Raw genomic sequence first — 125858 nt, 5'->3', positions numbered from 1 at the left:
CAGAGAATTAGGCTACTAGCTCATAGCCATACAGCAAGTCTGTTCTACTGTACTGCATCAGCGGGAGGCATATCTGGATAGAGAACTAGGCTAAACCTGTTTATGTCATATGTAGGCCCAGTGTGTGGGGTTTCTTAGCAAGGACTGGATCATAAAGTTGGGCTGCAGAATATAGCGAAAAGCAGACCCCCCCCCCCCCCCCCCCCCAGCATAAAGGGGCTGAGCGCAGGATTGGCCCACTGCACTGGCAAGGTGACACGACATGACACATCAAAACTGAGCTATTTCCTCAGTCTTCATTCCTCTCTCTTTCTCTGTGAAGGATCAGTCATCATGTTGTCTAAACTTTACAGTGCTACGATGGAAGCAACATCCAACGCTATCTATACAACTTAACATATTTTTGTTGTCTTTGCTATCATTGGCTGTTATCAGTGGGGTCCATGATTAAAGGCCAAAGACCAAGAGACCTTAATAACAGTATACCTGATCTTAAGTCTATGAGATTTTGCTGTATCTGGACCAGAGGCAAACTGCAGAAAGATAACACTATCATAGAGCTGGTTCAACACAAAACCAGAGTCAAGTCTTCAGTCTTCAATACATTACTAATATATCAATTTTAGTCACATGAGGAAGTGCAAAGGGTATCAGTATCCATGTTAAGATACATGTTGTCGCAGAACTCTACTGTTAAGGAGCTTAAACCTTATTTTGAAGTTTTTAAGGGAGATCTCAAAGTTTGGTTTTAGATTTCTTATCAAACGCCTTTGCTGTTGTATGGAAACAATCAAAACCAAGTAGCCACGCAGCGGAGAAGCTTTAAATTTAAATTGGAAAGTATCACATCTCAAATCCTTTTCAATCAGTACACTGAAATAGCCCAGGCCTGTCTCAAATCAAGTGCTGTTTGTTATTCCTCAGTCTGTAATTATAAGTACCTTTCTAATCAAGCTTTTATTTATACACTATATTTTTACCCTTCAATTACGTGGTCAGTTACATGCAGGACTGTCCTTTTATGTATTGAGTATTTATTTACTTGTGTTTTTGGCATCTTAAATGCTGATACACTAATCAGGACTATAGAGATGACATCACACAAATGCTGTTCTAAGTATGTACTGTCAGTTACAGGCTGCATCAGAAATGTGAAGCGGTCTTTGAAAAACTGTAGATGTTTAATCTTTTCTGAGGAATGTTACCACTACATATTATAAGAGTAACTAAAATGAAGTAATACAGGAAAGATGCATTGTCCTTTCATCTTATCTCTGTTGAATTCCCCTTTTGTATTCTGGTTTTTTTTGTATATTTATCAAATCTACTGATAAATGACATATTTTATTTCTTATTTTGATGAATGCAAAGCTGAACTGAGTACTGGAGCATGTTGATGGTAGTCAGTATGTGCACTTTTAGTCTCCTCATAGTGATGAATGGTGGTAGGGGCAGGAAAGTTCTGTTGTCAGGCTTGTGTCCAGTCTTTCAGCTGGCTGAGGCTGGGGACAAAGCCGAGACCCCAACAGCTGGGGATCTACATGATGGTGCTAGGGGTCATTTTCATCTGTCCAGGCGGGAGGGAGCCAGACTGCTTTCTCTAAAGAATAAAGAAAAGCCCTTGAATAAGTTTTTTTTTTTTTTTTACATATACCTGGATAGGACATGTTCCTGGATAGGAAATGCAAAGGATTCTGGTCAGTGGAGTCTTTTGAATTGCTCTGACAAAAATCAGAGTTCGTAATTCCGTTACTGTTAGTATTAGATTGTCACGAAGTGGTTGTGACAGTCGGTTGATCAATGTCACCCGCTTTACAGTTCAGGTGCACATTCTGACTGCCACGTTGGATCCCAGAGAAACTGATTCATGAATGAATCCTCTAATTTTGTACTACTTAAATGCACTGCTGCATCAAATGTTGCTGGAATTCACTGATCCAGCAAGAAGTACACTGTAATCAAGGCACATCCAGCAGTTAACAGTGGTTGAATCTTTAGCTTACGCCTCGTAACATTCTGTAACACGCATTAACTGACCTGATGGCTACAGAGTTCACTCAGGCCCTGTGGAAATGTTTTACTAAATTCCACTTACAAAGACTTCAGAGTCTGGTAGGTGTTACAAGTGTCTGTGTGACTTCACCTGTAGTAATGATTTATTTACTTATTTGATAAATTGTAAGTAAGAGTAAGAGCTCAAGAGGAAAACGGACATTCCCATTGGACCAAATTTGAATGGCTCCGAAGGGCATTGAGCCAAGGGGCACTGTGTTTGGAAATCTGACTGAAAGGAGAATAGCTCAGAGCAGGAGAGTGTGTCTCCTTCTCGCCTCCCCGTTTTTCAGCTCTCAGCACTCCACGCGGTTTTACGCATTGGTGGCTTTTTTGGTGTGGAGTGCTGAGAGTGGCACTCCAGCTCACAGTGCATCAAGTGTGCTGCACATCCCCACATCAGAGTTTGCGCAAACACAACGAGGGTTTGATTTTCCAGCACTCGGCTCCCTAGCTGTACTTCTCTACACCGTGGCATGCCGTGTGATTTTCTCTGTGGGCTCTCTGGTAACAGCCTTCTTAACATTTTTATCATTATTTATGGAACATGACAATGCAAAAAATTGGTTCAGAATCTCTGTAGTAGGAAAACCTACCCTCTGGGCCTGAACAAATCGTGATTTCTTCACAGTGGATGATCTGCAGCAAACTCGAATAGCACCTCAGCTGGTCCCATTGTAGTTTCTGTGGCTGCAATGCCATCTACTGACAAAACAAAAAGCAAGACTTTTTGCTCAGAAATGTTACCATGTGACACTTTTCATGAGCATTAAGTTTTGACTTACACAGACATTGCTGGCCTCTGTAATAGAGAGAGGAGCTGCTGTATTCAGAAGTGACAGAGAGGCTGTGATTGTGGGCAGGGTAGCACTGGCACGAGGGCACGCCCAGCCCAACCTGGCAAAGGGGAATGTGAGACAGCTTTGCTTTGCTGAAGAGTCCCAGACTTTGTATAGGCCCATCTCAGCCTGTCCCACTCGCAAAAGAGCAACGTCTCCTCTGCCCACCAGTTGAGACTGTCCATTTCGGACATTAAAGCAGACCGCATTCCCTCCCCAAGACTGCCTACCCCATTATTCACACCTGCTTAAGAAAGTCATGGATCTTCAGAGCTTGTACTCCAAGCTTCATGTGTTTCTAGCAGCATAGCTGCCCACACACTGCTGTCTTATCCTAAAGAGCAAAACGAATGGTGGAAATCCTGGACCTTGGTTCCCATTTCACACTGTCCGAGAGACTCGGGTGGAAAGGAGCAGAAGCCTCCCACTGGATTTAGTACTAACTGTTTTGGGGGAAATTGCCCCTCTGTTGAACCTTAGGGCAGATGGAAGTGCCCAATCAATTTCTATGGTACTGAATTTAGGAATCAGCTAATCCCTGTCAGAAAGAGCTTTATGAAGCAGCTTCTGCATTTAAATCTCATGATGTAATCTCCTGGAGGACCCTCCGATTACAAGCTTTGAAATTTGACATGAAATGCAATTCTTTTTTTCAGAGATGTGATATATACAGTCTGTGAAAGTTCAGTCCACAGCTCGTAAATAGAAGCTTCTTGGTTTTGGATTGTTAAGGCCTAATTTTTTTTTTTCCAGTAAAAACAGTATAGAAATATTTTTTCTACCCACTGTGTTATATGTGGTTTGGATTTTGTTATTCTGATATTCTGTATGATTCTTTTTTTAAAAGAAGAGTCACCCAGTCATAACACTCGTGGGCTAAGTGTCATGCTTTAATTTCACCAGAAAGAGTCGGGCGAGTTTTGTTCTTGGCAGACACTCGCAGTTGATTTCAGTTAACCTGTTATTTTGCTGTGCTCTTTTAATCCCTTTGTGTTAATTGTACGAATCGTTTGTGGTGTTTAATCTTACAAATAGTGTTTTTATATATATATATAATTTTAAGTGCTCTTGACACTTTTCCTTAACTATCTCTTCAGTGATGAGACAGGATCTGACTTGACTGACCCCATCCACAGGATTCTCACTTCACCTTGGCTTTCACCAGTCTGGTCTTGTGCTGAAAGGTCGCGCGCCGTCAGTCAGATAAATCCGGTGCATTGGTCCGGCCTCATCTATTCAGTAACATACTGTAAATCCAACCATCTGTCTCTATTTGCAAGACTACATTTTAACATATGGCTCAGATGCCAGATTTTCTAACTCAGACTAAATTTTGTGTTGATCACCTTGAATTTCACGATGGGCTGGAAGTCCTGCGTTTTGCTGCCTGTCCATTGTCTGGGTTGTGCTAGGAGTCCAGTAACGAAGAGGGTTTTCTGTGAAATGCCAAGTGATGATGACAGGAATGACTTGAGCCTGTAATGGCTAGCAGCTCCTAAGTGTTAGAGGTGCGTTAGCTATGTTAGCATGAGTACAGTGTCTGAACAGCAGCTTGGCTACCGCTGTCCCGGCACAGGTTTCCATCTTACCTCAGTGCTGGGTCCAGCAGTGGCTGTCAGCAGCTCCTGACAGGCACAGTCTGACAGAGTTTAAGATGGGACACAGATGGGACACAGCACAGTGACACTTCGGGACTCAAATGCGTTTGGACACACTCATTCGATTTTTTAGCGGTGTTATTATTTTTGGCTGTATTGCAGTATTGTTTTGGATGGGTAGTATGTTTGGTTGACGTAAAAGGGATCAAAACCAGTGTAGTTTTTTTTTTTTTTTTTTGCACTCCTCTTTTTAATGTATGTATTTAGTTTGGTTATTGGTTTGATTTTCACGTGCTCTGATTATATTAGCTGGTGGAATTTCCCAAGCCCACATTTGTCCTTTCAGCACGCTCACTGATTAGAGAGCGAAGTAAGGAGACAATGTTGGTTGTGCAGAAGATCCTGTGTCCATCCTGTGTCCACTACATTAATCTGGGGTTTATCTAATGATGGGTGTATTGGCAAGACAAGCTGCCCTGACAGTGTATTTACCTGCGCAAGAGGGACATGCCCATAGTTACAGCTGCAAAAGGAAAACCATTACACAACCAACCTGGAGGAACTGGGTGTAATATATGTATGCTTTCACTAGTATTTGATGTCTTTGAGTGTGTTAACTCTTACTTTGAAAGATGTCCTTTCTTTTTTTTTTATTGGAGTGAGTGTTGGCTCTGTTGTTTGACTATGCAGGAGGCCTGTTGGCAGTTTGAACTGAATTTGCGTGAATCATCAGGCTAACATGTGGGCAGACGGTGAGCCTTTATATCAGGCTACCTGCTGCCGCGCCATATGGCTCCACGCACATCAGAGCACGCGATGCGAAAATCCTGCGAGGCTGAAACTCGCGAATGGAGTTTAACGATCAATTAGCCATGCCAAGATTCGCTCTCGTCCCATTGAGGAAACATCCACTATCCCACCTCAGCGTCTTCTCTTTAGTTTCATACCAAAGCTGTATCAGAAGTAGTCTTTACACATTTTTATATTTGGTTTTCGTTTCTTTATTAATAACTTGATATATATATATATAACCAGCTACTAATTATGAAGACTGTTGCACTGAATATAATGGCAAGTGTAATGAAGTGAATGTCGCTGAAGCAGAGGAAACGTTTACTGATGTTGGAGAACCGCTGAAAGCGTTGGAAAGCCTGTCGAAGAGGCCGGTCCCCTGCTGCCACTATTGTAACATTGTTCAGATGATAAAGCATCAACGAGGGCGATTGTATGCATACGCTGACTGTAAGTGTATGCGTATGCTTGAGCATAAAGTAACAGCCCTCGCTCATTGCTCATGTTGAAAGTAACTCAGTGAACATACACTGTGTAAGGAAACTGAATCATGCAGCCCATTGCACAACGCTCCTCCGTGGTACAGTGTCACACGCGTTTTTGACCTCTTGAAAGCCGGCGTACCTTTGATGTGCCGTGTCCCCTTTACCACGGGCCCGCTACTAGTCGTTTGACGTTATAGACGTACTGTACTTCTGTTTTACATTAAGATTTCCCCTCATTACCGCCTGTTTGCAAACTGTTCTCTGCCAGACCTTTCTATTGCTTATTTCATCTATACTTTATATATTTCTCCCCCAAAATCTTGTCTCTGTATTATTTCCGGACTACATTACGAAGTGTCACATCAACCATTGAATTTCATCATCTTAAATATCTGTGGCTGGCCTGAGATTCCTGTGATCATGGGTTTCAGATTAGCCAGTCACTAGATATGTGCAATATTGTATTAGAAATAGAGACAGAAAGAAGACATACGTTTTAATGTATATTGTATTGTAAAGGAGTAGCATTGAAATGTCACAATGCATTCTGTGTGCTTGCCTAAAATGACAAGATTATGTATTTATTGAAAATAAATAATTTCTAGGAAGGAGGCAAGCATTTCTATAGCAATACCATTGAAATGTAACATAACAGCTTTTAACTATTTTTTGCCTTTACTCTGCCTAACAAACTATTATATTCTTGTTTACTGCTTTGTATCTTAAATCTGCTTCCCCCCTCTAAGGTGAATAAAACCTTGCATACCAAGTATGAAATTGACTTTTTCGGTAATGTAGCATCATGTGCGCCATTTTGGTTCTGACGTAAACGATTCATTGGTTTTATTCAATAAAGGATATTTATTTGATTTTGCTCCAGTGTATGTTGTAATGTTTCTTCACTACGATCACCCTACATTTTTGGGAAAATAGCTGACATACAGTAAGGATTTTTAGCACAAAGCGTAGAAGAGGCTACAAAATAGTTGTCAGAAACAAGACCCAAGGATTTTGAGAAAAATGGATATCAGAATCAGGTCAATTTTTTGTCAAAGTTTGTGTTCAGAAAACAAACTCAAACATCTGTAAATGAATTACAAAAACACCACACGTTTAGGTTTGGCTACCGTCAGTGTATTAAAAAAATAAAGCCTGCATTCTTCACAGTAATCCCTTGATTGAATTCTGTTGGATCACAACACCATGACCTTGTCTCTCAGTACACGGAGTAGAAAAAACAGAGCATAAAGCCAGTCCTTGCTGCAGGTAATGAACAACAGAAAAAAACATGTGAACTAATGGGGACTAACTGGAGGAGCTAAACCTTTTATATATGTATCCATATATGTATATATTCTTACTTTAATCTGCAAATAACAGTTGTGTTTTTAGAATTTTTAACAAAAAGTTTCAATCATAATGCTAATATCTCATCATAACCTTTTTAACTTGCAACCCCATACAATTCTTCAGAATACACCAGAACTGCCAGAAGCCCTTAAATTGTCATTTTCGTCAATCTGTTGTCCTCTACATCGTCACAGATATTTGGCAACAATGAAGCCCACAAACACTGATGGTGTAAACTACTTATGGTGCATTTTCACACCAAAGGCAGCTTCAGTATATTCACTATACAGGAAACCGTATTTGGCAAATAATCTGTTCTCTTTTTGAAATCAATGATTGCATCACATCACCTCAGTCACTCTTTGCTCAGCTCAAGTGGCTGCTTTTATTTCAGTTTAATTGATCTGATTTTAAATAGATAAAAAATATTGCCATTTTCCACACCTATAAATACATTCATAATACCCAAGTATGATACGTTAGAAAAGAGAAAAAAAAAGGCAAAAATCATCTGAGGTCTAAGAACAAAACGGTCTTCATTTCAATAGTTCCGATGGTAATTGCGATTATTATATCAATATTCGTCGTAATATCAGAAAATTTAGGGAGTCGAGTCTATCATTGTGCCTCTTCCGGCAACAAACACGGGAGAACAAATTCCAGATTCAAGTGCTTTATAGTTCAGTTTTTACAAGGAATATAAATTTGATTCATAGACATATAAAAAAGAAAGAAAGTGTATAGAAATTAAAAGACTGCTCTGTGTTCACTGCAGACCAATCCCAGCGCTGTGCGAGGAACAGCCTCGCTGTGTTTCTGTGACATGAGAGTCTCGCCATCGTGTCCAATCCGCACAGGAGATGAACAGAGTACCTGACTGGGAGATTGCAGCGGCTTCCGGACGCTCCCTCCCGTATTGCTCATTTTGTTTGCGCCTTAACTCAGTGCCTCTTCCGCACGCAGCGGCTCTTTGTGAGGGAAGTTTCGTTTCGGAGCGAAAGAAGGCCTTTAAGGCTGGCTGTGACTGACTGGGCTCCCGTCGACACTGAGTCACCCACCTGTCGCGTCAGCAGCCCGCTTCACCGCCTGCTGGGGCGCTGGTGGCACAGAATCCCCCGCGGCCGATTAGAACGTCGGGGGCGAGGATTCCAGAGATATCACTACACAGCCTCGGCTGTCCGAGTCCGCCACTTCACATTGGTTTGGTAACGTTAACTGCCATGTCCAAACAACAAGAGGAAAACAGAAACCAACTGAGAAGAGTACCGCATTAACAAACTTAAGAAGTGCTCACTACCTGGGGTGAGGCACGATACACCGAATATACCACCCCTTTGAAAATGTAAGAAAAAAAAAAACATACTGAATAGTCTCCCACAAAGGAATATTACTAACACTGAAAAAAACATGAGGAGAAGTTTATTGTTTGCCGTGTGTTCAGAATGAAATAATCGTGTTCCAGCTGGGCGGAGAAGAAAGAAAGGTAGGCGGGACTCCCCCAGACGGCCCCTCTGAGTTTCTCGTGTGTCACGGCGAGCGTTTCTGTGCCGCGTGGGTGTTTTTTTCTCTGAAGCAGAGGTGGTGGTGTGGGGGTTGGGGGGTGGGGAGGGGGTGCTTTAGCTGCCCTCGATGAGCTTGGCTAGGTTGTCCCGCAGCTCCGTCAGCTCGAAGATCTTCCCGTCCAGGATCTCCAGCAGGGTCTTGAGGTTCTTGCGGAAGGCCTCCTGCTCCAGCTGGCTGGTCTCCAGCCGCTGCTCCACCTCCGTCAGCTGCGCCTCCAGCTCTTTGTTCCTTGTCTCTGTCTCCTAGGGGGGGAACGCAGAGAGGCACGCTGGGACACAGGCTGACCTCACCGACAGGGGTTCTGAGCTTCACTGATCCAGGATCAGGGCAAAATGAACCCTCACACGTGCGTGCAAGACCAATCAATAATTCTAACGCTCCACCATGGGCGCAAGCCATTGATTTAGACGCAGGGCTCAAGTGCAGGCAAATGGCAACAAGCAACAGTGAAGAAAAATGCAGAGCTTGCAGATGTCTGAACAATATCCACATATGACAGCACAGAAACACTGTATTTACAAATAAGTGAACTTCAGCTATTTTCTTGCCCAGTGTGAGTGAATGCAGATCTCTCTGCAGGGACTGTTTGCCTCTTCTTCCTAAGGAGCCGTGGCATTCAGTTGCATAATAATTTGGATAGGCACATTTTTGCATTTAATACTTTTAAAAATGCTTTCAATGTGCATCCATCTACTGACTAATACATTTCATATATGCCTTAACAAGTGGTCCAGTAATGCTCCTTAGGGTTTTAATATTGTGGGTTAAATATACCCAAGGAGATTTGACAAAGGGCTGGAAAGTCTCATCTACCAAAGAACTGAACTGAACTGTACTTCATGATAATCACACTATTCCTTGCCAGTCCATCTCAGCTGATACAGGGTGACCATGCCGGTATGTACTGGCTGCCGTACATCATCTACCTGAGCATTTCATGTCAGTGGTGATGGAGGCGATGGTCCCTTTCTCCATATAAATTGCTCTGATATGTTGACAAGGGGTTTGCAAACACAATCACCCTACCTGTAGTTTCTGTGCCAGAGAGTCTCTCTGGGCTTGAAGCTGGTTTGCATTGTCCACTTCTTCCTTCAACCTCTCCATTTCCTGCAAGAATGCAATACAAAAGGTATGTGACACAACCCACGCTCATATCCAACACATTTCAGCTACACCTACAAAGAGAGTATGAGGGACAGTTTGGAGGTTAGCATGGATAGATCATAATAATTGCATTTTTTCATGCTTTTTGTAATTCTGCAATTCAAGGTGGACCCAATGTGACAAGACCTAAAACACCTAAATTCAACATGATCCTGTTGCCAAACAAATATCCACATGAGCTCAGAGAATAAGACATTGTCATATCCATTTCTCACTTTAAAAAAAGGGAGCCACCAGGACATCAAAGTGTACCTCTTCCTTGGCCTTCAGAGTGGACTCCAGCTCCTCTATCGTCTGGTTGAGCTCCGTCTTGTGTGACTTGATGACGTTGGTTTGACCGCTCATGCACTCCAGCTCTGTCACCTAAGGGTGCAGACACAGCAGGGACATGCTATGCACACACTTCAAAGAGCCGCAGCCAAGCTTGGTTTCTCATGTTATGCTGCTCTTTAGTTCCCCTGCAGTCTTCATTGGTTTTTAAGAGCACAAGGGGCTGCCCAATACATTGCATTCATATCTATGAATCTGACAAATGTGCTTATCCAGGGCAACTTACAAAGTTGGTTACTGTAATAACCTATCAACAAATAAGAAGACTACGTGAACAAAACATCATGTGAAAGAACTGAGACCACATTTGAAGACAAGTGTCACAATGACTAGTGCCACACTGCATGTCATACTGCAAATAAGGTATGACAATAATCAATACATTCTTGGTCTTGAGAATCCTAGTAAAGCAGCTATTTGAGCACTGTCAAATGAAGAATCAGTAGTATTACTATAATTATTATTTTGACTGCAGAAACTCCATAGCCAATGAGGGAGGAATATGTAGCCAAAGAACACTAAAAAAAAGAGTCCAAATTGTAATCCACTATTCCAAACACAATAAGTATGCATGCTCAGTCCACTCATGAGAGGCTGAACTAGAAGTAAAATGACAAAAGGGAGGATTGTTCCACAAAGAGAACATGGTAGATCCTATTTAGGTTTTCCAGGATTCCAAAAATAGAGCAACCATCAACCTTTAATGTTCTATTTTGAACTTGAGAAATCCCCGAACAAAATAATTCAACACAATCAGGATCCTGTGTTCTGAGGCACTCCTTGGCTCCTCAGTCAGAGTCCCGCAGCACTCTGAGCCTAAATAATAAAACAAAGCTTTCATCTTCGCTCGGCGGCGAGCATGCAGCGTGTCTGCGCTTAGGCCGCTCCGCATCAGCAGGGATAGCCTCTTACTTCATCACGTTTGATCAGCATTACAGAAACATCTAGAAAGCTCAATAAGCATGTGTGTATAGAGGACGGGAAAGTTATGAGGTATGCAAAAGCCGGTAGCTATGATTACACAAGCTGCACAGTCCTGTATGCCATGGGAGCACTTTGTCTGCTCTCTAACTCATTACTCCCCCCCCGCCCTCCTCCAGCTCCATAGCCTTTCTCCTCCAATCCTCTCACTCATTTGGAGCTTTTCTAGCCTTACTTTTTTGTGTTGCTGTTCTCTTCCTTTTAATGGCCTCTTTCACCCTCACATATTTGTATAGCCTGTAATACCCCCCCCCCCCCACCCCCTTCACATTTCTGCAGCCTCCAGCTCCTTCACCTCACCAGTCTGTGAGACCTCGAACTCTTCTATTTATACAGCCTGTAACTCCTCCCCCTCATCAATTTCTGTGGCCCTTAACTCTTCCCTCTTCCCTGGGTAGTATCCAACCCCTCCCCCTTTAGCCATTTGCACCATGCCTAACTCCTCCCCCTTATTTGTTTGTGTGGCCTGTGACTCCTCCCCCTTGTTTGTGCAGTCTCTAACTCCTGTGACCACATGACCTCTACCCTCTAGCGACCGCATGTGTGTAGCCTCTGCATCCTCTCTCCCCACCCGTTTGTGTAGCCTCTCGGCTTCCTCCTGATAGGCTGCCAGCTGCTGCTTCCACTGTTTGACGTTGGCTGTGGACTCCAGGAGCGCCGCCGTCAGCTTGGCGTTGTTGCTCTTCAGGGCCGCCAGCTCCGCCTCCCAGTGCTTGGTGATGTTGGCGCTGTAGACGAAACAGCAACAAAGACGCAACTGTTATATCATGTGACATGGGTGCTTAAAGGGCACATTCTGCTGACCAAGTGCAAACAGATCACGTTTAATTTCCTTTACGATTTTGAATCACAAATGCATAACATGTCCAAACTTTAGCTGAGTTTTATTTTCTGATAGTGTTACCCATGGTGCATGTTCAAGTTGCCATATAAGATGTTGCCAGTTCAATTGTTAACATATGTAAGGTTTTTAACAAAGGTGTCCCAGAATTTAACATGACAACCATGTGATCCAAAAGCTCCGTCAGGGCAGGACCTGTAAGTGAGCCCGCAATCAAAATGCTAAAAGCTGAAAGATGATTAAATATTAATGTAGAAGTTAATGGGCTGTAGCATTTGTTAATGTCCAAGTGTTACGAACCTCTAAGGACATCCCCATGTCTATACAAAATGATTTACATTCCTCACGCTAGACCGGAATTTGAAGGTCATGCAAAAAATAAATTCGCCGTACGCTCTCTGGGCATGTCAAAGCCATGAGAAATGGATTCCAGTCCTGGGCAGTGCTGACTGGACCATCCCTGACCTGTCTGAATTGACCATGAGTCTAAATTAATGTGACCATATTGAGTTCTTTACAGCACTGACCTTCTCTTATACCTCAGACCTCCTCAAATTGTGAGCGGCTTTCCCCAAGACCCTAATGCAGAAAAGGCTTTGTTCAGATGCACTAAATTCTGGTGACAAAGTGAACCACTGTCTAACCTTCGATCTTCAGTCAGGGATTCTGGAGAAATGTTTTTAGAGAAGAACGATTCAGACGAAAAAAATGTTGTGACAGCACAGGTCAGCACCGAGGCGCAGAACATACTGCTGGTTATATTCTGAACGTTAGTCTAAAATGAATTTAGATATAACTTTTTGTGCGGATATCCATTTCTCCACAACAACCACAATAACAGTTTTCCACAACCTGTTCAATTCCCTCAGAGCCATGAATAGTCATGAATTACATTTCTCATATGTGTATATGCACCCTGTCCTTTGTGAGCGCCCTACTGTGGCACACATCACCACAAGGGCCAGATAAAGTCTAAACTTTGACCCTAAAATCAGTCACAAACTACAGAACTACAGTCTCTGAACTGGAGACTGGGTCTCTATTGAGATGGACAAAAAAAAACCAAGCCAATGAGAAACAGCAGCCATTGCATCATTGCCAGCGCTGCAATTTGAGATTAGAGGGCGAGTCAAGGTTTGAACGTAATCCCATAGCGTCTTAACAAGGTCCATGGGGCCTGGTAATCAGCCCGGGTGGAGGAAAGAGGAGATACCAGAGGCAAACAGCGTCCTAAAATCACTGTGACACCGGGGGTGACAACCTGTCACGTTCATCCTGTTTGCTAGAACAGCTCGGTAAATAACTGTCCCCAGACTTTGGGACCTGCAAGAGTTTTGTTGTAACGAAGGGGAGCCACAACAGGACGGACAGCAATTTGAATGAATGTAGTCTGTGACAGAAATAAAGACCTCTGTAATACAATGAAGCAGGACAGGGCCACACTATTTCCCCACACTCAGTACCATCATCATCTGGACCCGCTCAAAAAGTCAGGCACTCAGGTTCATCAACTCTGAGAGCTGCCATGGACCTGCTAGACACATATTATATAAATTATTGGCTTAGCAGACACCAGCACTCTGGAAATGATCACCCATTAGCAGCTTGGTATTTCGCAAACCAACAGATACAGCAAGGGTACGACACCAGCCCAATTCCCAAGCCCCTGCTCCAGACTTCTAGCCTCCTTAGCAAAGTCCATTCATAAAAACACCTGAAGACAATGAAGCATACAAGTGTCCATATGCCATGTCTATGGACCTAAAGGCCCCTTCCCAGCATCAGTTTATCAGTTCAAACTTATCTGACTTTCTGCCATGCCAAAAACAGTATACTTTTCAGGTGTAAATATGGGACTTTGGTAAAACTGCAAGCTTCCAACCCTGAATGGCACATGCTTACATTAGGCTGAAAGGCAGAGCAGCTAACGGGTTTACAGATTCTTTAAGATGCACACAGTTAAAAAGTGTGTCCCTGAAAAACAACGGCACAAGAGAAGAGGAGGCATATTTCATTTTTTGTGAAATCTGAGCTTTTAAAAGCCTGTTCATCTTGTGCACATGAACTGAAATAAATTGAAAAATCACTGACATTTATGCTTAACAGAAGGCTGGCTATGACTAGTACATCCCCACACACTGAGGTATATATGACTCGCTAACGTAAATGACATCATTGTACAGAAGCTGTCCAATATCTTTCATGATACAAAATGCTCTCAGGTTCCACTTTGCTATGTGAACAAAAGAACGCTCTGTATCTTGAACATCTTTTCATAACACTGCTGCCACATCAATCTCCTACTGCAATATTCTCTCAATGTGTTACTTCCCACTACTCCGGAGAGTGAAAAAAAGCCCATTCAGAAATTATGATGGATACTGAAAAGAACAATCTGTGAGGGATCAAGTGAATTAATGGCAAGGAATTAATTTAATTGGCAATTACAAGTTCTATTACCACTGAATATTAACTGAAATGAGCTTCCGGTGTAAGGGATGGTAATTCTGATTTATACAAGGGTCATTCCATGAAATGTCTGTCAGTCTTGTAGTCTACCTCTGATTTTTCAAGCGAAAGTAATGCTTCCCTCAGTATGTTTACAATATAATTAATGGGATTGTTTCAATTACAATGTAAAAAAAAAAACAAGTGACAAATGGAATAATAAATATATATCATGTTCACTGTGAGATAAGTGTCAGCTAACAGTGCCCATTCATCATTGCAAATGAAATTTCCAAGGTGAATATTGATGGTCTCAATGCCATTGTAATAAATTTCCTGCTCAGAGTAACTAGTACATATGGTCAGAGACTCAGTATTGCGAACCTAAAATATCATTGTTGGATGGTTAAACCCCTTCCACCATGCTGTAGTAGCTTATACAATCCATGGCTGCAAAGACTATGCTATTTTAATTTAACAAATCTATCTATTGTTGTTTCAACAGAGCATAGCGATAGTGAGAGAGATCTCCACTGAAACCGTGTTAAGATATTGAGCATTGGGCAATGATAGAGCAAACAGAATAAGAGATCAAATGTTAAATATTTCAAATGCCAAAGATTGAATATTTTGGATTTTTTGTTGCAAATATGAATGCGCTGCACTTCATCCTGTATGGCACAGGGCAGCACTGATTCACACATGCACAAGAGCCTTTCCTGTTCTTGCAATCAGACAGCTCTTCAAAGGTTACTGCTGGCTCTGTCCAACTGTGACTGCTCTGCGATTACAGGACCTAACACCAAAGGTGAAAGACTTCACGTTCAGATATATCCGGCATTCTGCTTGGCTGTGAATCTGTTAGCTGAGAGGGATCAGAAAAAAAAAGAACATATATCCTTTCCCTGTGTTAGTCTGCAGTGGCACAGGCATGACAGGCTTCAAGGATTTCTCCCCCACACTCTTGCGTCTCCCTGCCCCCAGACGCTGAAGGGAATAGCTTCTGAGCAATGTTCTCTGGAGATTCAGAACCCCCACATCCGGTCCTCAGGCGCCCGCACCCTCGCGCCTTTCCCGCCCACTCTCCCAGGCTCCGTGAAGAGAGGCGCTAATTCACTTGGCTCGCCCCCCCTGTCACCCGGAGAGCTTACACAACGCTGCCGCCCCTCACCCCACAGCCCCCCCCCCCAATTCCGTGCCTCCGCCGTGTGACGCATGTGCGGAGTACGACACCTCTTCCCACGTCCCCCTCTCCCACACGGAGGATCTGCCGTGATGCAACGGCAAGCCACGCTGGTTTAAAAAGCCCAGCATCCTCGAGGGCCGGTAGAGGAGCTGTCAGGAGCTCAGCCCGGTCCCTGCTTTCTCGGGCATGGCTGTTTCAGACAGCTCCAAGCCGCTTTCGCACAGGGGTTAACAACCAATAAAGGGACATAGTGATTACTGAGGATGCTTGATGCCTTTCTGTCTCCCCTATTTTTCAGGACGCAGGACAACACAGCGGTATCTCTCCGGGAACGCATCTACAGAGACAACCAGAGGGACTCATTTTGGTAAGTGAACTGTAATCACATTTGCAAACTTCGGCTCTGCTATCTTGACCAATTCAATAACATCTGAGTGCTGTTTTTTTTCTGGGTTTTGATATACTTTGTGCTTTCCTGATAGAAACGTGGATATGCTCCTAGCCAAAGGTGCATTGTAATAGACCTGCTAAATTATTGACCGTGTTTTGTTATTACTTGCAAAATTGAAATTCCATTCTGTGTGTTCTGTAGAAAATGTGATTATTTTACACAGCTTAGGTCTACAGACAGCTCCTTCCTGGCTTGAGGGAAATGTGGGATTGATTCATTAACATTTCTGCATGTGGTAATGACTTCTTGAAGCAAAGAAGGCAAGTTGTTCCATCTACAATTAATATACTATACTGAATATCAACAAAAGCATTTTAGTGATTAATTGTCCCAATGTTGTTATTATTATTGCTTACAGTAGAAATATTAGCAGCAATAAGTATTATATGGTTAAAGTTCTGTATAACGGCTGAAATCCAGGAGCTGGTGATCTACATGTACATGAAGTGGAATGTTCATTTTCAATATTCTTTGGATTTCAGCATAATAAAGATCCCAGATACCCAGTTTAGATACTACAGAATAGTCAAACTACACTATGCAATGCATGACTTCACATTGTTTTTCATGGGACTGACTGATTTTGAATGAATGGAATGTAAATAAACAGCACTTTACCTGCATGTTTCCATTTATTTGCTGTACTGCCAGTACTCCACAGCTTTTTATCTGATCACCAGTGGTAAAAGCAATCTGCATTTTACTGACATTAATGAAAGTATATCCCACATTATTGTTTTTTTTTTTCATTTTCCATGTCTTAGATTTCTTAATAAAGCTGCACTTTCAAAAAAAATGTTTACTTCACATTTAATCATTTGCTCAGGTAAGTTCTCCCATAAACATGCATATTTTACAAGTGATTTGAATGGACCTGATTCAATGTAAGATAAACAGACTTCCACATTGCACTTCAACACTGTGGGCTTCAAAGAGACACAACCAACAACGCAGGTGCTCAACATCTTATTTCTCATGTTTTACCAAACAAATACTCAACACCTCAGATAATAACCTAAGACAATAACACTCAAAATCATTGTAATCATTAATGTAGTTGCCCATGTCCTCAACGTAAGCCATTATACTCGCATCAACATAAGATGCAGGTACCTAAGACTTTTCTTCTGTTTATTTGACAACCAACACAAATTCTCAAATCAGATACTCAGGTACAGCACGTCAGTCTTACTAACCAAATTCTCAACAGCTCAACAATACCCATATCAATCTTCCACTCAACGCTAACTGTACAAACCAGAAGCTGGTGTACTCAAAGTCAGTGATACTAATCAGATACACAGACACTCAGATCCTCAGCATAGCGGGTACTTGTAGCATCAATGATACTAATTGGACACTCATTATTAATTATTCTAATTACATATGAGAGCACTTAACTCAACCTGTATTCAAGTAGTAACATGTGCTCTTAAATTTGTTCAGAAACATTTATAGTGCTGTGCATGTGTCTATGGAGCACCAAAAGCAAAGCTGGCATGGTTTCTCAGGCAGGAGGTAAAGATCATGGATTATGTAACTTGAAAAAGAGACACATCAAACATATCAGCACTACTGAACTGGATAAATCACAATATCCAGAAACCGAGCTCCTTGAAAGAAGAATGCATTTGTAGACACAGCTTGATATTCTCCACCAGCCTGCAGTCTGACACACGGTACAGCGCTTACATAAATGCTTTTACATGTCAGCCACTGGGTCTGGATCAGACTGTAAGTGTGGACGCCCACTTAAAAATCAAAGGCAGGAGAATCATATGAGCCATATGAGGACAGGCGTTTATTCGACCGGCACAGTGAAGAGGAAACAGTCCTGCCAGTTCATGGAAGAAGAGCATGTCTCCTACTGCACAGGTTAATACAGGTGTCTGTGCTAGTATACAGGGGTAGGCGCAAGTGAATGCTCGTCATTACAATCGACAATAGCATAATAATCACTGTGTCCTTGTGAATGTATTCTGCCATAAGCTATCTAACTTTCTTACTTGGCAAAAGAGGCCCTGTCCACAAAAGTGGCCACTTCTATCAGCTGGAATGGCAGCTCTCCTTCGCAATCACACAGAAGCCTTAAAGGGGCCAACTGGTGGACAGCCAGGGAGATCAGAGCTCATGGCTGAGACCTCTCTACAGAAAAACCCCCATGGCCACCGACAAAGAGTATGGAGCAGAACAAAGTCAGAGGCAGGTTTTTAATTCAATTTCCCACAATTCCTCACTCTGCCTCTCCATTGTTCTTCCTTCCAGCCGATACACTGAAGCGCCACATGAGCAAAAGGGAGAGATGACTGATTAAGTCCCTCTGGTATTTATATTACACGGATCCCATCTGATGTGCAGAATCCCCAAGTGGATTCCCTGGCCAGACAAAGCGACCCCCCCCCCCCCCTTAGCTCCTGATCTACTGGGAGGATGATGAGGGAGAGAAGCTCCCAACCACCCACCCCCTTGCATCACCCACGCATGATACAACCCATGAGGCCTTAGTGATATTTTCACTGGAATTGGATCTAGAATGTTCTATACCTTCACAAAAAAATGTTTTTCAGTTTCTCTGGGATTACACAGCTGTCATAGTGTACCAGTGGCTTACTGAACTATAGGAGGTCAACAGTTAAATTTGTCCATTGATCTTCTCAGAGGATAGAAATCCCTCAGTTATTTCAGTCGTGCTGACCAATTACACTCGTGTCCTTAAAAATCATTTGTGGCAATAAATTGAGCTGGGAAGATGTCTTATTTTGACTCCCTAGTCTCAATATTGACTTCTACAGACAGTCTTAACCTAGACGTCAAACTAAGCAGCTAAACTGAATATTAGAATCCTAAGCAGCTGTGGTTTGCTCGATTGGCTCATTCAGTGCAAGCGGAGTGTGCCCGTGTGCTGCGGCATTTTCACAGAGCAGGCGGGTGATTAAGCGGTTACACGACTCTCAAAAGCCCCACTCTCCGTGGGAGAGCAGACACGAGGGGGTCGGCACCTTCGCCCACCAGCTGGACCAAAATAGGACGAATCTAACCGATGTGATGCAACAGCCACGTTTTGACACACCTGCCACATACTGGACCAATCAGGAGTGCCTACACTGTCCAGCCAGACACCTCTAATTCCAAAGCTTTCGAACAGAGCAGAGTTCTTTGGGGAAGAACTTCCAGATGTGCTGGATTTTACAGCCCGTACATATGTCTCCCATAGCTGAAGTGTAATGATCAAATCAACTGCGTAAACACAGCAGCAACTTATAACTTATATACTCATATTTTACTTCTTATGTTTATACTTTCTCTATTCTGTATAAGCTCCCAATAATAAAAATAGTGGTTATAATAAACATTGTTATTGTTGTTGTTTTTATTATTGTTATGACGATGAGGAGGATGACTCTTCTTATTATTATTTAGTTATTAGTCATGCAGAAGTCACTGCTGAGAAGAAGCACTGACCATGTGCAGTGACTCATAGGACTCTACTGTCATGTACCTTCTACATTCTGCCTCCCACATACACAATTATGTAAGTCATTACATAAAATCAACAATCTCATGTCAAAGCAATAAGTGGACAATTGCAGCGGTTTTTGTGAAATGTCCATGGCATATAACGTTTAATAAACACATAAAACCTGAAATATTCAACATGATCTCCTCAGTCTTCAGTTTCATTTTCAGAATAACTGTTTTGTTCACTCCTGCTCCAAAAATTGAAATACAATGAAGAAGGTAATACTACACAGGAAAAAATGACCATGATAGCAGCACTGCACCTCACACTTGACATCAAATGTACAAAACATCAATCCAGCAAAGGCCAACCAACAGATACAACCAATACATTCAGAGTTTAGAAATAGAATATATAATATAATTTCTTTAAAAGATAAAGAGAGGAAGATGACATTAAAATAGTAAAAATAGCCTACATTTCTACTCCTGTATTGAAATCTAAAAGTGACTAATTGCAATAACAAAATATAAAATTAAGTTCAAACTAGTTCATTCTTAAAATAAGTAATTAATGATCAATCAATAACAAAAAATACTTAAAATACTTTAATGTGGATAATCTCTGAACTCCTGTAAATGTGAAATATTTATCATTTCCAACAAGACCAATACAGAAAACAACAGATAAAGTAAACAGGAATGTCTCCAAACTAGCCAAGGTGGCAGAACACTTGCTGATGACGCGATTCAGTTGTCTAATATCCTGAAACCTTGAACGATGGCACCTCTATTCTAGAGTTTGTCTAGAAGGAGCAGAGCCGACATGTTTTTAACTCTTGTCTGTAACAAAAAAAAGATACAAGATTGAATTTGAAAGTGAGGACTGGAAACAAAGTAAAAATGTAATAGCAAAGGACACAATTCTTGGTATTTTATGACCACAGATATGACAGACAGAAAGCAGGTTATTGACATCAATGAATTTCCTGTCTCTTTTGATAGCTTACAAGGATGGTCAAAAAGCAAAGAGGAAATGGTGATTGGGAAAAGAGAAGATGAAGGCATAAAGAGTAGACTAGAAAACAGAGAGATTTCCACTCCTTTACAACGTATGACGTGTCCCCACAGAGGACTGTGTGACTGGCATACAAATAGCATGCTGGCCAGTCCAGCAGTCTCTTACCATGACAGCTTCCTCAAGTCACACAGATCATTATATGCTTATATGGGGTATCTGTTTCATATTCCATATACACTTACTAGCACATACAGCTACGTATTTATGATTCAGGTGCAGTGATCTCGCTGATGAACACATAAGCATAACAATTCCCCCAGTCCTCCTGTGTCCTAACTGTTACTCTGATCTGCTGCCCCATCAGAGGCAATCAGATTGATCACTCTAGATATGCAGATACTAATGAAGATGGAGTTTGAGCTTTTGGTCAAAGAAAAACACTTCATGGCATATCTTTCATCCCACCATGACAGGCCATGAGACTGGCACAGTATTCTCTCTTTCAAAGAGCAGATGTCTCAGACTTTTAGTTTAGCATTCCGACACACCTTACATGTCTGGCTCACAGTTTTCTGCTTTGAAGACAAGAACAACTTTTTTCTTTTAGCTGTCCACATAAATAAGTAAATTCAAAATCTTGCTAACGAAAGTGATTTGTGCATGATTGGACTGGAAGTGCTTTTTAAATGTGGCAGTCAAGGCAAATATGAAAGATTTAGAGTGAAGCTATTTCCTCAGTGAAGCTCACAGGGGCAAAACGAAACTGGAAATTGAACCGAGCGAATTTCCCACTTATCTTAAAATTCATGTTTGATATAAGCCATGGACTGTTTTAATTGAATGCTTTGGTGTTTCAAGGGGTTTTCAGACAGTTTGAAAAACTAATGAATGAAGTGTCAGACATTAATGGCATAGTGGTGTGACAATCTGACCTTCAACTCTTTGCAGCAGTTTCTATAGATGACTAAGGCCTTATAGTACTCAAGTGCAAGTGATCTGTATTTTTCCAGGTAAAATTCAGCATATTACTGTACTTCACTAAAGATTTTGCCTCTGGCGTTGAACGGGGGAAAGGAACCCTGGTCCTGACATGCTGTAGATGATTCTTACTTCTGTTCCTTTTCAATTAAGCAGTAAACAGAGCTGGATCAACCATTACATTAGGTAAGACAACCGACTGACTAATATTTAGAACTTTAATCTTTAGAGAGACCTTCGAAATAACCCTTGGGTGACAGAACATTTTAATATTTAGAAAGACCTTAAAAATACAGTTTTATGACACTCCAAGAACAGGGTTGCTTGCTCCTGGCAAAGCTGGATGCCCGTAGAGTCCTAGCTGTCTCTGTGAACCCACAATGAAACAATCCACTAAGTTCAGTCTCTCCCCCAGAACTGGAGACCTCTGACTGGACTCCCTTCTAAATCTAGTCCCAGGCTTTCCCTCATGCGCCAGTTACCTGTGTGAGAAAGGCAGTGCATTCTGTGTGGGCTCCATCCGGGGCTCAGAGTTCGGGGTGGCGTCTGGAGTGACCCTCTCTTCGTCCGTGCCGTTGATGCTCTCTGGGGTAAGGGGAGACTGAATGTCCCCTGTGGCCGACTCCTTCATGTGGAGACAAACAAGGCCGGGTCAGAGTTAAAAAGTGGGCCAGGGAATCAGAAAAAGCATAAAAAATTTCTTTGACAGCTCAGATTAGGTCATTTTATAGCCTCACAATTTCTTTGGTTTGTCTTCTTCGACAATTTCTTCATATCTGGAGCTTTACATGCATGTGCAGTGCTTTGTTTCGGTAGTACGAGGCAACGCTTCAAATGTAATGCTTTTGTTATTCAGGACCATATTATTTCAACACGGTTGTTTAAAAACGGCAGATGCTTGGGGAATTATTGTTAGCGGGAAGGAGCAACGGCTGAGTTCTCGAAACGGGTTGGCTCATACTCCAAGACACTAACATTATTTGCAACTCTGACATTATTTGCCATTTTAACGAAATATTGCAGCATAAATCTTGCTGTCACTTTTCTCTTGAGTTTAGTAAAGCTCAAGGGATATTTCTCTCGCCAGTCTTATCTCAGTGAAAGAAAAGCTGATGACTTTTAAACCCTATGCATTTATTGTATTGCTGTGAAACACTGCGGACAGTATAGAAACTGTGGGCCCAGACTGGGCCGCAGGCCGCGTATTCAAACACAGAGAGATTAGCAGAATTTCCTCCTTATCGATGGACATTTGATTAACTCTATGAGAAACAAGTCATTTGTTAGAACTGAATAGTTTAAAAGATGCAATTAAATTGGTCATTTGGAAGTGGAAGATGCACATTGCAGACCTGGGACTCCTAAACCCAGATCAGCCAGGGAGCAAGCCAAAAATAATAACACCCAAAATATGTCAGCTGTATCTAAGAGAGGAAAGCTCTGGAGTTCCACACTTGCTTACTTTGTCAAAAAAAAATGTTGCACTGCAATAATTGTTTCACTCAGGCTAGGCTTACAGAACAATATCTGCAGTCCAATAAAGGCATCGATTTAGACTTGGGTACATCCTTATTTTTTCTGTCTTGCTGCAGTTGCTAGTTGTTTGTGGGCAATTATTTTGTCCACTGTGCCTGTTGTTAACTAGTGTCATATTATACTTTTATAGGGCATTGACAGATTATTTTTTTATTTTTGAAGCTTTTCTCAACTTCTCAGTTGTTTCTTGAAAGTATTTCTTAATTACTTAGTAACTTATTTTATTTTATTGAAACAAAAACACAACCACTTTGAAAAGATAAGCTTTGTATTGTTGGGAGTCATTTCTAATTCTTAATAGGACATCATGTACACTATATTTTTCAGGCTTTTGGCCCCAGCGCACAAAGCAAGGACTATAAAGACATGGTTTGACGAGTTCGGTGTGGAAGAACTTGACTGGCCCGAACAGAGCCCTGACCTCAACCCCATCAAGCACCTTTGGGATGAACTGGAACGGAGATTGCGAGCCAGGCCTTCTCGTCCAACATCAGTGCCTGACCTCATAAATGCTCTACAGAATGAATGGGCACAAATTCCCACAGAAACGCTCCAAAATCTTGTGGAAAGCCTTCCAAGAAGAGTGGAAGCTGTTATAGCTGCAAAAGGGGGACCAACTCCACATTAAAGTATATGTATTTCAAAACAATGTCATTATAATGTAATGGTCAGGCGTCCGAATACTTTTGTCCATATAGTGTATTATGAAGGGGATACGTGAGCGACTCTACACACTGGGAGTCGCTCACGTATCCCCTTCATAATACACTATCTGTGTATGTTAGAGTGCAGCTCGGGCTGCATATTTCTGTCCGAACCCGACCCGAGTCCGAGAAAGTAGCCCAACCCGAACCCGACACACATTCTGTTTTTTATGTCCGATCCCAACCCGAGCCCGACGCAGGTAGCGAAGGCAGTAATAGTATTCTGCAGCAACCCTAAACCGCCCGCAGCCTGCATCCTGCACCCTCTGTCTTCTGTCCTGTCGATACAAGGCAGGATTCCCAGTCTTTTTGCTGTCATATCTCATCAGAACCCCACACGTTTTACATTTTACACAACCAACTGCTTTGTTTTTATCTGTATTGACGACCAAATCTAAATGCCTCCACACCGTCGATTTCCCTGCATAGTTTTTGGTAGTTTTAAACCTCCCCCATGACAAATTTTGTTTGACGTCCTCCATCTTTAGCCTATGAATATTTATCGCCTGAAATAGCCTACGTGTTGCGTTGTCACGTAAATAAACAAACCCCAGCACTGGGTAGCAGAAGGCAGCCCAACACAGACAGTAGGTCCATCATTTTTATTTATTTTTACACTATATTTTCACTAAAAAGAACTTGAAGCACCATGTCAACTAGGCTAGCCCATCCTAATTAGTAGTTCAAAAATCAAATGTTCGCTGCCGACCCTGAACATCATCGGGTCCCGACAGATCCCGTCGGGCTTGGGTCAGGTATCCACCCTCTAGTGTATGTATGGACATTTTACGCGTTCACGTGCGTGTGTTGGGTATACCTGAGAGGGAGTGCTGGTCAGCTCCATCTTTTCCTGTGACTTCTCCTTGGCTAGCCGCGCAGCCTCCTTGAACTCTGCAAACTTCTCCGCAAACTGAAAAGAGAACAATGACGGTGATGCTCAGAGACGTCACCAAAATAATGGGACCAAGAATCCACTAAAACACCCAGCCATGTACTCAGTGACACGGTGGTTTATATGGTTAAACTGCTTTGACTTCAAAGACATGGCATCAACTAAGATCTGGAGGGAACCGGTGGCTGTTCCATAGGGTTGAGGGTTTTAGTCCCATGGCTCTGGGACACCTCCAGCTCTGTAAATGTGGAAACACTTTCAGTTGACTTGTCACAGGAACCGGACCGAACAGGCCGATAACCTTGGGGGCACACAACATGAGATCGCTGATCAGTGAGGTTGCCGATTGCAGAGCTGAAGATGTCTCTAAATGGTGAAGGGCTATTTTGGTGCCGGGGTGCTGCTAGTTTGAGGGTTCCTTTGCCCTGGAAAGTGAGCTGGGCAGTCAGGCGGTTCCTGTCTCCCCACACCCCGCCCCCAGGGGCATTTTTAGCTCCCATGTGACATTGGTGCATGGCCGATCCTGATTTAAAGTCACACAGCTGTTTATATCGTTTAATCGCAAGCCCCAGAGCGTGGGAGGCAAACAGAGATTACACAGTGAGGACATGGCTGCCTGCTCGGCCTTTCACGTGTCATCACAGCAACGAGCGATTAGTCATTCCTGCGATGTGGGAGCCGAGGCAAGTTGCCATAGAAATAGCAGAAACTACACAGAACCTTTTGAATTGCGATCCACCATGATATTTTGCTGGTTACTGGACACTTGCAGCAGAAACGGTTCCCCTACATGCATTGTGTTAAAGGAGCTTGTCGAATATTCATTTTCCTAATAGTAAAATTATTAACTTAATGACTGTGGCTGAAAGACCACTTACATCTGAGGCACTTTTAATTTTCTAAAAACCGTCACAAGGGAGAGACTAGCAGTTATTAAAGCACTCAGCATAAAAATTAAGCCAATGAGACCATGGTCTCAGTAATATTACCTGTGTGCGTGTATTGGTGAAGGTTTGTGTGTCTATGTGTGTGCACATGCGTGTGTGTGTGTGTATGTGTGTGTTTGTGTGTGCTCATATATGTGAAGAAGGTTAGCCAGAATACATGTGTGCATGTGTTTTTGCACGTCTAGGAGTATGTTTGGGTGTGTGTGTGACAAAGAGAAAATCAGTATCTGTGTGTATATATGTGTGTGTATGAGAGAGAGTGAGAGAGAGTGAGATAAAGAGATTAAATGGATCTGTGTGTATCTGCTTGCCTATGTATATATGTATGTGAGAGATAAATATTAAGTATGTGGATGCTTGTACACATATTTGCTCATCTTTTTGTGACTATGCCTGTGTGTATGTGTGAATGCGTGTTAGCACCTGCATGTGTGTGTTTGTGTGTAAAAGGCAGATGAATAACGATCATCAGCGTGCTCACATGCGAATTTGCGTTTCTATCTGTGAATCCGCGCGTGTGTGCGCACATGTGTGGAAGAGTGGCTGCAGCTCCCCCGCCCCTGTTCCCCACAGTGGTTAATCATCATGCAGAGGGCGAGAGTGCTGTGTCACCGCGTCCTCCCACAGGCTGACGAGCGCGGCCGCGCGGCGCCTCTCATTACGGCAGAGCGTGTGGGAGCTCCCCCGACGCCGCCCGGAGAATGCCACCCACCTTCACCAAGTGATGCTCCGACGAGAAGCCCAGCCCGTACACCGTGTTGGCCCGGCTATCCGCCCACTGCCCGAATTTCTGCGACGTCTTGGTGAACGTCATGTTGGGGGTGATGGTGCTATTTATTATTGCCTGGGGATTCAAATGGCGTCAGATGTGTTAATTTGTATCCACGCAAAACACTTTGCATCAATATTTCACTTTACCTTCAGCAGAAAGGAGAGGTTTATATTGCACTGTAAGTCCATTTTTAAATGTATTAGACTCAGACGCACTTCAGAAGGGCACAGTGGGAAATGTGAACACTATTGTCCTTGATAGTGGGTTTTTATATTAATTCAATTCAATTCTACAGCATAGCAGTTTGTTCCCAGCTTAATATAACACAAGAACTGTGAGCTAGAAGCTTTTCTAGCTTGTAACAAAACATTTTTATTGGCTCCAGCAATGGGAAAAAGGCTAAATTTGTGATTTGTTATTCATTTCTCAATGTGACTGGGTAAGAATACAGTCTTAGTTTAACTTGTTTTTGTTGCACTTCCCTCAGATCAAAAGCTTCACTCATCACTTGACTGCATTATGTTTTCATTTTTTCTGTGTCTATTAGGCTGGTAGAGCTGCAGTTATAAAAGCATTTTCCTGTCCTGGTAAAGCCGTTCATCACAATGCTTCTCTGCTCTGGTACTGCAGTTGGACTGATTTTTACAATTCTTCAAACTGAATGCACACACACACACACACACACACACACACACACACGCACGCACTGTTTTGCCATTGGGCGACATTACCAGACTGCCGATAACGGCAGCAACATCAACAAAGCAAATTGAAAATGGCCCATTATGAAAATTTTGCATGCTAATGATGAGACAGGTTGACGGGTGGAATAGGTCTGCTCACTGGTGAGTGCCTTTAGGAGCGCTTGGATTTGTGACCAACACTGGGGGCATCTGGAGCAGGCTCTCTCAGAGGGGACACTGTGCAAGTACAGGCAGCAACCAATCTCACAGTCATGTGCTCAACTGATGGCTTCAGTGCATGGGACCTTCAGCAATGCAGTACAGGTATTGCGGATTAGGAGTGGAGGGACCAGGTTTGTGGAGGGACTTGACCAAGGAACCTCTGATAAATATCTATGCATAAATGAATAATATGTATGAGGTACAACTGTTTACCATGTGCGTGGGTGTGCTGCAATGGATTGGCATCCCATATAGGATCCAGGCTGTGGTCATCCCCCCTGTGCCCTGTAACCTATACCTACTGGGTTCACTGCTGACTCACCATACCCCTCTTCAGGGTGAAGTGGTTATTGAACACAGATTGATGGAGGTAAGCTAGGTCAGTCCCTTTGAATAACCTCAGGAGAGTTTCCAAGAGTTAAATAATTCAGCCCAAAGCCACTGGCATTTATACACAAAATAACTACACAAATAACTGTGTGCCTCTGGATCATTTAACAGAATCGAACATGTTTTGACATTTTCAGAAAGGTCCAATAGGGCATTTTCTCCATCAAACACTTGTCTGTGTAATTTTTCAGTGATACATTAAAAGTTGGGACCACCTCACACACATAATAACATTTAAAACGTTTGGCACTTAGAATTAAGATGATGGACACTGCTCTGACAAATGGCTCAGTTTAATAAAGGCTTATGCATATCTCTTCTCTACCTTTTCCACTCTTCTCTTCCCTCCTCCTCCCTCCTCCCCTTCTCTTCTTTCTGTTGAGCACTTTAAGGTTCACTTTGAGAAGAAGGTGTCCAGCATCCAGGACTCCTTCACTTCTCCAGCTACACCATCAACCACCGGGAAGGCATCCAGTCACCACCTGTCATTCTCTACACTCAATGATTCAGAAGTTCTTCAACTCATCACAACCCACCAAGCTACAACCTGCCCTCTCGACCCAATTCCCTCCACCCTTCTCCAGTCTTCTCTAAACTGCAGCTTTGACCGCGACACCAAAGAGCCTGGCTTCAAAGGTGTCAAAGGCGTTAAAGTCGCAGGGTTGGTACCCCATTGAGCCAGATTCGAGGCCGGGTGGGGTGACTGCTCTCGCCCTTCACTACAAATGGTGTCAGAAGTGGAATGACTTGCCACGAGGCCATCGGAGGCGTGCCCAGTGTGTGAGCTGTATGAGGGACCCCCAGGTTAGGTTGACTCTGGTGTGAGGGACCCCAGAGTTGGGTGAAGCACTGGTGAGTGGGGCACCCTGGGATGGGAGAAGTACGGCAGGGGAATGCGTGAGGGACGCTTTGGTGCGTGAAGCGCATGGGCACACTTACCGAAGGGGGGGGCAGTGTGACAGAGTGCTGTCACTACAGTTGAGTATGCGCTCTGACTGCCATACCAATGAGTCTGGCTCGTTGGCATTGTGGTCAAAGTTGCAGTTTGGTACCCTGTGGACCTGGGTTTGAGGCTGAGTGGGGTGACTGCTCTCGCCCTTCGCTACACCCCCTCCTTTTCTCAATCTACACCAACTCGCTTGGTTCAGTTGTTAACTCACATGGTTTCTCCTATCACTGCTATGCTGATGACACACAACTAATCTCTTTTCCTCCCTCCACCCCCCAGGTCAATGAAAAGATCTGCGCATGCCTGGCCGACATCTCCAAACGGACGGCCTCCAACCACCTCAAGCTTAACCTGGACAGGACCGGACTACTGTTTATCCCGGCCAAGCTCTCTCCTCTTCAAGAGCTCTCAGTTACTGTTGACGGCACCACAGTAACTTCCTCTACATCTGTGAAGAGCCTGGGTGTCACCCTCGACAACAGGCTGGACTTCAACGACTACATCTCACAGACAACACGCTCCTGTCGATTCCTTCTCTTCAACATCAGGAGGATTCGCCCTTTTCTGACCACCTACTCCACCCAGCTGCTTGTCCAGGCCACCGTGCTCTCCTGCCTGGGCTACTGCACTGCCCTCCTTGCAGGCCTCCCAGCCTGCACCATTCAGCCACTGCATCTCATCCAAAACACAGCTGCTAGGCTGATCTACAACCTACCAAAGTTCTCCCACGTCACCGCTTTACTGAGCGCTTTACACCCCTCCACTAGCTCCCGGTTGCAGCCAGGATTCACTTCAAAACCCTGACCCTCACCTTTTTTGCTGCAAAAAAGACTGCCCTGACCTACCTCCAGGACCTCATCCTACCCTACACACCTGCTCGACAACTTCCCTCTGCTACGTCACGACGCCTCGCTCCTCCAACCAACAGAAAGAAAAGCCCACGTTCCTCTCAATGTCGTTTTTCCATCATCCCCCCCCCCCCCCCAATGGTGGAATGAACTCCCCATCCCCCTGAGAACAACTCCCTCACTCCAACCTTTCACATGTGGGCTGAAGACACGCCTCTTCAGACTCTACTTGGACTGACACCTTTGCCATTTGACCTTGTAAATCTAAGATTCTTGGCTCGTACTTGTAGCACTATCTCTTACCTTGTATTTGTAGCACATTTTTGCCTAGGTAGTATAGCAGCACTTTATTGTTCCAGTGACTGTATTTGATATATGTAACCTTATATCAGATTAGTTCTGTCTCGCTACACCGACCTTGTGCTCAGCTTCGGCACTATCTGCATTGTATGACCTGTACACATCTTGTCCTTGTGCCTGTTGTTTGCCCATTATATGCACTTTTGTATGTCGCTTTGGATAAAAGCATCTGCTAAATGAATAAATGTAAATGTAAATAAATGTAAATCATATTGCATGGAGCTTGCAAATTGTGATGAACTAGTACCTTGTTCATCTCAATCAAACACATCCCAACTTCTAATTAAACATATACACTGTGGAATACAATATTTAAAGAAAAATACTGTTGACTGAACAGGTGGTAAGAATTGTGCCCTATAAGTAATAGTCCATTGTTAGTCTGCTGACTGAGATTCTTTTGCGGTGAAAAGAAAACCAGAGGGTCCGTCTGAAAGTGACAGAACCGGACACAGCAGCGGACCATACACACATGTGGGGAGTCATTTCAGTATAGTCTCTAAATGCAATGTCCAGTTTAGTGAATGGGTGCTCTGTGTGGGCACTGCATAGCACAGGGCATGGGACAGGACCAAGTGCGCATGCAGCCGGTGGCAAGATGCTCACCCTGACCCAAAGGTTCCAGACAGGAGCAGGGTTTCAGAATGGAGTGTATTACACTGGAAAATCAAATACACCTACAGTACACAGGTTGTACACACAAACACATCACACACACATAGCAGTGTCCGTTCTCCTACCCTCTGGTCTTGTGACCAGTGTCCTAACAATGGTTTTAATAATGCTGACACACACAAGAACACATAAACACAGGACACAGTCTCACACATCAACAGACAGGTACACTGTATACCAACCATAGCTACAATGATTTCTATTCCAGAGGTAATTCCCAACATGAGGAGATGAGCAACACCAGCACCTACGCGAATTTCAGGGCTCAAAGCATTGCTAACCTCCTCTGCCATATGGTAAAAGGGAGTGGGTGCCACATGCAGAGGATTCTGGGTAAAGGCAGCTGGCTTTGTCTCAAACATCACTGTACCACAGTTGGAGTCTCTCCCACCCACCTCTGTTCTTTTAAGCTTTCCCTGCCTTCCCACAGTAACAAGGGGAACCTCCACATTTGAATATGATCCTCTTCACAAAATGATACAATGTGAATCACGACACCACACCAGGCTGGGTATATTCAGTATGAGGCAGCCCTTGGTGGGTGGGCAGACGGGTACCCATCTGTATGGACAGCACTGAATAGCAGCCATGACTCTGAGATTTAGAAGGAATTGGATAAATATTCACTGAATTTTGCAGAGCAAAATTTAACTTGTGAGGAGAGTGACTATATTTTGCCAGCTGTTGCTTAAAAAAGTTGCATGAATGGACCATGAACAGGTATGGTTGTTAGCCCTAGGAGAATTAAGTGCACAAACAATGACAAACTTGTAACACAATATGTGTTTTATATATATTTTGACACCTTTGAGCCTGAGGATTGTGAGTTCTGGAGAAGATGTGCAGAAAATCTATGAAGGATATCATAGAAGTGCATGCACAATTAGCTGTGCTTGAGACAAAAAAAACACTTTCTGACGGAAAGACTGCTGCTAAACCTCAGAAAGGCAACTCAAAAACACAACGACGATTTCATCAGCAGAGCGCACAATCAGACTGGGACACAAACTGGAAATCTGGCTTTAACAGCTCCTCTGGTGAAAGAGAGAGAGACGCATGTACCAGCTTGGTGGGAATCCGAGCAGCCTGTGTCGGATGACATGCTGATGTCACACGGAATGCCGCGTACCGTGGACAGGGGTCAGTGGAGCACGGCATGTTAGCGCTTCCCCTGTGATGCCCTGCGCACCTATTGATCTGTAAACAGGAAGCGGTGACGGACGGCAGGACCCCTGTGAGGTCGATTACATCACAGAGGTATTGATCAGGGAGGGAGACCAGGAGTGGGCCCTTATCCGCAGATCCTTTAACGTGTCCATGAACAGAAGTGCAAAGAACAGGAAGTGGCTGGGTCAGAGCCAGCACGAAAAGACACACAGGAAGCTGCTGAACAGCTGGGATATTTCCTGCTTTTAAAATACATATGGACCAAAGTACCCGGAGCTAAAGGACCCTTTCCCGGTGATTTGGCTTCCATGACAAAATTAAAAGTCAGCAACACGGGAGGTCTGGGAACTGCTGGAGAAAACTGCGGGAGAAAATGACCCCACTGAGTTCATTAAGCAAACTGTTAAGCGAACATAAAGCCAAAAAAGACACCCAAAAACCTTTTGCCGTTATTTCTAGAGAAACAGTGCCTCTAATGTATGTAGGGATTCTGCCAACATTCTGACCTGCTGAAACTTTATTGATTTGTATACAACCATTTCTGTCTGTGTGGATTCAGGCTACAGTGTGTGTGCGTGCATGTGTGAGTAAGTGTACATATACTAAAATTAGCATTTATAAACACACAGATCAATATATCCAATCTTGACTGGGTTGTCCGTAATCAAACAGAGAGCAGACTGATGAGAGCTATCATAACCTGCACGCCTCTGACAAGCTGGACCTTGTCAGGGCCTCTCTACAGGTCCTTCTCAAAAAATTAGCATATTGTGATAAAGTTCACTATTTTCTGTTATGTAATGATAAACATTAGACTTTCATATATTTTAGATTCATTACACACAACTGAAGTAGTTCAAGCCTTTTATTGTTTTAATATTGATGATTTTGGCAAAAAAGTAAAGAAAAACCAAAAATCCCTATCTCAAAAAATTAGCATATGTCATCCGACCAATAAAAAAAAAGTGTTTTTAATACAAAAAAAGTCAACCTTCAAATAATTATGTTCAGTTATGCACTCAATACTTGGTCGGGAATCCTTTTGCAGAAATGACTGCTTCAATGCGGCGTGGCATGGAGGCAATCAGCCGGTGGCACTGCTGAGGTGTTATGGAGGCCCAGGATGCTTCGATAGCGGCCTTAAGCTCATCCACAGTGTTGGGTCTGGTGTCTCAACTTCCTCTTCACAATATCCCACAGATTCTCGATGGGGTTCAGGTCAGGAGAGTTGGCAGGCCAGTTGAGCACAGTAATACCATGGTCAGTAAACCATTTACCAGTGGTTTTGGCACTGTGAGCAGGTGCCAGGTCGTGCTGAAAAATGAAATCTTCATCTCCATAAAGCTTTTCAGCAGATGGAAGCATGAAGTGCTCCAAAATCTCCTGATAACTAGCTGCATTGACCCTGCCCTTGATAAAACACAGTGGACCAACACCAGCAGCTGACATGGCACCCCAGAGCATCACTGACTGTGGGTACTTGACACTGGACTTCAGGCATTTTGGCATTTCCTTCTCACCAGTCTTCCTCCAGACTCTGGCACCTTGATTTCCGAATGACATGCAAAATTTGCTTTCATCCGAAAAAAGTACTTTGGACCACTGAGCAACAGTCCAGTGCTGCTTCTCTGTAGCCCAGGTCAGGCGCTTCTGCCGCTGTTTCTGGTTCAAAAGTGGCTTGACCTGGGGAATGCGGCACCTGTAGCCCATTTCCTGCACACGCCTGTGCACGGTGGCTCTGGATGTTTCTACTCCAGACTCAGTCCACTGCTTCCACAGCTCCCCCAAGGTCTGGAATTGGCCCTTCTCCACAATCTTCCTCAGGGTCCGGTCACCTCTTCTGGTTGTGCAGCGTTTTCTGCCACACTTTTTCCTTCCCACAGACGTCCCACTGAGGTGCCTTGATACAGCACTCTGGGAACAGCCTATTCGATCAGAGATTTCTTTCTGTGTCTTACCCTCTTGCTTGAGGGTGTCAATGATGGCCTTCTGGACAGCAGTCAGGTCGGCAGTCTTACCCATGATTGCGGTTTTGAGTAATGAATCAGGCTGGGAGTCTTTAAAAGCCTCAGGAATCTTTTGCAGGTGTTTAGAGTTAATTCGTTGATTGAGATGATTAGGTTAATAGCGTGTTTAGAGTACCTTTTCATGATATGCTAATTTTCTGAGATAGGAATTTTGGGTTTTCATGAGCTGTATGCCAAAATCATCAGTATTAAAACAATAAAACACCTGAAATATTTCAGTTGGTGTGCAATGAATCTAAAATATATGAAAGTTTAATTTTTATCATTACATTATGGAAAATAGTGAACTTTATCACTATATGCTAATTTTTTGAGAAGGACCTGTATATTGTCCCTCTGACCAGCGACATTTCTACCATTCCTGCGCTTCGTTTGCCTGCACTGCTCAGTCGTTAGGTAGAGGAGAGCCACACAATCCTTGCGATATTAATGATTTAAAAATCGCCCCCTGTTCCAGTTTCCCCTTCCCTGAGTATGTTGCGCAAATCTCATCAAAACCCCAGCGGGGATTCGCTCGCGCTCTCTAATATCGTCCCCCTCCGCCCTCTCCGCCTGCACAGAAGAGAGCAATCGCTCTCATAAGAAGCCAGCTAATACAGACGCATCGTTTCGCTGGGCTGTTGTGCGTTTGTCATAACCACACAGGGGGGAGGCGATCTGCGGCCGTGGGCTCTGACGCATCACTAACCGTCTATTTATTCTACATTTCTTGTACACTGTGAGGGAGCACGTTGCCTTGGCATAAACGGAAGAGCACCAAATTTGGAAATAGTGCGTAGGGTAGATAAAACGCATTCCTGCACATAGCTGAGCCTCCAGGCTTTCTGTTTCTCATATTCTTTTCTAAGATATATATTGTTGTGTGTGTGTTTACATTTGTCCAAATGTAACCGCAACACATTTTCTGGTCACTATCGGTTAGACCGACATCTGTAATCTGTAGCCATGTTAGAATATTCAGCGCAAGAATATTCCGTGATTGTGATGTGTGAAACTACAATGCTGCGTAAAAAGAGCATAGTTTTACCCGTGTATTTCCGGCATACCCGGGGGGCAAAAGCAGCTGGGAAGAACGTATGCGCTGTTGCTAAAATAATGCAGGCGAGCGAGCGAGCGAAGCGTAAACAGGCAGTTAAAGCTTGCTAACTCTCGCATATGTGACGCTCCTCTGTCAGAATGTGAAGCGCAGGCTCAGCCTGAGATCTGCAGAATGCGGCTGACGAGTTACACTGCAGCAGTTGCCTGGTTCGAACCCGTGAAGGAGCCGTGTAATCATACACACGCCGGAATTGTAATCACATTAAAGAGTAAAGTCGCGACTCCCCGGCACGGAGTCTTGTATGTCACAACGAAGAAGGTCACGCCACACCGAGAGGTGAGGACGTCCAGTGTTTTGAGCACGGTAATGCCGGTTCAGCTCCGTATTCTGTCATTGCATTTAGTGAGGCACAAAGCCGACGTGACATTTAACATAATATTTCGCTATGTGAGAGCAGACCTGGCTGTTGACAATAATCCTCCCATACTACAGTGCACACGCCTCAAGTACTGTCAGTAGAAAAAATTGGGACTACTTTAAAGTATAAAAACAAGGCAAAGGCTAGGATGTAACTACACAATATAAATAGACCCATTACATCTGTCATAGCACACGCCCAGTACTGCTAGATCGTCACAGGGGAAAGCCGGCAACCCTCTGCATAGCAAATAACATCCACTACCGACCCTTCAAAAATTCATTGAGATTAAATTGCTTTGAAGTTACATGTTTGGGATGACTGATTAGAGTGTACTCATCTGAGAATAGCAAACAGAGATTAAATTGACTATCTCTTGGTTGTCACGACTGCAGCTGTATGCCACAGGCCAATGGCTCCTAGACAAGGGCCAGGAAACGGACAACAGAGCCGCAGATCTTCCCATGACAGAGAGATGGATGGTGGAAACATGATAAACAACAGGAGATAGTTAACAAGTGGGACAGGATTAGCCTAACCCCTTGCTAATGCCAGTGAGCCCAATGTGGTGGATTAATGCCACTATCCTATGGTACTGTCTTCCAGTTTACACCACAGGGCCAGGATTCCATATAGGGGAACCTACTAGTCTAACTTTTACTTTTACTTTAACTCTTTGGCTCTCACTTTGCTTGGTTTCCACTGTTGGAATACACAGCCCATATAATTTTTGCAGGTAAAATAACCCAATTCCTTCTGAGCCACCATCCAATGGGAATTCCATATTGTTTTTGAATTATCTGTAGTTGGGTACGTTGGTCACAGAGCTATTCAAACACACAGAACCCTATAAAGAAACCCCACTGAATGGTGTCTACTGAGGTGTTGTTCTACAACAAAATAACACCCAAGAAGTATTGAGTTAGACACACCACATCTTTGTGAATTAGCCTTACCAGAGTCAAGGATTTCATGCTCAACACATCCAACAAAACAGTTTTCCTTTTGTGCATTTTAACATATCTACTGCCTTTTTAAAGAAACATTCTGTTCAAGTTCTGATTACCTGTTCACGTCTAACAAAAACTGTCAGGTAAACAGTTTTCAGAGAGCAGTCCTTTTGTCAAGTTCTATGACAAGTACTACCTCCCAAATATCCTCTCAAAACCAACCAGGGCGAATTCAAACTAGACTTGGTCATTCATTGACCACAATTAAAAAGCATGGAGTAGTGGTCACATAACTGGATTTGCTGCAGGTTTGCATCATGCTTCATGATACACTGAAGTGGCACCTTTACTGTATTGGGATGAATAATATGTAAAAATATATGTTACATACTGTACATCACCCTGCATCCGATACACTGACATAGTAATAGAGTAATGTTCGGTATATACAGTAAAATAAGCAATATATTGAAGGTTAGGTAGGCCATTGTTATGAGTGAGGAGCACTGTGTAGAGTAATAAAATTTTATCGAGGCTCTGGAGGATACTGTGGCATGTTATTTATGTCTCTGAAAGCCACGGCTGGGTAATGTGGGATCTTTTTACGGCAGGGCAGAGCATAGGTGCTATTTTAACTGCTCTCCCTTCTCAGGAAAGAGCAGAAGCCAATAGGTTCCAGAGGCTTGTAGCATCTCTCCGGCACACAGAAAATATCCCCCTTTTCCTCCGCAGTCTCAGATGCGAGCTCGGTAGGTGCTGAGGACACCGTGCTTCATTCCATTCCAAATAATGGAAATCACTGTCACGCAGTGACTGATCGCAGAGTAAGTGCGTTACTGGTTTAATGCACCAAAAGAAACACTCCACACTTCTTCTGTAAACATTTGGCGTCTTCTGTCAGCCCAAAAAGATCATCTCGCTGGACATGCGTAGCAACCTGGGGATAATCCATGGAATGAGTTTGTGGTATGTGCAAAATGTCAGGATGGCATGAGAGCAATAGTTGTATAATTTTCTGGTATTTAAAATGCCAGGGTAGCATGAAATGCAATAAGAAGTGCAGGAGAGACTCGAAATCGAAACAAGCAGAGGATGCCAGCACAGCCGCTGCAGCCCTACACACCAAACTGTGACTCAACCCGCTGGGCAGTCAGGAAATGGCAATGAGGCCAGAAACATTAATCTCCTTAATATCAGTGAACCATGTCCGCTGACAGAAAACATTTGCAAAAATGAAAAACCATTAAAAATGAGAAGGAAAGTACAATGAATATCATATGCATCTGTAATGTAAAACCATAATTTCTGAATAATAGGTAAAAAAAAAATCCGAAAAAAAATAGATTTGTAATCAGAAAGTGTTTTTTAAAATCTTGTAGATCTACTTTAAGATTTGCACTTACAAAATCAAACAAATCGTTGCCCCGGATCACCAGATCACAGTGGCTTTGCTAGCAGGTTGTCAGGCTGCACGCTTGTAGCTTGCCACCGAGAGATGAGTAACTGGCTTTGTAAGGCTCCCTTATTTCAGCCTCGGGCGCATGCTTAATCTCAATCACTGTCTCCTGTCACTGTCTCCTGCTGCCCTCGTCCTCTCACTGGCTGCTCTGACGTGTTGCAAGCGCTCAGGTAGGCACTCTCACCCGTATCGACAGCAACGGGGACACATACTGAAGACCTAAGTGATCTTTCAAGGATCAGCAAAAAAAAAAAAAAAAATGACATATCAAATCACATCAGATGTGCAACATGACCAGGATGAGAGTCACTTCGTGTTAAGACGTAGCACAGCGATTTTAATAGGAACTTGGCCAGCTCACAGCATCATACTTTTTGCATGTCCCAGATTTGTCTGCACATAAACACTCCTGAAATTCATGGCATAAATTAGCTGCAGTGTTTCATATGAAAAATACATTCTTTGGATATTCACGCATTTGTTTACTGTCTGTCGTACATATTGGAATGGAGCAGATGCATTTGGGCAAGATTTCAGAGAGATATGAGGGTCTTCAGTCCCCAGACAAAGTCAACAAAATCAGAAACAGGTTGATGAATTTTCCCAAGTGAAGTGAGGTGGTCACTGTGTGGACGTAGACCCCACAGGAAGTGTGAGAGCTGAGGTTCCAGGCTTACCTTGGAGCCGTCCAGGCTGATGATCCTGTAGACGTTCCTCGTGCTGTCATAGAAGTAGGAGACGGTGACGGCGTGCTTGCTGGTGGGGACCCAGTTCTTCTTGGTGTTGGGGTCGATCTGGAAGACGTGGGCGCGGGTGCTGTAGATCGGCTGCTCCCTGAAGGGGACGAAGAAGAAGTGGTGAACCTCTTTGTGCCGCAGGATCGTGGTCCCCCCGATGGCCTCCGGTGACCGTGACCTGCCCGGCAACCGGATCACCAACTCCCCGCCCTGCATCGCGGCTGAACCCGACCGGGGCTCCCGGGACTCAGATCCTATGCGCTGCCAGACAGGAACCCGCCCGCCCGTATCCAGAAATCTGCGCAGCACCTTACAGATCCCTGAACAACGGTGCCGGACCTTCTCAGCCTTGACGGGAATGCCAGCTGTTTGGTCTGAGAAAGGGGCCGCCGGCTAAATTTAGAGCCCTGGCCACACTAATCTGTCAGAGTCCCACCCCTTTGGCGGATCACCCTAGAGTCACGCTGCCCCTCTGCTTGCACAGAGGGAGCAGAGGGAGAGAACCCAGAGCACCTCACACAGCTCCAAGCCTCCGACATAGAGCCAGGGCAGACAGATAAGTGCCCGTGCCACAGAAAGGACGACAACTTACAGTTCAGTCGAGGTACAGTCTTTACAGGTACAGTTCAGTCTTTCTCAAAGGCAGAGGAGTAGAGTCCTGACTGGGTCACTCAATCAATGGTCCCCAGGTCAGAAGATCAGTAGACTAAACAGTAAAAAACACTGCTGGATCCTTTATCTGCCCAGTGGGAGAGTAAGCCCACCAGCTACCATCATGTGACTAGTGATGCTCAAGCTTCAATCTTCTGTCTGAATCCTGGGGGGCCTGTGACTGATAGCCACACACACACACACTTAGTGACCCCAGAGAGATCAGTGGCCATAACACTAGATAGCAGCTGCTCTATAGCCAGTGTCTCTGATACACTCGCAACATCAGTAGTCCCAGCAGTGCATGGTTACACTAAATCTGTCAGCCTCCTGTCCCCACTTTGTCATCACTGGAGACCTCTGCTTTCTATCTACTGGACCCCTATAGATAGACACCACATCCGCTACTTGACAGGCACAGCGGAGCCACCGCCTGATAGCTCACACTATTCTAACAGGTGTCAGCAGTCACGCAAACAGGCACTGACAGCTCCACTCTTACTGAACACCAACTCCATCTGCTTATGTTCATGGCACCCTAAAACTGAGAGGAACAGCAGAGTGGCTTCATGGTTAAATAAGAGGGCTTGTTATTCAAAGTTTGCATGTGTTATATCAAGGTTGCTCACTATATTTGTGAGCAGGATTCTTAACCTGAACTAGTTTCAGTAAATGTGAAAAATGAAAGATTAATACAACTCCCAGGATCAGGCATCTTTTAAGCAAATAAATAACAATTACTTGATTTGCTTGAAGAGATGTGTTTGCGGTGGTTTTGTTTTTTGTTGCACACACAGAACTCTCATTTACTCTGCAGCTTTTTGGTGTCATCTTTCTGTCCACAGTTGCTCATCCTCAGTAAGCGGCACTGACTCCTTTGCGATCATTCCTTTACACCATCTCTCCTTTACGTAACGGCTATGTGTACAAATCCTGAGCCAAAAGTCTTCATTGCAGTGGGCTTTTTTAATTACCCCCGTGGGTACAACAGCCACTTACTGCTTTACGCTGAGCGTGAGGTTCATTCATACTGATATTAAAAAGCTAAAGACACATTCACTTCCCCCAAAATCCCAGTGGCAACACAGTGTGTGACCAACCAGCAGCCACTGAACTACGCTATGACGCATTTCGGGCGCAAGCTCACGGGGCCTCTAGGATTTAATAAGCGGAGTGGATGTGCGTAGCCCAGCTTCCAGCACAATTAGAGACACAGGCCTCTTTCCGCAGGGACTCGGAACAAGACAAGAGTGGGAGGATTTGTGAGTTCAGGGTCTCTTTTATTCTGCTGAGAGAGGGGTAGCTGTGCACCGCTCTGTGCTGCAGAAGCCCTCATAGTGTCTGATCTAAGTGATGCTCAGACCCCCAAAATCCCCCTTTACATTCAGAGTGTACAGATATCAAGTATATCAAAGTACAATATATTGCGTGTGCCAGGATGCATTTGCTTAAGGGAACGATTCAGGACAATTTTCAATGCTTTTTACACACCGCCCTTTCATTTACATTAAAACAACTGAGATTAAGCATCTCAGAATAGAAAAGCTTCACTTTTACAACAGGAATGCCCCTCAAGCCATAACTGTTTTAATTCCCTGCTCAGCAGATGATAAAGTCCTGATTTTTTTGCGCATGTGTAAACCTTTCATGTGGGGGGATATTTACTGGAGTGATTGTGGACCTTGCTCAAGGGCACGAAAGCAGTGTCCCACCTGGGGCTTAAGCCCGTTGCCATCAGCGCTCCAATTGCACACCACATGCTGCCCCAGCATTGTTTCCCAGGCCATGGAAGACACAGCTAAGAATGTCAGGATTAGTGCTGCGTGACACACGGCCTCAGTGAGCAAGCGAATGCCAGCCGCTCGACCGCAACGCGGCGGCTCTGACCGGGGGCCGCGCGGGGGGGGTGTTGGGCCTCTCCGGCAGCCAGCACCGAATCCAATTCTGTCTCGTTACTCCCAGGACCCAGCTAATAACCATATTCAATTCCATTACCGGGGGTTCTAATCAGCTGCCATCGCCCCTGATATATGCACAGGGAGAGAGCAGCAGGGAATTGTGGGTGGGTGTGGGGGTTGCTCACAGAGCACGGCATGCCAGATAGGGAAGTGCTTACACAGCACTGGAGGCTGAGGATCTTTGAACAACATCAAAGGTGCCCCGCATAATTGCAATTAGAATTCACCAGCGATCACCGCTCTTGAAAAAGAATCAAATAAATAAATAAATCACCTCGCATAAAAATAAGACTGCACTGAACCCAAAATGAAGTTTTTTTTTTTCTTGTGTAAAAACTGAATGTAAAATTAGCATGGTCCACTGTCTGCAAATGAGAATTTCAGGAGAGTTTAGGATTCATCAAAGCCAAATGGCATTCATATTTTCTTGTACTGAACTTTATTTAGTTTAATTTAATGAAATTTAATTATTTTAAAATGTACTACATTAGCCTACATTAAAAAAAATGCTAAAGGTTACACATCTAGGCATCTACTGAAACTACGGTAACTTAGCCCGCTAACTAGAAATTTCTGATATAACTACACCATGTCTGCTTAGCTGGTGAAGTGGATAATGTTACATTCGTGTCCATCATCTTAAACGTACGTATGTGGAAATGGTGACTATAAGCTACATCGTACTCATTTCTTGAAATTAAACTTGACGTTTGGAATTCTGATCTCGCTGTGGTGGTCGCCGTTGCTTCATCACCGGAACTTGAAGGGTGAGCATTTGTTTCTGTCGATGACAGTACCTGGCTCCAGCGTTTCCTCTCTTCGACAGATGGTGCCCAGTAGCCCTCCTCTCAAGGCCAAAAAACTTGAGACTGTGTACTCTTGTCCGGTTGAAGTTTTAAGTGTTGCATAAAAGGGCCACAGCATCTTATGACCCTCAGCATTTAATGATTCAAAATCATGTTTCTACCCAGTCTCTTAAAACCCTGATTGCCCATGTTGTTGACTTCTTTATGTTGTCCTCATGTTTCCCTTCCCCTGTTTTATTAATTTCATCTTCACTGATGGTTTTATGCCTTTTGTTGTATTTTTCCACTTGTTCCCTAATTTTTCTTTTGACAGGTGCACCTCCTTTTTTTAGGACTGTCCAGTATGTTGGTTTTCATCAAAGTCTCAAAGTCTCTATTCTTGCCAAAAAGTTTAAATGTTATTTGTGAGAAATTCTCCACTTTAAGTGGCAAATGTCTAGCTATGTTGTTGCTGTTAACTGTAAAGTCATCTAATGTTATTCCAATGTTGCTGTCATGTTCGGTTGTAAATGGAATCTTCAGTTGAATGAGCTTGCGTATTAATTTCGAAAGGTGATAAGGCCACTTTCACTGGAACTACTTCATAGCCGTGCATTATTACCGTGCATTTACTGGGAAATAATGCACACCCCTCCAGCCAATCAGAAACGAGTATTTAACCCAGCCGTGGTATAAGTCAAAGTAATAATGACCAATTAGACCCAATGTTCTCAGAACATTCAGCAATTTTATTTGCTAACGTTTCAACTTCCTTGTGTTTTTAATCTGCGCCATGAAATTCACTAACCCTACGTCACTAACCCTAACCCTAACCTTAACCCAACGTTAAAGGTGCATGCTACCACCTACTATACCGGAGTGCGTAACATCATGGCTTTATAAAGAATACTGGACATTAAATCTGTTTAAATAAAGCCATTTGAACCTGTAATTATTTGTCCAGTCCGCAAAATCTAACGTTAGAGAGCTAAAAATGATTATAGCCATGGCATATCATAAAAACAAGAAAAATACCGGACATGATGATGCTGTGTGCTTTGGTGGAATGTGGTTTTGAGATTACAGTGGCTGCTTTTTTTTTTACAAATGTTTTCTGTGTGTTATCAACTCAGTCATGGAACAGGCTAGCAGCTACACATGGATGACACAAACAGGGTTAATTTGCTTTTTCATTAAGGTTCTTTTTTTCAAGATTTCTGTAAACATCCAATGAATAATACATGGGAATTGCTCAGTGCAACCTGATACATTTCGAGACAGCGAAAAACAGACAGAAAAAAATATTCAGTGTTTTCACATGATTTTCACTTTTGAAATGAAGGAATAAATTTTAAGATATCTGTAAGTAGGGAAAAGGTTAAAAGCTGTGATGTTCTCACACCTCATGTGCTAATGACATTTCAACTATCATCGAGACTTCCTGAAACTGTCAAAGTGGTGGATTTAACTGAAAGTGCTGTCCTTTTCCAATAATAGCTGAGAAGGAGAAAAAGAAGAAAAAATAATATTTTTATATGTATGTTCTTAGCCAGTAAACCATATCTATGCTGAGACCATTTACTTGTGCTTCACTGTAGTGCAGAATTCAGACCTTTTATGACTCAGGAGCACAGCACAGTGGTGTTTACTCCAGTTATTAAGCATATGAAAAATTGCCCTTTGTCTACTCCCTTCCATACAGATTTTACTGTGATCTGTGATCACAAAAACATGCAATCAGTACAAGATGAACTTCCTAAAGCACCCAGTATGCAGTCTGCCAGCCTTTTATTTTTTCATGTATATCTAAATAAATATGTGACTGCATTCTTGCTTCAGACATGCAGAGAAATCCAAGTATCCCAGTGCATTCTGGAAAGCTGTTGGTTTGCATCAAATGTTCACCTAAACTGACCAGAGTAGAACTCCGTTACCCAGGCTCTCGTGTCCTCATGACGAGAGCTTTTCATGGGCAGGAGGATGTACTGCAAGTTGTCATGGAACTGAACTGGGTTGTTTTGAAACGTGAGCATAGATATTGATTATATACAATCCAAAACCATACATATATACATATGAATTTTTGATGAGTGAGTTCTGCTTTATATATATAATTTCACTTGCTTTATAACACATAAACAATGCACAGTGGAGTCATTAGCACCATGCAGCTCAATTTCGCCTTGCTCTCATCTGTAACTCTACCCTGCCATGGAGCCTCTGCCATGGAGCCTGTAAATCACCTTGAAATGGTTGTGCTCCATCAATGAACTGTAGATGATAGAGCTGAAAATGTGATAACCCACACTCTTCACAGGGTTCAAACAGGGTTCAGACAGATCTCTCAATGCATTCCACTGGGGCCAAATGGAAATAAAAGTAATTACCACCCACTTATCAAAGAGTGTAACCTAGAACAAATCATTTGTGTTACGATCTGTAGTCGTCCTGGAAATGTTTTTAGTATACAGAACACATTTTGAAGGACGCACACACTCCACTTGCCACTATATTTCTCACATAGAAAATGTAATTGAGAACAAGAAAGATGTGAAGCATTAAAAATTCAACCACTTAAAAGGCATGGTCCCAAAGAAGCTACTTTAGTTTTTACCAAACATATAAAGTGCATTAAAGACAGGAAATGTCATTGGAAATGAACAGGTGGGTAGAGAGAGATGTTCTAGAAAATTCCTGTTGCGAAAAGAGGTTATGCCCCTGTTATTATATTTATTGTGACCAGATATTTGGCTCCTGCATTCCTTAAATCCTCCATACTTTTTTATTTAAGCAATTCTGGATGGTAATTTGAGGTTTCAGTATTGTCTGTGGTGCTGGGCTAACTATGGATGTTTTATTTTAGACTAAGCCCCTTAGCCCCTTCATGAATATTCATAACAAGCAATCAAATTATAATGCTTACGGTTTCGAGAACTGCAGAGACACGCTTTCAATGTAAATCACATAGAACTGACTATAAGGTCAATATATGGAATATCTGTGGTTAAACTCTGAGCAGGCATACCAGCTCTGGATATTTCTGCTACTGCTATTGCTCTGAGGAACACTATCTTCTGGCCAGAGCAAGAACTGATCTTAGATAGTTGGTGTTCATACCAATGTCCCCCATTAGGTGGCCCTAATTGCCAGCCACAGCTGTGGTCCCATGCTAACAGCCTTATATTATTTGTTAATTCCCCTATGCTGGGCAATTTACACTGGCTACAGTTTGACAGCCTGCGCAGGCAAAGGCTACTGTCAAAAGCCTGCTTCTTGCTGGAGTAATGGAGAATGTACAGCAGGTACCTGCAACCAGTGTAAGATTCCCTGGAGACGGCTCATCTTGCAGCCTAACCACTGCATAAAACCACTCCATGGGCTGCATCTAGTGCTCCGCTCTCTCTCTGAGTCACTGTCACCACTGGCTCGGCTGACACACATCTGCCATGTCTCATGCAGGACAGCTGTTCATCCTCTCCTCTCACATCTCCCACACCCAGATGTCAGTCCGCGACAGGCCGGACGCGTCAGCACACAGAGACATCAGGAATGGATTCCAGTCTACACTGGCTTTGACTAAGGGTATTCACCTCTCCCTTAAATAGAAAAATAAAAAATGCAACATGAAAGGCAAGTAAATTCTGGAGATAAATTATAATGTTAATCGCCCAGTATGATGAACTAATCAGCCAGTCTAGACAGGTTTCAGTTTAACCTGTTGTTTTTCAGATAATAATCAATGAAGCTCAAAGATCATGCACTGCACTGTGGAATATGTGCAATTCCTTAGACTCAGAGTGCTAACTCTGACCTTCCCTGACATTGCATACCATCCATGAATATGTAATTTAAGTTGAAAAGGTATATAAATACAAACACGACATAATATGACAAAAGAATCTGACATTTTGAGCACTTGTTATCTTGCTGCAACCAGCACATACCATGACCTATGCATGCCGTGCACTCTGTAAATCCATTTTACGTATTTATTTATTTTACTAGTAATAGAGACATATTCATGAGCTTTGTCAATTCATGGACAAAACTGGAAGCCTGATGTCTCAGCTGCCTGTATCAAGATTCATCCTCTAGTCTCTTTGATACCCATGTCCCTGTGGTTGCATCACCCAAAACTTAGCATTCAACTGTGCAGGGAATTCTCAGGGGACAGTACAAAATGAATCATTGACAGAATCGACACTGAATGTGTCAGCGTCTTTTTAAGGCTGTACATAACTCACACTTTTCTGCCTGTCCGCTTGATTGCGTAGCTTTCCCTTACAGCTCGCAGTGCAATCCCCCCCAACACACACATTCCGGTGATACTGTACAGTTTGGTGTGCTCTCTGTACGAGTGTTCATTCATGCCTCTAATGCAGAGGAGAACACTGTGAAACATGACCGCAAGAGCCAACAGCATGCCGATTACCGATTAAGGTACACTGTGTAGTGTCTCCTTATCAGTTATCTGCCTCAGCCTCTCTGCCATTGGAATAATCTGATGCGGTTTTGAATGGAAAACAGAGAGCTATAGGGAAGAAATAATGTTTTAATTCTTAATCAAATTTTATATTTCACACAGAATAACCAGTGTATGACTGGGCGCAAATTCAACAGACATCAGAAAATGGTTCTGTTTTTGAACCATCTTAAACAGTGACATGTGAGAACAAGAACGTTACACAACAGAAAGGTGTTACCAGCATGGAGGAGGGAGGGTAGCCTGCTATCGCAGTGATGCTCTGCACATCGACTAGTGATCCAGTCATACATTAACATGCACAGAAGAGAAGATTTCAAATTATTTACTAACCGCACATTAAATCCAAAATCATGCGCTACTGCTTGAAAAATTCGAGGATGAGTTCATTTTACTGGAGCCTCTGGTGAATGACTCACAATTTCACTGCTCAGCCTGGCATTAGTATCTGTTACCCGCCCCCTTCGGAGCTCAATACCGCAGTCATATTGCTATATTATATAGCACTTGGCTGAGATGGTCACTTAATGCACTCCACATTGTCGAGAATAAAAGCACCGGTCGACTCGCTTCGCGGAAAGCGTCGCACATTAACGCGGAGCGGGCAGTTCTCGGCTCCAGAGTTTAGATTAATGGGTTTAGCACCTTGGCCGAAAGCCGTGGAGTTGTGATAGATGAGATTTGGTTGTACTTTGGTTATACGGTTTTAAATTAATGAGAGCAACTCTCTCCGTCGAGAAACGCACCCGGGCTCGGCTGGATGAGGGAGCGACAGAATGGCAGAGGGACAGAGAGAGAAAGAGAAATAGAGTAAAAAAAAAAAAAAAAAAGATTTGGCAGCTGTCGAGTACTTCTCTTCCCACCCCTAACAACTGATAGTGTATTTTCCCTGCTGCCGCTCATCGACAAACCAATAAGTCAGAGGTCGGAAATTTGGAAGTTTTGAGAAATCCTCTCGGATCCGACTACACTCCCACGGAGCGGTTAGCATGGTAACGGAGGGAAAGAGAGGATTTAGTGTGCAGGAAATGAGGCGCGGCAGGTAGCAGGTGACAAAACGTTAATATATTAAGGTGGCAGAGAGGCGATTACTTCTAATGTGTTTACCTTGGTCTCTCGCGCTCATGCGCACCTGGCTGCTCGCTGTATAAGGGTCGACATAGAGTGCGAGGAGCGGAGACGGGAAAGCGAAATTCATCTCTCATCTGCATGCTGCTACCGCTGAATGATGTGGAGGGTGGGGCCCTGCTCGAATAACCTCGCACATTATTTTTACTTAGACTTCAGTAAATGCCTCAGCTCAAAGAGAACAGTCTGTAACGACGCGTTAACGAATCGTAAGTCACCCTGAAGGCATCTGCATTACCGTCGTAAAATATCATGCAATGTCAAGTCCACATTAGAACCTTTTCATGAGTTTAGTTCAAACCCATCAGTGTATCTGAGCAGTCCTACACTCTCCACATGCCCAATTCTAAATGCTTTTTTTATTCAGGTTGTTCTCCGTCTCTATTAAGGTAGTGTTCTATCTATAGCTGCGCCTCACTCGGGTTCAAGTGAGTTCTCTGCCTGCACGGTGATGCACGCTGTGTGCTAGACTATCAAATTTGATACACAAGACACAAAACCAGTGTTTCAAGGTAGCAGCTCATGTCGAGATTCTTTGCCTCCAGGCTGTTAAATGAATTCCCATTTCGTGTGTGTCCTCATTAAGCCAGAATTAATCATTTAACATTGAATCTCTACAAACAACAGAAATGCTATAAAGACATAGATGTAAGGTATTAGAGTAGGTGTAAAACCTACAAAATACCAACCCTGGATGACACTTTTTCTAGAAGAATTCTTAAATGCTAGTCAAAATATCATTATTAATGGGCACACATAGGTCTTATCTGTGTCTATGGTACATGTACATGTACTTATACTGTAGATTCAGATAAATCATCAACAATTTTATTTTTGCAAATTTCTAAAAAGGTGGAGTGCTTTTAAGTTTTCCAGTGGCAGGTTCTAAACAATTAACACTGAATTTTTCCTCACAAGCTGTTAAAAGTCATGTCAGCAAACAGTGCTCATCTCCCTGCAGGTCAAAGGCAATCGCCCTTTCCCTCCCCCACCCTCCAGCACGCAGAATCTCTCCCTGTGTGAGAAATTCAAGCCACGCTGCCACCTATCCAACTGCTGCATAATGCACAAAATGCCTATGAGGTACATAAATGTAAAAAACCCCCAAAACCTCTCCATTTCGAGTTTTAGTACTGTGGTTATTTTAGGGCTGTGCAGAAAGGCACTCACGTGCCGCACTCCATTCAGGCTCAGTTAGTTATCAAAGCTCTGCAACGCTAGAGCAGCACAGGCTGAGGAGAGAAGAGAGAGGGGAGCTTCTGCCATTATCGCACAGAGGGGTTGCAGCCCAAGCCACCACACAGAGGACTACAGGGAGGACACATTGGGCCACTCTGTGAAAAACAATGGCACCAGTTTACCAACACATTATTTCAAATGCATACCTAATGCAAACCCAAGGGAAAGTGCCTGGTGAGACTAGTATTGAGCACACGCCAATTCAATTAACATCATAAAGCAGTTTTATGAATTTTTTGACACACCCAACCATATGCTTTACCTGGGTTTTATTCTGCACCCTCCTCTTTCTAAACATCCTGCTTCAAACCATAAAAAACTATTATATAATTAATAGTACCAGTTATGGAGGGAATTGAAAAATGGCCTCAGAAATACATAAAGTACCTTAGAAAGTACCACTCCCAGAGGACAGTTAGATTCTCATTACAGGAATATTGTTTAGCCAAAAATAGAACAATTCCAGTAATGGAGACTTCTATAAATTGCTGTCTGAAGATAAAAATAATAGTTATTTTAAGTGGCCGGCACATTGCCAGAGCTCTCGCTCTCAGATATGAGTCTGTGAATAATAAAGGTTGTTTAATAAGTTTTCATGTTGGGCTTACTGCAAGCTCATGATTCAGGCTAGTTACGGCCAGAATTCACACGAAGGAACACAGGAGACGTTCGCCATCTACGCATTCGCGAGTCGCGGTTTCGAACATTCCTGTCAGGCAAGCACTTCCTGTGCCTGGCTTCACTCTCTCTTCACAGGCCAGAGAGTGCTGCATCATCCCACGCTCTCTTGCATGTATTTGACACTTTACACACATTTATACCGCTATTACGTAAATATACATATTAATCACTTGTTTACAGCATTATTGCATGTTTTTGCGCAGAAAACCTGACATGCACTCAAACGTCACTTATGACTGCGACAGCAGTGTGTTCCGTGATTTATCAGTTTTCTGTTATCTGTGGTAGCCCAAATAAATGAAGACATGAAGTAACCATGTAATGTAATAGCTTAAGTACTTATTACCAGTTTATGCGTGCTGGTAGCAGTGGTCCAGTGGTAAGTGCATTTAGTGATACATGACAGTGCTATCATTTGTAATGTGTAGACAGTTTAACAGCACTAAAACAACTACTAACATGCTGATGTACGAAGTCAACAACAAGCAAAGTAAAGCACTGATTAAAACACACAGCGATTGTTCATGATTGCGATTCTGTGCTGTTTATATACCTTACTTTACTTTGATTTTTTTTTATTCAGGGGTGAGAGGAGGGACACTGGCTGGAAAAGTTATGTGCAATCTGCATGTGCCCAGCAGAGGGCAGAAGTCCCTAAACAGCACACATACGGCCCCTGTCTCATGAATGCAGGTGGTACTGGAAATGGGGCTGAGGAGTGGGTTTAAATCTTGCTGTATGGTCTGTATTTAAGTTTTCAACTGACATTAACGAAAACAGAGGAGGGTGAAAAGTGGGGGTATTCATACTGCTTAAGGTTTTCTGTTGATAGATCTATTAATCTGTTGATGGAAGACTTTCCCTGTGTAAGTGTGTGTGTGTGTGTGGTGGGGGGGGGGGGGGGGGGCAATCACAACAGTGAGCAAGATTTGCTGGGACTGAGAGAAATGATCCAGCTGTGGAAGCAGAACCTAAGTGCTGTTGTATCAAATGACAAGATTGGGAAATAAAGGAAACACGTGTAATAAATAAATAATTGAGAGGTTGGGCCCATTTAAAACAACAGGTGTCAAATGTATGATGTCATCTTCACAATAATTCTCAGTGTTATCAACCTTGAGGGTTGAGTGGTGTGAAGCATAATTTTATATCCTCTGGCAAAGTGGGGTTTGAGGTGATTTTTTTAACCATATTCAAAGCCCTGATGTCGACTCAAAATTCTGTGTTTCACGAAGTTGTTCAAAGCAGAAGAGAATTTAAAGCTACTTGTCACAGAAACTATGAAACCAAAATAAATAAATAACAGGAGATTTTTTTTTTAGCCCTGCTAAAAAATCTTTGCAAAATTCTATTTTTGGTGGCACAGGGTGGACATATTTTAATAGCATGAATGACATATGTTCTGAGACAATATAGAAATACCTAAGATAATATAAACATTCTATTGCCATTCTATTCTCATTCTGCACTGCTGTCTCAAAACTGCTCAGATGTGTGCCTAAATCTGTTTTTTTTTTTTACAATGAGACGAGGAGGTGAGGCTTTATCCAGTAGAGGTGGTTAAAACGGTCATTCTAGTTGACTCCTCCCTCCCCGCTGTTCAGACGCGAGTTAGGCCCATTGTATGAAACAGTTTCTCTTTTATGAAGATCTATTAAGCACTGCATTGATCCGTAACCAAACATGCACTCCCTGCCCAGATTGAGCTGGATCCAAACTTCATAAAGAGACGCACTGACAGTGTGAGTGGAATTTTAAGTCGATTGCACTCAGAGCAAAACCAATTACGCCGTGTCTCTGCTCTCACTCAAGGGCTTATCTCCTGGCTAGACATGGCACCATGTTTTTTTTTTTAGTTCTTTCTCACCTTGGGCACTGTAATTCTCTCGTTGCTGGCCTTTTGCAAACGCAGAATTCTGCTTCTCTGCGTGTCCTCTCTCTTCCTCACTTGGCGTGTGCTTCTCCTTTCACTCAATTGCCTTGGTCCTCCTGTTGCAGCCTGTGTTCACTTCAAGCACCTCGTTCTTGCATTACATTAGTGATACTTAGCAGACGCTCTTATCCAGAGTGACTTACATCAGTTACAGTTTTTTTTTAAAATGGTATCCATTTAGACAGCTGGATATTTACAGAGGCAATTGTGGTACCAAGTACCTTGCCCAAGGGTACAGCAGCAGTGCCCCAGTGGGGAATAGCGCTGGCAACCTTTCGGTTACGAGTCCTGCTCCTTAACCACTATGCTACACTGCGCCCGCTGTTGCGTAACAGAGTATTAATGGTTCTGGTCTTCTCTCTCTCCATTCAATTGTTTGTCATCACCTTACACTCCCTCATACCCCCTGAGGCTGCTACTGACAGGTAGGCCCTCAACAACCACCACTGCTCTCTTCTCTAGCTCACAGAACCGCGATGCCCCGTAACCATTTCTTGTCTTCTCATGACAAACCACTTCCTGCAGTTTCACTTCGCAGGATGAAAATGATCTATTGATTATGGGTTCCACTGGCCCGGTCCTGTGTTGCTGCAGTTTATGCAGAGCGAGCGTAACTCTACACACAGGTCGCCTCCTTCGCAGTAATGCTTATGAAAACAACGGCAAAAGCATTACGTTAAGAGCATATCTCCTGACGACTGCAGCACCAGACAACGTGCCCTTCACTGGCAGGTCAACTGATAAGCAGGGGGGGCAAAAAATGATGTTAGGAAAATCCTGCCTGAGCACAACATCAAGAGAAGAGAGCAATCAATAACATGAACAATGCACTGTGAACAATAAGTGTACACATACAGTGGTATGAAAAAGTATTTGCCCCCTTCCTGATTTCTCCTATTTTTCAGACTTAATTGTGTTAGATCTTGAAACAAAATTTAATGTAAGACAAAGACAACCAGAGTAAACACAAAATACAGCTTCTAAATGATCATTTCATTTACTGAAGGAAAAAAGTTATCCAACACCAACTGGCCCTGTGTGAAAAAGTGCCTCCTAGTTACTCAATCAACCAATTAACCAAGTCTAATTGATAATTGGGTTTAATTAGACTAGACACACCCAGGCTGGATTACAACAAGCCCTGTTGAATCTAAACATCACATAAATAGAACCTTTCCAGTACTGTGAAGTAGGCTAAAAGGTCTCAACAGGCAGCACACTATGCCGTGATCAAAAGAAATTCCCGAAGTGATGAGAAAGAAAGTTATTGCAATGTATCAATCTGGAAAGGGTTACAAGGCCATTTCTAAGTCTCTGGGACTCCAGCGGACCACAGTGAGAGCCATTATCTGCAAATGGAGAAATGTTGGAACAGTGGTGAATCTTCCCAGAGCGGCCTGCCAACCAAAATTCATCCAAGAGCACATCGAAAACTCATCCGAGAAGTCACAAAAGAACTCAGACGAACATCTAAGGAACTGCAGGCCTCACACGCCTCAGATAAGGTCAGTGTTCATGATTCCACCATTAGAAAGAGACTGGGCAAAAATGGTATCCATGGAAGAGCTGCAAGGCGAAAACCACTGCTGACCAAGAGGAACATAAAGGTTCACCTCACATTTGCCAAAAACCACCTTGATGACCCCAAATTCTGCTCTCTGCCAGAAAATCCTGAACAAAAATGTCCGGTCATCAGTCCATGATCTTAAGCTGAAGCGCAATTGGGTTATGCAGCAAGACAACGATCGGAAGCACAGGAGCAAGTCCACCTCTGAATGGCTTAAAAGAAACAAAATTAAGGCTTTGGAGTGGCCTAGTCAAAGTCCTGACTTGAACCCCATTGAAATGCTGTGGCAGGACCTTAAACAGGCAGTTCATGCTCAAAAAATCTCCGATGTGGCTGAATTAAAGCAATTCTGCAAAGAAGTGTGGGCCAAAATTCCTCCACAGCGATGTGAAAGATTGATCTCAAGTTATCGGAAGCAACAGGTTGCAGTTGTTGCTGCTAAAGGTGGCACAACCTTTAGGGGGGGCAATTACTTTTTCACATGGGTTATATAGTGTTGGATAACCTTTTTCCTTCAATAAATAAAATGATCATTTAAAAACTGTATTTTGTGTTTACTCTGGTTGTCTTTGTCTTACATTAAATTTTGTTTGAAGATCTGACACAATTAAGAATGATAAACATGCAAAAATAAAAGAGGCAAATACTTTTTCACGGCACCATACACTTCAGAAATCCAACTTGGAGTGACACCTACGGGTTCCCTTTTATCAGATCAATGTGGTAAGAATGTAGTACTGAATCCACTAAGTACACACAAACTATAGCAATATTGTAGTGATTTTTAACTCAATGAATTGTCATTGTTGAATATATGGGTATTTCAAGTGGAACTGATCAAATGTAAAATGTGTCCAACAGGCCGGCTCTTTTTCTGCAAATGTCTAATGCACTGCCTTGCATTTTATTTCTACTCTCCTATATCGCTGCCTTCTATGGATTATGATAATAGAATGTCATCTTGTCAACTAATTTCATTAAGGAAAGTGACTGTGGACGAGCACTGATATAATGCAGGCTATACCTGCTGGGGGAAGCATGCATGTATGTTTTTAAAGATAGCACGTGGAAGATTTGTGTAAGTGGTCCCACCGGGCCCCTGGGATGTTGACCCCAGAGCCCTGTGTTTGCACAAGTTAAGCTCTGACCTTCGAGCCGTCTCATTTATCCAACATCAGGAGTGCAGAGGGTCTGGGGGGGAGAGAGCCAAAGAGAAAGACGTGCGCCTCCAACCTCCCAGTGCTGTGTGTGGGTGAGAGTGATGAGACAAAACCGGAATTCTGCATTTCAAACAGCAAGAAAGGGGCAGCAGGAGAATTTCGCTGCTATTTTTAAACCGAAACAACACCGACGTGAAGCCCACATAAAATGAATGTTTGAAATCAGATCCCATTTGTAGGGGGCCGGAGAGCCACAGGGAGGTTTGGCACTCAACCCTTCCTTTTTTTAATTAAAAAGTTTTTTCATGCCACAGAAAAGGTTGCTTCTTGTACATGCCTTGCAGAAATTATTTTCTCTGGGTTCCAGGGTCGTTTGCTATGGCATAAACACAACAACGGCAGTACTTGCCACAGGTATAATACATATGATGATTAAAATCACCTGGATGCATTCCTGAAATTACCATACTAGTATAAATAATTAGTATTACACCAACGGGTTTCAGTTATTTTTGAACTTCCTCGCCGTCTGACGAAAATGAAAGACTACTCTTTATTGAACCTTTGTAACACTCTGAAAGTGACCTTTTCCTGCACGGTTTCCAAAGACCCCGGGATTATAAACTGCTGTCAAGCAGGATAAGGTGCAGAACGCCCGTAATCCTCTCTGCTGCCGGTTCCACTTAACACAGGAACAAACGCGCTGGACAAACACAACTTTTCTGAAAGACGCTGCATATTTTTGTTGAGGTATGTTGAATTATTCATAAATTTATAACACCTGCATAATGAACACATATAGACAAAAAACACCCACTGAATATAAACTGGCGCTGTTGACAACAGGCAGCGGCTTTTCCACCACAGGTATGGCCCTGGTGTCAAAGCAAAGCCGCTGGCCTCACCTCCCTTATGTCAGTGTGGCTGTATCTATGGCATACGCTGATCTCAGGGCAGTCTGGTTGCTCACAGCTGGAGATATTTGGTTCATTCCCCTCTCTGTGGTTTACAGTCTGTTAATCTCTCACCAGTTCTCTTCCCAGATCTGGCAGGTCAGATCCATGACCGGAGAGACACATGGATCAGCACAGCTTTTACCATCTGGTCAAGGCCAAAATCGTCACAGCAAAAAAGGAGGGCGCATCCACCTGGCTGCAGCCAGGTAGTCAGCCGGTTCCAACACATGTCGCAAGGGTCAAAAATATAATGCCTCTCTGGCCCCACAGTAAAATTCGGAAAGTTCTTTTCTTGTGTATTGTAGAGAACCGATGTGTAATAGTAGACATCAAATGAACAAATATATTAATAATAAAACCATATCAAATATTTTGTGCACAAAGTCCTGACAAGACCCTCCAGCAAAAGGTATTTGATAACTGGTGTAGAACCCCGCAATGAACATTTATGTACACAGAAGTATAGTAGAGAAGAAATACCCTTCACCCTGGCTGTGACTACCTGAGCAGAGAACTCACATCAAACAAGTCAGGTAATGATGATGATTGTTAGGGACTGAAGCTATAAAAAGCTCAGTGAAAGTGCCTTGTGTGAGGGGAGAGCTAAACACGGGGTACTTGGAGGCTGCGCTTTCTTAGAAACGATCGGTCAGCACCGTACCATAGAACACTGGATTATTTTTGGACATCTTCCAGCCGATGTTCCCGCTAATCAGTGGGCACATGCCGCCCCTCATGTGTACGTGTGTGCGAGGGAGTGAGAGGGAGGGAGACAGTGAGCAACTGATCGGGGGAGAGACAGGAAGAGAGATGGAGAGCGGAGAGAGAGCTAGAGACTGTGCTCATTGGTAAGGCAGCTCTGCTATAATTCACTAGTATGATGGCTGTTCACCCAAAAGATCAAAAAGAAGACGGTTTCTGTACGCTGATGGTGAACTTTTTTTGGTAAAAGGTAGACAGAGGATGAAACAGAATATGGCGTGAGGTTTCTAAAAAAGGCACTGCAAGTGTGGGTGAGGGTTGTCTTGGAAGGCATGGGTCTGCATTATACATGAGACCAATGACGTACAAAACTGCTAACTCAAAAAACAGAACTTACTCATAATGGTTATGAAGGATTCTGCATAGAGCACTCATTACAGTAATTATTTTACCTACCATTTTGGAATCTTTTTTGGCATTTCTTAAATTAGTTCTTAAAAAACGCTAAATCACGTTTAGGCTAAACCCAACTGACGGGCCAGTTTTGGGCCAACAAAAATGGTTAGGGGAATAGCGTAGGTTGTCCTGCTACCTCAACCTAAACTGACGAAGGCTATTTGGATGCTCTTCATATCATGGCATATCACCTATTTCACACATAATCACACCCTTTTTGCATACTCAATACATAATGCGTAGCTGTATAGATTTGCTTATTAAATTGTTCAGACAGCAATGGTGCTTGAGTGGATACTGGGATTTGAAACAAGCTGGATGAACTGAATTACTTTCAGAATCTGAAACACTGATTACAAGTAAAATTGGAAAAAAAAAATGGAAACATGAAAGCCACATTATGCAAAGATAAACAATTCAACAACGCAGATGGGAAAGGTGTATGAAGGTGTCAAAGGTCAGATGTGTTTACCTTTAAATGACACTACCACCAGTGTTATTGTGCAAAAACACACATAGTTAATCATAATTAGCAGTAACTAGCATCATACATTTGAGGTACATTAACTGATTGAATAAAATATATTATGGTTTATTCAAATGTGCTGGTCTCGAACGAAAAAATAAACATGACATATAGTCACAGGGGTACCTTTTACCATATGAAATTTAAAATTTAAGGGCAGAGGCAGAACATTTTGGAGATTAAGAGAGAGGGGGAGGACGGCAGAAAAATTAGCCATCCGCCAGTGCACCTGCATTGGGCATACATGCCGCGAGCCTGTAAATATATCCACCCTATTTTCTAGAGCGCAACAGGACCTCGGCCTTCCCCCTAGAACTGCGCATCAAAACCCGCTGTAAACATCCCCTTAAAACCACCACGAGGAGCTAACTCCACTGTGTCTTCTGCTGTCGCTGACTCCTGAGAAGGAACCATGGGTTTCTGCTGTGAGAGATAATAAAACCCAGGGAAACTGTTTGGCGGGACAGTAAATCAGCCCTGTCAAACTGATTTAGTGCACGCTCGGTACATCCGAGCACATCCGACACTTCGCCAGAGGTTCAGTTCAAACTAATTTCAGATTTCAGGCAGACGTACATGTTAAATAGGGCCTGCAAGGTAAATTACATGATATTTTTCAGCAAACAGCTCGAGGTGCACTTGAAATTGAGCTCAACACAAACACAACTTACTGGAGCTTATACGTCCTCACCTTGGTCTGACGTTAGCCATCTTGCAGTAATGCAGTAATAGTAAATGGCTTTACTTCAATGTGAGTAATATCAAGTTATTCTCCAGGTCCTTCTTCACTGTATCTGTACAGTCACTGCACTGTTGAATATTCTACCCAGTGTATGAGTCTGAAATTCTGTTAACTGGCATTCAAGAAAAATGATCACAATATACCAGTTACGGCACAGTATTTCAAGAAAACAACGGGAAATTTAGGTTAAAAAAATCGTCATTATGATATAGCATTGCTTATGAAGAAATATGCAGGGTAATGCTTCTAGCTTGCATGCATACTAAACATTAGTAGAAAACCAGCTGGGTTTCAGTGTATCATGAATGAATAGCATTAGAACTGAAAGGAGGAAAATGAGTATGAATTGGAATGGACCAATGCAGCATGATGATATGACCAAACCTAGTCATTGCATTTCCCGTATTTAATACTTAACTGAATAATATTTAAATGTACATTTATCCAGATGATGAATGTGTGTATAAATATGTGTACCTCGTTGCTTGATTAGAGATCTGTTTGCAAATTGTTTGTTACTTTTTTGCAATTTACACAATGCATTTGTAAATGTCACATACTATGTACTTTCAGCCTCATGTATAACCCAATACTGAGACAATAAATTGATTTTCCCAGCCTGACCATGTTCACATCGCTAATTCCCATAACGAACACATAAACTGATGTGATCAGTGAAGATGAGAATGTTAAACCCTGGTACGCAATGGAAACCAGTTGTTTAGTTTGAAGGATTTTAGTCTAACACAGTGTATATTCTATTTCTAACATATTTTACATTTTACTGCTTTATTTCTAAGTGTATCATGGCAAGCTGAATCCAACAGATCCAATGTACTCCCAGAACCGCTTGAACCCGGTTCACAATGTGGCAAATGGAGGGGGGTGCTTGAAAATAATGGAAGCCTGATGTTCTTTTCTTGTCCCCACACTCAGACTAAAATAGTTTCATCTGATTCCTTTATTTAATACTCCAGTGCACCCCTGCTGCTCATAGCTGCAGTATGCAATCTTGGAGATTTGCAGGCACACAATAAGATGCTGATTCGACCCATGAAATCTAGTCTTTTCCAGGACTGTTTGTAAGGAATGCAGGAAAATACTGCTAACATGGAAACATGTGAATGCTGGAGGCCTGTTTCCTCAAAAAACCGAAAACACAATACACTGAAAGCACTGAATGCCCTCAGTTGAAAGCATAGGGAAAACACTGGGAACAGATGACAAAAAACATCTTAAATTAAGACTGATGTCATATGGGAAGCAAATATGACACGTCAATTACATTTGATTGGCTTCTAAAAATGGAAAATGGACTCATTTGTCTTAATTATTCGATCTGAGGTTTAGTGGTTGAAATACAATTATTATAACCAAATAAAAATGTAATCTGGGAAGACTATAACTGTGTCAATCTATATTTATGAGTCCTATAAATAAACACAAAACAGCAGCAATAACACAATTTGCTGTAGAAAGTAAATCCCAGTCTTCTCCGTTTGGACAGTGTGTCCCGTAGTCATGGACGGAAATTTCAAAGTCATTATTAAAACAATAATGACTTTATTGACATCCATTCACATTAGAGGGAAGGACAACAGTAATATTTTAAGGGATGTTGACAGTTGTTTTTAAGATTTTACCACCATTGCCACCTGAGATAGGTTTTTAAGATATATTTTCTCACCATTGCCACGTCATATACATTCAAATTCGCCCAATTCAATTACATCCATTTTGTGCTCCTCTGTGTCACACATCCTTGTCAATTCTATAACCAAATATGAGGGTTTTTTAACAACACTGAAATGTCAATGAACTTTTTTCCCAATGTGTGATGCACTGAATCCAGGATAAATGCTGGATTCCAGGATAAAACAGGATTTTTAGGATTCTGTGAGCCGAAACCAAATATTATATACCTGACCCTGGCAAGGGTTTATATTTCGCAAAAGCCAATGTGAGCCACAGTGGCAGATATACTTCAATAGTATGCTACTGTGAATTTTGTAATGGGGAAAGATGGGAGAATGGATCACACTTTACACATGGCCCTAACACCTGGGTACTTTACTAGATAAGCAGCGTAACTGTGTAAATACACAACGATACATAGCACCTACGTTCATTGAACTTGTTTGTGTCTTGTGCCTTGTATAATTACACCTGTGCAACAAACATGTACATACTATAGTAGTTATTATGGGCAGTAGGCATACAGTTGTAGTAGTTCCAGTATAAATACACAGGTGTTAAGGTCACATGATGTAAACTGGGATTGGTAATATGACATGTTATGTGCAAGGCTGTAACAAAGCACATATCAATGTCATTAGCAACTGCATGTGATGTACAGTATAGTCACATGAGTGGTCAGTGGGGTCTAAGACCCACTCAGCTTCATATTATACCAATGAAGATTACAACCACAGAGGTGATTTTACTAAAGAAATCTGACAGAAGGCTCATGGAAACACACACTGTAGATTCGTCACTGGGAACAATAAGAAATATTCATGAGAGATTAAAATAGATTAAAGGAAAATAAGAACAATTAATCTATTATTCTAAAGTATTTTTCAGCCTGGCTTTGATGTATGCATCTATAAAGCATGTTATAATATACCATTTCATGATTAGGATTCTATACTTTGTACTCTGTATTCCGACCAGTGTTTGGAGGAATCTTTAGTGTTGAATTCAATCAAAAAGAAAAAAAGAAGGTTTTCAGTACATCAACAAATACAAGGAATGTATAGTGATTACAATTAAGCTAGGGTTAGAACAGAAACAGGGAAATGAACATGCCAGTTTCCCTAAAATAATGATACAATATGGAAATGAGGGCCTAAGTCATCATTGCAGATTCCCATTGATAACAATCTCGCAATGTAAATGGTGTTCCTTCCTTTTTGTGGTGGCTGGTTAAAGGTGAACAAGTACACCTTTCCTCAGTGATGCGGACTTCTCTACGGTATAACCCTGTCCTGTCTCGAATTGTTTCAACAATAAACACTGTTATTAAAAAGCCTACGCTTCTGTTGACCCTGTTGCCTCAGTACGTAAGGGAATAACTCCAATGTGGCAAGAAACCATTTTGGTCTTATTAGAGGAAGATTGTCTCATCACAGGGAATCTAACAGCTTCCATAAACGCTGACTTCACAAACAGGGCTACTGCTGCACTCAACATTAAGAAAACAACACCTCCCAAAAAACAACTCTGTACATTAATTTCAGTGCAGGAGAGTTCTATTCAAGATTAATATCTCACAATATTAGGAAAAAATGAGAGCAATTTAATTGTATAACACTCAGTTCATTTAAAGGAGACAGGAGGGACATCACAATAGAGGGCCACATGGGAACACTCCGGATCTCTAAATGGGATTTGTCCTCTATCCTGAGGTGTTAATTAATTTAAAAGAATGGGAACTTAGTAGCTCTTACTTAAGACACTGGAGTCATTAATCAAATAGAGGAGTATGCCATCACAGAAAGACTCAAAGGTGATTTAATGAATGGCTACAGTTTGAACAAGCCGGAGTAAAATGTGAAAAGAGCTGTTGTGACTATACATTTAAGTGGTGTCAGTGGTGTCATGAAGGCAATTTAAACATAATCCATGTAATAGCCCTGTTATTACATCCATCTGTACTCACAGCATGATAACCAAGATATGAGGCAAAGGTGAGAAAAATGGAGAGGCAGAGCAAACATATTGGTTTTTTAATTGGTTAGCTTACACATTAAGAGAGGGAGGCTCATTGCAAAAGTAGAGATTTGGCGACTCTTAAGTTTCCACTGACCCACCTCAGCTGTAGGTCTGCAATACCTGAGGTAGGTCAGAGTCATTTACAGTGCAAACTTACTTGAGCTGATAGTATGTTAACCAGCCCCAGATCAGGCTGGCCTGGAGACCACGTGAAGCAGAAGAGCACATGTTTATCTTGTGTAAAAAACCACAGCTAGACATTTTTTTCTTCCTAGTTTGGTCACACGGTCATATCATTAATAGCTAGTGAGCAACTCCAGAAATCTAACAAGCAATCTTGGTAATTATTGTACAAATATGCTGTATATATTAAAAGGACACACCAAAAATGTTATAATATATAAATATATATAATATATATATTATATATATATATAATTTATATAATATATAAATATTTACATATGAATTTAACATTGTGTTCATCAGCCTAACATTATCAATGCCTTCGTATGTCATGTGATTGTGTGAAACAAAAATTCCACTTGAGAGCACATTCCAAGCTGAAATTCAATGTCTGGCAGCTCTGAAAATTTTTGTCTGAACTATATTCAATGTTGGATCTCTCAAGATAAGCTGATGAGAAGGACTGCAAGCAAAAAAAAACACCATTCAACATTGTATTGTCACAGCCACTGTTTTCGGCAACAAACATCGAGATAACCATGGAAAGAAGGCAGGGAGGAGCATACAGACAAACATGCATGTTGGACAGATTGAGAGGATGAGGATCTTGATGACAGCACAGGTTTTGATTTGATCCCTCTGCGGAGAGCCAATTTGGCAGAGGCAGCAGGTGATTTTGTACATCCCAGACTTATGTTCTGTGCTTTAAAATCTTTGAAGAAGCTACAAGGACAAGAAGCTCGGTGATACAGACGTACGGTAGCTATAGCCCAATCTCAAGCTGGTGCCACATACTCAGACACCCTGATTTATACCCTCATGTCATTTGTTAGCCACAAGTGCAACAATTCTACAGTAGCCAGCTCTCACTGTGTGACTAGTACAGTTGCTTATTTCCAAAAATTACCCTGTGTGGTCAGGGGCTTTGTGCAACTCAGAGCCGATGGTAGTTCTGTTCAGCCTCATGTATTAAACTGGAGCTCTGAATTCTGACGTTATGAGAATGTGAATGAGAACGAGACTGTTTGTGTGGGCTCTGGTGCTTGAACAGCGTAACTGACTCTGTAGAGCGGTCAGTTCTGAAGCCCATGTGTATTTTTTTCTTTTTTTTTTTTTATTGTAGCTTTCTAAGAGTCTCCAAGTGTACTACCCCATTCAGCCTTCAGCAATTGTACAGTAAGCCCTGGGATTGCACTGTGGGAATGCACAATACTTGCCTGACCCACTGACATCATGTGCCCTATCACCAAAGATCCTATCAGTCTGAGGGGCTGGCTAGCACAGGATGTGTTTTGCAGTAGACTTTTGAATAGTCACAGTGGAGTATACAAGTAGAGATTTCCTCTGATGAAAATGTTGAAAAAGGGCAATATCTTCTACTGGGAATTTCACATGAATCAATTCATAACTGATTGCTCAGTAAAGCCACAGGGGTATTACAGTAGGAGGCGTGTCAGTTATAATTACCGGAGGAGGTGCCAAGCAGGAGTGGAGGTATACCATAAGGGACTGTAAATAATGGCTAGAACATTATTTGGTTAACAGAAATGTTTTTCATAAACTTTAAAATTTAAAACCTTTAGATCTGTCAGTTTCATTTTTATTTGCTACAGTTCATACCATCTGGAAAGTGGTAATCGTGTACTTCATCAGCAGCATGCCATTGAAAATTCTGTAGCATTGAAGGCTTAGCAAGAGAAGGGAGGTGAACAGAAAGCCTATCTTGACAGTCATGGCTTAGACTGGCTTAGAAGGCTCCATGCTACCTATAGTTAGTGCCAATAGTGTTATATCCAGCTACATTGTTTAAAAAGCTACAGCCTGTTCCATTTTATAGATAAAATAAAACACTGACCCCTACAGGTTCACCTTTATCATTAGTTATAGTTTAGTATTTATATAGTTTAGTTATATTGTAAAGTTTAGGTATAGTATTAAGTAAACACTTAAATAGAATAATTTCTTCTTTGTAAAATTTGTATTAGTACTTTGAATGATTATGCACTATTGTTTGAATAGCCATGGATAGTTAACTGAATGTGCAGATATTTACTAACATCCCTGGTAAGTATTCAAAAGTAAGGAATGGCATATAAATTATGATACATTTTGATTATGATAAATTGTGAAATTGTGATTGTTTCTTTTATAGATTCCCCCTTTACATGTAGACAAAAGCAAATCCACCGGCAAGTCATGCTACTTTCAGAACAGTACACAGGGGCAGCTTCACACACCAGGAATTGCTCTAACACACTGATTCTCAATCCTGGTCTGCTCTGCACATTTTCCATCTTTCCCTGCACTACCTACCTGACTGAACTCATCAGTGGCACTTTTGATTAGCTGAGCACACCTGATTTAATCAAGAGCATGTTAGTCATTTCAATCAGGTGTGTTTGGAGCAAAGATAGATAGAAGATATGCAGGACAGGGGGGCTCCAGGAGTAGGATTGAGAAACACTGCTGAGTCTAACACACTGTGGATGGAAAAGGATTATACTGTTATGTGGCACGACACAGGCTAACTGTTGTCTCTTTTTTTTGTGCTGTGCGCAACACTATGAGTGCCTTACAAGTTGTAGAGGATTCCATGCTACTGATGGCATGATAGCAGCAGTTCAGCTCTTCTCCACAATACTGTCTGTATTATCAGGTCTATTTGTACCAAACAGACATTCATCAGGAAAAAAGAGTTACAAAGAAAAATACTCTATGAAAACAGTGCATTAATGTTCTATGACTCAGCATCAGACAGGTCACAGACACTGTATAGAATGTACATACAGTATAACTAATGCAGTATTCATACAGGGTTATTATAAGGAAATGTAATTTCTCTCAGTACTGTGTACATGAATGCACATTCTACTGTTGTTGCTGTTTTTAAGAGAAATATATCAAACTGTTATTTCAGCCTATAGTTTTAAAAAATGAGTACATCAAAATAATTTTACCACCAACACTCATAAGAGATCCCCACTCAGCATGCCTGAATAATGATGAGGCTAAAAGATTCAAGTTCTTCATCATATTGTCTTCATCAGTGGAAGGGTGTTATTCTTGTTCCACCGTGAAACACCTAGTGCTGCTAACGTGCACTATTGGACGTAAGGCTATTATTATTATTATTATTATTATTTTGTTTTTGTTTATCCAGACTTACTTAGCTTGAAGTTTTGCAAGTTATCTATTTATACAGCTGGATATTTACAAGGGCATTTCTGGATATTATTATTCAGATATTACATATCATATATATTTAGGAGTGGAAGACAGTTTTGAATGTAGCCCTACCGCCACTGCTGTAGAATGAACCTTACAGTTCTGCTTCACATCTTTGGCTTAGTTTCTATAATTTCAACAAATACGGCTACACTCCCCATAATCTGAACACACAGCTGTACTCTTTAAATATGAACGCTACGGCTAAAATTCTGCATTATGGTGGATTTACATAAATCATGGTCGCTAGGCTTGCTGGGTAGAAACTTGATAGAACTATAGTATGCTTTCCCAATCAGCATACCAAAACCCTGCTGCCTCCTCATCACCATGGCAACATCCACATGACTTCACACTGGCCATAAGCCACGACTGTCCACCAGTCCTGTCATCTTGCTACATCCTCTTCCTGCCACACAGCTTTTAAAGTTCCTGTGGACTCCAAAAACATCATTGTCTTTTTTTTAAGGCTTAATAAAAGGGAGAGCCACTTTTCCCATGTGTTATGTATGGAAAAATGATTTTTTTTAGCAACTTTCTTTTGGAAAAGCATGGTCAAGTAGTGGGCGAGCTCTGGGAGCAGGATGTCATTCTCTGTAATTCTCACATGAGAGCTGCAACTGAAGCCACACTTTACCCAAAACCACACTTACTCAGGGAAAATAATGTATTTCTGAAACACCTACACAGCCCCTGTGTAGCTAGAGGAGTCCTGTGAGTTTGTGAAGCTCCATCTGCCTGTTTTCAGTTCACCAGAATGTCAGGTCATATTTTAACTTATTTTATGCAAACTGACAGATAAAATGTTTTGAAAATAAAATAATAAAGAAAGAAAATCTTGCACAGGGACTACAGAATGTTCCAAACTGTAAGCACATTCACAGCAGTGTCTAAGAAACGGAGGCAGAGCCTGCTTGGTTCAGGTCAGTTTAAAAAGAGTGGGTGGCATTAACTTTCTGCACTTTCCCCTTCTCGGTCTTTTAAAACCCTGTGAGTATTGACAACTAGGCCCTCAGAGATTTCAGCACCTCCCACTCGCTGGAATCAGCCCACATACTAACGCAGCACAGCTAAATACAAGCAGGATGTGCGAGACTCTAACTCATATTCAGCACTGTGCTGATAGCTAGATAGCTGTCACTGCAGGGACAGGAAGATTATAATACATTATTTATTTGTTTTGAAGACAGTCTTATCCAGGGCGCCAGCCACTGCATGCATTTTACATTTGTACCGCTGGATTTTTCCTGGAAGAATTCAGGTTAAGTGCCTGAGCTCAAGAGACCACAGCAGCATTTCAAACGGGCTCGAGACCCATGACCCTCTTTATCTGGTTAGGAGTCCAGCGCCAGAGCCACCCCACTCCACACCACCGTCCCTGAACGAGCCTTTTAAATGCAAAGTGAATCTAATGCTGTCAGAGGTCCCTGTCCCCTAAACTACGAGATTACATGACTTGATTTAAATGTGTTTCAAATTTCGTCATTTACGCCGCTTTGCTTGCACTTCACTTCTGCATATCTCATTGTCACACTGTAAGAATCATAAAAATCATTTCAGAAAGATCCCCCACCCTGAACAGATAAAATTTCATTCTGGGAGAGGAACAGCATGTACTAGGAGTCTGTGGGACCTTAATCTGACTCAATTAATATCAGTATTATTTAACTATTGACAGGTTGCTTTGACTGCACATATTAAACCTGCAAACTAAAGAAAGCTTGTGGTCCTAAGGAGATATCTCCACCAAACAGTGTCAGTTCGTGTGTGTAAGTCAAAATCTGTCAGCAGCATGGTATTAATACATGAATAAATATAGCCCCACTTATAAATAGATGTACTGCACATTAATACCGCAATATCTCTATGCCAAGTGTACTGTCACAGTACAATGCAAACTTGTGTTTCTGTGGTAACACTACAGTAACATCAGCCTTATGACCTCCATTAGTAATAATGCAAATGCCTCAGTATCAACACTGATATATTCAAAACTTATACACACTAATGAATCACTGAAAACCATTAACTTACAGTACACTTTTACAGTAAGACAAATCAGCTAATTAATATTTATTATAATAAGGTTTATCAATAATGTATAGCCATGTATTAAGTGTGATCTGAGATTTATTTGAAGCCTTTTACCTTTTACCTACCTCAGTCTGGAGAAGGGTCACTATATTTCGCATTGACTGTTACATCATCATTTAGAGGTTAGACCAATCCACTAGGTTCAGCCTCTTGGCACTGTTTGACCTAGGATGGCCTTTCGAAGACACGTATTATTCCCAACAGCTAAGCTTCACAGTTTTATGCCTTTCATCACCCTGGTACTGATAACCAATCAGACCCCTTGCATAAACTGTTGGCATGGGGTAAGAAAGGCCAAACATTAACAGCAGGATGCTTTCCAGAGAAAGGTATCCTGATACTTGACTTCAATGGGGACGGGTTGACCTTCCACTACTGTGGTGAATAAAATGAGGCATTGCCATGAGGGCGCTGTAGCATGTCCTCCTGGTGCCCCGAACAGCTTTGAAGAGGCAGAGAAGGAGGGAGTTTCACTTTTTATAATGAAACTGTGCCATGTCTGCCGGTGTTGTGCTGAACCACTGAGCAGGGAAATGGGAACGACCTGGTTGGATTCAGCAGCCTCTCTCCCAGCATTATGAAACACTCATTTGTGAGGTGGAGCCATTTCCCTGTGACATGGGCCCAACAGCAGTCATAATCAAACGTTAGCGAGGTTTAACCTCACATTACACGACTATATAATGTGAAACCAATGCATGAAGGGGTGTGTGTGTGTGTGTGTGAAGATATTCACACACACATACACTGCCTGCATTGGCTGCCTGCATTGCTTGAATGTGAAAAGTTATGTGCACACAGGAGGTACTAAATTAGCGGCACTGATTGGAGAAACTACAGTGTGTACTATTACTGAACTCTCAAAGCAAATACAGGAGCAGACTGCTTGATTGTGGATCTTTCTCAGCTACTTTGCATCTGGGACAATGCATGTACTCAAACAGTCCAACAGGGCATGATGTTCTTTGTAATGTTTACACAGCACAAATGCACAGAAACAGACAGAAATCTTTCCATGGTTAGAAAATGCAACACTCAAATTCCTGTGGCACTCATGACCTTTAAATTAGCGGATGAAAGTCCTGTATTGTTACACACAACCAAATGCAATAATTGGATAATTTTATTTGAATCATTCCTGGATCTAGAGTTTGTGGGGGTGGCTTGGAGGCTTGAAGCGCTTACAAGAATAACCCATACACAAAGCCTCACAGTTCTCTCACAAAGTACTCCTGCAAGGGTCAAAACAGTTCTATCGAGTACGCAGTGGCAGGGCTACCTCACACATGAAGGCTGGATTTTAAATTCGTAAACATGTATAGTTATAAAGTAAAACAAAAAGATGTACAGCCATGTCTATTTTTAACTGCTGCATAGCAATTTCACTTGATGGTTACCTCGGTGACTGCCCTCACTGGACTTTCATTCTGGATGAGTTGTTGGACAAAAGGAAGCAATTTCTGAAGCTTAAAGAGCAAGAGAACCAGCCAGGCAGGGTGAGGCTTGAAGCCAGTGCCTTGAGAACCAGTGTAACCTATGACCAGTATGTATTCTATAGCAGACAAACAAGAATACAACATAAAACCAAGGTAGATTTTTTTAACAACAAACCTCAGTGGAGGAAAATATGAGGGGATATTAAAGGGAATAAATAAATAAACTCTTTATTTTTGAATACATATACATGTATAACTATGATAACAGCTATTAATACTGAATAGGGAATGACTAAAGAGAAAAGTGTAGGTAATCTAGCACCAAATTACAAATAATTGTAACTATTCTACATTTGCATGCGTGTTGGTTACCAACAATGTAGTAACTGAGACAAATCATTAGCATAAATGCAATTATTATTTCATGTAAAGCACCAAAAAGAAGATGTTTAAAAATGAATGAATGAATTTTGTGTCTACAGTAAAAGCATCTTCGTTTATCACCCTAACGAATCAGCCATGACTTCAAGTTGGGCTTGGAGGTATTCAGCTGCTCTGCGGAACCACATGGATTGACCATTCTTTCCCTGTGCTTGGGTCACTGTGTCCCACGGCCTTTCAAAAACAGCCAAAATATCCTAAATCTGATTTATCACAGGGGAGCTGAACAACTCCGAGAGGCAGGCAGCCGCATTCGGCGGAGCTGCCCCAGTAACTGAGCCGGCGTTGAGAGCATTCTGCCATCTCAGCTCGATACAGTGCAAAGGAGGCCAGCATTAGCCCTATTGGATTACGGCAGGGATACGTTCCTGGCCAGGCCATAACTCACCATGGGTCACCCTCTCAACCTGAGGTAGGACGCACGGAAAGCACTTCGTCAGCAGCACACTGACCTGTCACTAATGCAAGCACACCGTACAGTAGAGATTTCTTAAGGCCCCATCCCTTTGCACGCTAATGCAGGTTGCGAAATGCTGCCACATAAACAATGCACTGCAGTTTGATCTGTCCCAGATTTGAGCTGTAAAAAATAAATGAACGCATGTCCATGATTGCAAATGTTGTAGTGAGTAAAGTAAGTCAACGGATGCCTTTAGTATATTTCATTTGCATTGTACAGTACATCCGCCTGCCGATAATAAGACCTGCAATGGTCTGAAGCAGTTTGTAGTGTGCGAGCAAATATCTACCCCTCTCCTCTTGGCCAAAGTCAACCACCACAGCCCTGGACAACTTCTCAAGCAGTGATAAATTATCATGAAACACTGGAAGAGAGTCCTGTCTCTGGAGGTGGGTGTATCCTTTTTATACAGGTCAGTGATTGATTTAAAGAAAATCTGAAGGCATATCCATCTGTCATACAGTGCTCCAGAAATTTTGCATAAAGGTGTTTTATTATGCACTGTTACTTTGAAACTTGAAGATTTTGTGCCAGGGTGGGAAATGTTTTATTTCTCAGGGACACCCTCCCCCCAAATATTGTCAGAGGCATTTTGCCTCCCCTAAGCTCTTTTTCAGGGTATTTTTTTTTTGAGAGGGACACCAATTTTCAAAAGTGCAACTGTACTATATACACATAGAATTCACTTTGTTGTTCAACTTTACTGACAGTCACATTGCCTTCTTCCCACCACCATCTATGGCTCCTCTGGCTAAGCTTCCCCTTTTGGTACTGTCACTTTCCCCATCACCTCAATAACATCTGCTGTCTCTTAAAGTTGACTTAATTCCCCTCCCCATAACTTATCAATGTATATGGCTAAGCTAACGTGATGTTTTTAAATGCAAGATGGTTCTATTATGAGGTGGTGGCATGCTATAGTTAGAGGATTAGTCTTGTATCCAGTCTTGTAAGTCAAATTCTGCTTTGCCCTCATGTACTTCTGACATGACCTGGGACCATTTTGGGTCGAAAATCTCAATGGACACAGGAATGGTTGTACAATATACAAAATATATTTTCAAAATTCTGAAATGATTAAGAACAACAAAACTATTGGATCTTATCTGTTCCTGCGCCAGTCAATTGATTATAAATATTGATTGTATGTTAATTTACCTAACAATAAGTACAGTAAGGACAACCCGTCAATAGATATGTAACATCTAAACTCTACCAAAACACATGGAATGGTCCTTTATAGACATAGACTATGAAACTATTCCAAATCTCGCTGCCTATTGCAGCAGATACCTGCAATTGTAATGGTATACTCCCATTCACAACCAAGGAGACAAGAGCCTCAAGATGAACATGTCCCTGCATGCAGTTTCATTAAATAAATCATGGATGGAGCTCAATGTCCTTGGGAAGATAATAATTACCAAGCAGCAATTCACATGGTTTTACCTTTAGAAACACTAATGACATGACAATATATCAGCTACTGTCATCTGCATTTTCAGAACACTGTCGTGACCCCCTTAGAAATGTGATTTCAGTCTGTATCTTCTAAAACACTTCTAAGCCCTGACGCAGGAATACTTTGATATATGCTCACTCTCAGTGGATGAGTAATATCTGTGTGAACTGGAAATACGGGTACCAAGTACCCACTTGACAGCTTCTCCCATTCTCTATGCAAAACACTACTCAGTCCACTAAAGCTTTTTAAGCTAACTTCGACTTTCTCTCCACTCCGAATCCTTTGAAGAAAACGCTCCAGAAAATGGCATACTTAAAAGTGAGATTCTCATTGCAAAGCAGCTTTTACAACTAGACTGGATGTAAATCTGAGAGTGCGAAAGCATCCACACTTTGCTGGGGAAACCACTTTGTCTGAGCCTTGGAACACAGGAAGCTCTCACATTAGCCCAGATTTGGAGTCAGAAATCACTGTCTATTGCCCACCTTTTTCTTCATCTCTTCATGCCTCCACTTCTAAATCTTGGTCTTTCTCATCCCTTGCTCTCTAGTGGGGGAATAAATTGCCAACCAGCATGAAGACTGTATAACATTCTGTCACCTCTTCTCATTTCATTAAGACAAACCTCTTTCAGCAACACTTCCTCATTTCCCTTGCTCTCAAATTTCTGTTATTCTCAATGGACTTAAAGCCTTCAGTTTATTTTACTGTTATATCATTGCAGTACACACTAGGAATTTCCTGCGATAACCCATGATTTATTTCCCCTTCTAATCCTTCTACAAGTTTGCTGACCAGAACTTGTTTTCTTTCTTTCACCACACATAACATGTTCTATTCAAAACACCTCACAACCATGCCTGCCTCCCTGTAACTTGCCTGATAAAGGCAAAGTCAATACCCACAACACTGCACTGCACATTTGGATCTGTGAACTTATCTAACCCTCAGCTCACGTGTGCTCCATTCACAGACCGTGAGATACAGGGGTATGAAAGAGCATGAAAAGCTCATATGATGTTATCGGCCGAGTGTTCGCATGGTCAGTGCAGGTCAGAGATGACTTCCACTTTGTCTTTTAAAACATGGAAGAACGCACCTGGCTGTATTCCCAGCATGCTCTACAACATTATTTTTCTCTGTATTGGTACACGACTATGTGCTGACATTTACAACTGATAAAACTGAGATAAACTATTAAAAAGGTCTGTACACCCACACTGCCCTTGAGCCTCTAGCCCTTAGGCAGTTTTATTTTTCATCTGACTCTGCTGTGAAAAAAAAGAACAAATTGCACTTGTAGTTGTGACACTGTGACATATGCTGTCCAGCTTTTCAACAGTCAAGAGTTCATCTGCTCAATAAACTAGTGATGTATAGTAAAGGTGTTCTTATCAATGTTTATGAGTTCCTATAGCTTATAAGTTATGCTATCTATATTGGTTTGGGTAGCTTGTCAAACACACAGTATTACACATAATGGGCCTTTCATCCATAATGGGTTGTCATCCATTTTTGCAGATTCTCATTAAACAACCAGATGGTAAAGGCCCTGAGACTGCTTTCCATTCCCATCCATTTTAACTTGACTCAAGCAGTGTTTCGATCTTACCATTTTCCATGCTATGTGTTAGGTGTTATTACAGCTATCCAAAAAATGTATTTTTAATTTTTCCTTCTTCTACATTGCATCATACTCTGCAGAGAGGGCCATTTTTGCATTGAAAACAAAAACTGAGGTTATACCTATTAATTACCCTATAAAATGCTCCCCTATGAATTAGCTTCATGGGTCCATGTATGACACCTTGCTCAAGTATTGCTTTGCTGGGAAATATCTGCCTATTTCATTCCTTGCTAAACTGAGATTTTAGGAGACACCAAAATGTTGAATAAATTCTTCAGGTAGAGAGAGTAACAGCTAGCACACTATAGACAAAAAAATCCACAGATACAGAAAATACATTTTAACTCACAAAAATAACTGGCTATCATATGCAGTCACAGTAGCCTAATAAAATCAATGGGAAAAAATAATACAAGTAAATATCAAGCACAAAATCTGACTAATTCAGCTGACTTTAACCCCTGCAAATTCAATCACAGGTAATTCCTCTATCAACTGCATATTTCCAATAAGGTTGTGAACGATATGCGATGTTTTACTCTGACACGGAATTATTTGAGCATATGTGCAATACAGCGACAACTAAGAGAATATAACGCTCACTTTTACCAAGTCAGGCGTGGAAGTGAATGTTATCCACCCACCTTTCAGAAGAATCAAGGCCCTCGGCAACTCATAGACAACAGAAATGTAAGACAAGATCAAAGATGATTTACGGCGTTCTCACCTCTTCTAGGCTGAATCACTGTACGTGCCTCACAGAAAGGCAAACAAATATCAGTTCCTGAGACTAAAACATACACAATATCTGACTAAAACAATAATCCACCATGGAACTGCGCGTAACTTAACTTTTTACTTTTGAATCCTACATATTAACAGACCAAATGGAATGCTACGATTTTATTTCTAGAGGCTGTACTACTTGGGACTTCCTGCAAGCACTTGCCACGAACCGTTTCTCGCATGGATCTTATAGCTCTTTTTTAAAATCTCCTCTCTATTTAATTGCAAGTAGTGTTGGGATCATTATAAATCAATATGACAAACAGACAAGTGGGTGTATTTCAGACGACAGGATGAAATGAACATAAGACATTACTGTCCCTTTGAATTACATATTTTTGCCAAATGCGTTCAGATGGTCACTGCTGACGACTGAGGCAAAAACTTGACTTCATCCCAGTGGTTGTCAAGTCAGTGAAAAGCTGTTAGAAGGCTGTAAGCTTAAAACAGGATGATGTAATCAATACAGGTAAAGTTAGAGAACGCACGTCTTTTTGTAACCATTTGTTCGCCTTGAAACAACACGGCCAGGCTAGCCGTGTCTGTCTCTAGCTACACAACAGGCAAATATTCAGTATATGTTTTGCTATTGTACATTACGCTGTACTTACCCCATTATGCTTGTTTGATCAGTTAAATAACGCCGCTTTGATAAAATGATATCCTCGGTAGTTTATGAAATTAGCCTCCTGTATTTTCCCAGAACACCGCTTTGGCTGTTATTGGTCGGCTTTGAGATTCGGGCTGCTTCAGTAAAACATGACTGTTTCAATCCAGTTCTTTAATGTAGTCGGCTTGCAGGAAAATCCACGGAAGAGTATCGGTGCTTGGCAAGGAACATTCTGTTAAAACTGAATATAATTCACTTTCTTTTACTTGCAGCAAATAATCATGTCCCGTTCTTCTTGGGAATTGGTCAATCCCCACGAAAGCGATATCATAACAGGTACTCTGAAACAAATTCAGTGATTGAGTCCCTTTTTGAATTCCGACTGTATGGACGCGAGCTACAAAGTATGCTATTTTCTCAAGATGAACAGGGTGCGCTTGGGTTCGTTGGGAGGGTGCACTGGGGGCTGTTAGCGCTGTTGCCTTCTCTGATCTCCAAATGACCCTTAAATATCCACTCGGTCTGAAACACAGGGTACAACTCCGTGTTCTTTCATAACGACCTCTGATATTTACTTTCCAAAGCGGACACCTCTAGCTGAACGTTACCAGCTACACTGCAGTTCTGAACCAGAGAAAGGAAGATGAGAAACGTTTTTCCAGTCCTCACTTTCAGTTAGCCGGTGATTTTGAAAAATCTTCATTCATTCGTATTGCAGTTCATATCTCGTCCGTATAATCAAAATTCCTCCAGGGCAAGGCAAAATGCTCAGTCTCGCAGGTAGAGATAAGACAAAACAAACAAGCAAACAAATTTAACATCCGTAGAAAAATCTACAAAAATAAGAAAACAAGTAGTTCTCCGTAATGAGCTTTATTTCCACGTCTTTCCGTAAACCTGGTGCTTTCTCATCAATCCATGTATTCAGTTAGCCTACAAGACCAGAAAAATGTGCATTCGCCTTTATTCCGTGAGAAAATAAACCAGGCGAAAAATAACAATCAAGATTCAGATGAGGTAGGTAATATGAGAGGGAGAACGTTTGATATACATCTCGCAGTACATACATCTATCAATTCGCAAACACTCCGACTCTTGCTTCCGCGACCGCTGCTTTCACAAGGCTATGTTCTCACATCTGTTCTGCTCCCAGTGAACATCGCTGTCTCTATTCTATGGTCACTGACAGTGTTAATTGCCCTACGTCACCACGCCACCCTCCGCACTGACGTCACTGTATACTCCTGGGACTGATGTCATTGGCGTAAAGTAGTGACGTGTTGTTTTTCCAGGAAGCGTTACTATAGAAGAAAAGGAAACGCTGCTGTGAAGGTTTCAAGACTAGAAGCATGGGTAAGGGCTAAATGAAATACTGCACAGTATGAAGTGAAAATTATATTGTCCCTGACATGCAACAATAACGATGTCTGGAAGAATTTTCTGCTCCTTGAACATATACATGATGACACCCTAAAGAGAAGGATGGCACAGTCTAAATACTGTAGTATAGCATGCTGCATACTATAGTATGTTATAGCATGCATGTTAGTATAACATAAATATTTAATCAGAGATTCTTACGTTACGCGTGCCTGAGTGCATATGGTTACAATACAAATCAATGGTTTGAACTAACAAACAGACAGCTCACAGACAGCAATCAGTCCCGTTGTGCATATGCCTTAGAGAAGCTGGTGGCGTCCTGAGTAGTAATTGCCATGCACTGGTGTGCAAGTTCACAACAGGGCCAGATGTACATTACAGTCATGTGTTCTGTATAGCTTCTAATTTGGGTTTGTAAATGTTATCAACTGACTATATCTGAGTCTCCACTAAAACATGCAACGAATTTAAAGCTTTTTAGATGACAATTAGCCATGTGGGGAAAAAACGAAATAAAATACTACATTATTATCATGCCAGCTTGAAATTTGAAATTTTGCCCATCTCGAAACAGATTTCAGTTTTATATGATTTACTTGTGACAAAGTAGCCCTGCAAATGATAGCTTCCCCTCAGTAATTGACTCACTTGCTGAGTGCACCAACCCCCCAGGGTAAAACTTCCGCCACTAGATGGCAAAAGAACACTAATAAGAGAACGCACTGAGTGGCCGCAGCCCCTGAACTGTGCCTGTTCTTGCACTTGCTCCTTTTTCAATGTCAGGACTGGAAGGAGCAGCATTTCAGCCAAAATGAGTGACAGAGACCATCATGGATGTTTTAGGAGTCCCCGCCCTTGCTCACTGCAGAGACAGAGCTTCAGGTCTGTACGCCCTCATGTTGGGCTGTCCTCTATTCTGATGGTTCGGGAAGGTGTGATGATCCCAGGGAGAATCCTCCTGTCCTCCTACACCCTGAAGCCGGTTGTGTGACACCATCACTGTTTCTCAGAAAGTTTGCTGTCCTTTATTAAGGACAAGGTAATATGTAACATAACATAACAGCATAATATAATATATACAAACATACACACTATACATATTTTCATGTATGTATATAGCATGTTTCAGCTGGTAAGCTAGCTTCATGCAACTCCTTCTCTGAAGTTCATCTAAGGAGAGTCCCTGGGGAGCCAGGGAAATACTTTACTGTGGCTAATCTGGTGTTGGAGTAATGTATGTATTTTTATTTTATTTTATTTTATTTTTATTGAATAGCATTTTCTCTTATGATTACTTGGTGGTTTTGACTGAATCCAGCAGAAAGTCTGCTACAGCTGCAGTTGCTTTCCATCACAGGTATAAACACGTAATAATGCTACATAGCTATGGTTTTTGCTTTAAACAGTCAGCAGGAGTTGGGCTAGTCTGAGGTTTATCAGAGCAGAGTGTAACTTGGATACTGCATAGCACAGCTGCAGAAGGCAGTGCATTAGCTCTCAGCATTCACACCTGCATGCTTTACACTCTCTTCTGTGATGATGATTATGCTTTATCTCACCATTTAACATAGCGCATTTAGAAATGTACGGGATAATTTACATGACTGACCAAGGTGTAGTTTCTTCTGTAGCCTCTAGAGGGGGCTCACGGCAAGAGGTCCCTGGGTATGAACGTGGATTTCCATTGACTTCTTCCCTTTTGCTAAAAATGTCACTTTTTTATTCCTAGCGCACATTGAGAGAGCTAATCTTATGTAATTAAAGGCTAACATGCTAAAAATTGACTGATGAAGTAAAGTAGGGGGTGAATTACATAACTGGACTTTATCGGAGTAATCTCTTGATTATTTTCTAACCATTATATTGTGATTGGCTGTCATTTGCCACAGTAATATATCATATTCACACTGAGCATAAATAGATATTAATATGAAGTGTATATTGAACTCACTGCCATCCCATACAATTTCTGTCCTGCATCAATTCAGTCGGCTTGTTAGTCTAGGAGAGGGAATTTGAATTACTGTCCACCGCACTACTTATAATGGATTTTGGTAACAGGGTGAAAGCAGTTTCACAGATCAGGAATCTGAGGGAGGCTGTAGAGCAATTATTTGGGAAAAAAATCAATTTTACAGAAAGCACGCTGTGACTTAATCAATATAAGCCTCATTATGTGGATAAATTGGGATTGCAGTGTAATCTGTTGGGAATCAGGAATAGGAAAGCTATCAGCTACTTCTCACAACCTTATTTAAGTGCTCTGCTAAAGGTGAGTAGTCTCTGTAGCTAAATATCGTGAACTGGAAAATGAGCTGCAAAACCTTATATGAATTATTCATCTCACGTGAGGAGTTGAAGCATTCAATTTGCATTCTTAAAAAATTGATTTAATTTACATATGTGGGAAAGAAATCAAGAAAATGAAGAAACTGTTGGCAATATCCATACTGCTAGGCTGTCAAAAAGAGGGGAAGAGGGGTCACAATCATTGTTGAAATGCATTTTAAAATATGAGTAGATAGCCAGACAATTAGCTGCACATTGCAGGTACTAGTTCAAGTATAGGTATTGCTGAAACACTAGACTCTTCTCACTTGTGTTACTTCAGAAATCCCAGCCTTTTAATGAACTATTAATGAACTTTCACATGTTTTTTTATTATTATTTTGTGCATGAAATGATGAGCTGTTATTGTTCCTGTAACTTCATCAAACCCAACTGAAATCAATAAAATTAGTCAGGGATGATGAGAAATCAAATTGTTACATATTCTAGTAGAAAGTGTCTTCACTTCCTACCCCTCCCTTGCCTGGAAGACCAAGTGATTGTAATCCTAGCATCTTCTAGAACCACAGCACACTGAGCTTCCTGAAATACCAAGATAAAGACCAAACAGAAAGGGTTACTTTCAGAACCCCTCTGGACCACTGTGGTGCCTTATGTGCCGCGGAGAGATTCATCAGACTTGGTCCACAGGGAACACTAACCCAGTCATTTATACTGATGAGGGCTATGGCCAAAAAGGATGCTATTTAAATGATCTGTTGATGAATTCTGAAGGTCAGGTCTTTGAAACCAGAACACATGCAAAAATGCCAATAAAACAACATAGGTGATTGGTAGCAGCAGCGATTGCTTGTTAGCTTAATGTCTAGCTCACTCTAACAACATTTACATTTCTGTAATTTACAAAATGATAGAAAGTTGTGATCCAGAACTGCTTTACATATGGTTTCCTAATATACCTGTGAAAGATTCATGTGCTGTACTTTCGATGTGTCTAATGGAAATATCATAACCAGCATCCCCATATCTAAAGTTCCTGTTCATCTGGCAAGGTAAATAGTGAGAATGAGAGTATGTAATCATTTGGTCAATAATTTTCATGGAGATCAAAGACGAGGTCTAAAGGACATTTTACAAAATGTCCTTAGAAAATGAGTCAAACAAATTCAAATTCAAATTTAGTTTAGTAATCAAGATGGTAAATGTTGACCAACAGCTCTCCTAAGAAATATTAACCTTCTGTAGCTAGGTCGAAAGGCTCAGTTTTCCTCCATGCAGTCTATAAACAGCATTAGACATCATTTGGCTCACCAAGACAATACCACTGTGGGCAGGGATGCAGTAAAAATCCTCTTCATCCGTTGCCTGGCTGCCAGGCTTCCCTTAACCCCATAATGGTGCCAAGGGCATTTGCCAAATCTAGGATAGCAAGAGGCTCCACAACTTCCCAAGTCTGAAGATAAATATTCACTCTGTGGAACATCATTCAGTTTTGAACAATACAGACACATATTCCATTTCTCAGCCACCTCCATAAACCGGCCCATATGCTCCTTGTGCATTTTTACACGTGTGCATCAGCTCATGTTCCGTGTCAGACCGATTGCGTGCCTTTGCACCAAAGAAGGGCAACACTTGAGAATCTTTTAGTCTAACCGGACCAAGAGCGATGAGGGTGGTGATTCATTTTGTAATCCGAGCTCTGAAGAGGCTGTTATACCTTCAGGAGGGGAGCTTGATATGCACCTGAGAATGAAAGGCAGTGTTGCTTTTCAATCCCCAAATCGTAGCCCCCTCGGGCTCCCGTTTCACATGCTCGCGGTGACGGATGGCAGCAGGTGAGACGCTGACATTCGCCCTTTGGCAATACCGGGAGGGCTGTGATGAACGACTTGTTTATATGTGGAAGCCCCAATTGTAAACGAAGCCCGAATACCATGATATCCAGGCTGATTCAGTCTATTTTGTTCCCTCCTCTGAGTCTGCCTTCATCGATGGCCTGTCTTATTAGGGCAGAGCGAGTGTGCCGATGATTGCAAAAGTGGGGTAATATGAACACTTCTCCATCATTCTGTTCCATTGTGGCCCTTTCTCCTTAACTTTGACTCAGGAATTCAAGCAAAATGTTACTTTTTTCAATGCTTACGTATTATCGTGAGCTTGGTGGTCGCTGAAGCTAATGTAAAATAAAAACTTTAACATCATATGTTTGCTTCAGCTACTAAGTCGAAGCTAAGAGCAAAAGACCATAGTAGATAGATTAAAAAGACAACAATAGTTAAACAAATAATTCTTTCATCATTTTTATTTTTATTTTTTTCTGTGTTGTTACAGCACCCTGTAGATGACACAGAATAAGAGTAAGCAGACTTTACCAGATGCTAGATGGCCATCTGGTTTGTACAGTAGAACATGTACATGACTACTGTGCTATTGCACAACCTGTTTTGCCAGCAAGGTGATTAGAATTCATTTTCTTTGGTGTTATTATAAGTGTTTTCATGTTTCTTTAATATCTGAAAACATTTTTGTTCTTTCTTCTTGTAATAGGAAGCATGAACTATGCATGCTTTTTTTCTCATGTACTGTTGTTGCAGCTTAAGAATAATAAAATGCTAGCTGTTTTCACTCATTGTTGAGTAAGTGTGGGATTTCGCTTTTTTCCAATACAAATTGATAAAGTAATCAATCAGAGACTCGAGAACTTTCAGTTGCCTTCCTGGCCATCTCACGTTTAGAGGAGCCAACACTAAACATGTTACTTAGTACCTGTCTGTGTGAGGTTATATTTAATGGACTTTCAACATGCACAAGAGATTAAACTGTATGTCTGGTTGCTTAATGCAAAATAATGTGTGCCAGGTTTTGGCAAGGCTTCCATTGTGGTGTGCATGTTTTATGTCTGTGTAATCTATTTTGTATAGCACCCTTAAAAAGATGAAGTACTGAGAGGAAATTCTGATGCTGTGAAAGCCAAGCTGTAGCTATTTCAATAAGGTACATTTTGTCCCCTCGAAGCGAGTATGATTTGTTTTATTTTTTGATGGCTAAGCAATTTGTAGGATAGATGTTATTATATCAGCTGAATTCTGAACACTGTCTTCCCTTTGACTGTCTACCCTAAAGTATTTCAAATCTTTGAGGAAAAAAAACCAGAATATATAAGTGGGTATTGTTGCATTTGAAGAATTTTTTTCACAATTACTGAAACGCCAAGAATGTACTTTCAAAGCAAACTAAAACTTCACAGACATGCTAGGACATTTCAATTCATGGCTCTCTTGTTTCCAGCCTAGACTTTGTAAACACCCATTGTTGTAGCCTTGCTCTTGCTGAAGAAGGTACAAAGTTTTATCTTGTCTGTGAGAATGGCAATAGAGAGATGTTGACACCCCTGACACTTCCTTCTGGTGTTAAACTGGAAAAGGACCTGTTCTGCTTACCCTAATTGGGCTAGTCAGGCCATGCTTATGGGATTTTGGCAGGCTTTTCAATCAGCAGGGATTAATATTCTTTATTTTTCTGTCACGAGTCCATGAAGATGTTCTCTGCTTCAAAGTATTCATGCAGTGTTTGCCAAAGGTTATTGCCTTGTTTTAAAGGGGGCATACATTGGCACTATTGGCATTATGGTACTATTGAAGAGAGTCCAGCCATGATGTCAACTGAAACTAATGAAAAATGTTATGTAAGAACTGAAAAAGGAAACATTTGCTTAAGTTGCCATTCATTGTGATTTGAGTGAACCTAAGGCACACTCTTTTTCAGGAGTTTATAATTTATATAGAAACCAGGAAACAGGTGCAAGAAGAGAAAAGAATTTTGGAGCTTTTCCAGAAAAGTGATGGGCATATTCAGTGGGGTTGTATGGACACATGATTTGCTTCAGGTTTGATATTAAGAAGTCAAATGTGATGATTGCTTTCCCAAAGAAAAAAATGTTATGAGGACATGTAATTCATTTAAAGCATAAAACATTTGCTTAATGAGATTGTTTTATTTTTTGCTTATAATTTTGTATCATTATTTAGTTCCTTAATTCTGGGTTTTACAGAGCAGAGTCTCAGAGCTAAAATAATTTGATGAGAACAGGCTGATATTCATTTATACATGTATTATAAAATAGTTTTAAACTGAATTAGAGAAGAAATGCAGTTTTCTGTCATTTTCTGTTCAACAGACACATTTAGAAGGTTTCGCTTACCACTCCATTCAATGACAAAAAAGCGGACATCCACTGTTTGTACAGAGCAAGATAGCAGGTGACGTCACTGCTTCAATGAGTCAGAAACATTCTTTTTGGTAGTCTATACAATTCATTGCTCACATGTACGTTGAAATGTACACATCAAAGACAAATATTGACGCCTGTCAAAATTCAAAGGCAAGCTGGTATGCTATATTCATTATTGGTGTACATCTTTCTGTTTTCGCCTGGCTAATTACACCAAATTTTACGAGCCCCGCATAGTGACAGTATGTGGGACGATGGTGTGGTGTCAGGGTACAGTTATATATTTAGCTCCTGCTGAGGGAAATGGACCTTAAAGTCAAGTTGTCTATTATTATTGTGACACTTGGAAGTATACCTCCTCAGTATGCCTCCTCTTAGTGCAGTGGTACACAAACCGACGCTGGGCTAAGTTTCGCAGGGCAACCTGGGCATTTCCCAAAACGGCTTTGGCTCGTCAATGAACGGGGGTAAATGGTTGTTGCAGAGCTGTCCGGTGTCCAGAGGATGACCGTACAAACGGTGCTTGGGTTATAAACATAGGGGGCAGTGAGACCCGGTGGCGTTTTTTCATATTGCGAACAGCCCCATCAGGGCTGGGGGAACACGGGCCGCCTCGTTTCTATTTCGAGCGCAAGCTGATTCAGGCGATCGGCGTCCAACTTGGAATGACAAGTCCAGTGCCGCACTCCGCAGGACTAAAAGGGGCTTAAAGGCAGATAAAACAATAATACAAAATGGATACTGGCTTGCAAGAAGAATGCGACAGGGTCGACTCCGAGATGTCCTTCACTGAGTTACAGGACGACTCGGCTGGGGGGGATGTTGTAGACGAGGAGGACGAAGTTGAGGAACTCCGCAACAGGTACATTTCCACTCCAATCCGATGAGGTTTTAAATTTGGCTGTTTCAATAAAGTTGTTCTTCGTTGAGTCCTGTTTATTTTGCGATTGGTGTGTATTTATTGTGAGCTCTGGTTGTCCCAAAGACGTAAGAAATTTATTTCTTAAGTCGTAGCCTTTAAACGGATGCAGAGAGACGGCAGCAAACGGTAATTAAAAAGTTTGTTTAGAATAATTTTATACCAAATTGGGACGAGCACTGAAAGGCAATGTGGGGTATTGTAAAAGCAGAGGATCTCTAAATGGGACGAGGTGCCTTTGAATCCTGGGCCGGGCACGGACAATTTAAGTGACGTAATTAACCTGGATTAATCCAGTAAAACAATTAGGGTGTATGTGAAAGTGAAACAGGTTAAATATAAACTTTTTTGTTGTTGTTACAGTACGGTTACACGGTATGTCATTGCATGCAGGAAGAAGCAGCAAGTGAATATTACACTCTTTTATCCGTTTAACTTTAATGAGATGGAGAGTTGTTTTTAGGGGAAAGGCATGCCTTGGAGTAATTCTGTTGCTGTGGCTGAAGTATAAATGGAGTATTTCAAATTTTAAAATTTAAGTTCAGTTTAATATTAGACACGAATCAATACACGATGCCGTCGCACAGATTTTGGCTGGTTGTGCAAAACCTGGTAAAACTAATTGTAAATTGTCAAACGTCAGATTGGTGAATTGTTGATAGTTGACAGTTTATATTGGCCTTAATCATGACACTCTGCTATTGCCTCTGTTATTGTCATAGGCAAGCTTTTCTAACGAGATAGGGTTATTATTATCAATAAGAACTATCGCTTAGCAGACGTCCTTTGACTGGGTGACTTACATGACACGTATTTGTATATCCTGCACATTATGTAGTCAATGAAACAAACTGGGAATATACTGGAGCAATGGAGAAGTACCTTGCTTAAAGAAACAACATTAGTGCCATACCAGTGACTGGAACTCGAGACTGTCTGTATAATTACAGTGCTGTAATCAATATACCATAAAGTGCACTGTTTAATGTTTAAGGGGGGTCCATATCTTAAATAACCATAACCAGTCTTATGTATTAGGCTGCAGATTAACTGTTAGAACAGTCCATTCTCCAGCACAGACTGAAAACCCTCATATTCAGACCACATCTTGGCTCTGTGAACTCTGTCCCCGCCCCAACCTAAGACTGGGGTAAAAGCTAATTGTTGTAAAGTGCTTGCCAATTAAGCACAGAAGATAAAAGCTGGGTGGCACCTCTGAATTTTGCGGTTGCTAAAGCTGAGTGGTAAACATAGTCTGGTGATACCAACTTGTGGTGGTACAAACCTGGTGGTTGGAGATTAATGGTAATAGTTTAAGGTTGTGTGTTCTGTGACATTGCTTAATTGCCGTCCTCCTGTGGCAATGTTTCCCACAATGACGCTGTATTTCAAGGACAGTACTAATGATTCAGTATCTGTGCAGCCACTTTCCTAATCCTTGTGAATGCACTTTTTGTAAGTCTCTTTTGTAAGTCTTTGTAAGGTTAAGAGCATCTTCCAAATGAATAAATGGAAATCTAAGCTGTGAGACAATACAGCATCAACATGAGTAATACAGTGATGATGAAAATGCTGAAGATGATGATTACTAATATTATTAAAGATAAAACAAGAAGTTATCATTGGTAATAATACAGAGATTTTTTGCAGTCTGGGAGTGGAACAGTGTATAAGTAAAAGATGCAAGTAATCTGGAGTTAAAGGGACCAAGCACTGTGCCCAGGGGAATACCTGTTGGGAGTGTGAGAAATTGAGAGAGAGTTGGTTCAAACAATTGTAGCGGCAGGTAAGAAATCAGCTCAGGGAAGTGCTTGAGATTCTCATTACCAGCAGGGTGGATGGAAAGATATTTTATATCATAGCACTATTTTGAATCTGGCAGAGAGGTGTAAACAGATCACAACAAAGGTAAGGGCAGAGGCACACACAGATGTGACTGTAAACTGTACGCACCTGAAACTAGACTAGCTGGTGTCCATGGGGTTCCTCTAAAAGAGAAAAATTAACATTTGCTTACATACAGCATGTTCAAGTGTTTTGGAGTGAAAGGGAAGAAGTTAGATGAGGCAATAGGACTCAGTAACAGAAAAGTCAAGGGTGGTACATGGTACACAACACGTTGTTCGTGCCATACGGTCTTCATATCTACTCTGTTACCACATGTTGTGTAGGCCGTTCAGCGCTAGTTGTTAACCTTGCATAATCCAGATCACTTATAAAACTCGGCTGTTAAGCCTTGTGTCTGTGGTTCATTCCTTATCCACTTACTCCACCTGCTAACAGCAGTTCTCAAGTTCTCAATTTCTGAAACTTGCCTCATTGAACCTGATTTAAAATGTCAGTCAATTGCTAAGGCTTTGATTTGTGGTAGGAAGTTCATTATCACTTATTGTAGGTGTATTTAATTTCATTTTATATTTAAAGTACCATTTATTCATTACTCAATATAATATATACTAAAGTATAATAAAGGATACTAAAGTGTGACTTTAATAATTTTTTATTTTCCTTCCTTTGTAACTGACACAGTGCATACCTCAAACAAGACACTGCAGTTCTTAACTTGATTCAGTAGAATCTTAATGAGATGGTATCTTGTTCTTCTCCACATATTTGATTTCACACACTGTATTATATGTGTAAGATAAGAGGATCCCTCCCTTCTTGCAACCTGGTTTGCTTTATAGTAATTAAAGACAAAACATTAGGATGTGTGTGGAATTGTGTCACATTCAACTAATGCTTGACTAAGTATCAGTGTAAATAATTCCAGGATATTGTCGGTCTTCAGATTTGTGTCTGGTAAGAGAGTATTTCCAGATTGTGTGTGCAACTCCAATGCTTAACAGTACAAAATAACCATTATACAGTATGAAGTACAATAAAACCACCAGTGTTAAAAAAAAAAACATGTGAAAAAGCTAACAAGATGTTTGAAAAGGAACAAAATACTATTGCACATACATTTAAATCAATTATCAGATACACCTCAATGATTTATTTTTGCCAGGTTATCTTAATTTTATGTGTAAACTCCTAACATTATTACCATTACCATTAACTTGCTGTCTCCATTTGTTGCCTTTCAGTTTGAGGGAAATAGTGCAGGATGACTCTGTAAAGCCGAAGCTCCAGTGCCTCATGGTGGACCCCTCCTTCTCCATGGTAACCGTCCAGAGTGAGGACAGTGGCATTGTGTGGGAGACTGCCTCCAGCAGGTGCTCCACTCCCTGGGCGTCTGAGGCCAGCTCCAACTCAGAACCTTACAGCTGCGAGGGTTCTGGGACACAGGGCAAGATTGTCATCATCATGGATGAGGAAAAAATCGTGAGAAGAAGGAAAAAAACAAGGAGCAGGAGCAGTCTCGGTGAAAGGTTTAGAAGACCCTCTTCCCGAAATTTTCCAGGCGGAAATGAAAGGCCAGCGATGACTGAGTTTTCTGTGCCTAACATAAGACCTGAGCTTACAGATGAAAATGGTGAGTCAATAGAGCCTAAACAGGATAAAGACCAGCAACTATTTAGTTTAGTGTCTGAGGGCTATGAGATACTAAATATTGTAGTTCCTTCAAGACTCGCTACAGTGGATGAAGAGGAAAGTACAGAAATACCAGATAACTTGTCTTATTTGGAGGAAAACCCAAGGATTAAATCAAATCACTTGAAGATTGTAGAAACACAGCCAATTGAAAGCACTCCTGAGATTGTTGAAGTAGAGGAAGATGATAAGGTAATAATACAGATGGAACCAGTTAAAGTAGAGCCCTCTGAACCCACACCCTCTCAGCCTACAGGTGATAAACCGACTAGGAGAGATGGAACCAGTGACATGGATTATTTTGAGAAGTTCACATTGTTGGATGAGCATGTACCAGAGGACCAGGCTTCTGCTACAGAGGAACAAATGGAATCAGGTGACACTCAAGAAAATGAACCATCCCAAAACAAAGATCAATCTACCCAGGGCATGTTGGCCTCGGATGACACCTTTGTTTTTGTAAGTGATGTTGAAATTGCAGGTGAGCATCTCGATGAGGTGTTTTATGGTACCAGCTGCTATGCTGAACTGGATGAACCATCTGTCAATAAGCATCTCATAGATGAGGACGAAGAAGATAGTGTGGATCATGGGGAACCGTTAAATTCTCCTCTGAAAGAGAGTGGTTCAGCATTATTTGGCAGTGAAGAGACGATTCTTACACCCATTTTCCTCTCCCCGGGACCACCAAAAATAATTGATCCTACTCTCCTGGAGGAACCGCATGCAATGTCATTCCACTACATGGATCTCTATGAGGACGCAGTGGGGGTTCGGAAGAAGGATGAGGATGCCTCAGATGTGGAGAGTGTTGTCTCTGAGACGTCATTTCCCAGAAGGCTCTCTGACTCTGATGACACAGGTGGGTACCTGGAAAAATTCATCTTAAAAGATGAGACCCCAGCGGTCGAGGATGAACCCATCCCAGAAGACCATCCAGCAGAGGGTGGAGTAAGAACACTCTGGTCGCAAAGCAAATTTGAACTCACAGGTTGCTTGACTCGTGTAGTGGAAGAGGATGACACAAAAGAAGAGGAAAGAGTTCCGGAAAGTTCTAGAAGTCCTAGTCTATATGTGGAATGTGAACCTCTTATCATAATGTCAGAGGACAAAACTGAAGGTGTAGAATCTCTGCATGCAGTTGTGGAGGAGGAAGCAGCAGTGCTTGGCAGAAAGAGTCCAGAGCTATGTGATGACGTGTTTGAGCCTGAAACAGAGCTTGTTGAAAAAACAGAGGCGGACAGGAAGACAGATATTGAGGGCACTGTTTTAGAACACCTACAGCGTTCAGATAGTGTGGGAGAAATAACAGTCATTATACCTGAAGAAACTTGTATGGAAGTAGTCAGTGATAAAGAAATTGTCGAAGATGAAACAGATGTTTCAGTAGTAGATCATAGACCAGAGAGCACATGTCAGGAAATAGTCACTGATGAGGAGATTAAGGGAAAACATGAAGAGGCTGTTGTAGATCAGTTGACTGTAATATTGCATCAAGAAAAAGACGCTGAAAAGGTGGTTGTTACCCCTGAAGAAACGTGTGAGGTAATAGTCTCTGATAAGGAAATTGTCAAAGGTGAAGCAGATGAATCAGCTGTAGAAGGTAGACCTCAAAGCACATGTGAGGAAATGGTCACTGACAATGAAGAAATTAAAGAAAAACCTGAAGAGGCTATTGTAGATCAGGCAACTGTAATATTGCATAAAGAAAGTGATGCTGAAAAGGTTGTTTTTACCTCTGAACAACCATGTGAGGAAATAGTCTCTGATAAGGAAATTGTCAAAGGTGAAGCAGATGAATCAGTTGTAGAAGGTAGACCTCAAAGTACATGTGAGGAAATGGTCACTGACAATGAAGAAATTAAAGAAAAACCTGAAGAGGCTATTGTAGATCAGGCAACTGTAATATTGCATAAAGAAAGTGATGCTGAAAAGGTTGTTTTTACCTCTGAACAACCATGTGAGGAAATAGTCTCTGATAAGGAAATTGTCAAAGGTGAAGCAGATGAATCAGTTGTAGAAGGTAGACCTCAAAGCACATGTGAGGAAATGGTCACTGACAATGAAGAAATTAAAGAAAAACCTGAAGAGGCTGTTGTAGATCAGGCAACTGTAATATTGCATAAAGAAAGTGATGCTGAAAAGGTTGTTTTTACCTCTGAACAACCATGTGAGGAAATAGTCTCTGATAAGGAAATTGTCAAAGGTGAAGCAGATGAATCAGTTGTAGAAGGTAGACCTCAAAGCACATGTGAGGAAATGGTCACTGGCAATGAAGAAATTAAAGAAAAACCTGAAGAGGCTGTTGTAGATCAGGCAACTGTAATATTGCATGAAGAAAGTGATGTTGAAAAGGTTGTTTTTACCTCTGAACAACCATGTGAGGAAATAGTCTCTGATAAGGAAATTGTCAAAGAGAATATAGAAGAACCATCAGACGTTAGGAGGACTGAAAGCATATCTGAGGAAATAGTCACTGAAAAAGAAGTTGACAAAGGTGAGATACAAGAATCAAAAGAAGTAGAGGGGTCTAAAGGCATATATGAGGAAATAATCACAGACGTTGGAGAAATTAAAGGAAAAAATGAAGAGGTTGTTGCAGATCAGGTAACTGTAATATCAGATCAGGAAAGAGAGACTGAAACAGAAGTTCCGTCTGAAGAATTGTGTGAGGAAATGGTTGCTGATATGGAAATTGTCAAAGATGTTACAGAAGAATCATCAGAGGTTGGGAAGACTAAAAGCATATGTGAGGAAATAGTCACAGACACTGAAGTTGTTAAAGAACAAAATGAAGAAGTGTTTACTAATCAGGAGCCTGATCATATACATCATGAAACTGTCACTGAAAATGAAATATCTGAAGATAAAACTGAGGTAATAGACATAGTTCCAGAACCTGATAAAACAGGAATAACTGAAGATGAAATTGAAGAAACAATTCAAAAACCAGAAAGCATAGCCAGAAATGAGGTGTCAAGAGATGACACTGAAATTGCTGTTACAAGTCTGAAGAGCAAAGATGAGGATCTGCCCCATACAGATGATATTTGCACAGACACAACTGAGGAACTGCCTGAAGAAAAACACCCGGCCATTGCTGAGGAAATCAGTAAAGATCTGGCCGAACAAGATGCCCCAAAAGCAGAATGTGAGTCATCACCTGAGACTGAGCCGCAGCTTCCGCATGAACTTTCTGCAGAAGATGAGTCCTCTTTGATCAAAGAAGAAGATGAGGCTGTTTTGCAGGAAGACACCAGTCCCCAGCACCTTGGTGACAGCATAAAAGAGACCACAGGAGAAGAACAGGGAGGTCAAATTTATGATGGGAAGGATGAGGAGAATATCCAGGAGTGGCACAAGGCCAATGAATCCATCTCTGATTCCAGGACTGGCCTAAAAAGAGAGACGCCACTACTCAGATTATCGCCATTGGTTCCAGTTGAAGTATTAGAAGAAGACAAAGGTGAAGAGCCAACAGTGGAGGAGCCTGCCTTGATGCAGGATAAACCGTGCTCTCAGCTCAGGAGTTTCTCACCTCATGAGGACCTCTCAGCTTATGGCAAAGAGGCCAAGTTCTCAGAACCTGAGCCATACCAGTATTTGCATCATGAAGAGGACGTTTCTGAGGAGCTAGATTATGAAATGATCACCCAGCAAGAAGCAAGAGAGCTCCCAGTACTAGATGATGAAGCAGAAAAAGACAAGGAAGCAGGAAGACCCAAAGGAGGCCTTGAGTCTGAGTTGAGCCACGATGTGCCTGCTGACGAAGGCCTTGAGACAGACTATGAGATTGTCGAGTCTGTGGATGGGATTCCCTTGTCCAAGGCCGAAGTGGCAGAGAGTGAATCAAAAACACAAGCTGTGGACATGTTTTGTATGGCCTGCAGGTGCCCAGTTTCAGCTGTTGATAAGCTCTTTGGTAACCATCAAGACCATGAGGTGGTCACAGTGGATAAGGCATATGATGAATTCAGGGTAAGTGTTTTATCAATTTGTTTGCATGAAGGGCTTTGCAGAGGAAAGGATGTGTGGAGTAATGGTCTCAGTGGTTCTGTATCATCTGTTCAAAGGCTGGAATCACCCCAGCTAAAACTAGTGCCAAAAAATACACCTGTGGAAATTAGGTACTGGATCACTAAGACATATACTTATATGCATTGTGAATTTGTCTTGCTTATGTGGTAAGCAAATGATAATATATTGTTAATAAAGATGTTCTGATCATAAGTAATGCTTTTACTGGGAAAATGGTAGTCATATGATGCTCAAGTATTCATTATTTGTGACCATATTCTATGTAACCTTAAAATAGAGGATCACAGTTATTGCTTATGGCATTCAGGATAACTAATTTCATCTGCCATCTTGACACGAAGCATGCTGTAAATATGATTTGTCCAGTTTGACAGTTTATATTTCCTCCCACCTAATAAATATATATAAATATATACACTATAAAATATACAGACATAGTTCTTGTTCTTGCAGTTTACCCAGTAGGATTTGTACCAGAGGGAGTTCCCCACAAGCCTCTGGTCATAAGTTAGTAAGTGCACTATTTCCCACGCTGGGAGTTATCATGTCATACACTTCTTTGATCAGTGGAAAAGATCTTGTGTGACATCATTTCATAGCCATTTGCTTCATAGCCATCTGCTTCTACTGTCTCTCGGGTGCAAGTGTTTCACATTTATTTAATGGCTTTGAACTTTTGAACTAGGTTTCTGTGTACTTGTTTACCTCTTGTTTTGTGTTTTTCAATTGTGGTAATATTCATTTTAATTAATTAAATTGGATAAAAATGAACTTTGGATAAAATAAAGATTATTCCTATACCATATTAATTTAGCATTTAATACGCATTTTCAATTTATGATTTGACCACCTTATTTGAAGAAAAAGTTATATCATGTGTACTGGGTGTATTGATATCACTTGAGGATGTCAAAGGGCTATGTACAATGTAAATAGTAACTAAAAACAAACAAAAAACACATTTACAAAAGCTATCCTTAATAGAAAATATTTTATTGTATGCACAAGGTGTAAGCAAATGGAAACGCATGCAACCATGTTAAATAGACTTGTTAGACATTAGTCTAACATAGATGTGGGCCTCAAAGATGTGACACATGCATTTGAAAGAGGAGGCAATTTTCAGGCGCTTGCTCAGGTTGGCTCAGCACCAGACTTGGCTCATAACTCAGCCATAAGATATTTCAATCAGCAGTGCTTTCTGAACGTAACAGATAGTGAAGGGGCAAAATAGCATGGTAGATCATGTACAGGAGACTGTCAATGGGGTTTTCCCTGTATTTTGCTGGCCTGGCTCATAGGGGTAGAGTGGCCTAAACAGTTGGTGTCCTCTGTTCAAAATGGGTTATAAATACCCTGTGCAGCCTTATGCATGGTGTCACAGATGGCTTGCTTCAAAGACGTCTGTGGAATTTTTTCTTCAAAGAAATAAAGGATATACTGGTGTGGCATTGAGGACATGTTTGTGGGAATTCCGGCACTGGTTTAAAGTATGTTTTTTACTTTCATGGGAGGCAGGGAAATCTAATGCTAAAATGTTAAATGTAACTACACATATACAGTGTTTCCTGACACCACCTGTTCTGCTCTTCCCCCCTCTGACTCATGCTTGTGTTTTCAGAACAACTGTATAATCCTCCCATGTCCAATGTTCCAGAAGTTATTCGATGCTAAAAGACTCAATATTGTGATATGACCAATGTGTTGTGACTCACCAATAATGGTTTCTGTATAGTCTTTGTTTATTTTTCTTCAAAGAAGTGTTTGCTAATGAAAATACATCCTCTCAGACTGCCTTATATGATTTTTGTTTTCAGAACAAACTGAGCGAGTCTATTGCTTTATTGCAAGAAAGGTCAGAAAATATTACAGACCTAGTCTCTGAGCTGGAATTGGCATACAGTTCAGTAGAGGTAAGAGATTAAAATCATTTTGTTCTCTTGATATGCATACCATGACTAAAAGAGGAACTTCTGTCTTTGTATCACTAGGTAAATTTGCTAATTTCATATCTGCTACAATCATTTCTTCCCAACTTTAGTAAAGGATGCACATGGTACTGAATTGATAGATTACAGCAGAAGTGACCATAATAAATTTTAAATGTTTTCATGTTTCATGTAAGTTCATGCTCGTCTATCTGCTGTATGACCTGTATCAATAACACAGCAACCATGACTTTACCATTCCTTTAATGTGCCATGCAGGAGCACTGTAAAAACAGTGAGCAGTCTCTGGATGAGCAGAATGACGAGATCATGAAGATGGTGATGGATCAATACAATGAGATGTCTCACAACATGGAGGAGGAGAAGAAGGTGAAGCTGGAGCAGCTCTACGATCGCATCGTCTCTTTCCAGGAGAGCATTGATGCAGCCAAGGAGGCTTTGGACAAGACCGCCAAGGAGGTTGAGGACCCCGATGACCTTGCTTTTGCGTCTGTAAGTGAAAAGCAATGTTTGAGCATAGACCAAAATGAATAACTTTCCCATCTATTTTGTGAAACTGCAGTGTTGAAGCCTTTGTCCAGGCCTGGGTTGCTCCTACTGCCAGGCCAGTCTTGATTTCTGTGCCATGAGGCAGCTTATCTCTCAGATTCTGTCCTAATTCGCTAATCCTGGATCCTGTTTCATCTTTATTAACATAATGGCTTGGATCAGGATTAAGGTTCAGGTGATCTGACCCTGGAGTGGCTGCCTGGGACATTTGATGGAGGATGGTGCATCCAGTATTTAGCTTTTAACAATCTGAGTAATTACAGTACTTTGGATTTGCTACACTCTTGAAATCTCTCAACATATGACTACATCCTTTCTTTCCTTGACCCAGAATTCACTGTTTATGATCACTGTCAATTTCCAAGGTTTACAAAATACATGATGAAATTTGAGATTTGCATAGTGATTATCTGTATAACTCTATGCAATTTATGTTGCTATTCAACAATCTGTTGATATATTTGAATTTTTAAGTTCAAAAACAAATAGTTTTCCTGTTGAAATATATTGTGGTGGTGTCCCATTATATGATGCTTGAAGTGAAGCTGTATCTGGTCATCTGTATCAGAACTATACATGTAAAGTAATCTAGCAAGTGACATGTGGTGCACATAAGTCTTAATGATTTTTAACATTGAGTCAAGGGAGAATATGATGCAATATATCCCCTGGGTATTTATCTGTTAGTGCTTTATCAGTAGCACTGTATTGCTGATAAATATGAGACTGAGAAATGTGGCTGCTGTGAGCTAACTGCCTAAATAAATTACCTAGTTAGCTAGCTAGTTATTGTTGTCACAATTTCAATTCAACACCAAATTATGGTTCATTCAGTGCAAGGTACATGCTATGAGTATTTAGCTAACTAAACACAAATACCTAATATGTTCTGTTGTAGTGGGGGAAGCAGTAAGATATAGTGTTAAGATATAGCTGACATTATCTCTCAGGACACGTGTATCTGGAAACATGTTGGGGGATTTGTTTAGTTTTCCATCCTCTGCGCTTGTATTCAAACCAAGACACTTGATTGGCTATTGTCACGTGTGTCACATGTGCACAAACTGAACCATATTTATACACGGTGAGGACTGTAGCCCTGTCATTATTAAGCAGCATCCAGGGCTGAACTATTTTGAGATAGTGTCCTAAACTGAAACGGAACACATCACTCCAGACAGATTATAATATACTACATACTGTGTTCTAGCAAAACACCACAAGATCTGGCCACTGATATGAATGCACACATCCCAGAGCAATGAGACAGTTGGCAAGCAGGGGTACTGAAGCAGATGAACCTCAGGAGGATTCGTGACTGCACAAAAGTTCCTTTCCAATAACTGGCTGCGTACTGTGCCGTGGCCTCACACGAAATTACTCCCGTTAGTCCCACTAATGTTGCTATAAAGCAGGTAAGCACAGCTGTTCATTCCATGCTCCTCTCAGCGCACCATCGCTGACAGACATGGAAACTGCTAGCCCCACACGAAAATGAGAGCAGCTGGCCTCCTAATGTCTGTCACCATTCTCTTCCCTATCCAGAACTCATGACATGTGTTATCCCTGGTCACTTCTTTTGCCAGAAGAAAATGATTTCTTTTTTTGAAAACAGAAAGTGGAGTGTGACTCTGTACTCCTCTCTACAGCTGTTAAAGCAAAAAGAGACATGTTTTACATCATGCTGTTAAAGATTACCCAGGGTTTGATTCAGAGTTTGAATCCTTTTTAGTTGATGTACACGCCCATCACATTCTGTTCTGAACTGCATATAGTTAACATGCATTTATATTATTTATAGTTGTACAGACTGTGAAAACGCTAACATGTCCACTCTAAATATTTTGATATTTTATTGGTTTTACCGTTTCTAATATCAATAATATATTTGTCAAGATTTTTTTATATGAAATCCATTTGATTCTAGAGGGATGATGATGTTGATGATGGTAGTGGTCATCATCATAATCAGTATCACCATGGTCATCCCAATAATAATAAGCATTCTTATCTTAATTAGCAGTAGGAATGGCTAAGTCTCATTAGTATTACTTTGTTTACTGAGGAAAATAGAACATATTTTGCCATTATATGAGCATCATGTGCTGCTGGTTTAGTTGCCATGACATTTTGTTCCCTGTTGAGCTGTGTCATACTCTCCTTAGATCAGTACACATAGGTTTGTTTTTTGTTTGTTTAATTTAGTATCAATTTATTATAATCAATTCAAGCATGCTCTTTTTTTCCTCTTCTGTTCAGTTACAATGGCTGAAAATCAAAATATACAAATATATAGATACAGGAATATTTCCCATCAGGCGCCATACCTTAGAATGATTCCATGATCATCATATTCCATTAACTGATTAAACAGCCTGATGGTTCCATCATCATAAGACACACATGATCCCTGTCATGTGTCAGTGTTCCACTGCACGGGTTATCATTGTTCTTCTAATCTGTATCGCCTCATTTACCAGAATCCCTATTGCCAGAAATCATTAACTTAATCAAACCTTTCTCCTTCTCTCCTACCCCCAGTCATCCACAGACATTAATGCGAGGTAATTGAAATATGTTTGCTGTACTCTTGTACATAATGACAATGACTGTGGCTGAGCAAGCCCAACAAGCTGGCTCATGTGATGGACAATATGATATTTTGCATGCTGCTTAGAGCTGTTTGTACATATTGATGCAAAAGGACAAGCAGTGTTTTATTTTGCCGTAATGTTTCTCTGGCAGCAAGTACGCGTAGGGTTAACACTGAATTAATGATAGTACTAAAATATGTGGATGGGTAAAATCTCTTTACATTATAGAAATCTCTACAGGCTATCTGGTGCTTTTCACAGCTTCTGAAGCTTTTGCAGAGACTGTAATAGCTGTGATCATATCAAGTCAGTGTCCTCTGCTACAATGAAATGAGACTCCAGATTGCCCATTTGAATCCACTGCTTCTGGAATATCAAGCACCAGTGCATCCAGCAGCTGTAAATAGGGCCTACTCCATGAACACATTCCACTCTCCCATTCTGTGTGGATATTGCAACTTCACAGTACTTGAGTCGCAGATTGCATTCATGCATACATGAATGTGTTACATCATTATGCATGCACTACATCATTATACACTGCATTAATGCGCTACACTGTTATGAATGCGCTTACAGAGCATATTGGTTCACTAAGTGATAATGCCTGTTATTCTTAACCGGCATGCTTTTGGACATTATTTTTGTTTGTGGAGTTGGAATATATTTTTTAAGGTATGTTCAAAGTGACTTTGAGTCTGGACTAATGTCTGATACGGCATGTGTATTTGTGAATTTACTTTGAAATTAAAAGGGATTGACCAGAGCAAAAGCTTGTTAGCTTTGCCTTGTGTGTAAAAGGAGATTGCGATTGAAGCCAGTGTTTCCTGTTTAATTTAATTTTAACTGTAGGATAGACTCTATACCACCTGATTCTGTGGTAGAATTGTGAACTGATGATCTTTTCATTTTTCTTCATCAGTTTGCTTGTGCTAGGTGTTGTACACAGTGTTTGAAATACTGCCTGCATGCACATGTGATGTACATGTGTGTGCCACTCTGACAACAATATTTTCTAATTTTGTAAACAGAATTATTCATATTATCATGCCACCATATTCATCTCCATCAGTCATCTTTAAAATGTGCTATGTCATTAAATGATGAATGGTTTCAATGGAACAATCAAGTTCATTATTCCTAAGCCAGCCTTTTAAGGTAATTATGCAATAAATATTCTTTTTCCCTGTGTATTATGGCTTAATGTAATAGTGAATTAAGCCAGACTCCATCATACCAATCATGGCATTCTAAACATGATTAGGACTCCCCTGTTTAGATTAAAATTAATTGCAATATCCTTTTTCGTTTAAATAAACCACATACAGAATTTCCCATGTTTTAGCTAATCAAAGCATATCATTACAGGGACATTTATTTTGGTAGTTTCCTTGAAATAGCTGTTTATTGGTCAAAAGGTGACCTTATATGGGGAGGGATCTTTGATAGAGTTGTGTGTGTTGACAGACTGACCACAGCCTTGGATGCGGCTTTGGCTCTGGAGCTCACCCCCAGCGCCTTCCCTCTGTTTGAGGACTATGCCAAGACCCCCTCTGGCAATGGACAGAAGGAACTGAAAGGCATCCCAGGTGAGTTAGCAGTTTATCACATCCCCTTAGGACTCTTTCATAAAGTTGCATATGAAGATGGGTCAATTCTGTGTGAAGACATTATAAGGGGACATTTAAAACATCCATAAGGCTGTGTGAAAAGCAAGTTGGAAGATTTAGGATGCAGGGCTGTTCAGAAAATCGGTATTGTTCTTGTATTATGGTGAGGTATTTTGCTGGAGTACAAATTTATGTATCTGTGTGTTTTTAAGTGTTTAGCAGAGAACACATCATATTCATATTTATCAGTTTTTACATATACAAAACAATAATCAATGTAACATAACAACATGATACAAAATGAGATATTGAAGAAATATATATTTATTCACTCTCATTTACATTCCTATGCTGCTGTAAACCATTAAGGTTTTTTTTATGTTTCACATGCTCCCAGTCCCTCAGAAACCCCACCTCCAGGCACAAGAAGCCAATTCTGCCACCAGCACCTCCGTTACTGTCTACTGGAGAGTCAACGAGGGTGACATCATTGACTGCTTCCAGGTCTACTGCATGGAGGAGCCCCAAGGAGGTACGGTATCAGGTCATTGGTTCCATGGTTGTTTTTCGTTCACTAAGGGAACAGTCAAGGAATATGCAAGGGAGAGAAATCCCTGGGTTTGTGATTTTTTTTCTGTGTCTTCCTGCGTCTCCTTTTTTCCATCAACAATGTGTATCTGTACATAATTGCTGCAACAAAAGGCAGTCAAAGAAGACACTGATCAGTGTGTTTTGGTCAATGCGTGACATGAATTTGAATCTTTAATTTCAATGTACTGACAAGATTAATGGGAATTGATTCTTGTATTTTGCAGTACAGAGAAATGGATCATCAGAAATGGTTTAATTGAGTGGAAAGCCAATTAATCTCTGTGTCAGGTCTTAGGTTGTACTCCTGTGTTATTCTCTGTTCATGTTCATTCAGTCTTGACCCCAGCGCCATGTGTATCATGAGGGAAATATTGATAGCTTTGTCGTTTGTGACTTGACTGGAACCATTTTTAATGCGCTTACGCAACATTAAAAATAACCCCTTAAGTGCAATGGTTTATAATAGACAAAGCTTTTTTAGCTTGCCCTCTTTTTTCATAAATCTACTATGTGAGAACATTAGTGCAGAACTCTGAACATTATAGTCATTCCCTCTCAATTGTCTCTGAGGATAAAAAATAACTGATTTCTCAGAAGAAGAAGTTGAGCTCAATATATTTCACTGCTGATAAAATGGTACTCTGAATGGTTTGCTCTGCCCGTTATTAGTGTCACAGTCTTAACAGCCACATTGGAAAAACTGCTAATCATCAGTTGCGGTCAATGTGACAGCTTTACAGTCATTTGCCAAGACTGATTAGTGTCACATGTTTTCAGTGGATAGTTTTGGCAACACTACCTCTCACAAACCTATCACATATATACTACTAGCTACTTCATTCATCATCTTATTTATTGGAACGGAATGTGCATATGGCAGGTGCTACATAGCATGTTACCAGCTGCTTTACATATTCAAATATGATGATTTCTGCCAATTAGTTAAATAGGGTTTTATTTCATTAGGGTTGTATTTTATCCAACTCAATTAGCACTGAACGCTTCAAGAAAGCAGAATTATAATTATTGCTAATTATCGATGAAGAGAAATGATGGTTTGCAGCAGTACAATCCTAGAGGTGTTAACTCTCTAAAAGGCACGTTAAGAGCAGGCAGTTTGATGAATAATAATCACTAGAGACACCAAACAATAATTAACAATGCAGTTAAACAATTCAGGAGCCTCAAAGTTCTGCAGAAAGCATCTGTTTGGAATATCCCTAACATGTCCCTAACTGTCTGTCCTGGCCCTAATGTGGTGGAATGAGCTCCCCATAGCAATCAGGGCAGTGGAATCACTGGCTGTTGTCTGTCACAGACTAAAGACCCACCTGGAGTCTGGAACTGAGTGTATCTAGACTCCCCTGCCTGGTTACAACACTTAAATCTTTCATTATCTTGTATATTGTGGTTTAACTACATGTTGACAATAGGTGATTTTTTTGTATTGTACCACTTATTCTGTATTCAGTATGTCACTGATTATTGCTGCAGCATGTGACAAATTGACACATGTTCAGATGTGGTTTATTATTCTCTTTATATACACTACATTAGCACTCTTATCCAGAGGAACTTAAATGGCACACAGTTTTGTATGTTATTCTTGTTCACTGAGGCAGCTGGGGTTTCCTTGTCCAAGGGTACAATGTCAGTTCAATTGCTCCTTACCACTACACCACACTGCTGTTACTGTTGTTCATGTGGTCACATTACATATGCAAGTGATTAGATGTAAATATCGGTTGTAAAAGGTTTTTGAGTGGTGTTTGCCCTTTCCCTCCAGCCATATCTGAGGAGTACAGGGTGACCGTGAAGGAGAGCTACTGCACCCTGGAGGACCTGGAGCCAGACAAGTGCTACAAGGTGTGGGTGATGGCGGTCAACTACACGGGCTGCAGCCTGCCCAGTGAGAAGCTGTCCTTCAAAACTGGTCAGTGATCTTCCTTTTTATAACAACAGTCTTCATATATAGGGCTAAACACTGCTTTGCCAAAGTATTTATTAAAGTTGCAGTTTTGAGACTTATTCTGATAAAAAGAAGAATGCCAGTTTTAGTTGTCAAGCTGTTACATCAGCGGATGAACTGATACCATCTCTTAAGTGACATTAATTCAGTGTTGTTAATTTAATTCAGTCCAACAAGGTCACTAACACAGCATCTGTGTCCGGTTTTGTAAGCATTGCATTTATAACTGTTAACTAAGACGTATGAGAAAATAAAACTTGAAAAATGGGTGTGGTTGAATGTACCAGCACTGAAGTCTCGTGAGGGTCATTTACTTCCAACTAAACACTTAACCTGGATATCCTCTTCAAAAATCACTTTGACTTTCTGTGGAATACTTCATATTGATTATATGTTGTAATTAGATATGGATGTCACAACAGCCTTTTCAGAGGACAATCCAACAGCCTTTAAGTGACTCGCTCTGTGGACCTCTGGCTGCCGCCAGCTCGTGCAGTCAGTGTGTTGAGTGTACAGGTGTTAATGCGCCGAGGGTTCGAGCTGTGGTGTTGTGTTTCAGCGCCCTCCGTCCCCACGATCGACACGGAGCGGTGCACGGTATGCTGGGATTCCGCCACCATCCGCTGGAGCCCCGCCCACCCGGCCACGGTGGAAAGCTACACCCTGGAGTACTGCCGTCAGTATGCCTGCGAGGGGGAGGGCCTCAGGTGAGTCATGTGACCTTGCACATGAACTCTCGTCCCAAATACTGTACGCTGCCACAGGTCGGGCCACACAGGCATGTTCACCACAAGCATACTTGTGCATCAGAATAAATTTCCAAAATCAAGTTTGGTTTGGACTCTTTTTCTTGCTACAACACCTGCATTTTCCATTGTGTTACTCTGCTTGCATTTAAATGATAATGTTCTGAAGTAGTTTCTTTTTTCTTAAATTATTCTGCTCATTTCCTCACCCTTCATTGGTTTCTTGTCGCTGTTCAAACCTTTCATTCTTTCTCACACTACATTAAGCATTCTGTTCATCTTCATTCCACAATCAATTATATCATTGCATAAATTCTCTCATACTTTGTGATTATATTACGCTGGCAGGCAACCACTTTCATCTCCTCGCTGTGCCATTTCAGATTCTCAGTTATTCTCCTGTGTAGTTCTGTGTAGAGGAGAAATGAACTGCCCTGTCTGAAATGTCTAAATGTATCAAACTGTCACTGGCTTTTGTCGGTTCCCCTTCCGTGTGATTTTCCGATGACTGCGCCATCCGCTTCGGACAGATCCATATCTGGGATACGGAGCTGTGAGCAGAAGGTGCTCCTGAACCCCAATGAGAATTACCTGTTCTACATCAAAGCTGCGAACTCGGCGGGGGCCAGCGAGCAGAGCGAGGCTGCCCTCATCTCCACCAGAGGTCAGACGCCATCTGCCATCAGACACCCATCCTCTACAAGGCACTTAGTGTTACTCTGCAAGATAATAATGCCTGAGCAAAGTGTTTAGCTGGATACCCATAAGGGCTGTTTGCTCTGTGTGTACTTTTTATGTCCAGATAGAAGCTTTTCTGGATTTTTATTAAGTAATCACTGAATATTTGCAAAAGAAATACATTTCAAGATCCCCTTTGGTATGTTGAATAGTAAGTGTAAGATGCTGTTTTTTTTTCAGAAACCAGCCTTAAGTGTCCTGTAAATCATTTAAGTATATATTCAGTACAGCATTCAGTCTGTCTGTTCAGTTCACTTTGAATTTATCTGTCCTTCTTTCGCTTTACTCCTCCCTATATAACTGCTGTCAGTCTGCCAGCCTGTGCTAAACCTTGATGCTCTTGTTTTTTGTGATTTGTTGACTCGCTCCCTCTGTTTCTCAGGCACCAGGTTCCACTTCCTGACAGACACGGCCAACCCATCCCTGGAGCTATCCGAGGACAAGACCACTGTGAACTACCAAGAGGAGGCCTACAACCAGAGGGCCACCATCAATGAGTAAGGGGCCACATCCTTTAACCGTTTCACCACTGCACGGACTGCTTCCCTGGAGGCTTTCAGCTCATGGTGCTGTTCATCACCTGCCCCTGTTTCAAGTGATCTCTTTTGGTGTCTGTTTGCTGCCAGGTGCCCTGCGATCCTGGGAGAGCTGTTGCCACCTCGTGGCTACCACTACTGGGAGACGACAGTGGGCAGCAGCGAGGCCTACAGGATCGGCGTGGCCTACCCCTCGACAGCCCCGGACAGCCCGCTGGGAGAGAACAACACGTCCTGGTGCATTCACTGTGTTCCCACGGCAACCAGGTACTGCGACCGCCACTCTTCGCAAAATCAGTGTGTTCTGTGGTTTCCTGCAGTTGTTTCGGTTCAATCGAAGAGCAAATGGCGCTTTTCAATCCTGCTGTTTTATGGTTTGTCCTAGAATGTTCTTTTTTAGTAATATTAATATATATGCTAAATAATATTATGATGAAACACAAAACAAAAAGGTTTTATTCATGATTCAATTTGAATTGAATAGTCCCCTCTCACCACAGATATCTTAAAAAACTGAATGGGAAGAGTGTGCTGAAATGTGACAGATGAGGCTACTGTATATTTTGTTGGAGGAATGAAGATCCCTTTAATGATATTCCTGGACAGAAGCAATAAGATGATAATTGTCCAAGGTTCTGATGTCTAAGAAACCCTTGGGCTTTAATACCCAATATCCACAGTCTATTCCCAATAGACACCCTTGGGCTTTAATATTCAATATCCACAATCTATTCCCAATAGACCATATAGGCATACAGCAGTTATCACTCCACCAGTTCAGAGGCATTCTCTCCTGTCACCCACCCTCCCTCCCTGACCGCAGCTGCAGGTTCGAGCTCCTCCACGACAGCGTGCAGACGGCCATCTTCGTGGTGGACGTGCCCACGAGGATCGGCACCATGCTGGACTTCCTCCACGAGCGGCTCTCCTTCTACAACGCCCAGAACGGGCAGCTGCTGGGCTCGCACTGCCACAAGTTCACCGAGGCCTGCCACGCCGTGCTGGCGCTGGAGAAGCCTGGCACCCTGGCGCTGCACATGGTGATGGAGGTGCCAGAGTTCGCCAAACACTAACTCGCGCCGGTTTCGCTCTTTATCTCGATGTTCCTAACCCAGATGCATACAGCACTGTGGCACGGATTTGGAGGAGAACGTTTGCAGAGGAACTCTGAGGCCAGTTCCTTTACCCCCAGTCTGGAGAAACAGGGAATCATAGCGTTTGCTGAAACGTAACTGCAGACGGGGTGCATGACATGTTTTTTTTTGTTTGTTTGTTTGTTTATGTAAGTCCCAGAATGCAATTCTTTGGGTGCGATTGCAATTAGTAGTGTTTCTGAGCTTGTCTCATTAGAGTTTTGCAGTACTGTAAGTGCAGCATTCATTTTCAAAAGCCAACTTTTTTCTTTTAAGAGATCAGTTAGTTGCAAAGATTTAGATGATTATAAGAAAGGAGTTTTGTAAATATAAAAAATGTGATATCATTAGCAATATATTTCATTGCAGACAGTTTTAAAATTGTTTTATTTGAGTAACTCAGCATCCATACAATTCCTGACAAGAGATAATTTGCTCTCTCAGATTTTTATTAAGGGTGCAGTTTCATATATCTTTATCTTACTTGGGGCAGTGTTGCAGCAAGTGTTGAGAGAATGAGGCTTTACCAACCTAACAGTGAGCAGACCTGTCAGTGTACTTTTCATAACAAAGTGATGCGAGTCAATCATAAGATTTATTTAGACAGCAAAGTCTTTTGATTAGTTCACGTCAGTCAGAAGACAGCTTCTCCCTCTGTGTGGTTCAGATGTCCTCACTCTTCCATTGCTAGCGACAGCACCAAGTGCAGTCTAAAGCAGTCCATCACTCTGAAAGTCTGATGTGAAGTATGGGATTGACATTGACAATGCCGGCCATTTGATAGACTTATATTGCTTCAATGAGGTTGTTAATGATAAAACAATGGTCAGCGATTGCCATTGTACCGATTTGGTGGTGCTGAAAAAAGTTTCTGTTTCTTAAGAATGGTATCATGAAATGATGTGTAGAGATGAGCTTCTTGCTGAGTAGTTCAATTGTAGTCTGAGATGAAATGATAGCTTGAACGCATCCAAGCGGCAAACCTCATATCAAAGGCACTTTAAACACATTTAACAAAAATGCTTCCTGTCTTACTATCAATAAGACGTCAGTTATACTCTCATTCAGGTAGGCTTCTGAGATTGAAATTGAAATGCTTCATGGGGAGTCAGTTCAGACATATTGTGGGAACAGTTTGATGCAGACTCTGCCTTTGGCAGGACATGACATGCCATGTCCTGGAGGTGGGACTGGAAGCTGGTGGCAGTGGGAAGGAAGCAGTAGAAACATAGAATTCCTGCAGCAAAAAGTCATGGGTCCATGACCTTTTATAGTCATTGGTATGTGACCTTTTATAGTCATTGGTGTGTGACCTTTTATAGGACTACCTGTGCGCTCATTGATTGCTAAGAGGAAGAGGAGACTCGGAAGACTCCAGAAGTCTGCCTGGTGGAACTCGAAACTCCAATTAAAAAACCTACATTAAAAAAAATAAATGGCATGCAAGACAAAAGAGATAATTCAACAATACAATATTACAAAACAGGAAGTGATTCATAAGAAAAACTCTAAAACCGTTGACATTTAAAATTAAATGTCACTGTTATTTAACGCATTTAATAAATCTGTGGGAAAAGAACAGGAACTATTAGAGCGGCGCCACGGTCAAGTCAGTAGGAAATATTAAATAAGGAAGCAGAAAAGATAGAAGGAAACACAGAAATGATGCTTAACAGTGACCTTTATGAATCAGTGAAAGGTTACTACATGGGCAAAATGACCAACAGAAGTACAAACTGGGCCTCTGAGCATATCAGAATACCTGTGCTGAGTTTGTTCTTCTTCTCTGATATACACTTTGCCCTTGACAGATAAATGGAGCTTATCATTCATTTGGCCTCAAGGTTAAAGCATGGTCACAGCTGCACAATGCGTTTCACATGAGAGGGTGATCATTATGGCAGCGTGAATTACACGGAGCATCCCACATGCAGTTCTAATGGAGGAAAATTTTGATTTTGTTTTGTTTTTTTTTTCTGAAAAAGGAACAGTGTTTGGGTTTGCTGTTCAGCACTGTAAATTCTACCTTTTTGAAATTCCGAGCACTTTGAAAGCAGTGTTGTTTTTTCCATGTCTTCAGATAAGTGTTTGAAGGTACATTGAGTTATTTGACGTATTGGCAATTTTTTTTTTAACAAATGACAATATAAGTTATGGCCTTTCACCAAGGTCTCAGCCTTCTCTCTCTGTAAGGAGAGAGACACAGGCATTGACCTTACTTCACCCTTTTACACTCAATACCAGTACATACACTAAATCATTTATTTTATAGTTTCTCATAAATCAACTGACATATGTAGCTTGATATATGACCCATATTTTAAACGGAATCTATGTTAAATTAAAAGGTATTATGTGGGCTTTATTATAATCAAATCCTGTGATTAACCTGAGTATTTCCATTAACAAAGGATTCTAAAACAGGGTTTGAGTTTAAACATTTTTAAAGTGTATCCATGACAAAAGTTGAAAGCCTTTTGTTTTTTGTTGTTGTTTTTTTTGCCTCATTATGGTTTTGTTGTAACGAATAATGCCCCCTTTGAAAGAGGGCCTCTTCTGTCTTAACGCAGCCTCCCAGCACCATAAAGAAATAAAGTAAAAAAGGCCTCCACATTTTCAGATGTACATGAATATGTTGCAGACAGCTGTTAATGCCAGCTGACCCGCTGAGATGTTCGGGGAAGTTAAGGAGAGAGGGACAAATATGCGCCATATTAGAAATTCATTTTTGTTCTGCTCTTTACTCTTTTAGTGTGCTTGCTTAAATTGTGGAGACTTTTTTCATGTGATTTTTTTCATAGATTAGTGTTCTCATAATGTCCTGTGAATACTCTGTTTTGTGTAAATACTCTTTGTCATACGGATTTTGTTTCATTTTGGCAAAAATAATCATGGTCAGTGATGTTGAGTGATTGGGGAGGGGGTTCACATGTTACACTGTGTGTTGTATAATTCTGAATTGTATAGAGGTCTGCTTTGTTGGGTGGTGGTGGTGGTGGTGGTGGTGGGACTATAAAGATGCGATCATATCCATTCTTTGTTTTATTTGTTTAAAAATTTCTGTATAATTCATCAACATGAGAATAAGTGTCTTTTCTTTTTATGTTAAACATCAGTGATAGCACAGTCTTATAAAACAGAATATTTTTGTAAATTAGGGTAGAGAAAATCTGTTTTTGCATTCATCTGCTTCAGCGGATGTGTTTGGGTGGGTACTGTTTGCTTTATAACAGTAGAACCTACTGCATGTGAATACAATGCTGTATAGGAAAAAAATTACATTTGTATTTTAGGTCTGTGTAAAATGTCACTATTCCGCCAAAAGAACAGCTAGAAAAGCATGATCCTGCAGGTGTTGCAAGATGCACACTATATCATAATAAAAGGAATCAAAACATACTTAAGATTTAATATGTAATATTATTCTAATACATTAATACTAGGCATATCTTAGCAGGCACAGGGTGGCTGTATAAGAAGTGGAAATCTAGGGAAAGTTTCTGGTTGGGTATTCCAAGCATTTAGAAATCAGCCTTGCAAGGGCCTTACAATCTGATGCAAGTTTGGTGTGTTCAAGTAAATATTTCCTTTGGGGTTTGTTTTCGGTACATCTACACTTAAACCTCTAGCTAACCTCAAACCTCAATTAGAAATACACATGTGTAAGTGATAATTTGTAGATTGGAAAACTGGCTCTGATGAATAGCTAAACTATTGGATTTTTTTTCGTAGAAAGGCCCTCCTTTGGTCTGGTGTGCCTCGGTTTAACTAGACCAAAGTACCCTTTGGAAAGGCTGCCAGCCGCCGAAGAGCAGTCTGTTTCTGAGTGCTGTTTGCATGTGTGCACACGCCCGGCTGTATTTAGCATGCTCTCTGTTTGTTTTCTTCAGGAAGCAGCCACGTTTTATGGGTGTCTTATTTTAGGTGGCACGAGTCACCATGCAGCAGCACTGGGAAACTCTGGCTCTTCAGGGGCGTCCAGGGCTGTTTCTTCCATTTCAGTATGAGCCCCAACCTTTCTTATATGTACAGCCGATTTCATTTTCAATTACTTACGTACGTCTTATGTTACAGGCAATAGGGTCTGTATGAGCAAAGAATATCAAGGTGACTGTTCAAAGGTATTGGAGTTAGCTAGCTGAGGACTGTCGAAAAGCTAAAACAATATGTGTGTGAACTTTTCTCCGGCTTGGTGAAGTGATTCGCGTGAAGAGCGTGTATGTGTTAATGTTTCATTTTAACAAATTCCACAGATGTGCCCTTGACAGTTGAAAAGACACAGGGTGAAATATATTGAGAATAAAAAAAGATTTAATTCACCATCTCATTTTTGTAGACACCTTTGTAACTACCTTACAAACCATTTGTGTTTGATTGCCTACAGTCAGCTGTTGCTTATCAAATGTCCATACCATTCCTCCACTACGATGTGGATAGTGCGCAATCATACTGTCCACATCATGTCCATGACATGGTAAGCCTACTCACCCTAAACCTTTACCCAGAATTCTGTATTTCTGCCCATATGCGGGATTGTTTGTGCAGTCACTGTGGCACACTTTTCCATGCGCACTGTTGCAGATAAATATGACTGAAAGCAGTGCCAGTTGCCTTTAAAAATATTTGGAGTGCTTACAAATTTCTTCCACTAGATGTCCCTCTATAACAACTGATTCAGATTCGCCTCAGCCACGCAAGGAAATCCTGTAACTCAAGTATAAATAAACCTTTAACAATCTGTCGTTAAAACTTATTGCATTTCTTTTTTCTTACTCTAATAAATCGTTAAACCAACCTCAAATGACCCAATGGCCAAAACGTAGGGTATTAAGGCTGTTATCAACGTTTAAATAGTGGTAATTGAAATTAAAGAAGATAACATATACATAATTTGGGATTCAAAAATGTATTAGAAGCATACAGCTAACACTGTGGTAGGTTCTATTATGTAATTGCCAAAGATTCAAAAAGGTTTATTTTACTTTTTCAAAAAGGTTAAATTTACAGATATGCTCTGAATTTCAACTCACTCTTTGTTTACAAATAATCAATCACATGTTTATAGATCATTCATGTTTGATTATGGGTAGTAGTAATAATGTTGCTAAACAACCTACCAAACTGAGCCATCGCCCTCCTCTGCTTACTTAAAGAGCAGATGATATCAGACCACACCCCTCTGGGGCTGTCACAGTGAATTAGGCAGACACCAAAAGTAATTTATCTGAACTTTGAAATAAACAACGTGTCTGAATAACACAGTGCCTAACACATGGAAAACAAAAGTTAGCAATTAAAATACTTTTCTCTTTTCTGTCCCATAATATTTTTTGGTTGTACTGACAGAACAATCATGTTCCATCTGTGATTACTGTACTGCATATAATAGACCATACATAATGGAATGAATCAGTTGATGATGCTGTTTTGTTAACATTCAGTTGTCATAAAATGTGTGCTCCTGCGGTCCACAAAAAATGGACTTCTAGTGCCTCCAAACAAATCCATTAGATATAATATAAGTCAAGATTGCCTGCATTCACTCACTCTCTCCATTCATTAAAACCATTGCTCATAAACATTACACTTTATGCATTGTATTCTTTAACCCATCGAAAAAAAAGTGCCTGAATTTATACTACAAAAAACTGAGGATGACGCAAATGTGATGTAAAGTTCATTGCTGGAGAGGACAATAGTCCAGTGATCTAAGCATTACTTCACATTGCTGCTACCGCAGCTGCCCTGACAGTAACTGACTTTCACTGGGCTCATTATGACACATTTGCGTGAAAAAATCAAATCTATAAAAACAACAGCTGTTCTCTGCTCCAACTGCTATAAAAAGGGGAAGGTTTATATGAGAACGCACAGTAGTTTAGTGCAATCAGCAGGCAAGGAACATTTGCATAAGGAGAATTACTAAAAGTGCCTGTGTCTGTTTTCAATGCAGTACACTACTATGCAGTTTCAGGGCATAGAATGAAGTGACCCTCAGGTCAGAGAGCGAGGGCAGTCAACAATCGCCCTGACTGTGACAGGCCAGAAGGGATAAGGCTTTGGGCAGCAATGGAGTCAGGGTAGCTACAGTGAATTCAGGGGCTCAGTGCCACAATGTGCCATTATATAGTGCATTTCCGTGTTATCTCCTTTCTAACTCAATCAGCACCAATATCAGGCCTCTGTCCAAAGTAAACCGCACCACTTGTTAAGTGCCTGGAGTTTGCTGTCGTTTTCAAGCCTCTGATGTGACCTGCTGTGACTGTTCTGCCTTTTCAAATACCAGGAGCCGGGTGACTTCCACTGACGTCGACACTGAGACGCATTACACAGGGTTTCCATTTCCAAGCGGCCTCACCAGCCACTCCTAACGGCACAGCTTATGTAAGTTCCCCTCGAGTGTCAACCCTGTGTGCCGCTGGAAAAATTCATCTGCAACGCGCTTTCATGAGCGATGCAATGGCTAACGACCTTCCCTGATGCCAGTGTGGATTCCTGTTCTTAAATTAGACCAGAGTAATGAAAGGACTTTAGAGGATTCTTTCTTCTTTTCGACTGGATTACTGCAGCGTTACGTCTAAAACAGATGCTTTCCTAGCTTGCCCAACATACTATTTTGTTGACAATGCACTTTTCAAATGACGTTTCCAGTGTCTGGGATTTGCGTTTGCCACACACACAAGTCGCACATTTCAGACATTGCCTTTGGTTCTCAATACTAGGATGGAACACAGGGTATGTTTGTATGAACAGTTAAAGCAGTTTATATCTGTCTACGTGTCCATTTTTGGGAAAAATGGATTCTTGGAGTAGTTTTTAGGATTATGGACAAGGGAATGTTTTGTGGTGTTTAAATGCCCTGGAGGCCTAACTGGCCCTGCAGAGCAATCAGTTTCAAATCAATGCATATGTAGTTACAAAGACATTGTAAGCGGTTTGGATTTTTGGATGGTTTAGCTCCTGAAGTGCTGTATTGGAGTTTTGTCATGTACTTATGCCCACAGTGAGACAGGAGTGTGCTCTGAGGTGACTCTGAGGTGACTGTCACAGTCTTTTTACACCCAGATCAAGTTTTTTAAGCAAGTTTTGATTCCGCCCTCCAAATCACAGATCAAAGCCTACTCTAACTCTGAACTTTATTTTACGCTTGAAGCTGCCCATTCAGTACATAACAAGGTAACACACACAGACTGGTGCATTGTGCTGCACTGTATTGCACAACTGTAGTGGAATCCAGGCAAAACATGCCTAGGTGCTGACAGACTTTGGATGGAGGGACCCCATAAATTTTATAGTATGTGATACCAGACAGCAACACAGACACCACAGGTGGAACATTCTGTACCGCGCAGAAAAAACGCAGACACTTCCTGACGTTTCACACGACCACAAACTGCCAGACAAGGGCTGAAAACAAGCAGAGAAATAAAACGCGAGGTCCGCTCCTCTTGGACCGAGCAGCGCCTGGCATGTCCAGGGAAGAGGTGAAACAGCGTGCACTTAGCGGGCCGGATGGCCGTCTCTCTGAGTTTTTCGTATTCCTTTGCGCAAAAACACCAGTTCAAAATAAACGCGGCTGCCATGGCGTGTGCGTGCTCTTCACAAACTGAAAGTGGAGAAAATAATGTGCAAATATTCATAGACAGAACTGATCACGTTCCATACATGAAAATGCTAATAGTCACTCTGTAAATGTAAAAATTCTTGAATCATACATTTGTGTTATACTTTTCCTATTTATGTAGAAAGGGAATCACCCTCAAAAATGAAAACAGCAGTGCCTATGAAGAAGTGGTGAGAGGATAAGTCTGCTTCATTTTTTTCTGTAGAAACGCTATCCTCCCTTCATCCTAGCAGGCTAAAATATCCCTGGAGGTTTCAGTCTCCCAACGGTTAAGGAGTGATGTTGTAGTAATGCGGCACATTTTCTTCCTTTCAGCAATTCCAAAGCACCTTGCCTCTATTGTGAAGGAGAGGGAACCCACATCAATGACCACCAATGCGTAGCACCCAGCCATCAGATGAGGCACAGCGAATATTAATGTCACGCTGTGTAAGGGCATTTGGTAAATGTCACAATGTAAATGTAATATTTGTAGCACAGTGCTCACCCATACTTCAGCTGGGAAGCAATGTCAACCACAGCCTCACCTAAATGACACCCTCAGTTTTTCATGCTGAAATAAGAAATTAATCAAGAAATCAAATAATAATTATTAGCATGAGTACAAGGGTGTTTGTGTGTGGCATATTTATCCTGGCAGTCAAAGGACAGCATTCTTTCTCTCTCTCTCTCTCTCTCACACACACACACACACACACACACACACACATACACACGCATACATACACACACATACACACATACACACACACACACACACACACACACACACACACACACACACGCACACACATGCACACACATACACAAACAAACAGACACACACACACGCAAGTACTGTGATGCTGGAAAACATCTGTACACAATGCTGGCCTGGGTTGAAGACTTTCTTTCAGCACCAAAACATGGAGAAGCATTTTATTTTTCCAGAGGAAATATCTCACTCTGAGAATAATTCAATGATTGCTCTCTGGGCACAGCCCGTCTCTCTCTTTCTGCTGAGGAGAAAGAGGTCCTTTTCTTCTGCTTGCATCATTTCCATCGCCCTCCCTGAACGCATGCTGACATCTTCCAAAATATGTTGGATTACCTAAAAAGATAATTGCCTCCATGCTGGATCCCCACAGTGAACTTCTTGTCCCAGTCTGATGCAGTACTGAGCAATATGGGCCAGGATGTCACAGTGGTGATGATGGACAATAAGACTTATGCCCTTGTGTATTTCTTACACAGACACATTAAAAGCATGGAATGACTTGATGGGATCTAGAGGAGTCAGAGATTCTGTGATCCTTCAAGACCAGGGTCAAAACAGCAATAGATTCTATCCAAATTATATGGTAACGCACAGCCAAGACTGGGCCAAATGGCCTGTTCATGTCATTATTCTTTATGTTCTTGTGCATATTCTGCTGTTTTTGCAGTTGGCTGAGTATAGACCTTGGCCATTTCAGTTCAAAAGGAAATATGACGGTGACCACAATGGCGAGACAGATTTTATGCAGTAATTAATCAATCATATGACATCTTAAGGGTATTTTTATTTTATTTTCAATGACAAGATTTCATGTTATCAAGGATATTCATAAAGCATATATTTACACAGCCTTTTTCAAAAATAAAAAAAAATATATTGTTGTGTCTATATATAAAAGGTGTGTATATATAAGAAGATGTCTACATAATTCTCCTGTGATCTTTGTACCTAAGTGGTTTTGTCAAAGCAGTGGTCTGACTCCTTTTTTTGCATGGAAGTAACATCACATACTGAGCTGTGGTCTGGATGAGACCCATGAAAAATGCTGAAATGTAGTGACTTCATGACTGCTGACCACTGCTCAAGACACAACCACAACGTAAAAATGCCCAGCTGCAGTTTATCATGAAGACTGTTTTTATCCAGACACAAAAACCTCAGCCTTTTGTTATTGCTTATTTGAATGAAAAAAAGACAAAATCAAACAAGGCAAACAGCACATCAATTTGCTGTGCAGTGTTTGGTTTTACCGTTTCTCATATGGGATTGACAAAGTGAATATCTTCAAATAACAATTTGATGGGATTAACTACTTTGCATCTTGTAACAATATCAATAGTTATCACTGGACTAAAACCTGTTTATTTTCAGCAAATACAAACTACAGAGTCCAATAGAAATTAAGTATTGATAAACCCCTGCAGATAATCCAGAAATACAGTTCTACCTGCAGTCTAGACTGCATACAATGTAGGCATAATAACCTGCTTTAATTTAAATTTTGAATGGTAGGAGCTCAACTGAAGTTTCCTTCATTGTAAAGAAGTGAATGGTGGGCTAATTCATGGTTTTGAAGCTGACCAGCATGCAAATGACTGAGCTTCATAACACTGCATAGATAAAATGTGACATTTGGCTAGAACAGCACTGGCAGGAAGTGGACATTATGGAAGATAGAGAAAGGAATCATGCCAGTTGATTCTAAATGGTGAAAGACGTCTCTGGGTTTTTCTCAGCTAACATTGAACCTTCCTGGTGTGAGCCTATGTACACATTTACAAAGTCAGACACCACTAGAGAATTTTCTTTTGTGTGAATGTAGTGCATGTGTCACTCCCAAATATAGACAGAACAGCTGGGTAGAGCAATGAGTATCAGCTGCTCCATTAGGTAAAATGTGGAACGACACTGAACCAGCCACAGACTATAAACATGACCTGTCCTTGGATACCACTGTCCAAGGGCCCACAGTGACAATCCAACTGGCACTGACCCAGAGGCACAGCAGCTGTAGCACACATTGATACTGCATTTGCGTGTTTAAAATCTGCTCCACATCAGAGTGGAAGACTGAAATCCTTCAACAATGGCAAAGGTTTTAATCAGAAGTGCTAAGAGAATAAAAAATATTTACAAGTTGAACTTTGAATAAAAATGTTCCAGACACTTTTACTGAGCTTTTGTTTATCCAGAACGACTTCTTATGTACTTGTGTAATATTTGGTCATCACCATTACTCTTACTGATCAGAAAGTAAATTAAAGACTTGTTACTTTTTTCAGTTTCAAGACTTTATTTTTGCTTTGCATCTTACAGTCAGACAAAAAGTGCATAGGACAACATATTGTTTTAGCCTGGTTTCAAGTAATCCCAACAGTATATTAGTATATTATTTACATTTCAGGTGATCAACTGCATTTTATAATGAGAGTGAGTATGGTTAATAGTTCCAAATGAAAACATGTTTATTAACACCTCAATCATTAAATGTCATGGTGGGTTAGCAGAAACATTACAATAAGGAGAAGCCATACAAAATGAAAGACTGACACACAATGTCCTTTGTTTTGACAAGAGACAGTGGAACACAAATGTGGCCTAATATCCAAAATTAAAGCACTTAAACAGAACAATACAGCCATTTTTAAATTAATCAACTTGTGTCAACAGAAAGGAAATTCTAGTCTAGTCCGACCTAAATCATTAGGTACAGAATACCATGAGAGCATGGTTACTGACACTGTGTTGGCCCAAATATAAGGTAGTTCTGATAATAATACGACCCTTTTTCAAATATGAGAATTTTGAAAAAATGCGAACTCCACACAACCATTGAATGCACACGTTATCCACTGGTGTCCCAGTGGCCTCGGGTATTGCCCTTTGCAACTTAGCATAGGTGTTAGCTGTTTTGAATGGACTCCAAACATAGGTCAAAGATGCATCTTTGAAACATATATTAGTGAGGCGAACCCCACCTTATACTGAGGGCAATACAACATTAAGCCAAACACTTCCCCTAACTAAACAATGAAGGCTTTAGGTACAATAAGTACAGGACACTCCTGTCCTATTGCACCCCCACGCTTAAAAAGAGGGTCAAGCGATATCAGCAAGCCAAACCATCTTCTATCCACCATTCGTGCTTTCAGGTTGTTCAGGAGCAAGTACAGTACACACACAAAAAACAAGGCAATGTGTTACGTTAAGGACAACAATGGAAAAATCTATTGAAAAGTAACATATAGCAGGCAACAGAAAGCAAATGATTAGTGATATTTATGTGCAAAATGTTGGTGAAAAAAGAAACTGTTGATTGAAACAGAGGTTTAATACATGAAGGCAGCATACACATATACCTAAAGAAACACTTAAATTAAGGGGTTAGATGTCATATTAACAATGCTTGTCATCTTGAGATAATGACACAGCATATGACTATATAATAAGGAAGAAAATGTATTAATGATACACAAGGAAAAATATTTTCTCACAATAAGAATGCTTAAGAAAATTATCCTTAAACATCCTTCTTCTAAGATAAATCATTTTGATATGATGAAACTGTTATACTGGTAAAAATCTGTTATGACACAATATGAAAATATTCAATTTTTTCTGAGATGCCTAAATATTTTAAATGAGAATCCTGGGTAAAGCGCTAGTAATTATTAGTTTATACCATTCATTTACAATCATATTAAATTATTAACATTAGACACTGAAAGCAACAAAAAAGCTATTAAACCTCTATCCACACTGCTAGGGACTATTAACAACAAATGACGAATACATGACAGAATATATGTGTTCATTTGCATTTCTCCTAATAACATTAAATTCAGAGTGACTGAGTTGGCAAAAATAGGAGTAAATTGAGCAACTTCTATCTGGCTCATTAAACACCAGTAATATAATTTCAAAATAAAATAACATTTCTTGTCATAATGAATACAATATGTCTGATCTACAGCACAAACTGTCTTGAAACAAGACATTATTGAAATATCCTCCCTTCTGCAGTTTTTGTACAGCAGCTACCAAAAAAATGAAAATATATACTATCCAGTACAGAGACTGTCCTGTTTATATATTTCTGTCTGTCAGTCTGATTTGGAAATCTACTGTAGCGGATGTATATGTACAACCAAGTTTTACAATCTTCCACAACCAAGGGCTTATAATTCCAATGAGGAATGGACATCAAACCTGCAAAAACTACTTCAATGACAAGATTTAAAATAAAATAAATGCCAAATTGACTTCTGAACAACAGCACTATACTGTATATTAGAATTCTTTTCACTTAACTGATCATACAAACTATGTGTAGGCTATTTATCCTTTGTACAGTAAGCGTTTCCTTTTCTATACATAACGGTATATAAAAATATCAACAATATGTAATGCATTGCTTTTTAATATAATTCAGCAAAATAACAGCTTTTACTTTGCAGAGGGATGGAGAGTTCAAGGAATTGTGTAGCTCTGCAGTTGCACAGTACATTAAAATGTCTAAGGCACACAGTACCACTTCTGAATACTGTACTGTCTCCTTATGCCTTTCAACAATTTTTAACCAACATTTCACTGGAATATTCATGATGAGCATAGTAAGAATGATTAGGTCATGCCAATTACTTCTGCATTTATGTCAGTGTTCCCCTTCTGAAACAAGGCATATAAATAGCATTTTAGATATTACCTCACTAAACGCAAATAAAAGAAAAAAAAACACAAAACAGTGTGTAAGTAATTTCACAAAGAGATGAAAAGATAAAAACCTTAATACATACATATGTCAGTATCTGAAAATAAATCCCAGGAAGAGTTCACTTAAATGTGCCAAACTCACACCCAAGTCAAATCACCCATACAATGCCAATTATAAATGCCATGCCAAAAAAAAAAAAAAACTTTCTCTGGATTTTTAAATGGAATGGTGGCTTCAAAATGGAATGCATTAATTATGTTTTTATCTGTATTCCTGTGAATTGGGCAGAGAGAACATCCAGTCTTTGAAAAAAAATGTACAGGTTGCTTTGCATCCAAGCAATTATGGATAAAATATGTAAGAGTAGGAGACAGACCGCCAAATACCTACAAATCAACCACAGTCCTAAAGGAATTATTACTGTATCATACAATAAAAAAGACATTCATGTCAGTGAGCTATTGGTGAGTTACTGTGTAGAGGACTCCCTTTATAAGTATGCAACATCAATAAAAATTCAATCACAAGATTAGATGTCAAACCTGCAAAGACCTACTTTTTTAATCTATGTTCTCAGATAACACAGTCCACACCTAAAACCATTCCATAATTTTCTCAGCCTCTTCTCTCATGTAAATATCAGATCTCCCTATCGCAGTCAGAGGTTCACAAAGAACCCCTGTGGAATACTAAAAACACATCAATAATGTATACTTATTCTCCTCAAAAAAAAAGAATTCAAATTTTTTATGAAATATAACATGACGTAATGACGTAACAGGTACTGTCAAACGAAAAACGTACCCCATTTCAAAACTGACACCAGATTTGTGCGCTCAGGGTCAAAGCCAGTACTGTAGCTCTGGATGTAATGACATTCTGAAGACAGAGAATGACCCAACGGCTAGCACAATAAATGTGCAGATCTGGCTCTATTCCTACTGAAACCATTGTTTAAAACCTACTAAACACATTTAAGTTCTCTTGTCCAAATGTAGTATTTGGGGGTGGAGGAATTAGGAGATTCAGTGTCATTTTGTAGTGCTGGAATAACAATTAAAGGCAAGGCTGCCAGGAATGGGTAGGGTTGCCATGGAACACAGTGGCTGATGTCTAATTAGTCTGTCAGAGCTTATTAATGGACACCTGCAGTGAATTCTTAAGTATTCAAAAGACAGCTTTTCATCTACTGCTAACCATTTCATTTTGGAAAGCAGTTATGGAAATTCTGACACTACGCTATAAAGAGATTTTTAGCGGGCCTTGTAACCCTTTTAATTTTTTAATTTTCAATTTACCTTTAATTTTGGGGAGGTGACCTTGAACATTTTGTAAAAAAGGATTTATGTGTACCAAAGACTTTTAGCAGTCAATACTGGATACTGGTGTAGTGGTGTTCTAAAAGTTAGTAAAAATAAAAATTAAAAAAAAAAAAACAGCACACACACACACAACTTAGCTTCCCTTCTTCAAACTTCAGCGAATGCAATATTGCAAAACACAGGCACGTCCAGTCAGTATACTGTTAACACTCTGACACTACACTACAATAGCCATGCCATGAACCTCGATCAAGCATTTAAAAGACAAAAACGTTATCTTGACCAACATGATCACTGAATTCACTACATGGAAGGAATTTTCAAGTCATACAGAATTATGACTTGTCCTGCTTATCACAGGGACATATAACCTGTTCAAAACTGTGTTGTTTCAAACTTCAGAAAAAAGACCACAACATTCATTGTCCCTTTCCACCGTGATATTCCCACAGCCTTCTTGTCTCAGATACACTAATGCAGAAGAAAACGTCCACCCTCTCTACCGTGAAGTTACTGACACAACCAAAGTAAAGGCCATTCAAAATTAATGAATAAACAAAGTTAACCACACACAGAAGCATACATGGATAATATGCAGAATATGTTGTATTACATTAATGATTATTTCAAATGATTATTGTTTTAAGCCATGCAGATACTAAACAATACATATCATTATTTTCACTTGTGCTGGCATATACAGTATATTATGTACAAAAAATAACTGAAAATTCCCTGTAAAAGCAATCTCATGAATTCCACTTTTGTAATTTATTCATAAGTGGATACAATATATAAATATACTGGATAACTGCTAAGAATTTCAGATTATGAGGTGTGTCTATCCAAGCAGAAAAATAGTGTTTACACATATTTCTCAGAGACAGGATTTTCTGTTTCGTTTTTTCCTCTTAGTCCTATCAAAAATAATACCAACGTGCGAAACACTTTCCACAGCAGGTAATATTTCTCTTGATAAACATACTTAAACTTTCTTCCACAGCTCAAGCATACCCTAGCCTCGAAACCTATAATCCCTTAACTCATCTTAAGAGTGAAGCTTAAGAACAAATTATTGAAACCATTACGCTCATGAATACTTATCACGGACAGGTCTGTTAATAGTATTCAAGAAACTGATCAAGCTTCATATGCGCTTTGCAGCTCAACTGACATTTTGAGAACTGTAAATAGCAAAAACAAATTTCCTTCCATTCATGTATGGACTGGAAAAAGTCACCACTGAGAACAATCACAATGCGATATAGAATACTGCTGTCCCAACCTTTCAGTTCAAAAATTAACAAACACTCCATGACAACATACAGTTGCATATGCCTGAAAGTACTGCAGCTCCTGTTTGCTTGTCTCAGTTGATTTGAACTCATAGTCATTCTTACTGGCCTATATGCCTTGACACAACATACCTGGGTACTTTGGGTTTTTGTCTGCAGTCGATATTCACACATGGAAAATATTTTTCTCTTTCAAAAGATGGTTTAGTGTTCTTAGAGCCACACATCATCCAATTACCCATGCCATTTCCAATGAAAGATTCTGACCCCTAATCACAGCTGAACCCTGAGGTTACACAATGATTTCAACCACCGCTTGTAATATTAATTTGGATGTGAGTAAAAAACCCAAAATTATATTGCCCAATTATCTACCAGCATTGATGTATTTCATTGATGTAACATCTAATGACCAGCATTTGACAAAAAATATGCTAATGGTGAATCTTAAATCCTTATTTTAATATCTATTTACAATCTCATTTTGAAATATGAACTGATGAAATTGGTTTTTGGTTCTGCCTCTTGTGATTCTGTAGATCGCCTTGCAATTTACCTTTCAACGTCATGACCTTTTCCCATTTTGACACAATCCTTTGCATTCTTCCTACAGCCATAGCCCTGTACCCTTCAGTACAATGCAGTTTTAAGGACATCTTCAGCACCTCTTTAAGATTAAAACCCAAAGAAAATACATCCCTCTTTTTGAAACAGTCCCTTTGCTTGGATCATGCAGAGGTCACAATAATGTGATCATTTTGAGTTTTTCACAAAACCTACAAAATCTCAAGAGTTTGTGGTCCTTGGGGTAGGATTCACACAGAGAATGTAATAAAAGACCATACTGTGACATGGTAGCTGTCTCACAGCTGCAGAAGGAAAGTCTAAGGTTTTCTAAAGGGCCATATATGAGGTTTTAGGTGAAATGGACGTACGAAAGCTGTAATCTACAAATATGCCCTTTAAAGTGTCCAGGGTTGCACTCCAAACTGCTCCCTCCCTCCTTACATTCCCCCTGATCTCTGATCAGTACTCAGCATATAACGCAGAGTGCTCCCTTTCTGAACACTGATCCTTGATCTGTATGTCTTATTTTGCATGGCTCACATGCCTTACATTTGACAAATTACTCATTGCCCAATAACAGAGCTGGATATTTACAAAAAGTCAAGTGGCCTGCTCCAAGGCTACAGTGACAGTGCACCATCTAGGAAGTGAACCTGCAACCCTCTGGCTACAAGCCCAATTCCGTAATCGCTAGGCATCAGGGACCAGCGTGAAAGAGGGGAGCGGGAGGCTATGGGGGCGGTTTAGGGTGCAGCACAGACTGAGAGTAATGTACTTCCTGAAGGACCCACACATGGAGCATTGTGGGGTCATGCTGGCGAGGAGTTCCTCTCGTTGGACAGGGAGGGGGGTTTGTGGTCCGGCCTGCGGGGTCTGTGCTGGGGACTGCTGCGCAAATTGTCATCCATCTGCCACAGACAGACAGCAGTCACTACACGTTGCTAGACATACTGATCTGGGTACAGCCTACAACCACACACTGCACACAACAACAACAGGAACACAAACTGCAGGAACACTCTAACAGGTGAGTACACATCAATTTCAACACACAATATGCTATATGTATGTCACACTATGCAAATCTTGCAGACACCACATACGCTTGTACTGGCGACAGAAAATTCTTTTTCATACGACTGGTCAATGCAGAAACATCTGTGTAGGTTTACTTTGTGTGGATCACTTTGTCTTCATAGTACTTCTGATAATATTAACATGCAATTAAGGTACTTCTGTTTTCTGGATATAATATGATTTTGGAGTCAGAAAACACATTACTGTGCATTCAGACGACTGGTGACAGGATAAACAAACAGTGCCATTAATGAATAAATGAGCCCTTGTGCACCTAATGTGAACTCAAAGCCAAGGTCTGAAGCAGAGTATATATATTGCAGTGTGCTTGCATCAGCTTTGCGTAAATATTTAAAGGGGAGGAATGCAAATGATTTGGCATGCAGAGAGAGCAGGGGGAAATGCAAAATGAATTGAGCGTGGACCTTCTCGATAAGGTTGGACTCTTTATTAACAAGCTGTGTCAGTTTCTGGAGATTTGCATCTACTGTGTCCTGGCTGGCTGGAGGTGAACCTGAGAAGGGATCAGAGAATGGAGAGAAGACAGAAACAGACACCATCCCAAAGACAGGGAGAGAAGAAGAACATTTCCCAATCATGTGACAGTGGCAGAAAAAGGATGTTAACGCAGCTGGAGTTAGTAAACCAAGATTCAGCTCACCCGGGAGGTGCACAAACAGTTACCTCTAACTTGCAGAAATGCAATGTAACACTTCCAAAAGTAACACATCTAGGAATTACCCATCTGTCTTGACAATCTTAAAGGCCTGCAACTGTACTGGCTTTGTCCTTAACATCTGCAAACTTGCATGAACAATGTGTTTGACTGGATTTAAATAGCTAATTTATACCTGCCTGCAATATCCAGTTAATCTATGGATATTGTTAATCTAACTGGATATAAAAAGCCTTATTTATAATTAATTGCAATATCCAATCCAACCCATTCTGTGGGTTTTGTTTTCTCACAGAAGTACACTTCGACACCCATAAGCTTACCAGGGGCACTGTCTACAAAGTAGGTCTTGAGGACGGCATCGCAGAATTGGCACAGGTTGGTGAGCTGACTCAGGTGCTGTTGTAGTTGACCGCTGGGGAGGCTAGCTTTCCGGAGAGGGGCGATGTAGCCAAACACAAAGGCATCGAGGCTTGCTGGCCTGGAAAAGGACAGTAGGAATCTGAGGATTCGTCTGTACAAAAGAGACATCTGTTTACGTCTGCAGGGGTTATGTGCCATGTACTCCTCTTCAGTTGAGACAAAATGAGCACTTGTCACTGTGAAGGAGCCGTTATACAGTATCACAAATGCGGATCCGCTTTGTTTACAAGGGAATAAAGTACAGTTACAGACCACTGTTGTTCACTTCAGCATGTGCTGTGCATGCACACCATTTCCTCCCCAGAGAGTGCAGTACTCACATCTTTCCAAAGAAATACTGGGATGATCCTAGTCTGTGGGACAGCAGATTCAGGCACTCTTTAGCCTCACTGTAGATCTAATGAGAGAAGGACTGGATTTCAATATTTTTGTTCTGATTGGGGGCACCATCCTGCACTGCAAAAATGGTTACCTCATTGACCTAAAAGAATCTGCAACAGAGCAAACAAACTGACTTCAGTATAAACAAGCTGTTGGGCAGTACTTGTTTGGAGTTTTTAAAGTAAAAGATGTTGGTTGACAGAGGTCTTCAGACAGACATCATACATTTGTTTAATTAAAAACTGCATAACTAGAGCTGCATGCCTCAAGCAGTGTCTGAAATGTTTTAAAATGAGTAGGAAAGACAACAAAATTCCAATGGGCATTCTTCCCCCATCTTGCTTTGAAAGTCAACACTGCTGAAAAAAAAAAAAAAAGACTACCAGTTGAATTTGTTCATCTTACAACGATCTTATAATGTTGCTTTCACAACCTGAAGGGCTGGTTAAACAGTCATCGAATCTTGGTCTTAGGATGATCTCACTGACCACAGGATGAAGCAAAGTCTGACAGATCCACCCAAGTGTCAGAGACTCGGGCCTGTGATTTACTCTGGACCTTGCTCTTGGGCCCACTCTTTCACACAGAGTCTCTCCGTCTGCCCTCTGGGGATGGGAACACTTCACCCGCCGCTCAGATTACAGGCAGCCGCCAGGGTGCCAAAGCCACAACAAAACCCCCACTTTCAAAGCGAAATTCCTGTCAGTTTCGCACACTGACACAGGCTGAATATCAAGGCAAAAGTCTCATTCACGCCAAGGAGCAATAAAACTGTCCTTTCTGTGCACAAAGACTGAAAGAAAAATGACAGCTGTAAAAATGTCACTATCACATCTGATTTCTTCTGCTACAAAATAGTAATCTTTTATCCATTAGAACACATTATGTGGAACTGCACATCGTGTGCCACACAGAATAATATTAACAATAACATGTTCAGTTAAAACAGATCAGCTACAAGCTGGAGACAACCAAGAGTGTGCAACTCTCAACAAACTAGATCTGCCTGGACATGCATACAGCTCCAGCCTTAAACACAGCTCTAAAACTCTGAGCTCTATTCATCCAAGCACTAAAGACCTCACTCTATGCTCTCATTCACCCATTCACACATGACACACCTGACACAAAACAAAATCTGTTGTCTACTAACAATGTGTCACTTGCACTGTTCTACAATAAACGTACTGCAACTGTGAAATTCCAACAAGGATGCATAATGTCTAATATCTAACAAGAATGTCTAATATAATAATGTTATCACTTGCATGAGAAACAACTGGGTGATGTGGTTTTGCCACTGGTGAAAAACGTACCTTTGCCTCCACCTCAGTGACGCTGTGCAGTGGGGACTCCCCTTTGGTCAGCAGGATGCGGGACAGGGCCACGCTGGACATCCGGCTCGGGAGGAAGAAGTTGAGCGGGAACGGGGAGCGGGAGGCGAACCACGGCCTGGTCAGGTTGGCGTAGTTCTCCGCGTCCACCCAGAACGTGTGCAGCTGCAAAGCGGTCGTAAAACACCAACCTCAATAAACACGGGCAGCAGTGTGGGGTAGCAGGGCTTGTAACCCTAGAGTTACTGATCCAATTCCCTGGTTGGAAGTACCACTGTTGTAGCTACCTTTGGGTAGCTACTTCTGACTTCTAAGCTGAACCACCTTAAATAAAATATCCAGTTGCAGAAACAGATATGATGTAAAACTATTTTTTTTAGTTGATTATTTAAGTCGCTCTGGATAGGAGCATGTGCTAATCAAACACAATGTAATGTAATACAACAGAAACTTCTGCTACTATTACTTCTATTCTATTTCTATCACTCTTGTGACTGGACTCAAAATACTAAAAAGATTTTCCTAAAACTTGCAATACTTGCTGAGGACTATATGCTATACCATATATTACAACTGCATTTGGCCTGCAAATTGCCAACACTGGGTTTACAGTTAGCTATACATTGTGGCTCCCCATACAATTTTTCAATACTATTATTGTGATGTCCGGATTCCAGTGTGTATATGGCACATACCAGTGCTGGTTTCAGCTTCTCCTGAAGCAATGCAATGTATGCCATAGTGTCTGCTCCCTGTTTGGCTGAAAGTTCATAGTCAGCATTGTACCTCTGTGAAGAAAGGGAAAAATCATTAGTCTTTTGTCACACTGCAAAACCTTGGAAGGGAGGAAAATTACACAGTGTGGAGTAACTAGACAGTGCAAACAATGAGAAAGTCTGACAGACGGTCTAATTAGATGTACTTGTATACAGACCATTTTTAGCATTTCAAAGACCTGTTCCAAAACCACAGGACCTTTAAGGTTCAAAGGGGCCAAAAAGAGAATTACCCGTTTTCTTAAGAAGTTGAGAATTTGCACTGGTTCTGTCACCGTGGCTCCTTCAGAGTGCAGAGCTGGTACTGTCCCTGTCACCACGAGAGATGGACAGCATAGTGTGAAACTTTGCATACAAACAGCACTTTAAATATACCTGTCAACATCTTTTCTTTCATATTAAAGATCTGAGCATTCTACACGAAAAATCTTAAAATGTCTGATGATATTAACTACACGTGACAAGCAACACAAAAGTGGAGATAAATCAGCCCCTTGTCTCGTCTGTCTCTATAGCGTTGGCAAACACGCTGAAGATCCATTATTGAGCTACCTACCAAGCCAGTACAGTGTTCATGTGTGTATGGGGGCGTGGTCAAAATCTAGAGCTACAAACAAGTTACGGCAGTGTAAATTAGCAGGCTACGTTAATTATTTTAACTTGCTGGCTAAATTACCTGTCAGGGTCTTCCACGTCCAATCAATTGGATGAATTGTCAGTGTAGCCCCTGAAAATTTAGCGTAAGCCTGGGAAAAACGAAGAGAGGGTCAAAAATCACGGTCAGATAATAGAATGACTGACGTTAGCTAAGGATAATGGCGCTTACGTTAATTACTTAGACCAACTATCTAAAATCCTAGCTAGGTACCATCAATCTAGGCAGGCCACCTAACTAAAAAGTAAAAAACAAAAAACTAACTGCACCAGCTAACACAAAAGTGTAACATCGTTAAATTAGATAGACTAGTGAGCTTGCCTGCTAACAACCAAAAAGTTTTCTCTTCGCTGACACTGCATGATTGATGGCTATTCAACTAACGTCTTGACAGATATGGGGTTGAAAAACGGATTGCCGATTAAAGACTGTCGAGGTAGCCTTCATTTTTGGGTATAAAACATTAGCTAGCTCGCCAGCCACATAGCTAACCTTGCATCCCGTAGGCGTCCAGAGGTGTCACCTTGCGAGAAGAGGGTGCAATTAAGCTTACACGATTTTACGAATGTGGCAATGACTGAACATCAGTAGAGTACAGTATAAATGTCTTAACACATAGAAGATTGTGAAAGAATACCCGCTATGCTTCTGACATCGACACTGACCTTGAATAACGAGCTATCTAGTAGGAACGGGAATGTTAGCAAGCCAGCTAGCGAATGTGAGCTATGCGCCGTGCTTTGCATAGTCTCCTTAAAGGTATTAACACTACTTAGCTGGCTGGCTAGGTCGATCCCCACTTAAGGCAGCAGCTAACTGTATGCATCAATGTATGGTGGCAAACTGGCTAGTAAGTTCACTGGACCAGCTAGCGAAGTAACATGCTTGTTATTAATGTTACTTTTTGCAGAAAGGATGATAGCTAGCTAACGTTTGCTAGCTACCTGACAACCTAACCACGGCAATAGTCTCATAATTCTACTTCATAATTCTGTTCGCTTCAGGATAAGTCAACGAAACACGGCTGTAAATTTAGCTGCAATAAGAGTGTATTAAAAAGCAATTACCAGTACAATGAGGGAATCTGTATGTACAGAAGGCAAACCCCAATCGCCTCCCCAACAACTGAGCTCCATGGGAGTCGCCATGTTTATTTCGCTGAGCAGGAAGTAAGAAATTTACAGTCTTTTCAATTGTACGCTTTCATGTCATACGCCGCACATCTATTCATTTTCAGAGCCATGTGAAACCCTGGCTGACTGTCACATTGGTTATGACATTACATCAAATATAGGTATCCTGCTCACATTATAAGTGTAGAACAGTTAAAGACAAAAGCCAGATATCATGGTTTTAGGAGCTGGGTTTGAAAAATAAGGGTTGCAGGTTTGACTCTTACAAGTTTTACTGTGTAAGAGTATCTACCTTTGTTGGGATATAGGCTGTAACAGTTAAGTTTTGGTTTCCACAAGTAACATTACCAGCGCTTAAACTATCAATTTGCCATCACTCATTTTAAACGAATGAATCGGAATATCCTACTGCATTTGGTGACACCTGGAGATACAAGCTTATGTGCAAGTCACTTATGTTGGAAGCAAAAAAAATCAGTGCATTAGTCAGTTAAACGTAAGCATTGCCATGGATTGGCCTTGTGCTTTGGCAACTTGCCTGTCTGAGGAAACAGCAACCACTGAATTTGTGAAAAATAACAATTTACATTTACAATTAACATTTACATTTACATTTACATTTACATTTATTTATTTAGCAGACGCTTTTATCCAAAGCGACTTACAAAAGTGCATACAGTAAGTACAGCGACAGTACGGGGACAGGACAAATATGCTTTAACTTTCTGTGGCTTTTCCAGCTTAGTATTAAATTCAATTTAGATATTTTCGCTGTGGAACTGTGGAACTGAAGTTAATGAGAGTTTCCATTACCAAATGGCACAGTTATTTACTTTTTTATATGTACATTTAGCTATTTGTCAGCCAAAAAACAATAAACTTGAACAACAATAAACATGAAAACTGGGTCAGTTGTTGTGAGACGAATATTCTCACTGGTTTCAGAAAGTTGTGAGTTGGTTGAAAAAAAATTATTACAGTTACA

At 41.2% G+C, this 125858-nt stretch overlaps 3 protein-coding genes across 5 annotated transcripts; 1 reads left to right on the top strand and 2 right to left on the bottom strand.

The window, feature by feature from the left end:
• Window positions 1-7705: 7705 nt before the first annotated feature.
• LOC118775935 (homer protein homolog 1-like) lies at window positions 7706-74438 on the bottom strand. Of its 2 annotated transcripts, XM_036525901.1 has the most exons (9): window positions 73326-74438; window positions 38254-38410; window positions 26330-26461; window positions 24596-24688; window positions 22021-22163; window positions 11726-11882; window positions 10096-10206; window positions 9706-9786; window positions 7706-8921 (listed from the first exon to the last, which is right to left on the bottom strand). In XM_036525901.1, the coding sequence occupies exons 1-9, from the start codon at window positions 73328-73330 to the stop codon at window positions 8733-8735; spliced, it is 1068 nt and encodes a 355-aa protein (XP_036381794.1). In that variant the 5' UTR covers window positions 73331-74438; the 3' UTR covers window positions 7706-8732. The 2 variants fall into 2 exon arrangements, with proteins under 2 accessions (XP_036381794.1, XP_036381793.1); XM_036525900.1 differs by lacking the exon at window positions 73326-74438 and having other exon boundaries at window positions 38254-38665.
• A 7392-nt stretch (window positions 74439-81830) lies between these two features.
• Window positions 81831-102392, top strand: cmya5 (cardiomyopathy associated 5). The gene is made up of 14 exons (XM_036526836.1): window positions 81831-82092; window positions 85239-87892; window positions 88103-89664; window positions 91515-91637; window positions 91932-92165; window positions 94764-94786; window positions 96284-96405; window positions 96824-96958; window positions 98804-98950; window positions 99546-99693; window positions 100263-100396; window positions 100853-100967; window positions 101097-101273; window positions 101830-102392. Exons 1-14 carry the CDS (start codon window positions 81965-81967, stop codon window positions 102077-102079), a joined length of 5952 nt encoding a protein of 1983 aa, XP_036382729.1. The 5' UTR covers window positions 81831-81964; the 3' UTR covers window positions 102080-102392.
• Window positions 102393-116656: 14264 nt separating this feature from the next.
• On the bottom strand, window positions 116657-124888 carry mtx3 (metaxin 3). Of its 2 annotated transcripts, XM_036527692.1 has the most exons (9): window positions 124808-124888; window positions 123762-123831; window positions 123319-123395; window positions 123005-123097; window positions 122292-122474; window positions 120915-120991; window positions 120495-120652; window positions 119921-120009; window positions 116657-119326 (listed from the first exon to the last, which is right to left on the bottom strand). In XM_036527692.1, exons 1-9 carry the CDS (start codon window positions 124886-124888, stop codon window positions 119228-119230), a joined length of 927 nt encoding a protein of 308 aa, XP_036383585.1. In that variant the 3' UTR covers window positions 116657-119227. The 2 variants fall into 2 exon arrangements, with proteins under 2 accessions (XP_036383585.1, XP_036383586.1); XM_036527693.1 differs by lacking the exon at window positions 119921-120009 and having other exon boundaries at window positions 119244-119326.
• Window positions 124889-125858: the final 970 nt, after the last annotated feature.

Source organism: Megalops cyprinoides, chromosome 4, assembly GCF_013368585.1.
Source record: "Megalops cyprinoides isolate fMegCyp1 chromosome 4, fMegCyp1.pri, whole genome shotgun sequence".
Lineage (NCBI taxonomy): Eukaryota > Metazoa > Chordata > Actinopteri > Elopiformes > Megalopidae > Megalops > Megalops cyprinoides.
The sequence above is the reverse complement of the archived record's forward strand: the minus strand, read 5'-3'. Positions and strand labels throughout refer to the sequence as shown.

Coding starts and splice junctions, on each gene's coding strand:
- cmya5 (XM_036526836.1), top strand. CDS start 81,965: ATGGATACTGGCTTGCAAGAAGAATGCGACAGGGTCGACTCCGAGATG. Junction 99,694..100,262: donor TGCGAGGGGGAGGGCCTCAG/GTGAGTCATGTG, acceptor CGCTTCGGACAG/ATCCATATCTGGGATACGGA. Junction 101,274..101,829: donor TGTGTTCCCACGGCAACCAG/GTACTGCGACCG, acceptor CCCTGACCGCAG/CTGCAGGTTCGAGCTCCTCC.
- mtx3 (XM_036527692.1), bottom strand. CDS start 124,888: ATGGCGACTCCCATGGAGCTCAGTTGTTGGGGAGGCGATTGGGGTTTG. Junction 123,832..124,807: donor CAGATTCCCTCATTGTACTG/GTAATTGCTTTT, acceptor CGTTTTTCCCAG/GCTTACGCTAAATTTTCAGG. Junction 123,396..123,761: donor GACGTGGAAGACCCTGACAG/GTAATTTAGCCA, acceptor TCGTGGTGACAG/GGACAGTACCAGCTCTGCAC.
- LOC118775935 (XM_036525900.1), bottom strand. CDS start 38,529: ATGCAGGGCGGGGAGTTGGTGATCCGGTTGCCGGGCAGGTCACGGTCA. Junction 22,164..24,595: donor TGACCAGCACTCCCTCTCAG/GTATACCCAACA, acceptor CTCCACATGAAG/GAGTCGGCCACAGGGGACAT. Junction 8,922..9,705: donor CTCTGGCACAGAAACTACAG/GTAGGGTGATTG, acceptor TTCCCCCCCTAG/GAGACAGAGACAAGGAACAA.